The sequence below is a fragment of the Oncorhynchus mykiss genome, chromosome 15 (assembly GCF_057628025.1).
Source record: "Oncorhynchus mykiss isolate SJ-2025 chromosome 15, ASM5762802v1, whole genome shotgun sequence".
Taxonomy (NCBI): domain Eukaryota; kingdom Metazoa; phylum Chordata; class Actinopteri; order Salmoniformes; family Salmonidae; genus Oncorhynchus; species Oncorhynchus mykiss.
In genome coordinates, this window is record NC_143036.1 from 31,326,006 (window position 1) to 31,430,298 (window position 104,293).

At 42.8% G+C, this 104,293-nt stretch overlaps 3 protein-coding genes across 4 annotated transcripts; 2 read left to right on the top strand and 1 right to left on the bottom strand.

Moving 5' to 3' along the window:
• The first annotated feature begins 25,702 nt into the window (after positions 1–25,702).
• Positions 25,703–37,851, top strand: rnf32 (ring finger protein 32). The gene is made up of 7 exons (XM_021563034.3): positions 25,703–26,188; positions 26,726–26,978; positions 27,137–27,279; positions 29,913–30,070; positions 30,316–30,424; positions 34,093–34,260; positions 35,402–37,851. Exons 1-7 carry the CDS (start codon positions 26,180–26,182, stop codon positions 35,636–35,638), a joined length of 1,077 nt encoding a protein of 358 aa, XP_021418709.1. The 5' UTR covers positions 25,703–26,179; the 3' UTR covers positions 35,639–37,851.
• On the bottom strand, positions 37,848–93,485 carry lmbr1 (limb development membrane protein 1). Of its 2 annotated transcripts, none has more exons than XM_036944285.2 (17): positions 93,210–93,485; positions 81,867–81,939; positions 80,758–80,797; positions 79,240–79,379; positions 78,108–78,211; positions 65,602–65,728; positions 65,316–65,384; positions 64,971–65,035; positions 64,487–64,559; positions 60,001–60,090; positions 57,641–57,717; positions 56,987–57,064; positions 52,988–53,061; positions 52,497–52,587; positions 51,798–51,864; positions 43,889–44,050; positions 37,848–40,756 (listed from the first exon to the last, which is right to left on the bottom strand). In XM_036944285.2, exons 1-17 carry the CDS (start codon positions 93,270–93,272, stop codon positions 40,671–40,673), a joined length of 1,479 nt encoding a protein of 492 aa, XP_036800180.2. In that variant the 5' UTR covers positions 93,273–93,485; the 3' UTR covers positions 37,848–40,670. The 2 variants fall into 2 exon arrangements, with proteins under 2 accessions (XP_036800180.2, XP_036800179.2); XM_036944284.2 differs by lacking the exon at positions 37,848–40,756 and adding an exon at positions 41,223–42,555 and having other exon boundaries at positions 93,210–93,470.
• nom1 (nucleolar protein with MIF4G domain 1) lies at positions 93,467–101,290 on the top strand. The gene is made up of 11 exons (XM_021563039.3): positions 93,467–94,800; positions 95,021–95,133; positions 95,747–95,942; positions 96,563–96,886; positions 97,082–97,192; positions 97,560–97,730; positions 98,032–98,153; positions 98,262–98,394; positions 99,288–99,419; positions 99,661–99,770; positions 100,082–101,290. Exons 1-11 carry the CDS (start codon positions 93,856–93,858, stop codon positions 100,257–100,259), a joined length of 2,535 nt encoding a protein of 844 aa, XP_021418714.3. The 5' UTR covers positions 93,467–93,855; the 3' UTR covers positions 100,260–101,290.
• Positions 101,291–104,293: the final 3,003 nt, after the last annotated feature.

Genomic DNA, 104,293 nt, shown 5'->3' on the forward strand with positions numbered 1-104,293 from the left:
GTGTTCTCAAGTAAAAAAAATAAAATAATAATCATTATACCTTCTGCGTTTCTGCTTTCTGGTTTTGAGGTCAGAGTGAATTCCACAGTGACATTGCTCTTACCACAGTTCCAGAGGCGTGGAGGAAAGGTAACCTAAGATAGAATTAGTAAAAGACAATTGTCAGGCAGTAACTCATTGCACCTTGCTAAATGTCCATTATTCAATAGGGAAGATTCAACAGAGATTCAACAGAGAATACAGGTCTGTCTATACAAAATCACTCATTATATTAAAATAATTAGGGCGAAACATAACTATTTATAACTATTAATCACTGGATAAGTAAGGGCAGACTCGATGACAGCACAGATCTAATTCTCCAGGGTCATAAACATGTCATCAATGCAGGACATTATCACCTCATCAACAAGTCGTCTTGCATCCCTCCCCAAACTCAGAATATCACTGAATATACTGCACATGCACTCAATAAAATAACAGCAATTTGTAACTGTAAGCTACTATAACAAGTCTTTAACTGGAAATGATCATTGTTCACATTGTTTCACATATCATTTCTCATTTCATTTGTCACGGAAGGCGCGTAAAAACACACAAAGTAGTGCAGAACTAATCAAAATACACTTTCACCTCATAGTCATAAAGTTACTTTAGGAAACAGGTTGAAGATGTGAGCAAGAAAGTATAAAACTATAGCCTTGGGGAATCTAAAGCAATAATTTCCCAAATTGCTAGTCTTTTCTTTTCCTGTCTCACCATGGAAGTTCAAATCTCTCACCCAGACAGGTCTCTTATTACAACTTACTAAATGTAAGTTGAGTGCTAGAATGCTGTTTTCCAAGTAGAAGCGACTTAATCAAGCCACACTAGTGGTTCAGTGATTGTACATCACAATTGTGAGATGCTCAGTGACACTGTCATTCTAGGGGAGGGTATTCAATGAAATCTGAAGTGACGGGAATCTTTCACAAGTTATATTTAATTTTTCACAGGTTTTATTTAAATTAAAAAGTACTTTATAACAATAATAGAACAATATAACAAATGCCTACTTGAATTTGTGTGATAAGTCTTTTATAACTTATTGATGTTGAAAGCTTCAGTGAAATACATGCACCTACGTAATTAAAATGACCAGACGGACCGACCGAGAGACAAAAAAGATAATCTTCCTGGAATTCCCGAAAGATCTTTTCTTGTTTTTAAGGCGAGAGGCGTCGGACAGTGGGGTTGAGAGGTCAACGGGACCAGTTTGCTGAGGACCAGCTGTCGGCCTGTTCTGTTTACGCACCATCTCTGGAGTGAAAGGCAAGCGCCTCAAGAGCTGTTCAAGATTCTCAAGATTCTGTTCTCATAACACTACACCGCTTCATAATGGAGGAGGAGAGAGAGAGAGTCCTCACACTCTGAACCCAGCAGCCTACCAACCAGGTCCACACTCATTCAACATCTAACAGGGCCTCCCGACTAAGGCTAGGTAAAAGATAGAAGAAACTTCAATACAATCGATCATACGTCTCAGCCGGTCCCTTCATTATGCTGTGTATTGCTTTGATTCGAGAACGGTGTGTCTCTTATTGGTAAAATCATATTTTGAAGGCGAGCTGAAGACGAGGCATCACTACTCTACTACACGCGTTCTAATCTGGAGGCCTTCAATAATGCATTTCCTAAATTATATTTTAACCCAACAGTGTGTAGTTTCATTCACAAAGTCTATGATTACAGATTTTAATGATATGATTCCAGGCTACGAGAGAAACGAGAGCTGGTGTACTTATTTTTAAACTGAATATTAATAGGTAATATTTTAATTGAGAGAGTTTTTCCCAAAGATTTGAAATGCTGATACTGTGTTTAAAGTAAATTTTGCCTGCACCTGTGGGGGGGAAAAAATGACAGTGCTCACTATGTATTTAAGTCAAGCTGGATACAGTAAGAGAGCAATATGAGAATACCCCATGACCACATAAAACAGCACTTTAATATTGACTGACTTCAAAGGGACAAATGCCAGAGCACCAGGAGGAAGCACAGACAGCAAAAACAATCATTTAATACATCATCATAAATATTAGGTCAAATTGTCACTTCTGTCATCATCTTTAAAGCAGGAGTTTATTATGTTTAATCGGTGTAATGAGAGGTTATCGGATAATTAAGGCGTCAGTTAAGAGAGAGATCTTGAGGGAGCTAGATTTGATGAAATGACTCACTTTTCACCTGTACACTTAACGTATTTACGTGGTTACTTGGAGTAGCTAGCCTACCCGGTTCTGAATAATGTTGGGGTTTATCGAACCTGGTAACACTAAATACAAGGAACGTTTGTTTGTACAGTTTTATATGATTGTTGAGGTTCACATCACAGAATTGACAATAAGCCATTTTCCTTTTGCACAAGACACTCGGAGAGGAAGTAATCAGAAGATAACTCTGGGACTTATCTTAACTCCTTTCAAATCAGTCAAGATAAGGTTGCCCAAATGAATTGGTAACGGACAGAGCTGCATTCACACTCTACAGTCACAGTGGCATATCCCTCTTTTAAACAGGAAACAATGAGGCTGAATCTTCCGAGATAACCTCTCTGGCTGAACTGTGTAAACCAGGGAAATTCCTATTGTTGGCAGATGTACCAGTAGGCCTCATACGTCCTTAGGCACTTAACGTGCAAGTCTTGGCTGCACAAGACACTACACAGCCTGGGGAGCTCAGACAGAATATACTGTACAACCAAAAAAATCGAAATCAAATAAAAACTTGGATGCAAGTGAAAATAGAAACTGTCATTCCACCCGGCTGCAAAAGGGCATAGTGGTGTAAAACTGTTAAATACTGTCGACCTCTACTCCTATCGTGTTATTCAGGGTTACAGACTGTCAGACTAACGTGAACGTCATAAAAGCAAGGACCTGAAACATCTTCCTAAACATCTGGACTCGCTTTGTTTACAGGGCAGACGAACTAAGCAAGTCCACGCTTGTGCTTATGAACGGTTTAACAAAGCTTACATTGAAGCAGGCGAACCCTTAACACGACTGATTAACTGCTGACAGTTTTATGGCAAAATGACTATTGTTGCTCTTTGAGCACTCATCATTAGTTAAATCTATGAGAAGGTATGATCCTTTATACTTTTACCACGCGTATTGTGCCTGTTTCTTCCCTTTGAGTTGGTCTCACTCTATCACCATGCCACTGCATTGCAACATGCAGGCACTCATAATTGCCCCAAATATGACAAAAACATGAGTATGACACACAATAAGTAGCTTGCATCTCCGCAATGTGCAGTAGGGGACATATGCAGGTCCCAAACCAAATGGAAAGAATGGCACAATCGTAAGGAAGCCCGGAAGCATTGAAAATATTCTATTTACGCCAAAGTGATTTTTATCAATCACGTTTCCTAAAAGCTCACCTGTGTTGGCTGTGATCTTGCCCCATGGCAGCATAGGTCTACTCCCAACCTGGTCTCAGAACATTTTGTATTTATCTGCACGTAAAACCAAGACACAGATTTGTTACGGTTCATATGGTTTGCATAGATTTGTGGATGTCCACCAACCATTTGGTATGATATGTATAATGAATACAATTTGTACAATATGTCATGATTTTGCAAGACTTATGATATGTTATGAATTCCAATTTGTTGTTGTAAACATTAGCTAGGTGGCTAGGGGTTAGGGTTAAGGTTAGGGTTAGGGGAAGGGTTAGCTAAAAGTGTTAAGGTTAGGGTTAGGGGAAGGGTTAGCTAAAAGGGTTAAGGTTAGGGGAAGGGTTAGCTAAAAGGGTTAAGGTTTGGGTTAGGGGAAGGGTTAGCTAAAATGGTTAAATTTAGGGTTAGGGGAAGGGTTAGCTAAATGGGTTAAGGTTAGGGGAAGGGTTAGCTAAAATATTTAAGGTTAGGGTTAGGGGAAGGGTTAGCTAAAAGGGTTAGGGTTAGGGGAAGGGTTAGCTAAAAGGGTTAAGGTTAGGATTAGGGGAAGGGTTAGCTAAAAGGGTTAAGGTTAGGGTTAGGGGAAGGGTTAGCTAAAAGGGTTAAGGTTAGGGGAAGGGTTAGCTAAAAGGGTTAGGGTTAGGGGAAGGGTTAGCTAAAAGGGTTAAGGTTAGGGTTAGGGGAAGGGTTAGCTAAAAGGGTTAAGGTTAGGGTTAGGGGAAGGGTTAGCTAAAAGGGTTAAGGTTAGGGGAAGGGTTAGCTAAAAGGGTTAAGGTTAGGGTTAGGGGAAGGGTTAGCTAAAAGGGTTAAATTTAGGGTTAGGGGAAGGGTTAGCTAAATGGGTTAAGGTTAGGGGAAGGGTTAGCTAAAAAGTTTAAGGTTAGGGTTAGGGGAAGGGTTAGCTAAAAGGGTTAGGGTTAGGGGAAGGGTTAGCTAAAAGGGTTAAGGTTAGGGGAAGGGTTAGCTAAAAGGGTTAGGGTTAGGGGAAGGGTTAGCTAAAAGGGTTAAGGTTAGGGGAAGGGTTAGCTAAAAGGGTTAAGGTTAGGGTTAGGGGAATGGTTGACGAAAAGCGTTAAGGTTAGGGGAAGGGGAAGGGTTAGCTAAAAGGGTTAAGGTTAGGGGAAGGATTAGCTAAAAAGTTTAAGGTTAGGGTTAGGGGAAGGGTTAGCTAAAAGGGTTAGGGTTAGGGGAAGGGTTAGCTAAAAGGGTTAAGGTTAGGGTTAGGGAAAGGGTTAGCTAAAAGGGTTAAGGTTAGGGTTAGGGGAAGGGTTAGCTAAAAGGGTTAAGGTTAGGGTTAGGGGAAGGGTTGGCTAAAAGGGTTAAGGTTAGGTGAAGGGTTAGCTAAAAGGGTTAAGGTTAGGGTTAGGGGAAGGGTTGGCTAAAAGGGTTAAGGTTAGGATTAGGGGAAGGGTTAGCTAAAAGGGTTAAGGTTAGGGGAAGGGTTAGCTAAAAGTGTTAAGGTTAGGGTTAGGGGAAGGGTTAGCTAAAAGGGTTAAGGTTAGGGGAAGGGTTAGCTAAAAGGGTTAAGGTTTGGGTTAGGGGAAGGGTTAGCTAAAATGGTTAAATTTAGGGTTAGGGGAAGGGTTAGCTAAATGGGTTAAGGTTAGGGGAAGGGTTAGCTAAAATATTTAAGGTTAGGGTTAGGGGAAGGGTTAGCTAAAAGGGTTAGGGTTAGGGGAAGGGTTAGCTAAAAGGGTTAAGGTTAGGATTAGGGGAAGGGTTAGCTAAAAGGGTTAAGGTTAGGGTTAGGGGAAGGGTTAGCTAAAAGGGTTAAGGTTAGGGGAAGGGTTAGCTAAAAGGGTTAGGGTTAGGGGAAGGGTTAGCTAAAAGGGTTAAGGTTAGGGTTAGGGGAAGGGTTAGCTAAAAGGGTTAAGGTTAGGGTTAGGGGAAGGGTTAGCTAAAAGGGTTAAGGTTAGGGGAAGGGTTAGCTAAAAGGGTTAAGGTTAGGGTTAGGGGAAGGTTTAGCTAAAAGGGTTAAATTTAGGGTTAGGGGAAGGGTTAGCTAAATGGGTTAAGGTTAGGGGAAGGGTTAGCTAAAAAGTTTAAGGTTAGGGTTAGGGGAAGGGTTAGCTAAAAGGGTTAGGGTTAGGGGAAGGGTTAGCTAAAAGGGTTAAGGTTAGGGGAAGGGTTAGCTAAAAGGGTTAGGGTTAGGGGAAGGGTTAGCTAAAAGGGTTAAGGTTAGGGGAAGGGTTAGCTAAAAGGGTTAAGGTTAGGGTTAGGGGAATGGTTGACGAAAAGCGTTAAGGTTAGGGGAAGGGGAAGGGTTAGCTAAAAGGGTTAAGGTTAGGGGAAGGATTAGCTAAAAAGTTTAAGGTTAGGGTTAGGGGAAGGGTTAGCTAAAAGGGTTAGGGTTAGGGGAAGGGTTAGCTAAAAGGGTTAAGGTTAGGGTTAGGGGAAGGGTTAGCTAAAAGGGTTAAGGTTAGGGTTAGGGGAAGGGTTAGCTAAAAGGGTTAAGGTTAGGGTTAGGGGAAGGGTTGGCTAAAAGGGTTAAGGTTAGGTGAAGGGTTAGCTAAAAGGGTTAAGGTTAGGGTTAGGGGAAGGGTTGGCTAAAAGGGTTAAGGTTAGGATTAGGGGAAGGGTTAGCTAAAAGGGTTAAGGTTAGGGGAAGGGTTAGCTAAAATGGTTAAGGTTAGGATTAGGGGAAGGGTTAGCTAAAAGGGTTCAGGTTAGGGTTAGGGGAAGGGTTAGCTAAAAGGGTTAAGGTTAGGGTTAGGGGAAGGTTTGGCCTGGCACACGAATCGCCAATGGCAACTGCAACAACAGCCGACATAAAACAGAATTTTAGGTCGCATAACATTCAAATACTCACAGGCCACCTGTTCTACACACTAAAACAAGAAGCAGCTAATCAACCTTCAGATACACTTCTCTGGACATGCAGCTGCAGAGAGAGGCTTTGACCATTGGAGAGTCTGGACCCAAGCTTGCAAGGTAGCAATTCTATGAGATTGCAGTGATTACCTCCCTCACTCCCCCACCTCCCTACCACCCTCTCTTCCTCACTCACTCACCTACTCACTCACACAGTGCTCACCAGCGTTAAACCATAAAAACGTCATCCTTTCTAGTGATTCTATTTCTAGGGTTCAAACCTTGCACAAACTCTACAAGATTGACAGACAGTCCACCTATCTCCATAGAAACGGTATTTCCTGTATTAATCCTGATTGAATGGACATGTATCCTATCTTTCCATTAAAGCAAATCAAGCGTCTTTATTTTAAATTAGTCAAACTGGTGGATATAAAAACAATAGCAAATTGTTTGAGTGAAATGATTAGCCTGGATCACACTTGGTTGGCTAAAGCAGCTTAAAGCAAGGAACATTCATCACCAACAGGGTAATAACACGCTGACTGGAGAGGGGCTTAAACCACGCCAAAATACTGCAACAACCCAAACAATGGTCAAATGTCCACATTGTTTGTGTGCCACGGCATGGCACCACCAGAGTTGAGTTCTATCACGTTTAGACATTAGCATTAGGATGTTGAAATAGCTCACTAGAACATTTCTTTTCAATTAATGGCAATAATCTTCATGTGGAGAATGCAAATCTCTCATGGTGAACTCAATGTTTAGGTGTCCAGGTTTGCTTAGGTATTTTGTAGTACCATGGTGATGGCCGACTATTTCCTCGTTGTTTTTGAGGTTGATAATTTACTCCAGGTCAGGTGAGAGCGGTTTCAGTAATCAATAACAAAGTGATCAATAACAAAGCCCATTCTCAAACGTCAGGTACAAAGTTGGCCCCTCTATGGACATGTAAACAGACATGAGAAAAGATACCTTCAACGCGGACAAAGAAGTTCTTATCAAGTGACACATTGTCATTACTAACCTGGAGAGAACAATTAGGGAAGTGTGTGTGTGTGTGTGTGTGTGGATACATGTGTGTGTGCGTATACATGTGTGTGTACGTGTGCGGATGTGGTACATACGTGCCCACATGCAAGTGTGTATCCATGTGTGTATACAGCTATGCCAGCTGAACCTTCTAAATTCACTCCACACATAAGCCTTTCAAAGGGCAATCTAATATGACCTCCGCCTCGGGTCATCCACTTTTTCCTTGTGTTATTTCAGCAACACAGACCGAGCTAAAGCAGTTAGTAACTTCATCTCTGGACATATTCTTTCACAAAAGGTGTGTCTGTTTACAAAACCCCGCAAACGCGACTCTTACCCAGTCGGCGGGTACAAAGCCCCAGTCGAGTGAGTCGAGTGATCTCGGCACAGGGAGTGAAAGATGAAAGCCAGACGGAGGCTAGAGCTCCGCGCACGTGTCGGGTTGATGCTCTCATCGGCCTTCAATTAGACAGGTGGAAGAGTCTGCTGCAGAGAGGTCCGAGAGAGAGAGACTAGTGGTGGTGGGGAGTGAAGTGGGGGTTAAACCCAGGCCGGTGTTGGTCTAAACTAAATTTGTTGGGTTTGACACCCTTTGATATGTACACGCCACATGAGCAGCCCAGACTGTGTGCGGTGCAGGGCGATGAGCAGGGACTTGTCGGACACTTTATGGGATGCGGCGGTTGTTTATTAATCACTGGGTTCTGTGATGTGTCTCTCATCACTCCAACACGTATAATTAAGCTTTAAAGGGCATGGGAGGCTTGATGTGTCTGAGATTCATTTTTGTTTTATCTCCGTGTCTCTTTTGAAGTCAGTGGTGCAGCTTGTGCGTGTGTGTGTGTGGGGGGGGGGGGGATCAGGAATACTCAGCTGGGGTTGCCATGTTCTTTAAAATGTCTTGCGGCCACCTGCTTACATGACAACTTGTTTAGCCTCACATATCATATTCAGCCTAAATGAATGAATTGAGATTGAGATTGACAGCTCAAAAACCGTCAGTTCCTCAATGAACTGAACGATGAACAACTGTCCCCGTGGCGTCCTTGATTACCCATCAGCCAGCTGTGACACTTTTTGTTCCCAGTCCAAGCGTCTGACAAACTCAACAGCATCACCGGAACCGTGCGGCTTGACTGGCATAGCCCTTATTCACCCCATCGAAAGGCCACGTGAATTGAAAGACAGGCCACCGAAGAGGTTCGGATTCCCTGAGTTCCTCGCCACTTAATCTGGTCTGATATTGATTTACGGTGTCAAGTGGGAGATGTTGAGTGGGACATCAGAGGAGAATGTAAAGGCACTGCACGCCGTGGCCTTGAGATTCAATGTCACCTCTCCAGCCCGGGGACAGGTCCTCTGCCTCACCGCAACGTGAGACCAATCTAGCAGCCAATCACAGCCCCCTTGGACTGAAGTGACATCTCCCTTTATATATATATATATATATATATATATATCACTTTCTCTGCTGGCTCTCTATCTACAATAGATAGACAGAGAGCCAGCAGAGAAAGTGAATGGGGGATCAAACCCCTGCCTCCAGGGGCAAGTGGAGTTTAGGAGCAACACCACTACTGCAGGACCTGCTCCCAGCATGATTCACTTACATTTTTGGGGGAATATGCTTCAAACAGAAGTAATGATCTTTTTTAGGGGGACACCTGAAAGATGTCCAATCTGGTGATGTGCCTTGCTGCCGTAGCTAGCGTTTCAAGACGCAGAACCAATGGGAGAACCAAGGGTGTCTAGCTACGCAAACTAATGCTAATGCTAAAATGTGCTATGGCACATTGAATAAAATAGGTGTTACATGTGTGGAAGCAGGTGAGGAGGCAAACTTTCAATAGTAATGGTTGTATTCCATGTACTGTCGTAGAGCTGGAGCTGGGGAGGTGTGAAGAGATGGGGAGTTCACCTGTTTACTTTGGCAAGGAAGATAGAGCAGGCAGACAGCCAATGAGATGTCATCTCTCCAATTTGATCACACAGTAATGTCCCTTCGCGACTCTTACAGAAAAGGCTATCTGACACGGCACATAATAACACTATAGTGGGGCATCCGTAGTCACAGTCTGAACATTTCAGGAACAGTAGAGTTCGAGGATGTCAGTGTATCCATGTCAATAAGGCGACAGGCTAATCAAATTGAACATGTCATAAGCCTGGAATGGACTCCAGCCGTGTTCTCAAACGTAAACATATCCTCCATTAATGAACATGACGTTAGTTCGATAGTGGCATATTAAGAGTAACATCTTCTCTAATTCCCCTAGGCAGGCAGGGATGTTTTAGGGAGGAGGCTTTGTTGATGCTAGAGGCACATCCTAATGCCTGAACAGTAATCAGAACGACATTAAGAAGTCTATTGAGTTTTTATGAATACTTATTTAATACTGTAGCGGGACAGTTACATGGCTACTCACAAAAGTGAAACATAATCACAGACTGAAACGAGTCCTGCAGAGACGGAGGCTGTCCTAATATGGACACCATACAGGTGGAACATATTGCAGTATACATTTTAACTCAAAGACAGACGTGAACATAATCACATACCGTATGTGCAACTGACTGGAGACCGAACTCAGATCTTTGATGTGACTAATGACTGTGTTAGCTTGCTGAGCTAAAGCCTAGGCATTAGCTGAGGGAGCTAACCCAAGTTCTAAGGTGTCATGCAAAAGTTACTCATCCATGTGACCATAACTGACCAATGAACGTCAAGCTCCTTTGACCTCCTAAACATCACACAAATGTGACCAAAGAGGTTTCCACCAGGTTTGCTAGCACAAAGCAATATAAGCATTACATTGTCAACTCATGTCCTATTCGCAAGCTGACTCCAAAGTTATACATTGCATATTACATTTAACGGTGCATGTAAGGCCTCCATTTATCTCTGACACGGGACGATACGTCCCATGTCTGTATGTGTGTATTACTCATTCAAGCCAAGAGCTTTGTCTCTGCAACGTCAACAGCCGGCAACAGAGCAAATCAAACTGTCCTGCCTCCTCCTAGTCATCAAGCCGACGTTTCAAAGTCATTCGCCACGCAGCTGATGAACGCACCAATTATGAGGTGACAATCAAGGTGTCACAACATCAAGCCTTACTAAACCACCCTGCACCACAGAAGAAGCCCTTAGCCAGAGAGTGATTTGCACTGACCTCATATTCATAGAAACACAGTGCACTTGTTGCACGTTCATAACATGTCCCGAAACCAGAGAAAAATAAATAAACTACTGGGGTATGAAAATAAACCTTCACTTGGCTGTGTAGTATGGCCCCAGAGACTGGACTGTTCTTCACAAAGTGGTTTCTTTGGTTTCTTCGGTGTTCTACGCAGCCTGGAGGGGTTTATTCCACTTATACCACAGTTCCTTGCCACAGATAAAAGCAATAAAAAAATTGCCAGTTAGAAAATGGATCTGCGTTTTGTGTCTCACAGATGTCATGAACTTTGACTCGTGTAATGAGGTGAATTGTTTAAAAAAAAAAATGTTTTTGAACATTCTCGATCCCTAGATGAGTTATTAGATCTAGGCCTCATTTCACCACAAACCCGAGGTTGAGGTTCATAGATTAACATTAGTCACGTGATAGAGGGGTGGGGGGGAAAGGGTTTGATCAGATAGAGAACGGAAACACAAACACAACTCGCTGTACCTTTGGCACATTGAAAAACAAGTAAATGTGTGACGCTACTTTACCTTTCATCGCCGTCTGGAATTACAACAAGAGGCCAAAAGACGACTTGCATTTGCACAACCTCAACATACTTTGAAGTATCAAAGCAGTGATCAATGACTTGCCTTCTGAACGGCCATTTAGACTGTTGGATTCATTTGTATTTTTCTTGGCTTTTGACAAATAAACCAATATACGGTCATGTATAATGACAAATGTGGTAGTATTGAGTTCACTTGTGGAGGCACTGGCAACAAAGGTACACCTGCCGCAGAAAACACCTTTTAACTTTCAACATTATTTGCATTTTCAAGTAAGCACGGTAAACACAGTAGACCAGAAAAATCAAGGAATGTGCAGAGATCCGTCAGTTTACTTGGAAATGTACATTTAACCACAAACCTCAAGTACCGTTGTGGTTGTTTTTGAGTGGTTCTGAAATCCTGTGTTTTGCTGTTTAACTCTTTGTGACTGGCACAAGAACATCTCGGGCCATGTTGCCAGCTCTCATCCCCTGAACATGGATTCATACAAGCAGAGTGGAGGAAACAGTGGGGTCCTGTACTGCAGACGCTGAAAGTCCCCAATTATGTGGTAATTCTAGAGAGTGGTTGTAATATTTATTCTTATTGCCCAAAGAACTTGGAATTTATGAGACTCACCACAAAACACATTCCACCAAGCACAGCAACGGCAAACTTGAGGCTGCCTTACTCACTCACTCACTCATTCATTAATAAATCAGATGAAATAGCTACTGATTTATGGTGTATTTCGAAGGAAGTCTCCAGGCTTAGTTTTTCAATTCACTTTTTTAAATTAAATCAGTTAATTACCTTTTCTTTGGGGAGGCGTTGACAAAATTAATGACAATGCTAATAAATCCATACTACAACAAACAACCTGCAGTATTTTCACCTCACACCTCCACCCTTCAATATGACCTCCTTAGGTAGGGTGTGAAAACCATAGCATTAAATATAGAAGCATGGGATCTCTATGGTGAAAACATTGCTGTCAATGACATGATCTCTCTAAATTGTCGTTGACTTTTGCACAAGACAATTTTCATCCAATATATTGATCAGGGTGAGATTCCATGTAGATTCCAATTGTTATTCTGTTTATTCAACAGGCTCAATGTAATCAGGAACAGGGAAAATCCTGTTCACTGTGCTCACAATGTTTTTTAGGCATGGACCCATGTACTGAAAAAGTATCATTTGAATCGTTTCTATGTGCCATGTATGTAATCTGCATGCAGTTGAGGATAAATACCAACCTCTCTATGGAAGTTTCACTGCTTTTCAGACACAGCGAGGTTGGTCAGATATCCTCAGATAATTCCTTCCTAAGGCTCAATGTACGACCATTATGTGAGTCTATTTTTAGTCACAGTGATGGATTCTGCTCGATTATTGTCCATTGTGGAGAGAGAAGGCCTAACATGCGTGACAAGAATTATTGGTTACGGCTGTGACATCCACTGTGAAATCCACTTTGCGCATGTAGCTCAGCTCAGCAACGGGTACAGGTATGTATTTCTAATGCACTACTGTGCAATGGCTGGTGGCTGCGTTCCTGCTTTCTCCCTGCATTCTCATAATAGGTATCTGTAGTTGATCAATTCATTGGTAAATGCTCTACATACTCAACATAATTGCGTTGACGATGAATAAGTACCCATCACTAACTGTATGCAAACTCTCCTAATAGTCCAGGTGATATGTACAAATACAAAAGCTTGAAAGGTGGTTCACTTGGTACAGTTTGAGGCAGTGCCTTCAGAAAGTATTCACACCCTTTGACCTTTTTCTACATTTTGCTGTGCTACAAAAATGCGATTAAAATGGATCTTTGAGAAATAAAACCCTATATCTTGACTAGATGCGTATTCAACTCTCTAAGTCAATACATGTCATAATCACCTTCTGCAGTGATTACAGCTGCGTGTCTTTCTGGGTAAGACTCTAAGAGCTTTTGCACACTTGAATTGTACAATATTTGCACACTTCTTTTTAAGATTCTTCAAGCTCTGTCAAGTTGGTTGTCGGTCATTGGTTTGACAGCCATTTACAAGTCTTGCCATAGATTTTCGAGCCAATTTCAGTCAAAACTGTAACTGGGCCACTCAGGAACTCCAGCGTATATTTGGCCTTGTGTTTTAGGTTATTGTCCTGCTGAAAGGTGAATTTGTCTTCCAGTGTCTGTTGGAAAGCAGACTGAACCAGGTTTTCCTCTAGGTCAGCTATTCCCAAACTGGGGTACGCATACCCCCAGGGGTACACAATGCTGTCGGGCGTACGCCAAATAAAAATGTGATTCACATTTTCAAACAGTCAAATATTTTCCAAGGAGGTTAAACTTCACTGTAGTGTCCAAAACGTCTTTCAAGCTGTCAGGCATTCCCTAGGCAGCAAGAGCGTCTCGGTGGATGATGCAGTGTGATGTTTTTTTCCTCACCTGAGTAGCCTCGTTTCAAAAATGTAACCATCTAGTGTTCAGCGATATAACAACACAATGTCAAATACTAGTCAAATAATTAACATCCAATCACATGAACTGTTACTCTCTCTTGAGCAGACATTTAGAAACGAAACATGACAATTTGAAAAATAAGCCACAGGAGTTTTTTTGTTGCAAGAATTAAGATGACTTTTGAGTAGTAAGACAAGTATAAAAGCAACAGACACCATTAATCAGAAGGGGCTAGAAGCGTCTTATATGGTGAGCTACCGACAGGCAAGCCCCATACTATTGTGGAGGACTTCATTCTTCCTGCTGATGTGGATATGTCTGGGACAATGCTGGGGGAAAAGGCCCACAAAACTATACAGACAATTACTTCATCAAACAACAGTGTTTCACAACGCATCGGTGATATGGCAGGAAATGTTTTGAAACAATTACTGCTTCGCATACAAGCCAGTGAATTCTATGCGTTACAGCTGGATGAGTCAACAGACGTGGCGGGCCTGGCACAGCTATTGGTACAGTATATGTCCGATATGTTTATGGGGGGTCAATTAAGGAAGACATCCTCTTCTGCAAACCACTGGAAACCAGGACAACAGGAGAATATATTTTTAAAGTACTGGACAGCTTTGGGACATCAAATGGACTTTGGTGGTCAAGATGTGTTGGTATCTGTGCTGGTGGCACAAAAGCCATGACAGGGAGACGTAGTGGAGTGGTAACGCACGTGCAAGCAGTTGCTCCCGACACCACTTGGGTACACTGCAGCATCCACCGAGAGGCTCTTGCTGCCTAGGGAATGCCTGACAGCTTGAAAGATGTTTTGGACACTACAGTGAAAATGGTTAACTGTGTTAAAGCAAGGCGCCTGAACTCTTGTGTATTTTCTGCATTATGCAACGATATGGGCAGCAACCATGTACCGTTTTTACAACATACAGACGTGCGCTGGTTATCAAGGGGCCAACTATTGACACGTTTTTTTTTAAATTGAGAGACAGGCTTAAAGTTTTCTTTACTGATCATAACTTTCACTTGTCTGACCGCTTGCCTGATGACGAGTTTCTCACACGACTGGCCTATCTGGGTGATGTTTTTTCTCTCCTGAATGATCTGAATCTAGGATTACAGGGACTCTCCGCAACTATATTCAATGTGTGGGACAAAATTGAGGCTATGATTAAGAAGTTGGAGATCTTCTCTGTCTGCAACACACAGGTCTTTCCATCATTATATGAGCTTACGGACAATGTCAAATGTGGTATAGTGAAGCACCTGAGTGAGTTGGGCGCCCATCTGAAACGGATGACACAAACAACTGGATTCGTTGTCCCTTTAATGCTCTGCCTCCAGTCCACTTACCGATATCTGAACAAGAGAGCCTCATCGAAATTGCAACAAGCGGTTCTGTGAAAATGTAATTAAATCAGAAGCCACTGTCAGATTTCTGGATTGGGCTGCGCTCAGAGTATCCTGCCTTGGCAAATCGAGCTGTTAAGACAATGATGCCCTTTGCAACCACGTACCAATGTGAGAGTGGATTCTCGGGCCTCACTAGCATGTAAACTAAATACAGGCACAGACTGTGTGTGGAAAATGATTTAAGACTGAGACTCTCTCCAATACAACCCGACATTGCAGAGTTATGTGCATCCTTTCAAGCACACCCTTCTCATTAACCTGTGGTGAGTTATTCAAATTTTTTGATGAACAAATGAGATTATATATGTAAGATGGCTAAAAAAAGAGCAAAATTATTGATTATTATTATATAATTATTTGTGCCCTGGTCCTATAAGAGCTCTTTGTCACTTCCCACGAGCCGGGTTGTTACGACAACTCACACTCATTCTTATGTTTAATAAATGTATCGTATAGTGTGTGTGTGGCAGGCTTACAATGATGACAAAAAAACAACATTTGAGAGTGCGCTGACCCTGGTGCTAGAGGGGGTACGCAGCTGGATGTTGAATGTTTGAAGGGGTACAGCAACATCTGCTCTAGGTGATTGCCTGTGCTTAGCTCTATTCCATTTATTTTTAAATAACTCACCATTAACCTGTGGTGAGTTATTCCATTTTTTTGATGAACAAATAAGATTATATATGTAAGAGGGCTAAATAAAGAGCAAAATTATTGATTAATATGATATAATTATTTGTGCCCTGGTCCTATAAGATCTCTTTGTCACTTCCCACGAGCAGGGTTGTGACGACAACTCACACTCATTCTTATGTTTAATAAATGTTCCATTTATTTTTAAATGGAATAGAAAAAAACTCCCTTGCAATGACAAGCATACCCTTAACATAATGCAGCCACCACCATGCTTGAACATATGAAGAGTGCTACTCAATGATGTGTTGTTTTGGATTTGCCACAAACATAACACTTTGTATAAAGTTAATAAAGTTAAAGTGAATTTCTTTGCCATATGTTGTGCATTTTTACTTTAGAGCCTTATTGCAAACAGGATGCATGTTTTGGAATATTTGTATTCTGTACAGGCTTCCTTCTTTTCACTCTGTCATTTAGGTTAGTATTGTGGTGTAACTGCAATGATGTTGATCCATACTCAATTTTCTCATGGTGAAATCCCTGAAGGGTTTCCTTCCTCTCCAGCAACTGAGTTAGGAAGTATGCCTGTATCTTTGTAGTGACTGGGTGTATTGATACACCATACAAAGTGTAATTAATAACTTAACCATGCTCAAACAGATATTCAACAATAAGTCCCCTTCTTTGCTAGGTAGTCACTCAAAGTCCTTGCAACTTATTACGTGACTTTTTTAGCAACATTTTTCTCCTGAACTTATTTATCAATAGACATTGATACATTTCAGCTTTTCATTTTTAATTAATTTATAAAACATTATAAAAACATCCTTCCACTTTGAGGGTAATGTGTGTAGGCCAGTGATACAAAATCTCAATGTAATCCATTTTGAATTCAGGCTGTAACACATCAACATTTGGAAAAAGTCAAGGGGTATGAACACTTTTTGAAGGCACAGTATAATGCTATTTGCATAACCTGCAGTGGTGCTTGTATAATCAAGACAAGTAGAACAGAAACAGGCAACAGAGGTTGAGTTAGTTCCTATAACTCTTCTCCTGGCATTGGGGCACTGCAGTGGATGTCCTCTTGCCAGGGTTCAGCCACAGCAGTCAGCACAAACTGAAGCTAATTGAGAAGAAGATGTGGAAGCCAGTCCTACTGGAGGGCCTGAGAATGACTCTGAGAGCCACCAAGGCCCCTGCCAGAGATTAATCAAAATGGTCGATCGATAACTTCTCAAGTGCTAATAAGCGCTGTCACATTTGGTAATATGTGAGCCCGTTCGTTATTTCAACTGTGCAGAGATTTATGGGAAATTGATTGTTAGGTCCAAAGTATGAGGTAATGTAGCACTTAGTAAATGAAGTAAAACCAAAAGCACTCAGTGATTTGTATTTCATTTACAAAGGACACGTCTAATCATTAGGAGTTCCATCTCTTTGAAACTCATAGAAAATGCTGTAATGACGGCCATGTTTTTTTTTGTCAGCAATGAGCCTATGACGCAGGAGATTACAGCAAATAGTAGAACCTTTCTGTCTTCCATCTTTGATTGGTTCTTTCTCAGATAACCAGGGGAGGGAGTCCTATTCACCATAAGGTGATTAAAGTCATATTAGGAAACCTTTATGTGGGGGAGTCGTAAAATGATTTGATTTCTGTCCTCTCCACTGTCTCCTATCAAAGTGATTGGTCTACTAGGTCATCTGCAGTGGCTGACATAATTGTTAATGAACCATTATGGCTTGCCCTCTCTCCCCCAGAAATGTAATCTCTGGCCAATTATTCATTTGAAAACAATGCCATATATCACGTGTGATATTACCACAGACTGACACAGTGTCCTGAAACGGTTATATATTTACAATCCAGTCTAGACATTACGTTACATATTGATTTCAATATGAAAATGTAATCATAATATGACAAACATTGCAAGTCATTCCCAGTATATAAATAAACAAGTATTTGATAAACAAATATATTTCAGGCGTTGATTTTTCATTTCACTGCATATTAAATAGTTCAGTCAACCTACTCATCAGATATAGTGCTATATCAAATCAAATCAATTGTTTTTGGTCACATACACATGGTTAGCGGATGTTAATGCGAGGTTAGCCAAATGCTTTGTGCTTCTAGTTCCGACCGTGCAGCAATATATAACAAGTAATCTAACAATTTCACAACAACTACCTTATACACACAGGTGTAAAGGAATGAATAAGAATATGTACATATAAATATATGGATCGATGGCAGTGCAGCATAGGCAAGATGCAGTAGATGGTATAGAGTACAGTATATACATATGAGAGGAGTAATGTAGGGTATGTAAACATTATATAAAGTGGCATTGTTTAAAGTGACTAGTGATACATTTATTACATCCAATTATGAATTATTAAAGTGGATAGAGAAAGTGGATTGTGGAAAAGTGGATTGAGTCAGTATGTTGGCAGCAGCCACTCAATGTTAGTAATGGCTGTTTAACAGTCTGATGGCCTTGCGACAGAAGCTGTTTTTCAGTCTCTAGGTCCCAGCTTTGATGCACTGTTCAATGCCTTGTCCATCCAAGTAAACATAAGGCAGACCCAGTTCATAGAGAGAAAAATGGATGTTGGAAACAGGCTGTGTAACTTTGTGGATACTTACCAGTGATATTTTATTTTAAAAGATTTTTTAAAATTCACCTTTATTTAACCAGGTAGGCTAGTGGAGAACAAGTTCTCATTTACAACTGCGACCTGGCCAAGATAAAGCAAAGCAGTTCGACACATACAACAATACATAGTTACACATGGAATAAACAAACATACAGTCAATAATACAGTAGAAAAAGTATATATATATATATAGTGTGTGCAAATGAGGTAAGATAAGGCAATAAATAGGTGGCGAAGTATTTACAATATAGCAATTAAACACTGGAGTGATAGATGTGCAGAAGATGAATGTGCAAGTAGAGATATTGGGGTCCAAAGGATCAAGATAAATAAATAAATACAGTATGGGGATGAGGTAGTTGGATGGGATATTTACAGATGGGCTATGTACAGGTGTAGTGATCTGTGAGCTGCTCTGACAACTGGTGCTTAAAGTTAGTGAGGGAGATTTGAGTCTCCAGCTTCAGTGATTTTTGCAGTTCATTCCAGTCATTGGCAGCAGAGAACTGGAAGGAAAGGCGGCCAAAGTAGGGATTGGCTTTGGGGGTGACCAGTGAAATATACCTGCTGGTGTGCGTGCTACGGGTGGGTGCTGCTATGGTGACCAGTGAGCTGAGATAAGGCGGGGCTTTACTTAGCAAAGACTTGTAGATGACCTGGAGCCAGTGGGTTTGGCGATGAGTATGAAGCGAGGGCCAGCCAACGAGAGCGTACAGGTCGCAGTGGTGGGTAGTATATGGGGCTTTGGTGACAAAATGGATGGCACTGTGATAGACTGCATCCATTTTGTTGAGTAGAGTGTTGGAGGCTATTTTGTAAATGACATTGCCGAAATCGAGGATTGGTAGGATGGTCAGTTTTACGAGGGTATGTTTGGCAGCATGAGTGAAGGATGCTTTGTTGAGAAATAGGAATCCGATTCTAGATTTAATTTTGGATTGGGTCAAGTCCAACCCTTATGGAAAAACCACATGAATTTCACATGTGATCTACTGTGAAGTTAATGCGATAACATGTGACAACATGTAAAAGCAACATGTGATAACATAAAACTACACGTGAAATAAATTGAGCTCATGTGAAAAAATGGTATGTGAAATAACTAGGGATGCAACATTTCAGCATGTGGTACTATGAAACTACACGTGATAACATTTTAATGTTTGTAAAAATGTAAAAATGCAAATGAGATTTTCACATGTGAATGTTTATTACATGTGGAACTGCAATTTACATTTTCACGTGTTTGTTATCACATATGACCGTGCAATTTCTTTCACATGTGAAAGTATTTTTTACATGTAAAACTGTCAATTTAATTTGCACATGAAATGTTTTTCACATGTGAAAATTATATTCTACATGTGAGAATTAGGAAAAGGTTTAACATGTAAAAATCTATATGAAATTGTAAATTCAATTTTCACGTGAAAGTGTTTCACATGTGAAAATCCAATTCCACATGTGAGAGTTAGATTTTCACATGTGAATGTTTCTTACATGTGAAAGTGCAAATTACATTTTCACATGTGAAAAGGCACATTTCACATTTCAAAAATGTGTTATTCTCCTCACATGTGAAAATGTAAACTATGCATTTAATGCATGTGAACATATGGCTCCACATGTGAACAACTGACCTCATACTGACCTGTGTGTCTTTTGTTTTCAAGTGAAAATTTCAGCTCAACATGTGAAAACAGATATTTGACTTATTCTGACTATTCTCTCATCATTGATTTAATTAACTTCTTTCAGCAATTTGAGGGTTTTCTGTGTAGTTGTCTAATGTTGGTGAGGCATATTATTCTGTTTTAATGTTACTCCTGAATCACTATGATACATATAATAGTTTTTCTTGAGTGTATAGGAAGTCCAAAGTTTAGGAATAGAGGTGAAATCAGTTATTGACACAGAAATTGTGGTGTGGCAGGAAGATCAGAATGCTGTGAACCAAGAGGTTGTGAGTTCAAATCCCAGGTGAGAACATATTAAATAATAATTACTGTAAATTACTGTAAATAAACAAACATACTCAATGTAATCATGTACAGTGGGGCAAAAAAGTATTTAGTCAGCCACCAATTTTGCAAGTTCTCCCACTTAAAAAGATGAGAGAGGCCTGTAATTTTCATCATAGGTACACTTCAACTATGACAGACAAAATGAGAAAAAAAATCCAGAAAATCACATTGTAGGATTTTACATTTTTAGATCTGCATGAAGGAATGGGCCAAAATACCAGCAACAGTGTGTGAAAACCTTGTGAAGACTTACAGAAAACATTTGACCTCTGTCAATGCCAACAAAGGGTATATAACAAAGTATTGAGATAAACTTATGTTATTGACCAAATACCTATTTCCACCATAATTTGCAAATAAATTCATTAAAAATCCTACAATGTGATTTTCTGGATTTTTTTTCTTCTCATTTTGACTGTCATAGTTGAAGTGTACCTATGATGAAAATTACAGGCCTCTCTCATCTTTTTAAGTGGGAGAACTTGCACAATTGGTGGCTGACTAAATACTTTTTTGCCCCACTGTATGTCAAATATGTAAACTGAAAACACTGCGTGACGTTCTGGGGCCACCTAATGACTCTGGTTTTTTTTTGCCGGGCATAACCTATGAAATCTCATGTGAAAAATATTGACATGTGCAGATTTGAATCCACATGTGAAAGGTCACGTGAAAATCACCATTTGAAACTTCCTGTGAAATATCATCACATGTAAAGTGTTCCAAAACCACATGTGAAATAAAATGTTACATGTGCAAAATGTGGAAATTTCACATCTGAAATCATGTGGGGGTTTTTCTATAAGGGAGGGTCAAAAATTGAGAAAAGGAGAAGACTGTTTTCTTAAGAGAGACAATACAAGGATTGACAAGACTAAAATGAAAAGATGATTTAAAAATCATGGGTCACCTTACTTTAAACAACAACGATGTGAAAAAAATAGTATACAACTGAATCATTTACAGTGGTATCTGAGAGAATAACTGTATAAAATGTGTCATTCTTGTAGTTAATAGTCGTATTGAAAAAAAAATACATCAGGGGTTTAATAAACATGTGATATCATATTAACCATGAAAAAATCATTTTTTGTGTTCCTGGCGTCTGGACACTAATCACCTAACCTGCATGTGTTTTACAATATAGAAAAATTGTGGAGTTATTTTTCCTTTTCAAGTTGTTGTTCGCTCACAAAGTTTGCAAAGGGGTTCTGCAAAGGGCTCTCTTTCAAAGCTTTACCACTACAGACCACTTTTTTTATTTTACATTTCCTTAAGTCGTCAGCTCTTTGCACAACAAGGTGAGTTTTTCTTTTCAAAATACCACAGAGCATGTAAAGAGGTTCGGGGGGGGGGGAGTTAAATAAAAAGCTCTTTAAAATGGTATTTATAAAGAAAAAGACAAACAGTGTCCCTGTTGAAAATAAAAGCATACTGAAATCCATTCTGATGACAGTTGGAAGAATGCATGGCTTTATGAAGGACTTGAGCTCCATTTTTGCCGTATCTTTTAACCACGATTATTTACTTAAAAACACAAACGAGGGCCCTAGTCTGGCACTGTGGATGGCAGTCCTTTGATTGGGGCTCTAAGGCTTGAATTCTTAACTAATAAATTGTTCTACGCCTTTGTCTGAGGCATTAACGGCAGTGGTCTGCGTTTTTCTTTCTCTAATCTCAAGAATGTGCCAGCCTCTTGAGAAGCACAGGGCTTTCCCTCCTCTCTGAGAGTGGGCTCCTCATTTTGTTTTCTTAGACGGCTCCCCAGATTGACAGGCCTCGTCGTCGGGCCCTCTCCTCAGCCATCTGTTTGCACTGATTCTGTCCCAGCACATCAAAGTCAATCAAAGCCGCAAAGCATTTTAAAAAGACACACACCCAACCATACAGCGTGTGAGAAATAAGGCTAACTTTCATCGACCCCACAGAGAAAGATTGTTAGGAACTCCAGTGTTTGTCTGTATGGTTTTCCATGTTGGGTGACCTGAGATGGATCCCTTAGCTCATAGCACAGGTATGAGCAGCTTAGCTATGTTCTGCTCCAGCTCTGACAACAGCTCGGTGAGTAATTTCACCCCATCATAGACTGACCTTTTTTGGTCATGTGTTCTATGCCTTTAGTGCCATCTCTTGACATCGAAGGAATCACCTGTAGTGAATGCAGAAATCGCAGTTCAATATTTTTTTTGCGGGGGAAGAAAAGATTATTCTGATTTAGGTCAAAAGGAAAACATCAACATGACTATACACTGCATAGTGACGTGAGAGATGAATCCAAGTTGACCATTGTGACTGGCTGGGTATTGTGCCACAAGAGTGTATTAGCCCAGCGAGCGAAAGCCTAGGAATCATTACAGGGAGCTAATACAAGACTTTGAGTTTCAGACAAGGTTACTCATGCAAGAGTTGTTCACCAAACCACATCTGTTCCAACTGCATCTATAGTTTACAGTGTGAAACCGTGCATTTTACAGTCTCTGGTGTGAACCCATTAAATATCATAACAGAAATATTAGATGCTGTTGATACAATTCATCAATTAATATTGAATCGGGGAATAAACAGCATTTTAGGATGTGTGAATGTGATGATTGGAAAATAGGTGTGGTAGGCCTGCCTATTCAGGTTCAACCCCTGAAGGTAGCTAGACAGTCAGGGCTCAACAACAATAAAATCCAAACATTATTATTATTATTATTATCATCATGCTATTAGATCCCTGAATACAAACATATTTTATAAAAGCAGCCCTATAAAAAGCAGTCTCTTTTCATTAAACTTTTAGGCAGTAAAATCTGAGTAGCCTGGTTCAGACCAATGATGTGTATAAACCCTGGATTGCGGATGCTATGTATTGGTCATTGAGAGGTTTTGAAGCCGTCGGTCGGCCATATTGGCACTCTCCAGTAGGAGCAGTCCTCCACCGGAAAGAATGGAATTCCATAATATTTTAATTCAATGTTTCAAGGACAAAATTGTGTATTTAAGTATTTTTGGGTGTAGTGGCGACAGTAACAGTACTCTCTTTTTATATTTATATATATATATTTTTTAAATTCTTATTTATTTGTATGTTGAGCTAACATCATTTAAAAGTATGCATTAAGGTGTCTGTAATTGTGTGAAAAACAAATGTAGACATGAATAAATGCATTTTTATAGCTTCCAAAATCTGTGTGTTTTTTTGTTGTTGTTTTACAATGGAGGAGTACCAAGATGGCTGCGCCGTGGCTTCAATACAGCGCAACCGTCAGTCATCCAGGTTTTACATAGGCTAGATTATTGATTAAGACACATTTTTTTTAAAATGAAACGCTTACTTGGTAACAAATCACAATTTCAATAATGTAACCCCTTGACTTTTTCCACATTTTGTTACATTAGAGCCTTATTCTAAAATCGATTAAATAGTTGTTTTCGTCAACAATCTACATAATACACCATAATGACAAAGCAAAAACAGGTTTTTATACATTTTTGCAAATGTATAAAAATAAATAAACTGAAATGTCACATTTACAGAAGTATTCAGACCCTTCACTCAGTACTTTGTTGAAGCACCTTTGGCACTGACTACAGCCTTGAGTCTTCTTGGGTATGACGCTACAAGCTTGGCACACCTGTATTTGGGGAGTTTGTCCCATTCTTCTCTGCAGATCCTCTCAAGCTCTGTCAGTTTGGATGGTGAGTGTTGCTGCACAGCTATTTTCCGGTCTCTCCAGTCCTGAAGAGTTCGGGCTCTGGCTAGGCTACTCAAGGACATTCAGAGACTTGTCCCCGAAGCCACTCCTGCATTGGCTTGGCTGTTGTCCTGTTGGAAGGTGGAACCTTCACCCCAGTCGGAGGTCCTGAGCACTCTGGGGCAGGTTTTGAAGTCTCCCAGTCCCTGCCACTGAAAAACATCCCCACAGCATGATGCTGCCACCCCCATGCTTCACAATAGGGATGGTGCCAGGTTTCATCCAGATGTGACGCTAGCCATTCAGGCCAAAGAGTTCAATCTTGTTTTCATCAGACCAGAGAATCTTGTTTCTCATGGTCTGAGAGTCTTTAGGTGCCTTTTGGCAAACTCCAAGTGGACTGTCATGTGCCTTTTACTGAGGTGTGGCTTCTGTCAGGCCACTCTACCATAAAGGCATGATTGGTGGAGTGCTGCAGAGATGGTTGTCCTTCTGGAAGGTTTTCCCATCTCCACAAAGGAACATTGGAGGTCTGTCAGAGTGACCATCGGGTTCTTGGTCACATCCCTGACCAAGGCCCTTCTCCCCCGATTGCTCAGTTTGTTCGGACGGGCAGCTCTAGGAAGAGTCTTGGTGGTTCCAAACTTCTTCCATTTAAGAATGATGGAGGCCACTGTGCTCTTGGGGACTTTCAATTCTGCAGAAATGTTTTGTTACCCTTCCCCAGATCTGTGCCTCGACACAATCCTGTCTCAGAGCTCTACGGACAATTCCTTCGACCTTATGGCTGGGTTTTTGCTTTGAAATGCACTTGTCAACTGTGGGAACTTATATAGACAGGTGTGTGCCTTTCCAGATAATGTCCAATGAAATGAATTTACCACAGGTGGACTCCAATCAACTTGTAAAAACATCTTAAGGATGACCAATGGAAACAGGATGCACCTGAGCTAAATTTAGTCTCAGAGCAAAGGGTCTGAATACTTATGTAAATAAGGTACTTCTGTTTTTATTTTGAATAAATTAACTTAAATGTCTAAAAAAAGTTTTCGCTTAGTCATTATGGAGTATTTTGTGTTTTTTACCAATTCGACAGTGATGGATTTTTTATTTTGTTTATGCGACGTTCATGTGCTACTCGGAAGTAGGAAACTCTGGAATATACCATTTGTTAACTGGTTGTAGTTATACACGTGCTGCGTTTAACGAATCAGCAAGACGAACAATTCAGAATTTCCTAGTTCTGACTAGTATGTGAATGCGGCAGAACGTTCTTTTTCGCGACAAATGGAAACGGCGTTTTTCGAATAAATTATGAAGGTACGCGGGGCACTTGACCACGTAACCATAACGTTCCACTCTACAATTAATTATAGATGTCTACTGCTTGCTAAATATATTTTTTAGCTATAAAAATGATGTTACTTTGCAGAACTAGGATTGTCCTGACTTTCAAGATTCCCTGAATCTTGTCGCCTTGCTAATCTGGTTGGCTGGCAAGCTTCACCATCCATTTATTTCAGAACAGGAGTGCATGTTTTACCATGGCACGAAACATGGTGATAAATTGGCGCATGTAAATTATTAGGATATGGCAAATAGCCTATTAGTCAATGATTGCATTCTATCAATGCTGGCTTTCTCAGGCTACCTGAGACATTAAACAGATAGGTGGGAGGACATACAGGTTGATATTTAGGGTAGTATTTTTATTAGACACTAGTAGGTTTTTAGAGAAAATTAGATGTGTGTGTGTGACGTCATTTCGTCCAGCTGTTTTTGTGAGTGACATGACAAGAGGAACTAATGATGCACTACCCAATTTCGAAATTGCACCTTGTGCATTATTCTATTACAACTTTCAAGAGTACGTTTAAAGCCGGAATTAGTTCATTTAAAAAAATAATGGGGGAGAAGGGGGACCTTCGTGCCTCCCCCGACGATCATTCGCGCCCCACAGTTTGGGAACCACTGTTAAGGCTACAGATGAAATAAATGATGTTGAACTTCACAGAGTGGTGAAAGTGCACGGTACGTCATCACGCACTGATTTTTATCCACAAATCCGTTTAGTGGAAACACTCCGCTGGTGGGAAAATGCGCATAGTTTCTTTATGCCGATTCTAGAAAATTCGCATGAAAAACTGTCGCTAATTGGATGGAAACCTAGCTACTGATTCAATTGATTAAGGAACTTGTTGGGATGGAGAGGAGGTGATGGAGGACTGCCTCCTTGGTTACTAAGTAACGTAACCATACAAACACTACCTCCAACAGATCACAATGCGGAAGGTTTGAATTTTACTCGTTGGTATTTTTCCCCCGAATCATTTCGCTCATTTAATAGTTTTTGCAACAATTGTAGCAAGTGTCCTTTCCCGACACTCTTTCAGACGCATGCATATTTAGCAAGTCGTTTATGTTAATTTACTTGTAACGTTAGCAGTTGCTTAGCTAAATGTAACAATGTAATGTTAGCTCGCTAGATGGCTAACTAACAAGTTACGTGGGCATCTTTCAGAGTGAGTGACATTATCGTAACGTCTTCAGAAAAGTTGTGCGTTATGCTTGTGATCTGAGAAACAATGTTTGAAAATAAGAAAGTGCATTTGACATAAACAGATAATGCATGAATTTAGATTTTTGGGTCCAACCATAGAAATTGATATGGTTATGAGTCTTCGAAGGGGCCACACGTAGCCTATTTGTCTGCCATAAAGCCACAGAACAGATGCATGTCCCATTTGGCTAAATACCTTTTTCAACGTGTGTACATTTCCACAATCGAAGGTCAGATTTACTGAGTCAAACTTTCCTCTCATTTTACAGGGCTCGAACTCAAAAGCAACCAGTGGAAAGTTAGCAATCACCTCAGTTGCTCTTCAAGACCATATCGCACGAAACTTGCTGCTTCAGAATTTGTCACTGTGTGACCCTGTGAAGACAAGATGGTGCCGAAGAGCCGCCACTGAAACACACTGCAAACGAAACCATGGAACTGTGAAACAGAAAGGGCCCCAGCAACACAATGGAGAGGAGAAAGAGTATGTGCTTGACCCAGCAGCTCCACCACTGACATTAGGTAAGCTAGCAATCAATCAAATGTATTTTATAAAGCCTTGTTACATCAGCAGTTCAACAACACTTTGGGAAGGAGGAGGTCTCATTGTGAGACCTGAGCTATTATGCATGACTTTTTTCATTTGTTGTTTGATATTGGGTTGTTGTCTGCCTCTGCAGCCCAGAAATTGGGTTTGGTGCAGTCCCCGGCCAGAAAACTGACAGTAGATGAATGGAGTCAGGTCAAGTCGAGGTCTATTCATGAAGGGGACTCCAAGCAGCCCTGTGTGATCTGCAGGGAGGAGTTTCGCTTACAGACTCAGGTATTCCTCTGTTCACAATACCTGGTGTTTATTCTCAAGTCAGTCAGAGGACTATTTAAAAAAAAAAGAAAAAAAGTTTTCACCCCTCTAGGGCAGCCCACTCCCCTTCCCAAACACACTCTCTCCCCCTCCCTTAGGTCCCTGTGTGTTCTAATCTGTGTAGACAACTGTACAAATTTACCCATACTGCCTTGGAACTCAACTGTGACACGATGATGTAGCAATCAGTGTGTTCCTGTGAGGGTCGTTTAGTCTTTTACACCTTTCTGATCCCCTTTTAAGATGCCAATCTCCTGAAGAATGCGGGGTAGAATAGACAGCCTTACAAAGCACAGTTTCCATATAGATGCACGTGTAAATATTAATTTGACTCGAGGGAAAAATGTTAATTATAGCCTGCTAACAAGGGAAAGGGACAAATGTGAATCTTTGTGGATTTGTTGATCTGTTTGACAAAAACATGTTAAATGGGTTTGTTATTAGTGAAACTACAATGATTTGAAATTGTATTTTAAGAGGTTTAGCCATTTTTGCAGGCCTAAATCATTTCAACATCAATTATGGCTGATTATGATTTCAGCTAACTAACACTTTACTAACACCAACCACAGACCATCCTTCCGTGGCCTCCAACTGCTTTTAAATGCCAGGAAAAACTAACCGCATGCTCTTCAACCGATTGCTGCCCGCACCATCCCGCCCAACTAGCATCACTACTCTGGACGGTTCTGACTGAATATGTGGACAACTACAAATACCTAGGTGTCTGGTTAGGAGTAAACTCTCCTTCCAGACTCACATTAAGCCTCTCCAATCCAAAATTAAATCTAGAATTGGCTTCCTATTATTTTGCAACAAAGCCTCCTTCACTCATGCTGCCAAACATACCCTCGTAAAACGGACTATCCTACCAATCCTTGACTTCAGCTATGTCATTTACAAAATAGCCTCCAACACTCTACTCACAGTGCCATCCGCTTTGTCACCAAAGCCCCATATACTACCCACCACTGCGACCTGTATGCTTTCGTTGGCTGGTCCTCACTACATATTCGTCACCAAACCCACTGGCTCCAGGCCATGTATAAGTCTTTGCTAGGTAAAGCCATAGCAACACCCACCCGTAGCACGCACTCCAGCAGGTATATTTCACTGCTCATCCCCAAAGCCAACACTTCCTTTGGCCGCCTTTCCTTCCAATTCTCTGCTGTCAATGACTGGAAACGAATTGCAAAAATCACTGAAGCTGGAGTCTTATATCTCCCTCACTAACTTTAAGCACCAGCTGTCAGAGCAGCTCACAGATCACTGCACCTGTACATAGCCCATCTGTAAAAATCCCATCCTACTACCTCATCCCCATACTGTATTTATTTATTTCTTGCTCTTTTGCACCCCAGTATCTCTATTTTCTACTTGCACATCATCATCTGCACATCTGTCATTCTAGTGTGAATGCTAAATTGTAATTATCTCGCCTCTATGGCCTATTTATTGCCCTACCTCCCTACTCTACATTTGCACACATTGTACATAGATTTTTCTATTGTGTTATTGACTGTACGTTTGTTTGTGTAACTCTGTTGTTGTTTTGTCGCACTGCTTTGCTTTATCTTGGCCAGGTCACAGTTGTAAATGAGAACTTGCTGAACTGGTTAAATAAAGGTGAAATAAAAAATACTATAAAAACAGTACCATGTAAAAACATTCAGAAGTGGCTCAAAAACAGTCTCTCGGTTTCCCAGTCCTCCATATTCAGCCCCTCTCTGTGAAGCTTGTAGCCTGTGGGGTAAAGCAGACTTTTCTTGCAAGAGCTAAAATTCACTCCAGTCTAATGGCTTGTCGAGCCCCTAGATATAGATTGTGCACTGCAGGGGGGCCTTTCACTGGTGATGGAGTATGTTGGTTGGGCCAAAAACAATGGGAAATCAATATGGCTCCCCCTGCCCTGCAGAGCTTTGAGTACACTGGTTTGTGTGTGCCAATCACCATAGCTGAGGCTGCTGTCTCCTCTCTCCTTGTGAGTGCAGACGACAAAAGAGTCTGTGGGAGGTGGAGGAGAGGAGACTGCAGCCCCAGGTCCCAGCCCTCCCAGCATGGGCTCGCTGACTCCCACTGGCTCCTGAGCAAATAGTACACCACACACACACGTTATGTTCTTCTATCCTCATGGGGACCTCACATTTATTTCTATTCAAAATCCTATTTTCCCTAACCATAACCTCCACCCTAAACCCCTTACCCTAATTCTAATTGTAACCCTAAGCTTAAAATAGTCTTTGTCCTCATAGGGATGTGGGGACTTTTGAATAGAAGACCCACACACACACACACCTCTCACAGGACTCACCAAAAACACTTAAGAGATGTTGAAAACCAATACATACACACCAGCATACCCAGGAGGCTCTGCATGCCACAATCATTTCAAAACGACAAGTCATTCAGTGAAATGCCAAGGGAATTTCAGACGTATAAGAGGGACCGATTAAAAACAAAAATGAAAAATCTAGTTAAGGCTAAAGCTGATTTAATTCAAATATAACTATATTTATATAAGTGATTATAATGCATAAGTATACTGTATAATATTCAACAATCAACACTAATAATGATATTCATATTGTGTCTAGGTTTTGCTCTCCTGCTCCCATGTGTTTCACAGAGCCTGTCTGCAGGCCTTTGAGAGGTTTTCAGGCAGGAAGTGCTGTCCTATGTGCAGGAAGGAGCAGTATGAGACCAGAGTGATCCACGATGGAGCTCGCCTCTTCAAAGAGAGGTGTGCCATCAGGTAAACATCTCCAGAGATTGGACTGCATGTTTAGCTGGAATCAGATTAAACCTCGGCATGGACTAAAAAGCATACTCGATGGAGATTCCCCACTGAGAATGATTTTTAATCCAAGACTAATTTTAGGCCTAATCTAGATCCAGGAAAACCATACCTTATTGATCAAGTTACCATGTTCACCCTGTGTTAGGCCTGTATCCTTGCTGTTTTACCTACTTAAATGTTTTTCATATGGTCAATGATAGAATTCAAGCGTGTTGGCGTGGCTATGTTGTTCGGAAGTGGTACGGACATATGAGGAAAACAGTTCCCCCAAAAGACAAACAGCTACGACGAAAATTCTTTGAGACAAAGGTAATTTTAACAACTGTGTCATTTAGGAGTAGGGTTGAGGTCAATTCCTTTTTGATTCAGTCAATTCAGGAAGTAAACTGAAATTCTCAGAGATACATTTTTGGGGGGAATTTCAGTTGATTTCCTGAATGGAAAAGCAATTCAACCCAACCCAACCCTGATGAGGAGGGACTGATATGTGTATTATGTACACTGATTATGAAAGATGAAACCCTGAGAAGGTTCCACATCATGTACAGTTGACGTCTGAAGTTTACATACACCTTAGCCAAATACATTTAAACTCAGTTTTTCCCTGTCATAGGTCAGTTAGGATCACCACTTTATTTTAAGAATGTGAAATGTCAGAATAATTGTAGAGAGAATTATTTATTTCAGCTTTTATTTCTTTCATCACATTCCCAGTGGGTCAGAAGTTTACATACACTCAATTACTATTTGGTAGCGTTGCCTTTAAATTGTTTAACTTGGATCAAACGTTTCAGGTAGCCTTCCACAAGCTTCCCACAATAAGTTGGGTGAATTTAGTAACGGAGTCAGGTTTGTAGGCCTCCTTGCTCACACACACACCTTTCCAGTTCTGCCCACAAATTTTCTATAGGATTGAGGTCAGGGCTTTGTGATGGCCACTCCAATACCTTGACTCTGTTGTCCTTAAGCAATTTTGCCACAAGTTGGAAGTATGGTTGGGGTCATTGTCCATTTGGAACCAAGCTTTAACTTCCTGACTGATGTCTTTAGATGTTGCTTCAAAATATCCACATAATTGTCCTACCTCATGATGCCATCTATTTTGTGAAGTTCACCAGTCCCTCCTGCAGCAAAGCACCCCCACAACATGGAGCCACCGCCGTGCTTCACGGTTGGGATGGTGTTCTTCGACTTACAAGCCTCCCCCTTTTTTCTCCAGACATAACAATGGTCATTATGGCCAAACAGTTATATTTTTGTTTCATCAGACCAGAGGACATTTCTCCAAAAAGTACGATCTTTGTCCCCATGGTGTTTATACTTACATACTATTGTTTGTACAGATGAACGTGGTACCTTCAGGCGATTGGAAATTGCTCCCAAGGATGAACCAGACTTGTGGAGGTCTACAATTTTTTTTCTCTGAGGCATTGGCTGATTTCTTTAGATTGTCCCATGATGTCAAGCAAAGAGGCACTGAGTTTGAAGGTAGTCTTTGAAATACATCCACAGGTACACCTCCAATTGACTCAAATTATGTCAATTAGCCTATCAGAAACTTCTAAAGCCATGACATCATTTTCTGGAATTTTCCAAGCTGTATAAAGGCACAGTCAACTTAATGTATGTAAACTTCTGATCCACTGGAATTGTGATACAGTGAGTTAAGGGAAATAATCTGTCTAAACAATTGTTGGAAAAATGACTTGTCCTAAGACTTGCCAAAACTAGTTTAACAAGAAATTTGTGGAATGGTTGAAAAACAAGTTAATGACTTCAACATAAGTGTATGTAAACTTCTGACTTTAACTGTAGTTCTTCTACTTACTATATACTGAACAATGCCGTGTAGGGTCAAAACATGTGCCCTTATCTGGTGAGTCGGTCCACTGGTGACTGACTACCAGGTCACATTGCCGAGGCTTTCCCCACTCCTATAAGCTTTTGTCCCAAATGGCACCCGTTTCCCCATAGTGCACTGCTTTTGACCAGAGGTAATAGGGTGCCATTTGGGATGCAAGTCTCCATTCTTCCTGAAACTCACCCTGCCAGACATTCCTCACCTATTTAGCAGTGGTGGACTTTAGGTTGCTGTGATTGACGGATCGACAGCCGATCTGATCCCAGGTCAGTATGGAGTGGACACGGGCATCGGTGGAGGTGCAGGGTAGGGGAACCCAACTCTCTAAGCAGCTTCAGAGGGCCTTTGATGCCATGTGAATCATACACTGTTTGTAAACTAATTACGAAGAGTGTGTGTTTTGGTCAAACAGTCTGGACATTCCAGGGTCAACACAAAAGCAAGGGCCCACTGTGTGTTTGTCTGTGTGCTTGCACCCCCCCTCGGAAAGAGGGGGTTGAGGGAGGGTGCATATTTGTGGCAGGTTCCCTGGTTGTCATTTGCACTGGCTTTCTTCACTGTCCCACTTAAGAACTAAAATATTCCACAGGATTTGACTTTGATCTGAGGACAGAATACACATTATAAAGGGGTTAGTCCTTTCAGCTTTGGCTGGCTGTTGGTGGGTTCCAGCAACTGGATGGGGGCCTATCGACACTAAGGCCTCTGCCTTCTCTAGTCTGTGGCTCCCTGGAAAAGGATAGATTGCCACCTAGTGAGACTGAAATCTCCCCCTCCACGGTGCTGACTTACCTCAGACTGTAGTGGCGATTTGCAGAGACACAGCTGAATAGTAAACGCGCTTGAGAAGCACATATACTGATTTTACTGGTATATTTGTGTGAGCCTTGGGATGTCTAACAAATGCAGCCGGTTCCCTATAGTGCACTGCTTTTGCATTGGGCTCTGGTAAAAAGTAGTGCACTGTATGGGAATAGGGTTCCATTTGGGACTCATCCTTGGTTAGGGGTCCATTCCATCACTAGCCTTTCTGATAGCTAATTAAAGAGATGCCACTCATGTCGCTCTATCTAGAGCTCTTTGTAATCAATCAGAGTGCTTCAGTGGGTTCAGAGAGACCGATATTACGAGTGACACCTTGATTGCGCCCAACTTGTAATGTGCTCGGAGAGGTCAATGTCCTACCCACAATCCCCTTCTCTCATCCTCCATCTATAAACACTGCTTTAGCATGTCACGTAAACACGAGCAGCAATTTTATTGGTCTAATTAACTCTGTTGGAAAACATTAGCCCCATCCTGGTGACGGCCACGTCAAGGATGGGGATTGTCGGCTCCGAGGAATCTGAGACAGTGCAGGACTTCCATCACACAGAGACAAGTTGAGTCCCAATGGCATCCTATTCTCTATGTAGTGCACTACTTTGGGAATATGGTGTAATTTGGGAGTGTCAACATGTCTGTCATCCTCACGGTAAAGCCGCAGTTGCCCTCAGGCAGCAAAGCCTTTAAGATATTCTAGTTTTCAGTCTTATCAGGTGATTCCGATGACCAGCTTTCCATTTTTAGCTTTTTGAGGTCCGACCCTAAGTCAACACATTAAGGAGGATAACTGCTGACATCAAGATGGATTGCGGTGAGACAACGCCATTCCCTCTCCCATTCCTTTGTTCCCCTTGCTCTGTCCCTTTTCCTGTCCTCTGCAGTGAGACAAGGCAAAGTTCACCAGGGCCCGTGTTGTTTGCCTTCACTGTGGAAAAGTCAGCCCATAAAACCTCATCTGAATGGCTAACAGTTGTTTAATTAGTGATAAAAGCCCAGCAATAAAGTACTTGGGATGTCACTGTGACAGGAGCGAGCTCGGTGGGGCAGCCTGAGGGATGGCCTTTGTGTGTGCACGTTTCCCAGCACCAGCTATCTTTTCACTGGTTTCCATACATTTTCCTTGTAAGTCTGAGACGTGTCGGTATCGATCTGGCCTGTTAAACAACTTGACTTTGTCAGCAGGCTTCAAGCATTACAATATAGCACCAATTACATCTGATAAAGAAACATAACTCTATTTGGTGTCCTATTGAATGATTCCCCTTTGTGTAACTAAATTGTTTCCAATTAGTTGCAGGAGTTGAATGACAGCTTTGTCCAATACTGTCATATGGACGTAGAGGCTTTCCTGAACGATATCGACCAGTCGGTGTCATCAAGCAGAAGAGTGTTCCATCAGTTTGAGAGAGAGCACGTCTCGGAGCCGCAGGAAGACGACTGGCAGAAAATACAGGAAAAGGTTTGGAATAGGGTTGCAAAATTCCTGTAACATTCTCAGGCTTTCCGGAAATCTCCACGTAGGATTTCTGGACAACCTGAACATTTTGGGAATTGTGCAACCCTACTGTGGAATAAAACCTCACCATACAAATACCACGGTGCACTATCAAAAAGACTCTCATGAGGTCCTAATCCTGGTCTAATTCTCCCTGTAGCCATGCCATTCATTCAACATGCTAATGCTTGTCCAGGAGAGGCTGTGCTGCAGCTGCTACACAAAGTCAAACCTCCTAGAAATGATCATTCACTTTTTTCCAAATGAATGAAGGAAATAATCCTCTGTGTTTACAAGAAAACAGAGCCAGTCTAATAATGCACGCCAACCCTTTCATCGTCCCGTCTGAGCCATCTGTACTGTGGTTCAAATTGAAAAGAGATCTAGATTTGCTGTTCCATAGGCTCTGTTGTACAGTGTATATAGGGCCTTTCAATGCCAGCCAATGGAGTTTCCCACAATCCCACAGGTTGAAAAGGGTGTTTTAAATAATAAAAAATTAAAAAAAATCTTGTGTTAAAAGGTTGTGTGCAGGGCAACAGGTGTTGCTCAACCTCGACTCGTACAGAGAGAATCAAACAGTGAACTCACAGCGTGTTTAATCGCACACCGTGCACCTTCCTGGTGAAGGTAAACACCATAAATGTCGCAAAGCTCATTATCAAGCGTTTAAGCCTTGAGCGCGTTGACCGTTTTCTTTTCTGAATAAAGGAAGGAAGTTAATTATTGGCGGAGCTGCAGTAGATACCTGCCCCACAACGGTATCTGAGACACACGGCCAAACAATCAAGCTTGTGTGACACGCTAAACCAGATAATGTCCATTGAACTTAAGATAAAGGGGTGTGTATGGAAGCTATTGTGAGAGAAGATAGCCATTATAAATGTCTGGTAGCAGGGTTGGGGTAAATTCAGGAAGTAGATTTGATTTCTATTCAACATTTTTCTCCTAGAGGCATTGAGGAAAATTGGAATTTCAGTTTCCTTCAGGAATTGGTATTGACCCCAACCCGATGTGGTAGTGTGGCGGTATTTTATTGAAGACCGCTTTTATTTTTAGGAATACTGGTCCATCCCTACAGCCCTGTCTGTCTCCACTGTCACAGGTCATTCAGAGAGATACACAGGACTGTCCCATCTGTCTCACCGCTCTGTGCAGCGCCAGACTAGAGACGGAGGCAGGGAGGACACTCGCCCCACACCACAGCAACAGACGCACTGTGCTCCTGTCCTGCTCACACCTCTTCCACCAGCCCTGCCTAGAAGCCTTCGAAGCCTTCTGTGTGGAGGGCCGACCTACATGTCCTCTGTGCAGGTCTCCCTACCACAAAATACTGGTCTGACCTCAGAATAGTTGATATAGAACTTCACAATATGAAAGATAGCTGGATGTAAGTAAAACGTATACACTCCCCTACGTATGTATTTGGACAATGAAGCGAAAACTTTTAATTTGGCTCTATAAGCCAGTATTTTGAATAAGATCAAATATCTTATTTTTGTGTATTTATATACATGTTTCAATGTTTAAAAATTGAAGTACTGTGTCTAGTCCCCCCATTTGAAGGTGTCATAACTATTTGGACAAATTCACTTAGTGCATTAAAATGTCAAACTTTTAGTATTTGGTCGCATATTTCTAGAACGCAATGACATCAAGCTTGTGACTCTACCAACTTGTTTCAGATTATGTAATGTAATGAGTCACTTTTTGTAAATAAGAATAGAATGTTTCTAAACATTGTGGATGCTATCATAATGAGGAAGTTAGATGCATATAGTGGCTTCGCAAAGTATTCAGATCCCTTGGCTGTAACCTAACAAAATGTTGAAAGTCTTATTCTAAAATGGATTAAATACATCATCCTCAGCAATCTACACACAACACCCCATAATGACAAACCAAAAACAGTTTTTTTGAAATGTTTGCAAATTAACAGAAATACCGTATGTAAATAAGTATTCAGACCCTTTGCGACTCTAAATTGAGCTCAGGTGCATCTTGGTTTCCATTGATCATCCTTGAGGTGTTTCTACAACTTTATTGGAGTCCACCTGTGGTAAAATCAATTGACTGGACATGATTTGGAAAGACACACACCTGTCTATAAGGTCCCGCAAAAACCAAGGAATAGTCCGTAGGGCTCCGAGACAGGCTTGTGTCGATTGGGACAGCTCTGGGGAAGGGTAGCAAAACATTTCTGCAGCATTGAGACTAGTCAGGAACGAGGCAAAGTACAAAGAGATCCTTGATGAAAACCTGCTTCAGAGTGCTCAGGACCTCAGACTGGGGTGAAGGTTCACCTTCCAACAGGACAACGATCCTAAGCACACAGCCAAGACAACACAGTAGTTGCTTTGGGACAAGTCCCTGAATGTCATTGAGTGGCCCAGCCAGAGACCGAACATGAACCCGATCTATCCCTGGAGAGACCTGAAAATAGACGGGGAGCGTTGCTGCACATCCAACCTGACAGAGCTTGAGAGGATCTGCAGAGAAGACTCTGCTGTAATCGCTGCCAAAGGTGCTTCAACAAAGTACTGAGTAAAGGGTCTGAATACTTGTGATAGTTTACATTTGAACTAATTTATTAAAAATTAACTTTTTGCTTTGTCATTGTGTAGATTGATGGGGGGAAAAACGATATCAATTTTCGAATAAGGCTGTAATGTATCAAAATGTAGAAAACGTCAAGGGATCTGAATACTTTCAGAAGGCACTGTAGATATACTCTAGAAAATGCTAACCTGTTATTGTAATGGTTTAACGTTAGCATGTTTTGGGGGCATGATCTTTCGGCATCTACCTTTCTCACTCATGATTATCCGTAATCATGGTAACATGTAGAAGTATTCAGAATCACACTATTCTTATTTAGAATATGGGACCAAATACTAAACTTGACAATTTAACACACTAAGTGAGTTTGTCAATACTTATGACACCTTCAAAATGGAGGGACTAGATACATAGTGCATCAATTTCTAAACGGTAAAACAGGTATGAAAACACCCTCAATGTGACATTCTGTACTGTAGTATCATAAAATGGGTCCAACATGCTGGAGTATCGAGTCAAATAAATTATATTTAAACATTTGAGAAATCATATAAATTTGTCAATGTTTAGATTGAGCTCTTCCAGCAGGTCATGTTGTGGTTTGCAGGCTGTAAATTACAGAAGGAAGGTGAATTAAAACAGGAAGTTATTCCTGTTGTTTTAATGAACAGACTTTAAATGCATTCATCAGAGGATAAATGCACAAAACAATTATCACAATCAGGCATCCATACCAATAAAGTGCAATTCTTCCTCAAGTCTCAGTCCTCCAGAATACGGTGACTTGTCAGGAGTTCATAGACATACTGCCATGGTAAAAGCAAGCTAACTTGTGCCAAGTGTGCTCTTATATATCAAAAAGAAGCCTGTGATGTACACCACAAATGCTGTTGAAGTTACAGATGAAAAAGCAATGTCAACTTAAACATGAGTTGTAAATGAGAACTTGTTCTCAACTTGCCTACCTGGTTAAATAAAAGGTGAAATAAATAAAAAGTTCATTGTTTTATTTGCAAACAAACCAACAAACACAAATAGCCAAGAACATGGTAAAAAAAAAAAAACACATTCATGTTAATTTGCAAAAAACTACATGCAGAGACACAAACTATAGCTACATCCAAAAATGTGAGAGGGGGCACAAAGTACGTGACAATCGCTTGGGGGGTTGTGTAGGTTGGAGAATTTAGAATTTTTCAAACATCCAAAACAGTTTTTTACTGCATTCTAGAGCCATAATCATGCTTATTTCTATGTAAAAAAAAAAATATCTAAGCATACCTCTTTTTAAACGAAATCTGAATGCAAGTCTCATTCAGTACACTAGGTTATTGCTTGCTTTTCTAAAGTGTACCAGCTAAGATAGACAAGCTAGCTACTCGAACTTGACAGATAGCTTTAAAATGGCTTTTTTGGTGGCTAGATATGAGGTTGGGAACCTACCTGGGCTAGCTAAAGTCAACTTCATGACATTTCTAGGTCTAGCAGTATTACAGAGAAACAACTAAACAGGACAAATCTGAGGGGGCACATGCCCCTGTGGGCATAACGCTTCTGATTAGCTTCAACATTTCAAACCCTCGGCAAGTGAGGGAAAACTAAGGCAACCAAAACTGTTCCCTTGGGCTGGAACAGGCCCAGACCGTGTGCACCTCAAACTCATTGGAAAAGTATGATTGTAATCTTGTGCTTATGGTGTGCTCCCTCGACCAATAATATGCAGCGACAGCATAATTCCGTCTGGTTATGTTTGTCCCAAATGGCACTCTATTCCCTACATATTGCACTACTTTTGGGGATAGGGTGCCATTTGGGATAATTTGCTATTGACTATAATAACGTGACATTCAGTTCGACTGCCCCCAGCCTCTGGAACGCTCTCCCGGACCACCTGAAGGCACCACAGACTCTGGGCTCCTTTAAAACGGGCCTAAAGACCTTTATCTTTAGGAAGGCTTTCTGTTGACAGCTGTGCTTGTAGTGTCAGCTGGGATCTTTGTCTCAGTGACCCGGTCTAGTTGCGTTAAAATATGTATTTCAATTTTTTATATTATGCACTTTGAGATTATTCTTCATAATGAAAACTTTACAAAATGTACAATAAAAAGGAGGTTCAACAAAGCTTAGTGCCCCGTGAAATACATTTGAAAAATATGTTAAAATAGCATAGTAGTTATTTGGGGAGATCAAGCTTATGACCAACACAACATTTTCAGAACATCCACCCACAGGACCAAACTCTGAAAGCAAAAAAAAAAGACGTGTGGAACACTATAGTTTTCCCATCTCGAGAGTGATCGCAATCAACAGCAACTAAACAAGAGTCATTCAAATTGAGACAAAATAATGAACGCACAGTACAGAGTGGGTGACGCAAAATAAAATGAGCACATTGTGACACATTCACAACTGGCCTGAGACGACCAGAAAGATGGAAGGATGGGCTAGTTCTTCCCCATTCAGTCTGTGTCAATGGAGGAGACACTGACTGATCTCTGGTGTGGTCACTTAGGTGAACGGGTACTAAATGTATCAGCAAGCTCTGAAAAGAGGGAAGACGTGGTGATACACAGACGCCTGTGAGGACATGTAAAACGGCTAAAAGCGATATGCAAAATGAATAAGAGTAATCAGTACTATTTTTTTTTTAATGCAGGAGAGTTCAACAGCAAGTAAGTCTATCAAAGAATGCCCTCGTCTTTTCAAAATGTGTGGATATTTTAAAATAAAATAAAAATAAAATGTCCACTTATCAAACCAGAAGCCATCCATACCAAATACTATACACCAGGGCTCGCCAACCCTTTTCCTGGAGAGTTACTGTCCTGTAGGTTTGTCTCCAACTCTAATCCATCACACCTGATTCTAATAACTACCTGCTTGATAAGCACGAATCAGGTTGGTTACAACTGGGGTTGGAGCGAAAACCTACAGGAGGTTAGCTCTTCGTGACCAGGGTTGGCGAGCCCTGCTATACATACGAGATACTGAATAAGGTGACTATGGGAGACCACCAAGTCTTTACATATAATACAGATATTCTATTGTGAATGCCCCGTGGGCCACTGATACACGTCACATTTACTTCCTGATTCTCAAAAAAAGGAATTCTCTTCTCATTATACTTGTGAGAAGGTGCTGTTTTTTCTCTCTCTCCAAATAACACACTGAGGTGCATTTTATAATCAAAATGGGTTTTAAAATTGGTGAAATGCACTGCATGGGCTCAGTAACTGTGGTGGAAATAGAACAGGTTGGAAACAGACAGACATTGAAATAGGACATAAGTGTAAAAATGGCTACTAGTCAGCAAGCATCTCTTCAGCCTCTGCATCGAAAGGTTACATTGCACCTCCAAGCCAGTAGGGCATAGTGCAATTACGGGGGGGGAGATAACAGATAAAAAGTGATCAGGGAAGCACAGAACGCAAGAGGTTAGAGTGAGATGGGTAGAGGGTAGAATTCGAATGTATGAAAAGATTGAGGGGGGGAGAAGGACAGTAGTGCTGAGAGAAAGTCCCCTAGACATCGGCTGAGTGGCCCATGGTCAGAGTCACTGTTGAGGTCAACATCAACTGTTGTGATGATGCCAGTCTGTCAGGGGGCTCAAATGTGTCCCTGTTCAAGTCCTGCATCGATCGATCCAGGAGGAAGAGGATGGAATGTCACAAAGCTAAATTACTCTTCCCCTCAGCTCGCAGTGCCGTCAGACACTGTCGGTGTATACTAAGTCTCTTACACAGACTCAATCCCAGTACTGTCAAAATCTCCCTTTGGCTGCCATGAGGTGTGTGTGTGTGTGTCGGTTGTCTCTTTCACAGAGTCTTCTGATGCCCGTTGGCCGCGATCTTCCCAGACTCAGGGTCTGTGGGGCTGTTTGACAGTTGTAATTTATCCAGACCTGGCCAGGAGGAGATAAGGGGCAGAAATGTCATTACAAGACACACACAGACGATGAATATGTATATATATTTTTTGAAAAACACTGCCTCTGTCATTTGACATTTTCGACATCAGACATCCTGGGCCTGTCACAACAAGCTTTAGAGACTTTCCCCCTTTGCCTCGTCATCTTCACATCAGTCCAAAGGTAGAGTGAATTTTGATTATCTATCTACATGGCTGCAGCCACAGTAGTCATATTGCTACCTAGGTTGCAGGGAATGCAGACCCAGGCAGCCTTGGAACAGGTTATGAGTTATGACAAAAGCCGCCATCTCTGACATATGTCATTTGGATTGATTATTACTGAAATGACCAAAAACCAAAAGGTTAAACGTCTCGTCAGTGCAAATAACTATGGTAAAAATGACAGAGCATGCAATCATACAGCACTAATTTGGTTCAGACAATCTGAGCACAAAGTGTATAATAATAATACAACTTTATTCATTTGGCACAATTCATACAGAGGCAGCAACTCAATGTAAAATAATACAAAATAGAGAAAGAAATGACAAAACAGTAAATCTGCAAAAAATACAAATACAAAAGTACAAACAGGATAGGACACGAGAATATTAATAGGATATTAAAATAAGACAAAAAAGTCAACTAAATCTAAAATATCCAGACTAATTCAAAGCAAGCTAAAAAGGTGAGTCTTAAGCCCGGTACAGATACAACTACCAGGACAAGACATGACGGTGTTACTTGGCTTTACAACAACGTTCGCTTGATCTGAACGGTCTAGTTTTAGAACGTCTCATGATGGCCGCTGAAGTTTCCAAGATTAAACCCGTCAAACGACACTTGTCAGTTTTGTCAATCAAAGAAAAATGCTAAGATGCTCTGTGTTTAGCCAAGAAGACAGCAAGCTAGCTATTTGCTGTAGTTAATAGCTAGCTTAAATTGCTGATATTTTCCCTGACAGGTCAAAGTGTGCCCTGTTTCTGGCGCATGTATTCTATGATACTTGTCTGCTGAAACACTTTGATACAAAACGACCAAAAAAATTGGTTTCAAAAGTTTTATCAGGTCATTGTACAGAGACATCGTTACCGTAGAAACAGTCAACCGATCATCTAATTATTTTTTTTATCTTTATAAAGCTTAGAAAAAAATTAAACGACTGTCTGGTTTTGTCTCATCTCTGCTTATGACGGCTGTTGTATCTGTACCAGGCCTTCAACCTCTGGACTCTAAGCCCTGTCTAAGCCGGGTGAGGGTTCTTAGCGAACATATGGAATTGTTTAAAAAAAATGGTCATACCAAGGATTATTTAGCCCTTTGATTTTGACATTTAAGACCCCTGAAGGTATCAATAAATATATATTGGATGAAACATAGAATTTGGAGTTACTGCTATTGGCCAATAGAAATGCGCAGAGTAACAGAGTCACAACATGGAACAGACAGTCCAAAGAAAAGTCCCCCAAAAAATCTAAAGGAAGTTTGTTCTATCTCAACGATAGAAGAGCAGGATTTTTTTCATGTATTTATCCCCTTATTTTAGCCATTAAACTATCTCCATATATACTTCCATAAAAAAAAATGTAAACTGGTACTGGGGCCCTTCAGATGAGTCCAGGTCCGGCCGGCCGGCCAGCCAGACGGACCTAGACATTTTCATAATTTGTGAGACTCAGCTTTCCACAGAGGGGTTATATTGGTGTGTAGCCCAATCCGTTCGGACACTACAGACCCTGACAGGAGAGGTTGTACCGACTTCAGACGAGTCTTGTGAGGCTTTTTGGCACCCTAGAGCAAAACGGAGAACACCACTGTGTTCGTGAGAGTCATCTTTCAATAGAGTTTGTACGCCAAACTGGTCGGACGCTACATACGATTTTGTGAGAAAACCGATTTTCGGGATGTCTTATGGTCTGACAAACACCGCTCTAGCTCTGCCACCTTTCACTGCAGGAGGTATCGGCGGATGGAGTTGATTGAGACACAGCCCACGCAGAAAAACATGTCTCCAGCTTAGACAGATTTTTATAGAGATTCTTTTGTTATGTTAATTATATTTCCTCGGGGCGCGACCACTGTAGGCTAAGGGTTAAGTACGAGACACACCATGAGTCAAGGATGACCCCTAGGTTCCTAACCTCATTTTTACTAGTGCCAGGTGACCAAGTTCGCTGTCCCCTCTGGACTCTTAAGCCAAATCACCAGATCCTCAGTCTTGTCCTCCTTCAAATGTACCAAGTTGTTGGACATCAAATGTATTAAGGCTCCCAAAAACAACTAACCTATCAGTTGATAGCATTAAGGTCATCTGGTGCTGCACATATGTCTAGCTGCATGTCATCTGCATAGCTATGAAGGGGTAACATGTATAGTGAGAACAAAAGAGAACCAAGAATAGATCCTTGAGGGACTCCACAGGTGATATCTGCTCTCCCTGATACATACTTCCCCAGGCAGATCGGGATCAAACCAGTTTAGCACAGTATCAGAAAGACCAAACCATTTCTCCAGACTACCAGTTCTATCAATAGCTTATGGTCAAAAGTATCAAAAATGGCATTTAAATCTAAGACTCTGTACAGGTGGAGGATTTCAAATGCTCTTTCATTTATGGAAAACTAGCGCAATGTTGGGAGGCCAAGTTAGGGGACAATCTGGTTCCGTATTGCACAGGGACTGCACTGCAATGCCATAGCTTATGTTAACCATTTTTACAAGGAAACATAACGTAAACTCCTCACATTTAGACGATGAAGCCTGGCTGAGCAAGTCTGCCGCCGGGGCTGGATAAAGTAAGAAATGAACAACTGAAAACAATATCCTTGGATTTTTCTAGATGTCTGTAATAATCTTTGAGAAATGGGCTTGCCTTTCTTTTCATACAACTTTATTATAGATAGCAATATGTTCTTAAATAACACATAAATGAACCTGTAAGCAATCAATTGTTGAAAACAGTGTCCTCGGATTGTTCTCATTGCCCGTATTAATCTTTGACTAGGCTTAATTATTGTAAAAAGCAATGCATTCTTTAACACCACCGGTAACTCAATGAACCAGTCATTTTGTAATTTCTGCTTTGTTTGACATGAACATGAATATATGAATATAAAGATGTTACCTAATGCTTTCAAGAGTTCCTCTCGGATCGCTGAGGTGAACTTCCGGACTAGGCAGAGGGTAGTTACCACGGCAAACAGCAAGTTGTACGACAGGACGATATAGAAGTTTCCCAGCCAATTGAATCTCCCAAAGTCTCCGAGAAGGTCAAACCTGGTGATACCTGTGAAGAGTGTTAAGATATTAAATAAAAGACCACCAGATGCAATGTTCTTCCATTTGAGTGGATGGATTTCATGAACACAAAACAATCTACTATATCATGATGATTTTGAGATACTGGAACATAGGGGCTTGTCATGAAACGTAACATTATTTTGCATAACATTACTTATTTTCCACCATAATTTGCAAATAAATTCATTAAAAATCCTACAATGTGATTTTCTGGATTTTTTTTTCTCATTTTGTCTGTCATAGTTGAAGCCTATGATGAAAATTACAGGCCTCTCATCTTTTTAAGTGGGAGAACTTGCACAATTGGTGGCTGACTAAATACTTTTTTGCCCCACTGTACATGTTATTTTTTCCCAAACACCTTTGGCAAGACGATCACTGTGTTTATAAGCACAAACCCTTCCCTTTCCACAACTGCATGGGGTTTCAGTGAATTAACTATTTAAGAATGCCTGTTCTTTCGGCAGTTGAGGCACTTTGGAAAGTGTCTCTCTTCAATAAGCCAACTCTTTCAACAGGCAAGAAAGGCCAAATTGAAAGAAGGGCTTATACCCCAAAACCATTTGATGTACACTGCATATTAAGATACTCAGGCTATGACGGATCCAGGATAGACAAACCCTTTATGTAACGGATTTAGCAGCCAATGCCACTCTTCCTGAGAAAAGGTCATTTTCATTGTCTGACAGATTACATATTATTCCTTTCATAGGAAACGGTTTTGTTAGTTGGACCTTGGACAATTTGTTAGCGTGTAAAAACCGAGTGGGGAAAAAAAGAAAGAAATGAGCAACACCCCAGGCATCGTGGTTATCAATGAGACCACCGTCACCTGCACACATACACCTGAGTCAACTGCTCTGAAGTACACATATCTAATTCAAACAGTAAACAAGCAGAATCTTGTAGGTTTCCGCTGTAGCCAAGACAGATTGTGCAACTCATGGCGGGCGGGTCTGACCCCCTGCCGAGAGGGAATCCTCCATTCAGAATCATAAACAGAACAACGCCTGAACTTCATTAGAACTTCACAAAAATGACTTGTAGACTTCACAATGATATTATTGCTGGCAAAAATGCTCATCCCTGAGATAATAGGGCCAGGTGGCCACTTCCTCCTGTCCTCTATGTGGCTATGTACACCTCTGGGTTATTCTGATGAGGAATTCATGTGTGAGACCTGCTGCAGACAGTGCCAGTGCATGGTGAGGTTGATTCTCTCCTTCATCTATCTCTTCAGCACTGACAGAGACAAAAGAGTGTCTGTTTATTTATCCCCCCCGTATAGCACATTCTGTTGGTTGGAAGTATTTTATATAATCATTTCAATTGGAAAACTCATTTTGTGTATCAGTTTATAAACCATGTGCTATTTTTCAACTTGTATAGCACAGCTGTCATTTTTTGGTCCTTAAATAAAACTGGTATACTTTTTTTCTATAACCAATTTGTCTTTAATGCAAGGACGACAAACAAGTTCCTTACCTTCTCCCCCTCGTCTCTTCCATTTTTGCAGTAATGATGCAATTAGTTGGTTGTAATTTTGAATAGAGCATACATTTTCATGTATTCTTGTTAGCTGCATGTGTGAGACAACTCCACCAGTCCGATTTATGATATATATTTACAAAGATTAAACCGCTTTTAATTCCCCCCCCCTAAAAATAATGTTTTTTTTACATCAATTAGTATATTTCAGTTTAACCATAATATTTGTTCGGTCTTTTCTGGTGGATTAATCTGAAATAGCAACCAACTTTCTATGGCTTGTTTTAAAAAGTGACATTTTGGAGATTATTTCATTTTCAAACAACCAAAAGTGAGATGTTGTAATCTGAATAAAGGGGAAAAGTGCATTCTTGAACACTGGGTGAGCCATTCTTACTAATCTGATAGCCAACCAATTCTGATTTAAGTATAGTTTTGTATGACTGAAGCCTTTAGTGACAGATCTAATGCTTTAATATTTAATCGTTTCTGACCTCCAAATTCATATTCATTAAATAAATAGGCCTGTTTCATTTTGTCTGGCTTGCCATTCCAAATTAAATGCAATATTTTTTATTCATATAATTAAAAAAAAAAAACAAGCCGTTAGGTGTAGGCAGGGCCATAGACAAATAGGTAAACTGGGATATGACTAAAAAGTTCAAATCAGGATGATTTTTCCACAAATAGACAGGTATTTTCCTTTTTTCCTTTCCATGGTAACAAGATCTTATCTACTTTTGCTAACTTTCTATTAAAATGTATTATAAAGAGAATTTCTTTCTTTCGGAATATGAATACCTAGTATGTCCACTTCACCTTTGCTCTCGAGTGGCGCAGCGGTCTAAGGCACTGCATCTCAGTGCTTGAGGCGTCACTAAAGACACCCTGATTCAAATCCAGGCTGTATCACAACCGGCTGTGATTGGGAGTGCCATAGGTCTTCCAGGTTTGGCCGGTGTAGGCCGTCATTGTAAATAAGAATTTGTTCTCAACTGACTTGCCTAGTTAAATAAAGGTAAAAAAAAAAAAAAACACAAAAAAACACCATTCTATTGGTAAACGACACGTGAATGTAAAAGTTGTATCCAAAGAAGTTAGAAAAATGATCAAGATCCTCTATTTTTAATTGTACCTTTATTTAACTAGGCAAGACAGTTAAGAACAAATTCTTATTTACAATGACCGCCTAGAGGCCTTGTTCAGGGGTAGAATAACAGATTTTTACATTGTCCAGTCTGGGATTCAATCTAGCAACCTTTCATTTGCTGGCCCAACGCTCTAACCACTAGGCTACCTGCCGCCCCTCTATGAGGCTGTGGAGGGATCCAAATTGTGGATTTAAAAGAAAACATGAATCATCAGCATACAATGACACCTTTGTTTTTAAGTCCTGGATTTCTAGCCCCTTGATATTATTGCTGGAGCTGAATTTTATAGATAACATTTCGGTGGCCATAATAAATAGATATGCTGATAGTGGACAACCTTGTTTTACTCCGACAGTTTAATATTTTGAGAAATTGCCATTATTTACTATTTTACACCTAGGGTTACTGTACATGACTTTAACCCATTGTATACAAGATTCTCTAAAATGTTAATATTCCAGTCATTCATACAGTGCCTTGCGAAAGTATTCGCCCCCCTTGAACTTTGCGACCTTTTGCCACATTTCAGGCTTCAAACATAAAGATTTAAAACTGTATTTTTTTGTGAAGAATCAACAACAAGTGGGACACAATCATGAAGTGGAACGACATTTATTGGATATTTCAAACTTTTTTAACAAATCAAAAACTGAAAAATTGGGCGTTCAAATTATTCAAAATTATTCAGCCCCTTTACTTTCAATGCAGCAAACTCTCTCCAGAAGTTCAGTGAGGATCTCTGAATGATCCAATGTTGACCTAAATGACTAATGATGATAAATACAATCCACCTGTGTGTAATCAAGTCTCCGTATAAATGCACCTGCACTGTGATAGTCTCAGAGGTCCGTTAAAAGCGCAGAGAGCATCATGAAGAACAAGGAACACACCAGGCAGGTCCGAGATACTGTTGTGAAGAAGTTTAAAGCCGGATTTGGATACAAAAAGATTTCTCAAGCTTTAAACATCCCAAGGAGCACTGTGCAAGCGATAATATTGAAATGGAAGGAGTATCAGAGCACTGCAAATCTACCAAGATCTGTCCGTCCCTCTAAACTTTCAGCTCATACAAGGAGAAGACTGATCAGAGATGCAGCCAAGAGGCCCATGATCACTCTGGATGAACTGCAGAGATCTACAGCTGAGGTGGGAAACTCTGTCCATAGGACAACAATCAGTCGTATATTGCACAAATCTGGCCTTTATGGAAGAGTGGCAAGAAGAAAGCCATTTCTTAAAGATATCCATAAAAAGTGTCGTTTAAAGTTTGCCACAAGCCACCTGGGAGACACACCAAACATGTGGAAGAAGGTGCTCTGGTCAGATGAAACCAAAATTGAACTTTTTGGCAACAATGCAAAACGTTATGTTTGGCGTAAAAGCAACACAGCTCATCACACTGAACACACCATCCCCACTGTCAAACATGGTGGTGGCAGCATCATGGTTTGGGCCTGCTTTTCTTCAGCAGGGACAGGGAAGATGTTTAAAATTGATGGGAAGATGGATGGAGCCAAATACAGGACCATTCTGGAAGAAAACCTGATGGAGTCTGCAAAAGACCTGAGACTGGGATGGAGATTTGTCTTCCAACAAGACAATGATCTAAAACATAAAGAAAAATCTACAATGGAATGGTTCAAAAATAAACATATCCAGGTGTTAGAATGGCCAAGTCAAAGTCCAGACCTGAATCCAATCGAGAATCTGTGGAAAGAACTGAAAACTGCTGTTCACAAATGCTCTCCATCCAACCTCACTGAGCTCGAGCTGTTTTGCAAGGAGGAATGGGAAAAAATGTCAGTCTCTCGATGTGCAAAACTGATAGAGACATACCCCAAGCGACTTACAGCTGTAATCGCAGCAAAAGGTGGCGCTACAAAGTATTAACTTAAGGGGGCTGAATAATTTTGCACGCCCAATTTTTCAGTTTTTGATTTGTTAAAAAGTTTGAAATATCCAATAAATGTCGTTCCACTTCATGATTGTGTCCCACTTGTTGTTGATTCTTCACAAAAAAATACAATTTTATATCTTTATGTTTGAAGCCTGAAATGTGGCAAAAGGTCGCAAAGTTCAAGGGGGCCGAATACTTTCGCAAGGCACTGTATATAAATTCCAGTTGTACTTTATCAAAAGCCTTTTCAAAGTCAGCTATGAATACTAGGCCTGGTTTCCCATATTTTTCAGTGTTCTATCGTTTCCAGTACTTGTGAAATCATACGGAAAAACCACATGACTTCATGTGGAGAATCGCAAGTGTTTTAGTGCTCTTTAAAAAAAATATTAAAAAATAAAGTGACACTAACAGGAGGATAATTTACCCTGAGGTGGATTACAATTCTTCAGCGGTAAATATGCTAAACTCTTATCATTCATTCCTGTGCTTTCTTTCAATGTTCTGAGTGTGAACTAACTCACAGTGGATGCACCCAAGTTGTGTGTGCATACATTTTTTATTAAAACACGACAAGCATACCCAATATCGATACATCAACCAACCATTCAATTCATCACATTTAGCTATTCCAAAACTGTCATAGCTCACTGAGGTAATATTTGTGGATTTTTTATTTATTTTTATTCGGTAATGCCTGTGAAACCGCTGCACAACAATTAGATTAGGAGATTGATTGAGTGTCTGTAAAGATGTATTTACAGCCTCTGCAAGCAGTTGGCGAGCATCGAGGGCCTTTAACCAAATTGCCTGTAAAGAGACAGGAAGAGGGGGTGGAGAGAGACCGCAGTCAATACACCATGCCACTACGGTCAAGCTAAATGAATTTCTAATGCTAAAGGTTTAGATCTCGGGTTTGGTATTAGGAGAAAAGCTGATGGGAAGTAAAGGGGTTCTTGGCATTAGAGGAGACAACACTTACGTCCCAAATGGCACCCTGTTCCTTATATAGTGCACTACTTTTGACCACGACCCATAGGGCTATATGGCATATGTCTAGAGATGATGTAACCCCTCTTAGAAGAACCGGTCTTCCTCTGATCACTCGTTTCACATCAGCACCATTATGCAGAATGTAGCATTGTGTGTGTGTGTGTATGTGGGCCAAGTGGAATCCATCTCGTCTCACCATCCAGTCCAAGTAAGATGGATGACGCCGTGGTGATTACATTAACGGATTCATTTTTAATAATACATCCACTAAAATCGTTGGAGAAAGGTGGCTTATGTATTCAATCGACAGATTAAGAACGATAAAAGGACAACTAGAATAGCATCTATGTAATAAATGGTGATTTTCTGAGATGGTTGTACTCCGTTTGATAGTGTGCGCACCAAATGGCACCCTGTTCCTTATATAGTGCGCTACTTTTGCCCAGCCACAGTGTATTATCCCAGGAACAGCAGCCAGGCTGACAGGAGTGACTAGAGTCCTCTTTGCTGCAGTCTCTCACTGTGCTTTTGGGGACACTGCAGATAAAAGTTACACAAACATACATGGGAAGAAAAGTAACTTCTCAATGGGGGCGGGGTTTCTAGTGCATGCCTTCGTCCTTAATGGCACCCAATTCACCATGGTTCAAGTAGTGCACTATGTCGGTAGTAATAGGACTCGACGCTGACCTTTTCACAAGTTGAAAAGCACACAAAGAAATGTATGAGCACAATGAAAAATATTTGAGGTAACAAGACGTTGTCTTTGTAGTAATGGTGCAATCATGACGGTCATGAATCTGCGCTCATTGTCCTCTCCATGGCACTCAGGGGCTGCGGTACAGTGAAGTAATCATTGCAACAATTATCATCAGGGTGATCATTTTTTTTTTTCTTTCTCCATAGGCGCACTGGTGCTCCTAAATTACAATTCCTGGTCGCGCCGCAAATATTTAGGCGCATATGCAAGTAAAATATTCACACTCTTGAGCCTGGGAATAGGGTGCCATTTCGGAAGCAGGCTATATCACTCTGATGTTTTCAAACACACACACACTTACATAACTGGTCGTTTTTAGCCGTCCGTTTCCCTTCCCTGAAATAAAATGTGTTTATGGGACTTTTACCCTTGTCTGCACCCTGACTAACCCTGCCACGGGGGGGAAAATAACAGTACAGAGCACTCCCATTTCAGCAGCGTTACAGGTCCCATGGCTCCCTTTCAAGAGAAGCTTAAATAAAACATGGCGTCCGTCCGACAGGAATTCTGTACAAGCAGCGGTTATCACAAAGACATCAGACCCATTTTCTCCCCGTTTGTGTTCATGTCAGTCCTGGGTTCAAATACTTGAAAAATGTCTTTCAAATACGTTGAGAGTTTGCTTGGAGTGCCAGATTGGTAGTATTTACAATTTGGAGACTTTCCTATTGGTTTGTTAAGGATTTTCCCAAGCAGTTGAAACCCAAGTCATCGGACTTACTTTGCTTAAATCGACCATGCCCTCCGGTTCTCTCTCTCACAAACACGTTAATATCTTCACAAAAATGGCAGAACGGTAACAATGAAGAGTTTTGATTTCCCATAACAAACATATCCAAAACTCCATCTCCCCATGTCTTCCTCCGGAGGGCTTTGGATGAGGGTAGCCTTCAGACGTTTAATCCATCTCATCTATTCAGCGTCACAGAGCAGAACCTGTTGGTATTTTGCAACGCTCCCTACGACTCACTGTACGCCAACACGCACACAGACAACGCTATTTAAACAGCTGTGGCCTGCTCGCTGCGTGTCTATTGGTACCATTGTGAATGCGCTGCTAAACCTGTCATTTCTCCCTCTCTTGCTCTATTCTCTTCACAAATCGCCATGGCAAACTGTGAAGGAATTTAACTTGTTAACCATAACGGTTTGAGGGGCGGGGGGCTGGGACGGCAGGGGGTAGCTGAAGTTCTCTGACCGGCCCTCGTGGCCGTTTACTTAAGACCGGGAATGGGATGGTCACCTCACCTCCCTCCATCACTGCCCTCCAATACGTTCGTCGTGAAATCGATCCAAAGCAGTCCACTAAACACGTGCATCTGTGCTCACCTGTCGGTTCCATCAACTATGCTTTAGTGCCCTACGTAGGGAACGAGGTGCCATCTGGGACCCCCCAACCCAAAATAAAAATAAAAAGGTTGAATGAATGGCAGGAGAGACTCACCAAGTGTTCTGGACATGACTGGCAGGGCTGAACTCAGCACCAGGATGGACACACAGCAACCAATGATCTACATGAGGGAGACAGACAGGGTTAGAGTATAGAACTTTAACTCGTGAACTCGGGTTAACAAATAGATAGGCCGCGATGAAACGTTTGAGTGTGAGAACTGGGAGGGCGAGAATAGCTTCGCAAGTCAGTGTGTGAGTGTGTACACACACACACACACACACACCTCTTCAGAGTAAATGGATTCCACATATTGTGCAATTAGTACCTCTGAAGATGCTCATTACCAGGTTCTGCTCCTTTGTGGCTTTCGAGTCCTTTCACCGAGTCGTCCTGGCTAGTTACAAAGCCTCACCGTTCCCCCTGCTCATTACCAAGTGAATGGCTGCCACCGTGGGCCAAACAGAGTACACACACACACACACACACACAGCCCCCCCCCCCCCCCCCTCCCCGATTCTCTCTCACTGAAAATAAGAGCTTGCACGGCGTCCGTGTTTACGCAACACACAAACAAATATTGGGGCTAGAGGTCAACTGAACCATTCAGGTTGAGGGCTGGTGAGGAAGATGCCAGAGGAGAGGAGTGAGAGAGAAAGAATGAAAGCAAGGAAGAGAGAGAGAGCGAGGGCTGAAGAGGATGAAACAAAAGGAGGCCTAAATATATCACCTTCTTCATGTGTGTGTGTTTACCGTTGTCATGGTCGTGTCGTCTTTCCTGGGAGTGAGGCCTTCAAACACTCGCAAGCTGTAGAAGCCGACAACGGAGGACACCATCAAATAGCTGTTGCTGAATCAAGGACAAGACATCCTTACGCTTTCGAGACAAAACGCCGTAACATGGACATTTAGTGACATTTCAAGTGGTAAGTTGGCAAATTTTCACCAAGGGTAAAGGTGAAAAGAGGTGACGGCAGAATGTCCCGGGAAGTGTCCGGCTAAGCTACGTCTTAAGTCAACACCACCAGTCCTAGGAATGTCACTGGGGTCACCACGGAGCAGGGGCCCATATGTATCAAGTGTCTTAAGAGTAGGACTGCTGATCTAGGATCAGTTTTGCCTTTACGATCACAATGAACACAATTACATGGCCAGAGAGGACCTGATCCTGGATCAGTACTCCTTACCTGGAGACACGTTATACAGATCTGTCCCCGGTGCAGAGGGGGTCATTAAAAGGATACAACATGAGGACGATCTCCACCACGGCCTGGACGACTCCGAACGTGGACAGTGAGGTGTTCCCAAGTCCCCGATCCTGGAACGACAGAGAGGGAGAGTGTGTTAAGGGCAACTTAGATAGGATAGAGATGAGGAAAGGAGAGAGTGTGCTGAAATAGCAAATGGGCTGGATTCAAATCCCATGCTGCAGGTGGTAGTGACCACAAGGCTAGACCATAAATCAAATCACCATTAGAAAATTAGGATCTCTCATGTCGTTGCGTAGTCGGAAGAACACAAATAAATCACGAGTAAAATAATTGTACGTGACAAAGTTAGAGTGAAGTACTTCGTGAGGTTCTATAATCTGTGGGCATGTGATTACAGAAGGAGAAGTTCCGACTTGGTACAAATCAAAGTTCTCTCTTCAACACAGACAGACAGAATCAAAACCGGCTTAGTAATGGATGGAAAGCGATGAAAGAGAAAAATACTCCCCTTTTAAATCACTGTCGATCACACAGCATGTGAACAGGTGTTCAAACAAGCGAAAAAGGCATTGAAGTGCTGACGGTAAAAAAACGTGGAACATTTTTTTTTTAAATCAAAAAAACAACAAAACAAATACTTTGGCAAACATATCGGATCTTTTCTGCCCTGCCCGTTTGAAGTTTGTGCCGGGAAAGAGATACATCTATATATACACACACGCCACTAGCCTCGGCATCTGTGGGATATTTGCTTTTGTCAGACTTGGCACCTTAACTGTTTACGTTAACCACTTTTTTTTACTTCAATCCAAGGATCAATGAGCTGCTTTCTCTGTGCTGGAGCGACACAACAGAGGAAGACAACGCCTGTGTCCCAAATGGCACCCTATTCCCTTTACGGGGCACTTCACCACGGCCCAAGGGGCTCATTTTCAAAAGCAGTGCATATACCGAGTAGGGCGCCATGGACCAGGGCCCGTGGGGCTATTCTCAAAAGTAGTGCACGGTTTACAGAAGAGGGTGGCATTTGGGATGCTGGCCTGTCCGTTGGAGAGATCTATGCTGTGGCGCAAGGCAGCACAGGGACACGTCATTGTTCAGAGTGCTGCATTTCTATCAAGTTGAACACTTCACCGGCGTCACGACTAGGAGCTAGCCGCGACAGCATTCAAACCTTAAAAAATAAATAAAAACACTTGTTCATACACTCTGCACACTTGTTCTAACACAAGCGATCTCTGGTGCACGCAACACACACACACACCACACACACACACAAAGAGAAAAAAGGGAAGCCTGACAGGTCGTTTCACGCATTTTTATGCAAGTGGCATCTAAAGGAGCTTACTGTGGAGATGTGCTGCAGAGGCCCCCTCAGAGAATTAGCACACAGCATCTGGTGTCATCTATTAATAGTGGAGCGGGAGGGGTTGTGTGTGTGGGAGAGGGAGTGTGTTATGCTTGTGTGTGTCAACGCTATGGGAAAGGTAAACTCTTCAGTGTTATCGTTCTGCCATTTTGTAAAGATATTAACATGTCAAAGTGGCAGGTGTGTGTGTGTGTGTGTGTGTGTACGTGGCAGCTTTCTCATTACGCCTCTCTCCAACCTGGTCTCCTTTGCATTCTAGTGGTGGGTTGGGGCGGGCTGGGGCAGAGGGTAAGGTCGGTGTCGGTCGCAGCCTGCCGCGGCTGGCTCATTCAGACACGCCTTGGTGTGTTTGTTGCTTCTGGGATTAGCGGTGAGCAGCACCTGTGTGCAGGTGAGGTCGTGAGCCCGAGTGCAGAGCGTGTACACACACAGCGGTCGGGGCCCGCTGGGCCCTTCAGGTGTGTCCCGTCCTCCTCCTCCACACTTTGATGTACTTCACATAGTTTTAATGACGGATAATAACAGAAAGAAAAATATATATATTCTGTGGATTAAGATGTTTTTTTGTTGTTGTTGCAAAGCTGCAGATTGACAAGGAACTGACTGTCATCAGTAGGGTTTACAAAACTCTGGGAACTTTCAATACATTCCCTGGTTTTCTCAAAATCCCAGTTGGAGGATTTTGCGGAACAGGGAGGGAATAAGCAGGAAATCCCGAATCCTCCAACCAGGGATTTCTTGAAAACCAGGGAATTTATTGAAAGTTCCAGGAATTTTGCAACCCGAGTCATCAGTCAAACGTTCAGAGGTATGCGGTGGTGGGAAGGTGGGGCTCTGGAGGAAGGTTTCCCTAGGTACAGATCTAGGATCAGCTTCCGCAATTGTAACCTTTATAAAAAAATAAAACAATTTTTAAAATGGGACAATCCACAGTTGCTACATCCATTTTTGGAATTTAGAAATGAATGAAATACACTCAATGAGTCGAACCTAAGAAACCTAAGAATGCCTCGTGAGCTTAGTTCAACTGTCAGACCCCAATCAGAACCCAAAATATGAGCCTGTTTTACTCCAATGTTTGGAGACAAAAATAAGTTTAAAACTATGAATGTGTTTATCTTGGATTGGTCAGTCATTTCATCAATAGCTCTAATGAATTTTAGAGTGGTTACATTTCTTCAGGCCCATCCCTCAGCTTTTTACTAAAACCGTGTGATGCTGTGACGGCCCTAATTCCACAGGGGATGATCCGGCAATAACACACACAAAAAAAAAGAAGAATAATGATTGGTCCTCTTAACACCCGTTCGCCAAGCTGTAAAAGGCCCTGTCCTGACTGGATCGGCCTCCTCTCCTCTCCTCCCAGGCTGTCTGAGTCAGAGAGAGGTGGAGGATGCTGGAGGTCGGAGCAGCCTGTGGTACTCAGTATGCCGAGTGCCACGCAGTGTTGTGAGGGAGCGAGAGAGGGGAGGGAGGGGTACGGACAAACATCCGCAGTGCCGTTCCATTGTGCTGCTGTACTCTGCTCCTGGCCCTACGGCTCATTTGACTTTCCCACAGTCTGGAGGTCATGGGCCCTCTCTTTTTCACCCCCTTCCATCTTCCTTTCTCCCTGTCCCTTCTCCATCTCTTTATCCCACCTGGCCCAGTCCTCCCGCTCTCCCCCTTTTCCCCCTCCTCCTTCCCCTCTTCCCTCTGAGCGCATAGGCGGCGTATGAGGGCATTGGGACGCAACCCCCCCCCCACCCCCTGTCGCCGTAGCGATGTGAGATCAGAGGCGTGGCATCCATCCAGCTCATCAAACTCGTAAACCATTTAGCAGTGCTGTGGCTGTCAGGGGGAGGGAGGGAGGACTCAAGCTGCATGACAAGCGTAATTTGGGGGATTTTCAGCGATGCGTCATGCCAAAGAAAATATCTCCTCGATAAAATAATTGGAATGTCGAGGAGGGCAGCCATTCGCCCGCAAGATGAGCCGAGAAATGAGGCAGAAATAAGATACATTTTGTTGCCTTTGTCAGACGAAAGGAAAAAACACACACGCACGACACTAGCGCACACGCACACCTCGGTCGTACCAGATGAAACGAGATAAAGAGATTAAGAAAGTACATTGCATGCAAGAGGAGATGCAATCTGGAGGGCCATTAAGCACTCCAGTCAGACAGACCGACTCATGAAAGGAGTTCACCTGGCCTGCCTGGTGCACACAGTACCACAGAGCTACTGACTGAACACACACACACACACACACACACACACACACACACACACACCACAGAGAGGAGAGGGTAAATGCAGCTTATTTCACCTGCCGTGGACACACACACATCACACATTTCATCTGTATACCACTGTGAAATGACTTTCAATGAGGAGCAGCACAACAAAAAGGGGATCTGCTACGATTAACATCTGGCCCAGAGCTCTCTCTCCTTTCTTCCCAACATGCACCTGAGCATATCCGGAATTTGATTTATGTCCCCGGCGACTGCCGAGCAGCTTCGCAACGGTCTAGTTTAGTAGCGGCCTGGCTCTGAGTTTATCTGTGTTGTGTGTGTGTGTGTGTGTGTGTGTGTGTGTGTGTGTGTGTGTGAAAACGGGCTCCGGTGTGCATCCGTTTAAAAGGGGGGGGGACCAGGAAGTAACTCTAGCCAGGCCTACCGTTGATCCCTTTGGCATGGCCGTCTCATCCACCAGCAGATAAAGGATATTCAGCGCCACCAGCAGGACTGAGATGGTCTACGGAGGAAGGGAAGGAGCCGAGAAACAAGAGGGGTTTTAACATGATTAGGTCAAAGACAACACAGAACTAAATCAATAAGTGGTCGTTTTGTCCGTCCCCTGGAATGCGTGTGTTCTGTAAGCAGTTCCACACTTAGCTTGAAGAATCTCGGGCACTTGGGCTCAGCAAACGCACCGCCGCTGTACAACACTGAGCATGCTAAGAGAGGCAGATTACTCTGTATGTGTGTGTGTGGTTCAATTGAAAGCCCAGCTGTCGCAGCGGTGACTATTTAGCCGAGCCTTTCCTTAAACACGGCCGACAAAAGACACCACACCCTGGGGCTTGATGCTCAGCGCTACAGACGGGGGTCGGGTGGCTCCCTGTTCCCGATACAGTGCACTATTTGGGCCAAAGCAGCGAACCATATTGGGAATGTGGTGCCATTTGGGACGTAGACTGAGTTGACCCAGGAATACACCCCCAGCCGCCACCAAGGTTTTCTACTTTATATACACCATGGGTAAACAGAAGAGGGGGGGGGGGCTTTAGTGGGACTGACTGGCTGAGGTAGTATCAATCTGAAGACTCACCGTCCCTGTGAGCAGTATTAACATCACAATGGGGTACAGCAGGTTCTTCTCCCATGCAGAGGCTTTCTTCCTCCTCTCTAGAGGAAGAAAGAAGGAAAGGCAGGGGAGAGAAAGAGGATGAGGAGGGGTAGAGAGAGACAGAGAGGAAGAGACTGCGTGCGGAGAGAGAGGTCAGTGTTGAAAAACCCCCACATTTGCAGAATTTCTACCGTATATGCAAATACGAGCACCGCCTCAAATCAATCAAGAGCACCCCTCCGCGCCGGTCGGGTAGAAACCAGAAGCATCCGGTTTTCAGGGGGAGAGGAGAGGCGGAAGCAAAAACAGACACTTCTGGGGGTTCTTTTGCCAACCCACTCAGGAGTTTCTTATACGCCTGGTACATTAGGTTAAATCAAGAGTGATATTATTAGACTGTTTTCCTAAATTGGCTCATTAATATATCAAAGATATTAAAAGGTGAGTAGTGGCACCTCATGGCCTCAGGGTTTATTTAGAGTTAGTTGGTTTGGTTCAACATCTGGTGAACGCGTACCAACACCATCTCTTCTCTCAGGGCCCAGAGGGGCTGAAAGTAATATGGCCTTCACAACAAACCAGAAAAATCACAGTCTTCCTCGTTAATTAGTCAGACAAATCTTCATTATAGAAACAGATCAAACAAAAGCTGAGATTCTGATGAAAAACTAGATTTTTAAGTCTACCTGTTAAAAATCAAGAGGTCGTGCTGAGAGGTCGTGCTGCTGCTGCTGATATGCCTTCTTGTTTGGATATAAACAGATGGTTGCAGAGATGAGGTCTCAATCGTTTTAAATCACTCTACACATTGAGAACCTGCCTGACCATAGTAACACGTCAGCATTGATGGCTTCTGAAGATGGACTGATGGGCCATGGACAGTAAAGGACTTGTGATGTAATGACCCTTTTGAAATCACTTTATAACACTGTGGTCCAGGTCCTCTCTCCCTCCCTGACTCCACCTCCCTCTCTCCCTCCCTGACTCCACCTCCCTCCCTCCCTGCCTGACTCCACCTCCCTCCCTCCCTCCCTGACTCCACCTCTCCCTCCCTGACTCCACCTCTCCCTTCACTTTTCTCTCCCCCTCCCGACATCTCTCCCCCTCCCGACATCTCTCCCCCTCCCGACATCTCTCCCCCTCCCGACATCTCTCCCCCTCCCGACATCTCTCCCCCTCCCGACATCTCTCCCCCTCCCGACATCTCTCCCCCTCTACACCTCCGCCCCTCACCTCCGCCCCTCACCCCCAGGTTTTCCTGTGTCTACCCTTCTCAATGGCAAGGCTGTGCTCACTGAGCCTGTACTTCGTCAAGGTTTTTTTAAGCTTTTGACCAGTAAACATGGTCAAATAGTTAGCCACAGTGTACTGTCGATTTAGGGCCAGATAGCACTGCATTTTGCTTTGAGCCTGTTTCTCAATAAGCACTGTAGTTTTATTTTGACTGATTGGATGTTCTTGTCCTGAGGCTTCAGTGTGTTGGTAGAACAGGTTTGTGAACTCAGCCCCAGGACCAGCTGGATGAGGGGACTCAATTCTTTGCTCAGCTTTTGGCATTGCAGGGCTTGGTAATGATATGAGGGGGGGGGGTTCACTATATTGTAGATGTTTCCAAAAACTTAATTGCTCATTGAGTTTTTATTATTAGTAGATCTTGGCCTAATTCTGCACTGCATGCATTGTTTGTAGTTTTCCTCTGGACATGTAGGAGAATCTTAAGGAACGCTGCATCATTAAGGGTGTCCAGTAGAGCTTACTTTTTAAACCTAAGTCATTGTAGTGTGTGCAGTACTCTATATATTTTGTAACAATTGAGAACTTTGGTCTAATTCCCTGAGATCTGCATCTTCTCTGGAAAATCATATTTTTTTGTATTTTTGGAGTTTATTTTCTCTCTCTCGCCCTCTGTGCCAGCCTGGGCGGCCTGTGAAGTTTGCCAAGGCGCACTCTATACGCACCATTCTGCTAAATTAATGACATCACTAAAAGGCTGGGCACAAGATAAAAGTTTGCATCTTGTCTAATATCGTAAGTGCCTTTGTGGCCTCCTCTCCCCCTCCTAACCCCCCAAAAGCCTCGGTGTGCACCCACTGTACCTCATTTATAATATCCTAAAAAGCACAGGAAAGAATAATTATTGAGCAGAAATGCTTTGGAACTTGTCCAAATTAAGAAATAAGACCGAGGAGGGAGAAGGGGTCGTCGGCTCTTAGCAATATCCGAAAAGCCTACTTTTTTACACGTGTTTCAATGGGAAATTGAACAGGAAGTCCCGAAAGACAGCATCTGTCCATACATACTATCATTCGAGTGAAGCGTAAAAACGCGGCAGCGGAACTCACCCAGTTTATTCCTCTGATCTCGGACGATGTCCAGTTCTTTGTTGAGTCGGTGAGCGTTTCCGTGGGAACGAGAGTGAGATGATGTTGACCCTGCGGAACACGGAAACAACCACGTCAAAATGAGGGTTTTGTCAAAGCTTTTGACTGGTCGTCATCCCTCGTTATTCTTTTACACGTCACTCACCCAGGTGCCAACTTAAGTCATTGTGATTAAACTGCCAAGTATCGGGCCAAGTTTGTTCATTTGATAGAAATAGGAAGGCTAAACAGACTGTTCGACTAGCTACACGTGATCACTGTCAAAGACTTGCTCATAGTCGGAGAGCAAGTGGTGTCCCTTTAACGGTTAGATGAATCATTTGTCACTGCTCACGTAAGTACAGTTATTTCTCCAGAAAAGGTTGAAGTGGGTTTGCACTAAATGCCACAATTAAGAGCGTGTCAATGTCACATATGTATTTTCCTACCTCAACCTTTATGGCATTTCACTTATTTTATCTGAATGGGTAATCCTGCTTAGTACATAACAACGTGATCTCTCAAACAAAGTTTAAAAAAATATATATATATAATCTTGTGTGTCAGTGCTGTCTAGCGAGCGAACGGGTGCATGCTCCAACTAGTCTCGGGGCGAGGGATAAGACAGCGAGGGATTCTCCCTGAAAACCGCAAAGGCAGCTCATTTAAGGCTAATTTATTTGGTTTTACTTCCAGCCATGACATACAGTTTGGAGGCCTCAAAGCCAAGTGGAAAGAGTAACCATTTGCATCCCCTAGGGTGATTGGCAGATCAAGACCAATTAGTTCAATGTTACACTGTTACTAGCGTGCAATAAAATATGATCCTTCATCTTTGTTACAGGGGTGAAGAACCAATCACTTCTATCAAATCTTTTTTCCACCCCCAACTATTATGACACACCCTGTCTGGATGGGCTTTGGGATCCAAAGAGAGAAAAAAACGACAGAGTAAATGGAGGACAAAAAAAAAAAATCCTGTCTGTGCCCTGTCTAATACCTGTCCCAGGAACACAATTTGGAAACATTGAATCCTCAACCCAAATGCAGTCACGGTGCAACAGGAAATTACACTAGTAGTTCAACAGGACGTGATTTGAGTCGGACACAACATTGAGCCCTGAGGGGCGCCGTGGCTGTTCAGCCACAACATATTTTATCTAAAATCGCTCATCTATCTGGGAGAACGGATCCAAACAAACTCTGCACCCTCACCTTACCACAGTAATCCTTTTATTACACTGACTCCAAATACATTTCAGGCTCCAACTAGACATGACTATTATTAGGAACATCAATTCATCTGAACACCAACCAAGAACAACATCATTACATGATAAAAAATCTAACGCAGGAGATAAAGGAAAAGTGCATAACAGCATTTTAAGAAGAGACATCGCTCAAGCAAAAGTAAGCAGAGTAGACAGCACCCCCCCCCCCCCCCCCAAAAAAAATAAAAGAGTTCCAGAGTTAGTGCACGTATAGACGCTGCTACATGTTTCGAAAAATAATTTCACTTTCCAACCTTCACCATAGCTTAGCCATTACGTCACCTAGCATTATGCTAAGCAGAGGTGCCGGACGGAGGCGCTGGCAAGGTTGTCGTGCCGCATAGCATCTGGACCAGAGTACACGGCTGCTGCCTTGCAACACACCGCGTGAACCAGAGCGGCTAGCGAGCCTCAGACACATACTTCACATTGTAGTCATTTAGCAGACACTCTTTTCCAGAGCGACTTACAGGAGCAATTAGGGTTAAGTGCCTTGCTCAAGGGCACAGACAGATTTTTCCCACCTCGTCGGCTCGGGGATTTGAACCAGCGACCTTTCAGTTAACCGCCGACAACCCTTCTTCACCGCTAGGCTGCCTGCCTCCTATTGTTACGCCGCCCTCTCGCCTAATTGGGAACTGCGTCAGAAGATGTGGCATGAGGTACAAAATGAAACCCATCCTTATTACCCTCAACGGAACGCCGTAAAACTACATAGACCTAAGCATTGACAGCAAAGTACGGGAAGTAAAGCTATGAAAAAGGGAGAATTTGATATCTTAATCCATTGTCAAGATATTATTGTGCCATATCATTTGTAGCCTAACGTGCATAATCAATTTCCTCAAAATGACCAAACACACTTCATTAATCCCAATGCCCCAAATTGCAATAACTTAACGAAAGATGCGTCCAAATTTGATCTCCTTTCTCCTGAAGTGTAAACTCGTTCACTACTTCCCACAAATTAAAAATCATTGCCTAGAGGGAGTTTCCGCCTTATTTCTTATACTCATTTCGAATCAATAAAGGGAAGTGAACAAGTGCATACTTTGGAAGCAGAGATAAATTGGGACGTAGCTAGACTCTCTCAATAAAAATAGGCTATAGCATAGCAAACAGGGACACCTGGTGGAGGGGTTGTACCAAATCAGATTGCACCATTTTGTCAGGCCAGTGTAAACTATGCATACGTAAACGATCCTGACATGAATGACAGGCAGTTCAACCTTGTACATACATACGCAAGACATTTTTTAAAAGGACAAGCTTGCTTTCCCATGACTGGCCAGGTAGCCAGATCTGATATTTTAATGAGCGTGCCACTGCGTGTCTACCGGCGGTTCGTACGGTCCTATCAAACCTCTCGCAGAGTAAACACACACACACACAGCCGGAATAACCCACCGCTCTTTTCCATCTAGAGCAAACAAACAAATCCTAAATGTAATTTGGGATGTAATTGCACAAAGAGATGCAAACTCAACCCCCCCCCCCGAAGAGTAAATATACATCAACACAACCCATTGACTCCACTCAATAATCCCAAACAGCAAACATAAACAAAGTTTAACGAGAGAGGTCTAAATCTACGGGATGTCGGGCAAGAGATGCGGAGGACACAGGCCAAGCGAGGAGAGGACATTGGGCGCTTGTGGAGTGTGTCCTGTGAACTATCCCTGAACCTCTTCCTTCTTCTCCCCTTCTCGGGAAAGATCAGAGGGAATCTTACCCTCCACTCGTACCCTCCGAGTTTCACCCGAGTGTGTGTGTGGCGAACCCCCCCCCCCCCCCCCCCCCAAAAAAAAAAATTCTGGGATTCCCGATAAGGCGACACGGATCTCGCTACTCAACGCCTGAGCGAGAGCTCTTTTCCCATCCTGCTCGGCCCGACGATAAAGGAACAGATTCTACTTATTTAATCAGGTGTTCAAAGCACCAGCGTTTGGCGTAAGCCCTAGGACTCCAAGCAGCTAAAGAGAAGGCCTATTGAGAGGAGGAGCGGCGGAGCGTTTGAAAACAGCGTTATCAGCCCAAGCCATCTCCCGTACCTCCCTGGTTTGTAAAGACACTCATTTTCTTTATTTACTTGCATCTGTACACTTGGTTGCGTGCTTCACTTGATGTTAAAGTAAGTTTGGCGGTACTCTCAAATACTTCCTGCTTTGAGGGATTCCTCAACACTAAAGGAAGGAATCTGGGAACAGTGGCGGTAGATAAAAAGGCAATGCAGGCAGGTTTACAAATTGTGTATTTTACTGAGCAACTTCCCTAAACTAGAGCCTTTCCAGGTTGAATCAGAGTCCACCGTACTTAGACTACAACTAACTAGGCTATAGTTTATCAACATCTAATACACCACCATCAGAATCACAAATGGCACCCTATTCCCTACACAGCGCTGTGCCATATTCCCTACACAGTGTGCCATTTGAGACACAACCATTGTCCAGGATGATTTACATTCCCTCCTAATGAGGGGCCGGTAATTACCCGTCTGGGGGCTTGAGATCAAATGAGGAAATCACCTGGCCAGTAGTGACAGTGTGGTGTGTGCTCAGACTTCTTAAATTGACTCTAAAACTCTCCACCAACGCAATTTATGGTCTCCGACCATGGCAGCTGCAGTATGTCCTTGAGAGAAAATGCGAGAGACAAGGAGCGCGAGAGAGAGAGAACGAGAATGAGAGAGAGGGCGAGAACGAGAGAGGGCGAGAACGAGAGAAGGCGAGAACGAGAGAGGGGGCGAGAACGAGAGAACGAGAGAGGGCGAGAACGAGAGAGGGCGAGAACGAGAGAACGAGAGAGGGCGAGAACGAGAGAACGAGAGAGGGCGAGAGAAAGCGAGAGGATGCGAGAGAAAGCGAGAGGATGCGAGAGGAGGCGAGAACGAGAGAAAGCGAGAGAACGAGAGAAAGTGAGAACGAGAGAGAGAAAGCGACAGAGTGGGGAGGCTGATTTGTCAATGCTAATCGATTTCAGTGCGGCAGTGCTCCATCACACCTAATGGGGTAGTCATCTCCCTGTAATGAGCCATCACATTTCCTGGCCTACATCCCAAAATGCCACTCCACTCCCTACATAGTGCACTACTTTTGACAAGGGCCCCATACGGCTCCGGTCAATTTAGTTGACCATTTCGCTCACCAAATAGGGCGCAGGGTGTTATTTGGGACACGGACGTACGAACAACCTACCGTTCAATCTCCTTTGAAGGGCTTCTTCTTGCAAAGTGACGCAGTAAATCTGCTCATCCAGGTCCTCCAGGATCTGAGGAAGGGAGGATATGGCCCAGAGTGGGGCCGGGGAGAAACAGATGGGTGAGTCGGTTGGTTACATATTTGTAGTCATCGTGTCCTCAAGTCGAGTGTGTTAACAACTCAAAAAAGTACCCGTTTTCCAGAGTCTGACAGAGGAAAGCTAGACATCCAATATGTCTGTCAAACTTATAAACGGTCACTCATGTTGTATTACAGTACACATTAATACATGAAGCAGTGTGGGGGGGGGGGGGGGCTAGGGGGGAAATGGATCTGCTACCACCCAATTTGTTGAAGTCAATTAGGTAGCCAGTCGTGAGGGTTAAGCCAGTCGTGAGCCAGTCGTGAGGGTTATCTGACACTTATAAAACACACTGATTAAGGCATTTTTAAGAGATAGTGAATGGAAATTACTACTCACGGTTGGTTTGACTAGTAACTGGCCCATGACTGTGAACATCCTGGACAGGCCCACAGGAGTACACACTGGGTACGAAGCAAGTTACAAGTGGTGAGACACAATCAAAACACTTCCAGAACTTAGGGATGATTACAGAAATTGTATTTTAGTCCAAGCGATGTGTGATCCCCAACCAACCACCACCCAATTTTCCCTAAAAGCATGAAACTTGGTACACTTTGGGGAGCTCTTCAAAACGTGTTACATGAACTTGCCGCACATCGATCGTCAACTGAGATAATATTCCATTTAAAATGTGCACATATCCCATTGAATGTGCTCTTACGACCCAACACCAACACTCACTCAGGAGGAGCAGTCCCCCCATCAGAGAGATACAGGAGTAGAGGTACGGTAAATAGAACTCCCAGAGATCTGAAGGAAAGGAGAGGAAACATTATCCAGACCTGAACAAACACATTCAACCACAGCTAGACAAATACAGACCGGCCGCGTTCCCAAATGGCACCCTTTTCCCTGGGTAGTGCACTACTTTCGACCAGGGCCCATAGAGGTCTTGGTCCAAAGTAGTGCACTGAGGAGGGAATAGGTTGCCATCTGAGACAACACGCCAGAATCCCCATAGCCTTACCATAGAGCGACTCCATACTGGCTGCGTCATTGTCGATGAGCGCGGATGCCACCCAGACTATTCCTAGGATGAGCAGTCCGAGGAGGAAGAGCATCACAAAGGTCTCTAGAACCCGTGACTTAATGCCCTGCGAAGAAACACAGACAGGGGGGGAGACGTGAGGAACAGAAAGAGCCACGTCACCGTTTTTATTCATAACAAGCTGGGATTTTTTCCCCCAGTTCTCCCGAGGCCATTCACCTTGCAAGGAAGGGACGGCAAAACAAATTGTGCCCTATTCCCTACGTAGTGCACGACTTTGGACCACAGCCCTATGGTAAGTGTTGTCCGAGCCGGAACGGCCCATAGGGCAGTAGCCCATCTACTGTTTCTGGACATGACGCTAGTCTATTGCAGGGATTTACCCTGAACCCTTCTCCTGAACACTGAGCACCAAGCAGAGGCATCAGGTCCAATTTTTGATTATTTTGTAGGACTCGACTCAACCCCACCTCTATATAGTACTACAGGGTTTTGACCGGATTTATTAGGATCCCCATTAGCGACGGCTTGTCTTACTGGAGGCCGACACATGACGGAAAAGACATTAGAGACAAAATGACAATTGACGTACATTTAAAAACACGAACGTGCAGTGTGCATGTAGATTGATCCGTTACACATCCATGTCAGCACATACACCCGGTGGTCACATAGGGGGAGAGGCTATGGTCAATAATATCAAAGGCTGGACTGAAATCGAACACGACAGCTCCCACAATCGTCTCATTATCAATTTCTTTCAATCACCAGTCATTTGTGTCAGTGCAGTGCATGTCGAGTGCCCTTTCTCTATAAGCAGGCCGAAAGTCCGTTGTTCATTTGTTTATAGAGAAATTGCATTGTATTTGGTCAAACACCATTTGTCATTTGTTTGTAATTATTGATCAATAACAATCAGGTTTTTTTTTTAACACCTCTCCCACGCTAACTTGACAAAATTCAAACTTACACAAGGCTTTTCTTTCATTTTTTATGCACGAATACGATAACTCGCTGTTCGCTGTTGGCATATCCTGCCTAGGTTTGCCCACTTTGCCAATGAAGTAATCATTAAATAGTCGTTGGAAAGTCAGCCAGTCGGAGGTGCAGTCAGACTTATTAGCTGCTCCTTTTGCCCCCCCATCTCTTTCATCTCATCAAACCATGGAGGCTCAACAGTTCTAACAGTCCGTTTCTAAACAGGTGCATGTTTATCAATAACTGGAAGGAGCAATTTCATAAATTCATAAAGTGCAGCGTCTGGATGCTCCTTATTAATCACAATCAGACCCACAAATATTTTTAACATCATCCACATAAGAGTCACAGCAAAATCTTTAGTATGATCCCTTATACACTATTTTAGGCACAGTTTTTTTTTTAAATTGTGGCTTTCCTGGACATAGCCACTATATTGTGATCACTGCATCCAATACAGCTTCAGAACAAAGTTCTACAGTATTATTAAAAATGTGATCGATAAATGTGGATGATCTAGTTCCTGTAATGTTTGTTAACACCCTGGTAGGTTGATGAATAACCTGAACCAGATTACAGGCACTGGTTACAGTGAGAAGCTTCCTCTTGAGTGGACAGATTGATGAAAACCAGTCAATATTCAGATCCCCAAGAAAGTAGACGTCTCTGTTTACATCCCATACACTGTGAAGCATTTATACCTTCTCTATAAAATCACCCGCAATAATCTTGCGCTCTCGTATTAAAAACGGCATCGTTTTACATTCATGCTGCGTCCCAAACGGCAGCCTATTCCCTATGTAGTACGCTACGTTTAACCAGACCTCATAGGGGCCTGGTCAAAAGTAGTGCACCGTGTAGGGAATAGGGTGCTGTTTTGCAACGCAGCCTCAGTTCCAGATTGCAGCCCCACACTTACTTAACTGATCCCGGTGAAGTCCACGTTAAAGCACCTTTTCTAACAGTATATTGGGCCTATAAAAAGGGTCTAACCAGACTCCCAGCCGGGGCTCGGAGCAGACTGGAGGTTAAAGCATAAAAACGAGCTGAAGTGAAGCCTCACTACTGTCTGCAGATTAAGAGCAGGCCTCCCGTTACATCTGGGGGTGATTAGGGGGGCTCTTAACGCGCCCATTGCCCGGCGGCCCAACGCAGACAGGAGTTGGGGTAATTTGGGTTTTCCGGGTCACAGACCGCTGAGTGGTTAATAAAGTCCTCTCTACCTGTTCAAACAGAGACCACCCCCCCCCCACCCGCCGGTGGAGGTGGACAGGCTCTGTCTGTGTCCCAAATGGCCCCCTATTTCCTGTATTTCGCACTACTTTTGACCAAGGCCCATATGGCTCTGGTCAAAACGAGTGTACTATAAAGGGGTAGGGTGCCATTTGAGACACACCCTCTGCCTACAACACTGTAGAGGAGATACCGTCTGGCACTTACAGGAATGGGCTGCAAAGAATGACTTACACATGGCTTGCGGATAGCCTCAAATTGGGCATCTAATCAATTTGTTACTAGGTAGCTGATGATGTGCTAACTGATGTGTGGCGTATTTATGATCAGGTACTATACATAGTGCAGTGATCCTCTGTTTGAAGGCGTCCTTTCATGTCACTTAACAGTTGTTGATCCCCTGTCTGAACTCTAAGGTTACCTATGACCATCGCCACTAGTACCACTGTCTTCCCAACCATTCTGATAATCAAATTACGTTCGGCAAACGGGTCTCATCTACACAGCTGTAAAATCTACATCCGCGTCCCAAATGGCACCCTGTTCCCTATATAGTGCACTACTTTCGAGCCCTGGTCAAATGCAGTGCACCATATAGGGAATAGGGTGCCGTTTGGGACACACCCTAGACTTCTCATTCTCTCTACCTCACAGCATCATGAAGGCTCGATGGAAGGGACAAGTGTAGAATTTTCTAGCACAGCCGTGGGTGTCGAGTCTAGAGCGCCCCAGTGTGGCCACGTCTGATACAGCCGCAACTCTGCAGGTACAGCAGGCCGCCCCGAGTCTCTAAAATGTGTCCCAAATTACACCCTATTCTCCATTTAACCACCCGGGCCCTGGTTAAAAAAAATATTTTAAAAAAAGTACTACACTACATAGTGAATAGGGTGCCATTTTAGACGCAAAATATTTCCCCCGGTAGCCGTTATTAAAACCTATCTAGACTAGCGTCTCATGTTCAAGATATGGAAAGGTCTAAAATGGTATAATGACAGGCCCTTCATCTGACCTGCTCACTGAAACCCCTAGTGAAACCCCTACCCTCTCATGTGCTCAGTTCTTCCTACTGGACATTGGCTACATAACTACTGTGATGCTGACTGCAGTCTAGCAGCTCACATCAGACCTGAACTGGCCAGTGAGAAGATCTCAACGTCGGAGAAGAGGAGATGAGAGAGAAAGAAGGGGAGGGAGAGATATAGATAGACGGGGGAGGAGGAGGAGAGAGAGAAGAACGTCTGCGAGTATCTCGTCCCCAGAGGTGAGAAAGGAATGCTTTCAGAGACTTCTGTCACGTCCCACACGCGCTCTCTTAAGGAGGCCTTGGGACGGATAGGACCGTGCACGGGCCTGCTGCAGGAGGCGGCTCCACTCAGGTGCCTCAGTCCACCTTAACCAGCAGCCCATGCCATGCTGAAGGTGTATCTCCTCTAGTCCGGGCCTCTCAATCATTTATAAGCCTAAAATCATTACCCATTCAGATCATTTAGGGCAAAGGCAATGCCTGTCACTTCCCCAAATGTTATTCCTGGTTTCAGGTGTATTGGAGGGCCAAGTGGAGTGTCAGAAAAAAGTGTTTGGAAGTGTTTGGAAACAGAGGGTCTAAATTGTAAGCCCTTGAATTAATCACTTAACATATGGCATATTGCATTACTTATACTCTGCATTGTCCTGGTTTCTCTTTCATAAATAAGCGTCAATTTTATTCTTAAATAGATATATTTTTTCATGCCGATTGTAAGCAATGCAGACAGTTGCCACAATCATCGAAACGTGGGAAACGTAGATAACGCTCGTTTAAAAACAGGCAAATCAAATCCCCGCTGATCACGTCGCAGCGACTGTCTCCCGGGAAAAAGAAAGGGAGAAACATGGAAAAAGATCTGCGCCATCCAGAGCCCAGCGCCATCCAGAGCCACCCAGAGCCCAGCACCATCCAGAGCCACCCAGAGCCCAGCGCCATCCAGAGCCATCCAGAGCCACCCAGAGCCCAGCGCCATCCAGAGCCCAGCGCCATCCAGAGCCCAGCGCCATCCAGAGCCCAGCGCCATCCAGAGCCCAGCGCCATCCAGAGCCATCCAGAGCCCAGCGCCATCCAGAGCCACCCAGAGCCCAGCACCATCCAGAGCCACCCAGAGCCCAGCGCCATCCAGAGCCCAGCGCCATCCAGTGCCGAGAGTTTCTATTCTTGCCATTCTAAAATGTGTACACCACCTCTATATATAGCAGCTCTGAAATATTCAGCATCCCCCCCTCGATCCTCACACCGCCGAGCATGGGGATAGCTGCCTGCTCTGCCTAGTGCAGCTCCACTGGAATACCAGGGAATCAGAGACTTCAAAGAAATGCGTGTGAGACACTGCACTGTGTGTGTGTGTATGCTCACCCAGACCCATCCCAAACCACCAGCAACCCAGGGGATACTGAATCAGAGGTCTTCACGGGTCCACCGCAACTCAAAAAACCTGAGACCCGGCCCGAACCCCCGAAACAGGTTAGAGTGCAAACGGGGCCTTGGATCTATGCAACTACAGCTGATATACCGGAGTGGACCAGACCACAGCTCTGCATAAAGCCTATTGCTTTTAGGTTAATAAGGGGAAGTTGTTGACTTATATTAAGCCTAGCCAACTACACATTAACCTGAATAACTTAGCTGACAACAAATAAATCAAGTTGTTATTGGGTCCGTTCGGGTTTGTGAAGGAAATCGAGGGGTCCAGTCCTGGTTGGATCCAACTTTTTGGACCCGTGAAGAGCTCTACAGAGAATCACTGGATGCCTTAATACCAAAACTGAACATCCTTTTACTCCGTAGGATCAGAAATGACATATCTGGGTACTGCAATGTACAGCACAATGGCTACATGCATCCCTGTAACATGTCCTTGGAGAAGCATAGCTAGGCAGTGCCTGTGTCCCAAATGGCGGCCTAATTCCCTATTGAGTGCACTACTTTGGGGGTCAGGTCAAAAGCAATCCACTATATAGGGAACAGGGTGCCATTCGGGATGCAGACAGACGGTGTTTCATCAAATAGAGAGCCAGTTCTCTGGGAGCTGAATGTCATTGTGCCATGGTGTGCTATTCCCTCCACTTCCCCAGGGCAGAGAAAGGCAGAGAGAAGAGAGAGCGAAATACAGACACAGAGACAGCGAGAGAGAGAGAAAGAGAAAAGAAAGAGAGAGAGGAAAGAGAGAAGGGATAGGAGATGGTACAGAGAGAGGGATAAAACGGAAAAGAAAGGGCGGGGCCACGCTGCAGAGAGACAGAGAGAGGGGGACAGGAGAATAAGGAAACAGGAGAGGGAGTACAGTAAATCTCACAGGGATAGAATAAAGAAGAGGATGCATAGGAAACATGGAGAGCCACAGAGAGAGATACTGATAAGAGAGGAGCTTCCAGCCCACCCATTAATTTGCAGCGGGTCAGCACAGCGGCAGAGATCATCCCACTGCCCATCACTCCTCTTCCTGACAGGACCGTGTGGGATGGAGGGAGGGAGCCGAAACCCATCCCACCACTCCACTTCTCTACCTCTGCCGTGCCAGATGCCAAGGGCCCTTATTAGTGTACCCTTCAGCCCCGGCCTTCAGCTCTGGCCGTGTCAGAGACAGAAAACAGAGAGGGAGCCGCTGGACTGGAGAGACTCCCCCTGTAAAGCCGTCGCAAGCTAAAACTTCTAAAGACACGGCAGTAGGCGCATGGGGAAAGCGTTTGCTTCCCGTTGTAGCTCCATCGTTCGTTTTCCCCCTACAGTGACTCCATCTTGTTGTCATTACCAAGAGGTGTCAGGCTGATAAGTCTCTAAAGAATAAATTACTGTCACCTGGGTTTTGTCAAGACAAGAGGACGGTTATATCGACGAGCACAGAGTGGCTCAATAGAGAAGGCCTGCCAACAAGCAACCTCAATAACATAACTGAAAATCATCCTTAAAATCGTGAATACAACTTTTTTTCCCCTTGACAAAACCCGGGATCAAACCAATGAGTAAGACTTTTTCTTGTGATCCAAGTAAACAAATAACAGTTGATGTGAATCTCAGGCTTGTATGTCAAGCACTATAATTTTAGACAGAAATATGTGTAATACCCCAAAACACTACCACCAGCTAGCTAGAAAATAAACAGACAATTTCATCCAACAATTCAAACGCAGTCCCTCTCTAGGAGCTGATCATTTGGTTTGAAAGACAGAGAGGAGGAGAAGAAGAAAATCCTGAACAGTGCACTTTTCAAATGCTCTGCTCAAGCCAATGTGTTGCCATGGCGACGGACATTGTAAAGGAGGGGCTTTTCGCAAGACATTCTGACCTTAAAGGAAGGTACGTAAACATCACTTGCCAGAGCGAAGGCCTGGGAAAAATGTCTACATGTGCAGGGAGATTTGAAATAAATATCCAGGCTCCATTGTGGAGCACCAACAAAGAAGAGTATCTTAGTAACTAGCACAAGGCGGTTTTTGCCTCCGCAATAAAACACACTTTTTTTTTTTTATCACCGGCTTTAGCCTAGGCCTGTAGATTGATGAGGAGCTTCTTTAAGCAACAGATGAAAACTGCTGGCCCATAGCTGGGACAATTTCTCAGTCAGACTAAGTCTCTGTCCCAAATGGAACCCTATGCCCTATATAGTTGGGCAGGGGACTATACCAGCATCGTCACAGCCCTACTATATAGTGCACTAATTTTGAACATAACCTAAGTCGGCGTGGTCCATCATACAAATATTGACCGACCATCATAACAACGCTATCTACTGGTGGTGCATACTAGGGCTTGTAACCGGTTCAGGGAACAGAACCGAACAATTACGTTTTTCGAGGAACAGAATCCGAACCGGGAACGAAAGTGATCTACACTGTTCCAGAACAGAACCGTTATTTTAAAAGCATGGGAAGCAGTTAATAACGTTATTTTACAATACGCCTATGCAAAGCCCTCACTCTGTCACTCAGAAACGTATTCCAGTGTCTGCCTGCCAGCTGAAAACATTTGCCAGTGTTTGTGAGCGTGTGTGTTGCCCCTCCAAAGCGTGCAACCGACTGATATTACAAGCGTTATTCCAACATTTTTAGGGAGAGATTTTACGGATGCTAGTTCTCACGTTTCACATTGGGTTAATTAAGTACAAAAAGGTAAGATGTTTTTAATTCTGGTGCCGCTCTGCGCACACTCAAGCTTGTTAGCTACAGTGCCTTGCGAAAGTATTTGGCCCCCTTGAACTTTGCGACCTTTTGCCACATTTCAGGCTTCAAACATCAAGATATAAAACTGTATTTTTTGTGAAGAATCAACAACAAGTGAGACACAATCATGAAGTGGAACGACATTTATTGGATATTTCAAACTGAACTGCTCAACTGAAATTGAACTTTTTTGGCAACAATGCAAAACGTTATGTTTGGCGTAAAAGCAACACAGCTGAACACATCATCCCCACTGTCAAACATGGTGGTGGCAGCATCATGGTTTGGGCCTGCAGGGAAGATGGTTAAAATTGACGGGAAGATGGATGGAGCCAAATACAGGACCATTCTGGAAGAAAACCTGATGGAGTCTGCAAAAGACCTGAGACTGGGATGGAGATTTGTCTTCCAACAAGACAATGATCCAAAACATAAAGCAAAATCTTCAATGGAATGGTTCAAAAATAAACATATCCAGGTGTTAGAATGGCCAAGTCAAAGTCCAGACCTGAATACAATCGAGAATCTGTGGAAAGAACTGAAAACTGCTGTTCACAAATGCTCTCCATCCAACCTCACTGAGCTCGAGCTGTTTTGCAAGGAGGAATGGGGAAAAAAATTCAGTCTCTCGATGTGCAAAACTGATAGAGACATAACCCAAGCGACTTACAGCTGTAATCGCAGCAAAAGGTGGCGCTACAAAGTATTAACTTAAGGGGGCTGAATAATTTTGCACGCCCAATTTTTCAGTTTTTGATTTGTTAAAAAAGTTTGAAATATCCAATAAATGTCGTTCCACTTCATGATTGTGTCCCACTTGTTGTTGATTCTTCACAAAAAAAATACAGTTTTATATCTTTATGTTTGAAGCCTGAAATGTGGCAAAAGGTCGCAAAGTTCAAGGGGGCCGAATACTTTCACAAGGCACTGTAGCTAGCTCTGGTCCAACGTTAAGCCGACTCTCGGAAGTTCAAAGACATTCAAAGCCGGTCATTGCTAAAAGGGATCGTCGATTTGAATGAATTTACTTTTTGTAGCAGGTTTAGAAGAACTTAGGCAACAGGTTAGGAGAATTAACTTGGCAGATAAGGATAATTTTATTAAGGTTAGGAAAAGGGTTAGAGTTAACAAAAAAATAAACTTGACAAAGGCTGGATTTCTTCTATACATGATAAGCCGCTCCTCCGTAGGAAAAATTCTGTGGTCCTAATTCAGATAACGCAGCGCTACTAGCTAAACCTCCTCCAAGGAACAAAGTAACAATAAACCTGTACTTTGTTGGGATATGAATCGGTTCAGGACTTTATTTTGCGGAATAGTGTAACGAAACAATTTTTAAAAATGTAAATGGCTCTGTTTAGGGCTGTTGCGGTGACCGTATTACCGCCACACCTGAGGTCACTAGTCATGAAGGCAGTCAAATTCCATGTGACCGTTTAGTCACGGTAATTAGGCTTCTCCAAGCTTTGATGGTGCTGATGGTCATTAGTAGCCAAGCAAACTTGGTACTCAGCACTATTGTCCTTCTAAGCACTCTGACACCAATGCAAACCAATCAAACCCTTAATGAGAGCCCATGAGCTCATGTTGCACAACATTTCTATAGGCTATGCAATCGCGTGAGAAAACAGAGTGATGGCCTCTACTAAAAACAGGAGGATCCCATCAGCTTTCTATAGGCTAGGCCTACTATATTTATTTCTCAACTTTCCTCATTTTAAGCACATTGTTTATCTTTACAACAGGAGTATAGCCAACCTGGCTGGCATGAAAATGAACCACGGGAAAAGCGTCCTCCATTCGCTATTTAAGCCCATAGATGACATGTCTTGAAGCAGGAGAAACGGGAAAAAATACAGGTGCATGAAAATGGTCCATTCTAAATCAAAACAAATTTCACACATATTATTTAGTATATGTAAAGACAAGATTCAATCAAGAATAGTCCGACGGGTGACAATATTAGCCTATCACTTGTAAATTATATATTTAGTAGTGATGCAAACCTTATCAAAAACATATGCTGGGCCCATAGGCCTATATGTTTTGATAAGATAACTAAAGTGGCCACATCTTTCAAAAATTAAGCACATTAAGCCACTTTACAAGGGGTTTAGAGCCTAACTGGCATACATAAACAGTGTGAGAGTTTCAAGTTTGGGGAAGAAAATGTTCACCATAAAAATGCACCTTCATAATAAAAGCATTACATGCATAATCGCATTTGCGGTCACTTTTGATAAATTGTGTTTTCCCGCTAATGTTACATTTGCGCTTATAGCCTACTGCTGTGTGTACATTGCTGCGCTTATAATGTGAAGAAATGGCCTAAAGGTTTATCATCAACATTATAAGCGAAATGTTCTGTTCTGACAAAAAGTAAATGTGGACAGTTCTTCCAATATCTTCAATATGCACCTCGAAATTGGATAAGGACGCATCCAGTCGCGTCCCCGATGTGTCTGTCTTCACTTGCAGCCTGTGAGAAAGACCTGCTCACGTGATGGGAGAACCGTGTGAGTGAGAGGCGCTTAGGAGCACGCTCAACACAGAATAGCCTGCATGTGCGCACTCCCTCAAATCGTTTGGAGAAAATATTTATATTTTATTCAGCTGTGTTCAATTGTATTCTTCATACTATAAAATAATGCCACGGAATTCTAAGCAAATCTTGTCTGCTAAATTAACTAGTGTAGCCCACAGCCATATGGCATAGGTCCTGATCTGACTAACATTAGGACAACTCAAGAGTATGCTATTCTGTTCTTCTGAAATAGACTACATTTTCTTCATATCATGCTTCTTTAGACCAGTCTAAAATAAAAAACAGATTTATTGTGAAGGTGTAGGCTATATTAACATGGATTTATTTGACTTTTTAAAATGTTAAATGTAGATGTTCCAACGGTCTGCATCAGTGGCTTGTAGGTGTAGGAGCAAGGAGATGCTAAATGGGTTTATGTTAATTAACGGTCGTGAGACAGACAGTTATTTGCTTGACAATCACCGGCGGACGAAATTTCGTGACCGCCACAGCCCTAGTTCTGTTCAGAATGAAACGATTGGGGAAAAGACAAATCGGTTCCAACCCCTGGTGCATACACAACAGTCCCTTTTCCCTCCATGCCAGAGGGATCATTGACCAAAAGATAATGTTGTTAATATCTTCAACAACAACAAAAAAATGACTTAATATGCAGGAATCATAGCCAAAATGTGAAGGGGGGTAAAAACGGTTTGATTTAAAGTCTAAATGATCTGGCCCTTCATCACAAAATAGAGCTGGTCTAATATCTCTTTATAAGCGTGAGGTGATACCGGGTTGGCACACGGGCTGCAGCATAAAATGGGTTTCTTGAGCCAAAACGCTCAACTATAAGATGACGTTTAAAAATCTGCCACTTCTCTGCAATGAATTTAAAAAGCATTTTGCAAACATTAGTAATTAATAATTGCGGGTAAGATTTGAGAGTCAGTCCGAGAGAGTTTGAGAGGTAATATGGTTAGTATTGGGTATTTCATGTTGGTGAATAAAGTTAGTTCATACCCACATTTTGACGGTAAGTCAATCCGATTCATCCACAATTTAGACAATTTGAAAGACTGGTAAATCACCCGGACAGCAGAACCTTTGAAGAGTGAGCTAATATATATATTTTTTAAAGCAGAGATTTCAATCTCGATTCAACTCTGAGAACTTTAGTGCCCTCGTCAAAACTAAAACAAAGCCACTTGAAAAGCCTGACTTAAACCGTTACCAGTTCAATTCATCGTTCACTTCATTTCCGCAGTCAAAGGAACTTTTTCAGTGGCGTCACATTATGGCCACATAAACCCCTGAGATGTAATACTCAGTCTCTAATACTCTTTATCGGGAGAGGGCTAATATCACATTATAAAAACGGAAATACGCCTTTCATGTCATCCTGTGGTCGGTTTGTTGAGTGACACAGCGGGGTGCTTTATTTGGCCAAATGAGAGCAGTTGGGTCCCAGCCCTTTTCTCTGTTCACACACACACAATATACCTGGATGTGTAGCCAACATTAAGCAGTGCTTCCTCTCAGAAAACGTATGGACGATCAGTAGCAAGAAACAGTCATAGAAGTTCAAAATGAAAGAGTACAAAACCATAAAGTGGCAGAGGCTGGTGTGTTCCACTTCCTAGCCATCGTGGACTTTATTACAAGAAATCCAACCGAAACAAATTAGCAGCCGGGCCCCAAACAAACGGGGCCGTAAACTACAGTAAGAGACAAATTTTTATTTAAGTTTGCCAGGAGGGACATAAACCAGAGGGGTTTCAAACTGTGACATAGAATAGAGGTGCATTTAAAAGTAAATCTCTCCCCCCCCTCTCTATTTGGGCTCTATTGTGCTGTCATGTTGTTCCGTCTTTATGGACTCGCAGAACACGGGCCTCTGACTTTTTTTTTTCTTCTTCGGGATAATTAATTCAAACGAGGAAGTTCGCGGAGCCTTACAACTCGATTATTAGGCTGTCCTTTTGAAGTTTTATTTTAGGGCGGAGGAGGGAGGCCGAATCAGGCCCTAAATCACGGGGGCCGATGTCGTGGTGTTGAACTGTTTGCAGCGTCTGGCTTATTGGAACGGCTTGTCAGGATGTGGCGGCCGCCGAAGACCAGATTGTCGCCGTTTCATGGTTAATGAGGTTTTTGCGGCCGCAGTTTTACGGTCAACTGATGAGAGTCAGAGAAAGAGTAATGACCAGGCACCTGCTGCTGCCACTAGACATCCTCTCAAATCAGACAGAGACAGACAGAATGTAAACAGGAATAGATAGAGATTCTTAAACAATGAAAGGCAGGCAAACAGAATGATCTACTCTGAAACCTGCTCTGCTTAAGCCAGTCAACTCAACAGCCATTGGTCATAATCAAAAGGATGAATGACCGATGAAAACTGTGCTGTTTTGATAAGGCACAGCGGAAAAATTCAAACAGTTGTGTGACAACGGAGAAACCAATCACAAAAGATCACGAGTTCATCAATACTACAAGAGCATGTTAAAACCAAAATACACAGGTTTTAGCAGGTTGTTAGCAACTGTGCATTTTGTACCTTTTTTGATCCAGCAAATCCCTCGGACTCCAGAAAGAAATAGGCAAAGGGCATCAGGACGAAGAGGCAGAGATTGGAGAAGAGCGACACCAGATTCCACAGGCCTGTATGGGCAACATTTTATCTACTTAACAATCAATCAATCAGTCTTTCAAGAATGTCACCAAGCCAAATACAACATGACTGAAATCACAACTTACAATAAAACACCTCCTCCTCAGACCTCAGCTGCATACTAAATGCCACCCTATTCTCCACAGTGCAATACTTTTGACCAGGACCAATAAGGCTCTGGTCAAAAGTTGTGCACTATGGAGTGCAATATACAGGGAATAGGGCGCCATTTGGGACACATCTCTTGAGTCATGAGAAAGAGTTGCTTTGGATAGATAGAAAGCACTGCTGCGTCCACTGGACACAATCCATTCCTGCAGTCATCTGCTAAACCGTGGACTCTGATGACCCCTTGTGGCTGGAAAGCAAGATTTATTTACTACCCTGATCTTGTAGATAGATGTATGGGTGTGCAGACCTTTGTTCTAGGAAAGAACTAATCACACCTGTTTCAGCTAATGATATGTTAATGACTTGAGTCAGGTGTGTAGAATGTGGCACCCCGCAGGCCACCGGGACTGTGGTTGGTGACTATTTCCATTGGGGTCATGTTTTAGGCAAACTTTGCAGTCATGCACAAATATAAATCAAGTCTTGACAAATGTAATTTTCTCTGATAGACCACCAGGGTCTGTCCAAAATGGCACCCTATTCCATTTGAAGTGCACTTCTTTTGATGAGGGCCCATATGGCTCTGGTCAAAAGTAGTGCACTTAACAGGGAATAGGGTGTCATTTAGGACACAAACCCACCAGTTTCTGTGGGAAGCAGATCTTTGTGACACGATGTATAAAAGGAGCGATTCTGTTATGTTACATGTGGTTAAGTGAGCGAAAAGCACTCAAAACAAGGAAGTCAATCCACATTGAACCTCTGTCCTAAATGGCACCCTATTCCCTACACAGTGCAATATTTTTGAACAGAACCCTATGGGTCCAGGTCAAAAGTAGTGTACTACATTGGGTGCCATTTGGGACGCAGCCAAATAATAGAACGCTATGTGAATGCCAGTACTGACCATGGATGAGGGAGCCATTGAGCCACTGAATGTAGTAGTTTCTGGGGAAGGAGAGCAGGATCTCATTGCTGATGATTGAGAAAGGCAGGAGGAGAACAGCCCCACCCGACATGGCCAGGGTGAAGGTGCACATGTACAGTCTGTGGGGAGGAGCCACACACAAACACACACAGAGTGAATGAGAGGAATTAGTAAGAAAGTCTAGTTTGCTGTGGTATCAGTTTTGTTAAAAATAGAATCCTTACTTGCTTTAGCAATTTTCATATATGCCCATTGATTCTTGAAGAATATAACTAATGAATTGTTAGTTTTACGCCAATGTTTGTAAACAAACACTGTACAGCCTCAAAACATGGTTAAAACTATAAAACTTGTTTGTAATTAAGAATTCTAGGTTTAAGGAATTGTTAAATGACATGTATCGTAGTATTTATTCATATAAAATTGTCAGTGTCACAGCTCTGCACATCAGCATTCAAATACATACAATGGCGACATTCATGCAGCGGGCTATGAATCATTTGACAAAATTGTATTACTCAAGTATAACTGTAGGCCGGCCAACTGTCATTTAAGGATTAGTGTTAGATTACACGTCGCATTAATAGCGACTCTGCCGGTGTATACAGTGTGACAGGGATTAACAATAAGCGAATTAAGTTGTTGAGTGTCCCAGGGAGCCTCCCAAATGGCCCCCTATTCCCTATATAGTGCACTACTTTTGACCAGAGCCCTATAAACCCTGGTCAAAAGTAGTGCACAGCACTACATAGGGAATAGGGTTCAATTTGGGACGCACAACAGTCGACAACTTAACTTAAATACTAGTGGTGTGGATGGCCACTTCAGTATCTATGAGCTAAATCTCAATATGACCCTCTCCCCCCCGACAACCTGGCATCCCAGCTGAGCAGGGGCCTGGGCTGCAGCCTACACGTGGAGGTTGCCAGATTCTGCTGCCCAGAGGACGACACCACACCATCTGCTCTGGTTCTCCGCGGGAGGCGGGCAAGGTCGCCGCTTTGATATATGGCTTGAGAACCTAATTCATTTAAAATGTTGAACCATTTACTTGGCTCAGCCGTTTCCCCTTGCAATATCACCGTCAGCTGGACCAAAGAGGACAAATGACAAAGGGGGCCGCAAACATATGGCCACGTAAAGGCCATTGTTATTGCTTTATTAACAGAGTTGTGTCAGGCCCTGCGTGCAGTGGTGATGCAACGTGAGTGACAAGTCACATCAGCCATTCAAACCGAGACAGGCTACGCTGTTGTTTCTCCAAAACCAGACTGCCTGACCCTCAGCCGTTCCACATATCTGATTTATTCCAACATTAGCACACCTGATTCATCAAAACAGGACTTGCTGATTGGTTGGCTCGTTGAATCAGGCGCTACTTGGGGGGGGGGGGGGGGTCAAATATGTGGAATGGCTGAGGGTCACGGTTCAGGAAACACCGAGATACTAAAAGTAAAGCTATTGCTCAACCGCTTTATTGAAAGTAGTTCCACTCACGATATTCTGTTGACGACAGCATCTTCATCCTCCTGGTCATCTGAGGGAAGGGAAACCACTTAGTCACAGCAGGTACAGCAAGTGAACCTTACAGAGACAGCCAATGGGCCTCTTGGGACTACAAACCTCATGTTGCCTGGTTCAAATCCCAGATGGTACGACAATTAATGCATCAATGAAACTTAGGGAGTCCCTTTTTCCTACAGTCCTAGTCTACGGACCAGTACCAAACGGCAATATATTCTCTATATAGTACACTACTTTTGACCAGTGTCCACAAGGCCTATGTAGGGAATAGGGTGCCATTTGGGATAGTTTAGCTACTGTACTGGGTGCAGAGAAAAGAACAACCTAGCTTTTGTGGGCACAACAATCCCCAGAGGATCTTTGACGTGGTCTACTTTTAAAGGAGCTTCGAGAAACCAGGGCGACCTGGGCATCCCACATTTGTCCAAGAACAACGGGTGTAGAACAGACTTCACGATGCCTCGTTAGAGTGATTCGTCTTTGATTCTACATATTGTCCAACTTGCAGTTAGGCTGGCTATAGGACCCTTTTTACACATGATTATGGACCATCTGTCTATAATATCAACACACTTCAATGTGGGTGTGGGGTCATTATTTGCATCGTATGGAACATAATATGGAAAGCCATATACGTTCATCTTGACAGAATTGCTTCCCTCTGAATGAATATCAAAAGGGTGATTGCATTTGCTGTCCACTACTGGAAATGCATCGGATGTACATGCATTTTCACCAGGTACAAGTCTCATAGTATAATATGCTGGGTTGGGGATATGTCTTTCTGTCAGTCAGACACAGGTCAGCTCCTCGTCACTCATTTACCATGAGGTGTGTCTAATGTACGTTACATAGTCATATACAGTCTTTACACATGTGAGGGTCTATGTGCAAACACAGCATGAACAAAAGACAGAGCTTTGCAATATTTGCTGTGGAAACAAATGGGACTGTGTGTGCAAGTATTAGGTGTGCGAGTACTACATAGATTTTTTTTATTGATAGATGTGAAGTTGGTACCACCGCATATTTTGCTATTTTAAGTACAATATTCACCATAAAAACAGAACATGACCACTAACCTGTTTTCCTCTTGTACCTGGTGATGATGCAATACGACACAATGTAGAGTACCGCAAACAGTAGGAAACAAATCTGAAAAGACAAACAAAAAACAATTATGAACACTTAGAAAACTGCCCTAGTGTACATACATGATCAAGGTTTACAATATCCGGCATGGCGCTGACGTGAACGCGTAGCACAACTTGACACACTTTAGTAGCCTCCCCTACAAACATGGGCGCCATCCCAAATGGCTCCCTATTCCCTACTGAGCGCACTACTTTTGACCAGGGCCGATGGGGCTCCATTTCAGGAACCTGATATGGTACTACTACATTTACTATACTAATACAATAAACAGGCGACACGTGGTCTATGAAAGCTAGTGTGTTAGGATATGCATCATTGGCATCATGTACCGTATACATGGAGTTAGTTCCTTAGGACAGCTATGATTGACGGAAGTTGGGATAGTTGCCTGGATGAATACCAGTCATGCATGTAGCCTTGATCAGGTTACAGACAGACCCCCCCCCCCCAGGAAAGGCCTCTCTCAAGTCTAGGTAATTCACTCATACAGGGAACGAATAGCCTGGGTGGGACGGTGCCGACACTGTTGCTGCCCATTATTCAACAGCACCTTGTCTTGTTTAATGAATACATGCCCAGTCTACGTCTCAGAGTAGGACAGCCGATGTCGGATCAGGTCCCTTGTGTCCGTGTGATCTTATTCATGATGATCCAAAAGTTGAAACTGATCCTAGGTCAGCGCTGAGAGACTTTATGAATCAGGTTACAGGCCACACCACACCCAAAGCAAATTGTGTAAACAGAATAGTTGCATTTGATGTCGAAGGCAGATCTTACTTCACATATATTGTTCATGTAAAAAAGGCCCTAAGACTGGGTTAAACCATAAGTCATAATAGTTTGACACGAGATAGGCCAACATTTCCAATTTGAACGAACGCCACAAACTAGGCTAATTCATTAATTAGTCGACATGCAGCATGATCTGGAATTAGGCGTTCTAACAACGACTGAATGAAATTTTCAGAGTGCCATTCCCAAACCCTGGTCCTCAGAGACCCAGCATTGACAGAAATATCCCACATTCCCCTTCGGACAGTGGGACAGACAGCAACTAGGCCTAACGTTAGAATCATCCTCCTCTGCAGCAACGGCAGCACTATCAGCACCATCTCCACATTACACAACACGACAAGAGTCAGCAAGAGTGCAGGCAGACAAGACACATTCAACCTGGCTAAAGTACGCATAGATAAAGAATGGCTAAAAAAAATCTATAGTAATAATAATAATAATAATAATAATAATAATAATAATAATAATAATAATAATACACACACACATACATACATACATACATACATGCATGCATACATACATGCATACATACATGCATACATACAGTGAGGGAATAAAGTATTTGATCCCCTGCTGATTTGTACGTTTGCCCACTGACAAAGAAATGACTAGTCTATAATTTTAATGGTAGGTTTATTTGAACAGTGAGAGACAGAAAAACAAAACAAAAATCCAGAAAAACGCATGTCAAAAATGTTATAAATTGATTTGCATTTTAATATATATATATATATATATATATATGAAATATATATATATATTTTTGTATACCTTTATTTAACTAGGCAAGTCAGTTAAGAACACATTCTTATTTTCAATGACGGCCTAGGAACGGTGGGTTAACTGCCTTGTTCAGGGGCAGAACGATAGATTTTCACCTTGTCAGCTCAGGGGATTCAATCTTGCAACCTTACAGTTAACTAGTCCAGCGCAATAGCGACCTGCCTCTCTCTCATGGCACTCCACAAGGAGACTGCCTGTTACGCGAATGCAGTAAGCAAAGGTAAGTTGCTAGCTAGCATTAAACTTATCTTATAAAAAACAATCAATCATAATCACTAGTTACCTACACATGGTTGATGATATTACTAGATATTATCTAGCGTGTCCTGCGTTGCATATAATCTGGCTGAGCATACAAGTATCTGACTGAGTGGTGGTAGGTAGAAGCAGGCGGGTAAACTTCCATTCAAACAGCACTTTCGTGCGTTTTGCCAGCAGCTCTTTGTTGTGTCAAGCATTGCGCTGTTTATGACTTCAAGCCTATCAACTCCTGAGATGAGGCTGGTGTAACCGAAGTGAAATGGCTAGCTAGTTAGCGCGTGCTAACTAGAGGGATGGAAGCTATACTGTTACACTGGCAATACTAAAGTGCCTAAAAGAACATCCAATAGTCAAAGGTTAATGAAATACAAATGGTATAGAGGGAAATAGTCCTATAATTCCTACAACCTAAAACTTCTTACCTGGGAATATTGAAGACTCATGTTAAAAGGAACCACCAGCTTTCATATTTTCTCATGTTCTGAGCAAGGAACTGAAACGTTAGCTTTCTTACATAGCACATATTGCACTTTTACTTTCTTCTCCAACACTATTTTTGCATTATTTAAACCAAATTGAACATGTTTCATTATTTATTTGAGGCTAAATTGATTTTATTGATGTATTATATTAGGTTAAAATAAGTGTTCATTCAGTATTGTTGTAATTGTCATTATTACAAATAATAAAATAATTTAAAAAAGCTTTTTTTTTCTCTTTTTTCTTCTTCTTTTTTTATAAATCGGCCGATTAATCGGTATCTGCTTTTTTGGTCATCCAATAATCGGTATCGGCGTTGAAAAATCATAATCGGTCGACCTCTACTTGAGATGTTGCTTCAATACATCCACAAACTTTTCCTCCCTCATGATGCCATCTATTTTGTGAAGTGCACCAGTCCCTCCTGCAGCAAAGCACTCCGACAACATGATGCTGCCATCCCTGTGCTTCACGGTTGGGTTGGTGTTCTTCGGCTTGCAAGCCTCACCCTTTTCCTCCAAACATAACGATGGTCATTATGGCCAAACAGTTCTATTTCTTGTTTCATCAGACCAGAGGACATTTCTCCAAAAAGTACAATCTTTGTCCCTATGTGCAGTTGCAAACCGTAGTCTGGCTTTTTTATGGCAGTTTTGGAGCACTGGCTTCTTCCTTGCTGAGCGGCCTTTCAGGTTATGTTGATATGACTCGTTTTACTGTGGATTTAGATACGTTTGCACCTGTTTCCTCCAGCATCTTCACAAGGTCCTTTGCTGTTGTTCTGGGACTGATTTGCACTTTTCTCAACAAAGTACGTTCATCTCAAGGAGACAGAACGCGTCTTCTTCCTGAGCGGTAGGACGGCTGCGTGGTCCCATGGTGTTCATACTTGCGTACTATTGTTTGTACAGATGAACGTGGTACCCTCAGGCATTTGGAAATTGTTCACAAGGATGAATCAGACTTTGAGGTCTACAATTTTTTTCTGGGGTCTTGGATTTCTTTTGATTTTCCCATGATGTCAAGCAAAGAGGCATTAAGTTTGAAGGTAGGCCTTGAAATATATCCACAGGTACTCCTCCAAATGACTCAAATGATGTCAATTAGCCTATCAGAAGCTTCTAAAGCCATGACATCATTTTCTGGAATTTTTCAAGCTGTTTAAAGGCACAGTCAACTTAGTGTGTGTAAACTTCTGACCCACTGGAATTGTGATACAGTGAATTATAAGTGAAATAATCTGTCTTTAAACAGCTGTTGGAAAAATTACTTGTGTCATGCACAAAGCAGATGTCCTAAACGACTTGCCAGAACTATAGTTGGTTAACAAGAAATTTGTGGAGTGGTTGAAAAAACATTTTTAATGACTCCAACCTAACTGTATGTAAACTTCCGACTTCAACTGTAAATTTTCACACAAAAAACTGACGGTTTACAGATTAACGGTTAACAATCCTAGTCCCTGACCATTCACAGCCCTATAATTTATAAATAACGCAAGTAACTTCAACGGGTAAGTTCTCTGAACGGGAAAAAAAAAAATCTGATTCACAGCATTACATAGGATGAAGATGGTATAGTCCAAGCCGCAGCTCCATAGATGGCAGCATGTGTACAAAACAAAGCGCGAACCACCGCTTTTAATCATGGCAAGGTGACCGGAAACATGGCCGAATACAAACAGTGTAGCTACTCCCTTCGCAAGACAATCAAGCAAGCGTCACTATAGAGACGAAGTAGAGTCGCAATTCAAAGGCTCAAAACACGAGACGTATGTGGCAGGGTCTACAGTCAATCTCGGATTACAAAAAGAAACCCAGCCCCGTCGCAGACACCGACGTCTTGCTCCCAGACAAATTAAACAACTTTTTGCTCGCTTTGAGGACAATACAGTGCCACTGACATGGTCCGTGCTACCCGTGGGCTCTCCTTCACCGTGGCCAACATGAGTAAAACATTTAAACGTGTTAACCCTCGCAGGGCTGCTGGCCCAGATGGCATCCCTAGCCGCATCCCCAGAGCATGCGCAGACCAGCTGGCTGGTGTGTTTACGTACATATACAATCAATCCCTATCCCAGTCTGCTGTGCACACATGCTTCAAGAGGGCCACCATTGTTCCTGTTCCAGGAAAGCGAAGGTATCTGAGCTAAACGACTCGTAGCACTCGCCTCGTAGCACTAATTTCTGTCACAATGAAGTGCTTTGAGAGACTAGTCAAGGATCATATAATCTCCACCCTACCTGATAACCTAGACCCACTCCAATTTGCCTACCACCCCAATAGGCCCACAGACGACGCAATCGCATCTGAACAAGTGGAATACCTATGTAAGAATGCTGTTCCCTAGCACCACTCCCTAGCATTCTTCTCGCCAATGTCCAGTCTCTTGACAACAAGGTTGATGAAATCCGAGCAAGGGTAGCATTCCAGAGGGACATCAGAGACTGTAACGTTCTTTGCTTCACGGAAAAATGGCTCACTGGAGAGACGCTATCGGAGTCGGTGCAGCCAACTGGTTTCTCCACGCATCGCGCAGACAGAAACAAACATCTTTCTGGTAAGAAGAGGGGCGGGGGCGTATGCTTCATGGTTAACGTGACGTGGTGTGATCATAACAACATACAGGTACTCAAGTCCTTCTGTTCACCTGATTTAGAATTCCTCACAATCAAATGTCGACCGCATTATCTACCAAGGGAATTATCTTCGATTATAATCACAGCCGTATATATTCCCCCCCAAGCAGACACATCGATGGCTCTGAACGAACTTTATTTGACTCTTTGCAAACTGGAATCCCTTTATCCGGAGGCTGCATTCATTGTAGCTGGGGATTTTAACAAGGCTAATCTGAAAACAAGACTCCCTAAATTTTATCAGCATATCGATTGCGCAACCAGGGCTGGAAAAACCTTGGATCACTGCTATTCTAACTTCCGCGACGCATATAAGGCCCTGCCCCACCCTCCTTTCGGAAAAGCTGACCACGACTCCATTTTGTTGATCCCTGCCTACAGACAGAAACTAAAACAAGAAGCTCCCGCGCTGAGGTCTGTTCAACGCTGGTCCGACCAATCTGATTCCACACTCCAAGACTGCTTCCATCACGTGGACTGGGATATGTTTCGTATTGCGTCAGACAACAACATTGACGAATACGCTGATTCGGTGAGCGAGTTCATTAGAACGTGCGTTGAAGATGTCGTTCCCATAGCAACGATTAAAACATTCCCAAACCAGAAACCGTGGATTGATGGCAGCATTCGCGTGAAACTGAAAGCCCGAACCACTGCTTTTAATCAGGGCAAGGTGACCGGAAACATGACCGATTACAAACAGTGTAACTATTCCCTCCGCAAGGCAATCAAACAAGCTAAGCGTCAGTATAGAGACAAAGTAGAATCTCAATTCAACGGCTCAGACACAAGAGGTATGTGGCAGGGTCTACAGTAAATCACGGATTACAAAAAGAAAACCAGCCCTGTCACGGACCAGGATGTCTTGCTCCCAGGCAGACTAAATAACTTTTTTGCCCGCTTTGAGGACAATACAGTGCCACTGACACGGCCCGCAACTAAAACATGCGGACTCTCCTTCACTGCAGCCGACGTGAGGAAAACATTTAAACGTGTCAACCCTCGCAAGGCTGCAGGCCCAGACGGCATCCCCAGCCGCGCCCTCAGAGCATGCGCAGACCAGCTGGCTGGTGTGTTTACGGACATATTCAATCAATCCCTATCCCAGTCTGTTGTTCCCACATGCTTCAAGAGGGCCACCATTGTTCCTGTTCCCAAGAAAGCTAAGGTAACTGAACTAAGCGACTACCGCCCCGTAGCACTCACTTCCGTCATCATGAAGTGCTTTGAGAGACTAGTCAAGGACCATATCACCTCCACCCTAGACCCACTCCAATTTGCTTACCGCCCAAATAGGTCCACAGACGATGCAATCTCAACCACACTGCACACTGCCCTAACCCATCTGGACAAGAGGAATACCTATGTGAGAATGCTGTTCATCGACAACAGCTCTGCATTTAACACCATAGTGCCAAGCTCGACATCAAGCTCGAGACCCTGGGTCTCGGCCCCGCCCTTTGCAACTGGGTACTGGACTTCCTGACGGGCCGCCCCCAGGTGGTGAGTGTAGGCAACAACATTTCCACCCCGCTGATCCTCAACACTGGGGCCCCACAAGGGTGCGTTTTGAGCCCTCTCCTGTACTCCCTGTTCACCCATGACTGCGTGGCCACGCACGCCTCCAACTCAATCATCAAGTTTGCGGACGACACAACAGTGGTAGGCTTGATTACCAACAACGACGAGACGGCCTACAGGGAGGAGGTGAGTGCCCTCGGAGTGTGGTGTCAGTTAACCTCTTTCAGCTAGGGGGCACTATTTTTATTTTTGGAAAAATAACGTTCCCAAATGAAACGGCCTATTTCTCAGGCCCATATGTTAGAATATGCATATAATTGCTAGATTATGATAGAAAACACTAAAGTTTCCAAAACTGTCAAAATATTGTCTGTGAGTATAACAGAACTGATATTGCAGGTGAAAACCTGAGGAAAATCAAACCAGGATGTGGCTTCTACTTTAAAAGCTCCATATTCCATAGCCTGCCTTCGCTCCATTTAAAGGGATATCAACCAGATTCCTTTTCCTATCGCTTCCTCAAGGTGTCAACAGTCTTTAGACATAGTTCCAGGCTTTTATTTTGAAAAATTAGCGAGAAAGATAACATTGCGTCAGGTGTTCGCATGAGTTTTGCTTGCGCAACAGAGCTTGGGCAGCCATTGTGTCTCCCTCTCCTACTGAAAAAGAGACAGTGCCGGTTGATATATTATTGATTAAATATTTTAAAAACAACCTGAGGATTGATTATAAAAAGCATTTGACATGTTTCTGTGGACATTACGAATACTATTTGGAATTTCCGTCTGCGTTGTCGTGACCGCTTGAGCATGTGGATTTCTGAACATAACGCACCAAATAAACAGAGGTATTTTGGATATAAAAATAATTTTTATGGAACAAAATGAACATTTATTGTGTAACTGGGAGTCTCGTGAGTGAAAACATCCGTACGCGATTCATTTGATTGCTTTTCTGATTTGTGACCAAGCTACTTTGATGCTAGGTGTTCATAATGCTTTGTCTAGTGATCAATAAACTTCCACAAACAATTGGATTGCTTTTGCTGTAAAGCATATTTAAAAAATCTGACACAACAGGTGGATTAACAAAAGGCTAAGCTGTATTTTGCTATATTGCACTAGTGATTTCATGAATATAAATATTTTTAGTAATATTATTTGAATGTAGCGCTCTGCAATTCAGCGGTTGTTGATGACAATTATCCCGCTAAAGGGATGGGTAGCGTCAAGAATTTAAATAACCTCACACTCAACGTCAACAAAACAAAGGAGATGATCGTGGATTTCAGGAAACAGCAGAGGGAGCACCCCTCTATCCACATCGATGGGACAGTAGTGGAGAAGGTGGAAAGTTTTAAGTTCCTCGGCGTACACATCACGAACAAACTGAAATGGTCCACCCACACAGACAGCGTGGTGAAGAAGGCGCAATAGCACCTCTTCAACCTCAGGAGGCTAAAGAAATTTGGCTTTCACCGAAAACACTCAAACTTTTACAGATACACAATCGAGAGCATCCTGTGGGGCTGTATCACCGCCTGGTACGGCAACTGCTCCACCAACAAACGTAAGGCTCTCCAGAGGGTAGTGAGGTCTGCACAACACATCACCGGGGACTAACTACCTGCCCTCCAGGACACTTACATCACCCGATGTCACAGGAAGGCCAAAAAGATCAAGGACAACAACCACCCGAGCCACTGCCTGTTCACCCGACTACCATCCAGAAGGCGAGGTCAGTACAGGTGCATCAAAACTGGGACCGAGAGACTCAAAAACAGCTTCTGTCTCAAGGCCATCAGACTGTTAAACAGCCATCACTAACATTGAGTGGCTGCTGCCAACATACTGACTCAAATCTCTAGCCACTTTAATAATTGGATGTAATAAATGTATCACTAGTCACTTTAAAACAATGCCACTTTATATTATGATTACATACCCTACATTACTCATCTCATGTGTGTATATAGTGTACTCTATACCATCTACTGCATCTTGCCTATGCTGCACGGCCATCACGCATCCATATATGAATTTGTACATATTCTTATTCATCCCTTTACACTTGTGTGTATAAGGTTGTTGTTGTGAAACTGTTACATTACTTGTTAGATATTACTGCACTGTCGGAACTAGAAGCTCAAGCATTTAGCAAAAGTCCCGTTAACATCTGCTAACCATGTATATGTGACCAATAAAATTTTATTTGATAGTACTTGTCAGACAGAGAACTTACAGTTTACTGTATACTGGTTGTTAGGGTGGGATTGGCGTGGGGTATATGGGTTCTGTGAGTGGCTTTGACAATTGTATTGGATTCTTCACATTTTACTCAACAGTAAAAATAAGTTTGGTTCAAATCAGATGTTGGGAACTATATTTATTGAATATTATGTTTATTCTAAAAATGTAAAGGGACTATTTGGGTACAATCAATTAGCTTCATTTCTACAGAGATCAAATACAATTTTAACAAGATAATTTGGCAGGAATACTAATCTGTTTCTAACTGCAGAATTGATTTCAGAACCATCTGAGACGGTGGGTGTCATGGCTTGCTGAAATGACATGGAATGACTCTGAAGGTAAGGGGGCATTGAAGTGCCATCCTGCAGTTCATGTCATTATTACTTCACATATCAATAACACGCTCTGGCCTGTCTGGTGCAAGAAACCCTATACACCCTGGTTTAGCTGCAAATACACTTTAAAGTCATATACACGTGAAAGTCAAACGTGTGATGCCAGTGACATAAGTAGGCTAAACAAGTTATAATTAGGACAGCGGTTACAAAACTCGGTCCTGGGGACCCCAATGGTTCACATAACCAGCTGATTCACATAACCAACTCTTGATGATTAGTTGATTACTTGCATCAGCAATGTAGTGCTAGGGCAACAACAAATATTTAGCATCTCCTGGGGTCCGCAGGGCCGAGTTTGGTTAACCAAGTATTAACACATCCATAGGACAGCATAGTCAAGCAGTTTCAGTTTTACATAGTTAGAATATGAGAGCTTGAGTTGAACAACAACGTTACGCCCAAGAGAGCCTCATGTAAGAGGCAGCTCTATCAGAACCAGTTTAGTGTGTTTAACTGTTACTGTCCTAGCTCTTAGCTAGCAAGATAATAATCCTAATGGATTAATCTTATCGGCAGACTCAACAGCCTTGGTTTCTCAAATGACTGCCTCGCCTGGTTCACCAACTAGTTCTCAGACAGAGTTCAGTGTGTCAAATCGGAAGGCCTGTTGTCCGGACCTCTGGCAGTCTATGGGGGTGCCACAGGGTTCAATTCTCAGGCCGACTCTTTCTCTGTATACATCAATGATGTCGCTCTTGATACCATTCTGTATACTTCTGGCCCTTCTTTGGACACTGTGTTAACTAACCTCCAGATGAGCTTCAATGCCATACAACTCTCCTTCCGTGGCCTCCAACTGCAAGTCAAATTTAAATGCAATACTCTTCAACCGATCACTACCAGCACCTGCCCTGACTTAGAATATGTGGACATCTACAAATACCTAGGTGTCTGGTTAGACTGTAAATTCTCCTTCCAGACCCACATTAACCAATCCAAAATGTAATATAGAATCGGCTTCCTATTTCACAGCAAAGCATCCTTCACTCATGCTGCCAAACACACCCTCGTAAAACTGACTATCCTACTGATCCTTGACTTCGGCGATGTCATTTACAAAATAGCCTCCAACACTCTACTCAGCAAATTGGATGCAGTCTATCACAGTGCCATCCATTTTGTCACCAAAGCCCCATATACTACCCACCACTGTGACCTGCATGCTCTCGTTGGCTGACCCTCGCTTCATATTCGTCGCCAGACTTAGATGGCTCCAGGCCAGTCTTTGCTAGGTAAAGCCCCGCCTTATCTCAGCTCACTGGTCACCATAGCAGCACCCACCCGTAGCACACGCTCCAACAGGTATATTTAACTGGTCTCCCCCAAAGCCAACTCCTCCTTTGGCCGCCTTTCCTTCCAGTTCTCTGCTGCCAATGACTGGAACTTATTGCAAAAATCACTGAAGCTGGAGACTAATATCTCCCTCACTAACTTTAAGCACCAGCTGTCAGAGCAGCTCACTGCACTTGTACATAGCCCATCTGTAAATAGCCCATCCAACTACCTCATCCCCATACTGTTATTTATTTATTTGCTCCTATGCACCCCAGTATCTCAACTTGCACATTCATCTTCTGCACATCTATCACGCCAGTGTTTAATTGCTAAATTGTAATTATGTTGCCACTGTGACCTATTTTATTTCCTTACCTCCCTTATCCTACCACATTTGCACACAGTCTATAGGCTTTTTATCTATTGTGATATTGACTGTATGTTTTGTCTATTCCATTTGTAACTCTGTGTTGTTGTTTGTGTCGCACTGCTTTGCTTTATCTTGGCCAGGTCGCAATTATAAATGAGAACTTGTTCTCAACTAACGTACCTGGTTAAATAAAGGTGAAATAAAAAAATATCAAAAAAAAAAAATGATATTTAACGTGGCTAACCATCGATGTGGACGATGTGGAGCTCAAATAAAAGCGAGCTAACCAGCTAGCTAGTTAACTACTATTATACATTTTGAACGCATAGTCAACCGTTTACATTGTGGGTAACCTTAGACTATTGGCACTGGTAGCTAGTTACGTGCAACTTGCTATCTAACAAGCCAAAGTTAGCTTAGCTAGTTTTGACCTGTCAGCTGTAAGCAGCATCGCCACATATCAAACGTTAGCAAGCTAGCGAGACGAACTTACAATGTATTCTCGAACTTGGCTGTGGAAATTCTGTTCTCTGATAGTAACATCGTCTTCTTCCATTCTTCATATTGCAAATGCAAGTAAATTGCCTCACTACACACTAGTCGTACAACTAACGTCCATAAAAACCTGTCTATGGTCAAACGAAAAACAGCTCAGGTAACAGCCAAAGCTCACTGTTGCCGTTCCAACGAAGTCCGCTCATTTTCCACCGCCCAAAAAAACGCCCCAAAATAAATTACGTCATCATTCCTCGACGAAAAATAATGACCCGGAAGCTGTTTTACCCCCCGGTGTGTGTGTTTCCTGGGTCGATTGTCAACATCAATGGCTGCCGTCATGAATATACACGTGTCTATAATTTGACGTTTTAAGATAGTTTTGTTTATATATTTCATGTGTTCCAAGATAACGACTGGTAGGTTTTATATTTTTATTTATTTGAACCTTTTTGGTACCTCTTTGCTTCATAAACAAGCTTTTCTTGCTTCATAATCATAAACGAGCTTGTTTGCTTCTCGCCACGCTTTAAACTCGGTGAGACACAGAAAATAATATAATTATAAAAGTCAGTGTCTTTCGCCAAGTAATAATAATAGCATAGCTAGGTAGTTAACGATAGTTAGTAATATCTGTTGCAGAGATGAAAGGCAAGGGGAAAGCAAAGAGGAAAGGAAAGAAAGACACTGGTAAATTGCAAAAGTATATGATGACAGTTAACGACTTTGTAAAAAGTAAGGTAGGCTGTGATGAAACTGAAGAAACGGAAGATGGCAGTGGCTTGAGATTTGTTAAGAAGAAAAATAGAAAAGAAATTCGTAAGGAGCAAAGAAAGATGAAAAAGGCTAAAATTAAGAATCACTATGAAGGCTACAAGGCTCTCAAAGCATCCACTGGTGACAGTGTGGAAGTTGCAACCCTATCTGATAAACAACAAACAAAGAAGGTTAATGGAAAAGTAAAGGAAGACGAGCCAGTATCTCAACAACTCAAGTCAACTCCTGTTGTGACTGCCACAGGAGAGAAGGCTGAGAAAAAAGGACCTAAGAAACCTTATAAGAAAGAAAAGAAAAGAAACAAACTTGAGGAATCAAGAAAAAAAGCCCTTTTGGAAGCAAATATTGCTGAGGACAGAGAAATTAAGAGGTTGGAGAGATCTCTTGGGTATAACAAAAGGAAAAACAAACAAAAACTTCCCCAGTCATTCGCTGATGATGGACTGGATTACATTTTGGGGGTGCTGGATGCTGGATCGGCAGCTTCGGGGATAATGCATGACAGTGATGATGACATGGACATTGCCAAAGAGAAATTAAGGAAATTGGAAGACAGTGAATCTGAAATGTCCGGCGATGAGGAGGAAGAACAAGGAGATGACTCGGAAGAGGAGGGCAGTGAACTAGGCAGAGATGGAGACCTGGATACCATCGAGGAAGATGAGATAGATGAGGAGGAAGAAGATGGGATGGATGAGGGTGGCGAAAGTGAGATGGATGAGAGTGGTGGAATAGCTTCGGAAGAAGAGAATGTAAAGGATGAGGGAGTTGAGAGTGGAGACTCAACGCTTGCAGGGCCGAAAGCTGACACTGTAAGTTGCCCAATTCGAATCTAATTTGTGAATTTTAGCTAAATTTAAGGACCTGTTTCCCAAGACATCGATTAAGCCTTGTCCTGGACAAAAAATAATCAAGCTCAGTGGAGAATCTCTGCTGAAAACACTTTTTAGTCCAGCATTAGATTTAATCTGTGTCTGGGAAACCGGACCTAAATGTATAGACTGAGAATGAAACACTACTCTGTATGTATAGGCTGTCCCGTCAGCAGGAAAATACGTGCCCCCTCACCTACGGGACACCGGGGATGATAAGCGCAGAGCTGAGTTGGAGAGACTGAAGAGACAAGTCAAAGGACTTGTGAACAGGTAATGAATGGTGTGATGATCTTGACTACTATATGCTCTTTCATCTTAATCAATGTACCGTGGCACTGTTTTATCTGATGTCACACTGGATTTGTCTCAATTCATATTTTGGTGCAAGGGGTGCTCAAGGTCCATATGTATCAAGCGTCTCAGAGTAGGAGTGCTGATCTAGGATCTGGGCCTGTATCCACAAAGCATCTCAGAGTAGGAATGCTGATCTAAGATCAGATTGAGCTTTTAGATCATAATGAATACTATTATATGGACAGATCCTATATCAGCACACTTACTCTGGGATGCTTTGTGGATACGGGTCCAGGTCCCCCCTGTCCGTGTAATCGACCGAAAAGGCTAAACTCATCCTAAATCAGCACTCCTATTCTGAGATGCCTGTGTAGCTCAGTTGGTAGAGCATGGAGCTTGCAATGCCAGGGTTCGGTTCCCACAGGGGACCAGTGTGAAAATGTATACAGCTGCTACTGTAAGTCGCTCTGAGTAAGAGCGTCCGCTAAATGACTAAAATGTCAAATGTAAACATACAACCCCGAGTCTTGTGTTTTGGTGTCCATCTTGGTTCAAACATTGTTGTCCTGTGCTGCATTCTCCTCCGTAGGCTCAGTGAGGCCAACATGGCGTCCATCAGTGGCCAGCTGGAAGAGCTGTACATGAGCTCCAGCCGGAAGGACATGAACGACACCCTGACGGAGATCCTCCTGGCAGCCTGTGTCACCCCAGCCCTGATGCCTGACAGACTGCTCATGGAACACGTCCTGCTTGTCAGCATACTGCATCACACAGTGGGGCTTGAGGTAGGTTCGAACCGCATCAGCACAATTACCTGTCATTCAACACACACACAGCTGTGTCCCAAATGGCACCCTATTCCCTATATAGTGCAGGCCTCTGGTCAAAAGTAGCACTCTATATGGAATATGTTGCTCTTTGGGACATAGGCATAATTTATAAGTGAGGGGGTTAGTCACAATCAGCTATAAATGACAGTTGAATCCTAATGGATTGGTAGCAGGTATAAATGTCTAGACCTCTGTTCTCTCTTGGTGACCTTTAGTTCACCCCTGTATGCTCTTCTGATAAGAGCACAGAAAGAAGAAAATAGTATTTTGTAACAGTTGGTGTGAGAAAAGGAGTAACCATTTAACCTGTGAAAGATCGTTAGCTTGTGGTTTGTTTGATTTACGTCCTCAGTGTGACTTGTCTCCAGTTCCTTTATAACCTAATTCCTCCCCTTTTGATGAATGGTGAAGTAGCAATTCACACCTTCCTATTAGCATTATCTCTTTCAGTCTTGTTTACTCCCCACCCATCAGTAAATAGCCACATACACACATTCACATGCCCCCAGCATTCTGGGTTCCATTGACTTCTTTGCTCTATTTTCTGACCTTTGACATGATGTACCATTTTGCAGGTGGGGGCTAATTTCTTGGAGACGGTGGTGCGGCAGTTCGCCGAGTTGTACAAGAGCCCCGGCGAAGGCAAGGAGTGTGACAACCTGGTGGCCATGGTGGCACATCTCTACAACTTCCAGGTGGTGCACGCCCTCCTCATCTTTGACATCCTGAAGATGCTGTTGGGGGCCTTCGCCGAGAAGGACATTGAGCTGGTCCTGTTCGTGCTGAAGAACGTAGGATTCGCCCTGAGGAAGGATGATGCCCTTGCGCTGAAAGAACTCATCTCTGAGGCCCAGAGCAAGGCCAGTGGTGTGGGCACCAAGTTCCAGGACGAAAATAGGGTACGATTTGTCACAGCAACACCACTCTCAACATCACCCGCTGTCTATACACACCTCATTGTTGGTAACATTATTCAACCAGGGTCATTTTACATTTTGATTTTGGTCATTTGACAGAGACTCCTGTCCAGAGCAACTTGCAAGTCAAATGTATTAGCAAGCCAACTCTCTTCTGAATATCTTCTCAATCTTTAGGTGCGCTTCATGCTGGAGACCATGTTGGCTCTGAAGAACAACGATATGAGGAAGATCCCTGGCTACGACCCAGAGCCTGTTGAGAGACTCAGAAAGCTGCAGAGAACTCTGGTGGGTTACGGATCTGATTGACTTACGCCTTTACAACTGTCATACCATATCCTCAAAACCATTCTTTGCTCAGCCATGAAATATTCTTCCATTGTTGACGTTTCCCCTGGTATCTTTTAGCTAAAACCGCCAGGGGGCGCTATAATCTCATTTAGCAGTTTATGTGATAGGTTTGAGCACCCAGATTAGGGGAGCATGAAGAAGTAAGGTGGGTTTGCCACTAGACACTGATCTTGGGTCAGTTTTGCATTTCCCCCACTAACATTGAAGGTTGGGATTGGGTAAGGAGAAATTGATCCTAGAGCTCTATTTAGGGGAAACTTCACCCCAGAGCGTTATGTGAATGAGTTGTAACTGTTGAGTTCAGATCCACCAGAGTTCGGGGGGCAGTGATGTGAAGCTCAGGGTCTCCCTGGAGAACCTCCTGGCTGCAGAGCAGGTGGGCCGCTGGTGGATCGTGGGCTCATCGTGGTCCGGACTCCCCATGATGGGTGACCAGGGCAACAAGACCTCAAAACAGACTACTGCAGAAGGAAAGGTACAAAAAAAACTAAAAGATCTGGGACCGTATGCATCAAGTGTCTCAGAGTAGGCGTGCTGGTTTAGGATCATTTTAGTCTTTTAGATCAAAATGAGTAAGATTATATTGACAGGGGCAGACCTGATCCTACATCAGCACGACCACTCTGAGCTGTTTTATACACATGGCCCCTGTTGCTCCACTAAATCATTACTGCAGCTCTTTCATATTAACATTTGAGTGGCCATTCTGAACTGGACAGCATTTTCAATGTATTTTACTGATCATAATGGCAATTTCCCTTCATCCGTCTCCTCAGTTCAGCGCCAAGGTCTTAGACCTGGCCCGGAAACAGCGAATGAACACGGACATCAGACGAAATATATTCTGCGTGATCATGACCAGCGAGGATTACCTCGATGCCTTTGAGAAGCTGATACGGTGTGTTTTTGTTTCCCTACCCTTTTTGCAACATTGAAATGCTTGCATACCAAGCTAGCCACTGCCACATGTTTTAATATGTGGCACTACGTTATTTTCTGTGCGCAGACTGGGGCTGAAGGACCAGCAGGAGAGGGAGATCGTACATGTGCTGATGGACTGCTGCCTCCAGGAGAAGAGCTTCAATGCCTTCTATGCTGTACTGGGAGAGAAGTTCTGTGAGCACGACAGGCGGTTCCAGGTAAGAGAACAGTGCCCGCAATTAGAAAGCCTCTGAGTGCTGATCTACAATCAGTTTAGCCTTTTAGATCAAACTGAGTAAGATAACATGGACAGTCTCCTACTCTGAGCTTAATGATTGCTCAGGCATTCTGATGGTTCTTAATTGCTCCATAGCGTTGTGATTGGGACATTCACTCTATAGCCACCCAACTATGACCCTCAGTTCACCTCAACGGTGTGGGGAAAACAAGGGAGTGTCTCTACTCCCTCTCGCACCTTTCTGATGTTTCGTTTCATGCTGTGAAAGTAGACAATGGTCATAACCCCTCACTTCCCCTTAAGCTTCCCTTCAGGTTACTACCCCATCTATGATAGTGATAACCATTGTCCCATTAAAGAGCTTTCATCTGAAGCGGTGCAAATGTTTGGTGTTCACAAGCGGATTAGATCAGGATTATGCGTTTGCTTGCTGTATTTAATGGGTTGGAATCACAGGAGGTTGGTGGCACCTTTAACTGGGGAGAACGTGGTAAGGACCGGAGCGGAGTTCATGGAATGGTATCAAATATGTCAAATGCATGGTTTCCAGGTGTTTGATGCCATTCCAGTCACTATGTTCCGGCCATTATTATGAGTAGTTCTCCCTTCAGAAACCTCCTGTGGTTGGAATGGGTCATGGATTGTAATACTGGGCCCGTATTCATATAGCGTCTCAGAGTAAGTATGCTGAACTGGGATCTGTTATTTTTTTCTCTCTTGGATCTTAATGAACATGATTGCACATGCACTGGTACTCTGAGACGGCCCCAGGCTTTTGAATTGATTAGGGGAACTAGGATAGACTGCTGGATTTCTTCCATATCCTCCAAACCCCAAGTAGTCCCACAGATCCTCTGTTGTATGTTTCCCCAGATGACATTTCAGTTCAGTCTGTGGGACAAATTCAAGGACCTGTCCAGCCTATCCACCAGCACCTTCAGCAACCTGGTCCAGCTGGTCACACGCTTCCTCCGGAGAAAGTGCCTCTCCCTCTCCATACTCAAGGTCTGACACACCATGTTATAGAGATGAAATCCGGTCATAGGGAAGTGATTTGATGAATGTTAAAGGGGAAGTTCAGTATTTTACAACCTAATGTTAGGTTTTCTGACTCTGAAAGTAGTCTATGGGCCAGGAGAAACAAATCCGTGGTTCGGGTTTCTTTGAACTGCCACTACAAACGTCAGCTCGCTAACTTACCTTCGGATTAACTTTTGGTGCCACTTTCGCTCTTGTCTCTTTGTAGGTGATAGAGTTTGGTGAGTTGGACAAGCCTAAAGTCAAGTTCCTGCGTCAGGTATTGACTAAGCTGTTAAAAGACACAGAGATGGAGGATCTTACAAACATATTTGGAAGGTGAGTGACGTAATGCATCACGTTCCAGTCCAAACTGAGTTTAGACTGAGTTTCTCAGTTTCCGTTAATGCCATTTTGCATACGGGCCAGGGTATATCAATGATAAACACGTGTTTTCATCACGTATACATTTTCTGAGTCATTCTATAATTTGTTGAGAAGAAATTCTATCAGGGCCAGATTGCTCTTCTCTCCCAGTCATGAAAACATCTCCTCCTTGTACTTCGGCTATCCTGTAAAACCGCACCGCTGACGATTGACTATGTGAAACGTCTGGTATCAATGTCTTTCATTGTGTTCGGTCTCCTCAGGATTTCGGGAATTCCCAAGCTAGGAATGCTGCGGGAGGGCTTGAAGCTGTTCATCAGTCACTTCCTACTAAAGAATGCCCAGTCGCAGGGACCAGCTGAGCAAGCAGACCTTCTGTCAGAGCGAGCCGAGGTTGCCACCAAGGCCATGGAGGCCAAAGAGACTAAACTCAAACTGTAAAACACAAACACACACTGAGACCCTGGGAGAACACCAGGAGAACAAAAGAGCCCTGTTGGGGGAACATGCTCGTTTTTTTTTACAGACAACAAACCCAAGAGATGTTTGTCTCTGCGTGCAGTATGAAGGTGGTTAAGAGGTAGTTTTGTGAGCCAATGTGGCATGCTAGCGTACCTGTAGACTTCCAGTCATTACGCTAATGCTCGTTAGCATTGGTTCGAGAAACTACCTCTAACATCCTTCATACTGCGCACGGCGACACAAAAATGGTAACCCACGAGTTCATCTGACTCTGGCTAAGTAGCACTATTCCTTTAAAGATTTCACCATTTTGTGTTTGTGTGAGTTTGAGGATTGCCCCAAATACGGACAGACCTCGTTTGAATGATCTCCGTTTCGTAAACAACAGAGATGACTTCTGATGACATCGTAAATATCCAAATGAAGTAGGGGCTTCATCAAGTGGCACTGCTAATGAACATGACGGTGGAAAATATTTCCAGAGTGCAGTTACTCTAATGTATTGAAGTCACTGTCACTCACGGTGGATATTTCCTTTGTCTGTATATTTTAAGATTAGGATCACTTTATTGGTCAGTTGCACTCGAAGGCCCAATCGAAAGTTGACTTCTGCTCTTAACCCAATCCCTACACATACAGATTGTTTTTTTTTGGGGGGGGGCTGTTGTTGTGCCTTGCTCAAGGGCACAAAGGCAGGTAACGGCATTGAGGATTTGATACCAGCAACCCTCCAGTTGTGAGCAGTTCCCAACCGATTTTTCCCGTCTGACCCAGGATTCTAACTGGCAACCCAACAGTTGCTGGCTCGCCTCTCTAACCGCTAGGTTAACTGCTGCCCCCTTTGTACAAATTTCATGGTTTTCAGTTTTTAAGCTACATCAATGGTATGTAGTGTACTAAAATGTATTTTACAGATGAATACAGGATTAACCCAGTAAAATGTTTCCAAACTGTTTATAAACATTTGATGTCGGTGCATGAGGCAATAATAAACCTTTTTTTCACGTTGATTAATCTGGTTAACTGGGTCTCAATGCATTTGTGTTTTTTTCATGGCAGTGCATTAATTAACTTTATTTGCATAATGTCAATAGCAGTCAAACTGGGGTCATATTCATTAATGTACACAGTAGCAAAATGTCGTAAAATATTTTATATGGGAAATGAAAACGAGGGTTTCTTATTTGACAACTTCAGGCAGTTCTTCCCAGTTATGGTGTGTATTCTTCAATTTAGTGTCTAGTGAAGAGCTCTCCAACAGGTGGATAGCGAGCTACCAAGCATTTCTGAAAGTAAATGCATTTTTTTCCCCACGTGTCCCATCTCAAACTTTCAGAAACATAAAGTTCCCGTCTACTATCCAATCAAAGCCTGACATTATCCCACTCCTAGTTAGCAACTATTGGGTTAAAAAGCCCAACGTAATATAAACTCAGCAAAAAAAGAAACGTCCTCTCACTGTCAACTGCGTTTATTTTCATCAAACTTATGTGTAAATATTTGTATGAACATAACACAACATTCCAACAACTGAGACATAAACTGAACAAGTTCCACAGACATATGACTAACAGAAATGGAATAATGTGTCCCTGAACAAAGGGAGGGTCAAAATCAAAAGTAACAGTCAGTATCTGGTATGGCCACTAGCTGCATTAAGTACTGCAGTGCATCTCCTTATGGACTGCACCAGGTTTGCCAGTTCTTGCTGTGAGAGGTTACCCCACTCTTCCACCAAGGCACCTGCAAGTTCCTGGACATTTCTGGGGGAATGGCCCTAACCCTCACCCTCCGATCCAACAGGTCCCAGACGTGCTTAATGGGATTGAGATCCGGGCTCTTCGCTGGCCATGGCAGAACACTGACATTCCTGTCTTGCAGGAAATCACGCACAAAACGAGCAGTGTGGCTGGTGGAATTGTCATGCTGGAGGGTCATGTCAGGATGAGCCTGCAGGAATGGTACCACACGAGGGAGGAGGATGGTCTTCTCTGTAATGCACAGCGTTGAGATTGCCTGCAATGACAACAAGCTCAGTCTGATGATGCTGTGACACACCGCCCCAGACCATGACGGACCCTCCACCTCCAAATCGATCCCGCTCCAGAGTACAGGCCTCTGTAACACTCATTCCCTCGACTATAAAGTTGAATCCGACCATCACCCATAGTGAGACAAAACTGCGACTCGTCAGTGAAGAGTACTTTTTGCCAGCCCTATCTGGTCCAGCGACGGTGGGTTTGTGCCCATAGGCGACGTTGTTGCCGGTGATGTCTGGTGAGGACCTGCCTTACAACAGGCCTACAAGCCCTCAGTCGAGCCTCTCTCAGCCTATTGCGGACAGTCTGAGCACTGATGGAGGGATTGTGCGTTCCTGGTGTAACTTGGGCAGTTGTTGCCATCCTGTACCTGTCCCGCAGGTGTGATGTTCGGATGTACTGATCCTGTGCAGGTGTTGTTACACATGGTCTGCCACTGAGAGGACAATCAGCTGTCCTTCCTGTAGCGCTGTCTTAGACTTCTCACAGTACGGACATTGCAATTTATTGCCCTGGCCACATCTGCAGTCCTCATGCCTCCTTGCAGCATGCCTAAGGCACGTTCACGCAGATGAGCAGGGACCCTGGGCATCTTTCTTTTGGTGTTTTTCAGAGTCAGTAGAAATGCCTCTTTAGTGTCCTAAGTTTTCATTAATTGCCTACCGTCTGTAAGCTGTTAGTGTCTTAACGACCGTTCCATAGGTGCATGTTCATTAATTGTTTATGGTTCATTGAACAAGCATGGGAAAGATCTGTGAAGTTATTTGGATGTTTACAAATTATTTTTGAAAGACAGGGTCCTGATAAAGGGACGTTTCTTTTTTTGCTGAGTTTATACGCCAATTAATTTCCAGCAAAATTACCCATCTGTCTGTTTCACACATTTGTCTATTACTCCGTATGTAACCAGCTAGCGTTACTAATGATAACCTTCTTGTGGATAGAAGTTAGCAGTGTGGTTAGGTTTAGAAACAGATTTTAATTAGAGACATTGCAGAAATAGGTGGAGTTTATGACTTTGTGGCTGTAGTAACTAGTGACGACTCAGAAACATCGCTTGACAGACAAATTCCTCTTTTGCTTTATTAACTAGTGATGACCCAGTAACATGCTTGACCGACAAATTCCTCTCTTGCTTTATTAACGACCCAGTAACATTGCTAAACCGATACATTCTTCTCTTTTGCTTTATTAATGCTCAATTAAAGGGGAATTACTTTTTTTTTAATCACTTTTATTTTATTTTTTTCAGACCTCAAAATTGGTCTTCTGATTTGATTTCATCATTGACATAGACTCAGAACATACATTTTTGTGGGGCTCTAAGAGTTGTTTATTAACCATTATTTTACCAAGTATAGTACCAGTCAAAAGTTTGGACACACCTACTCATTTCAGGGTTTTTCATTATTTTTGCTATTTTCTACATTGTAGAATAATAGTGAAGACACCAACATTATGAAATAACACATGGAATCATGTAGTAAACAAAAAAGTATATTTGGGATTCTTCAAAGTAGCCACCCTTTGCCTTGATGACAGCTTTGCACACTCTTGGCATTCTCTCAGGCAGCTTCATGAGGTAGTCGCCTGGAATGCATTTCAATTAGCAGGTGTGCCTTGTTAAAAGTTAATTTGTGAAATTGATTTCCTTCCTAATGCATTTGAGCCAATCAGTTGTGTTGTGACAAGGTAGGGGAGGTATACAGATGATATCCCTATTTGGTAAAAGACCAAGTTCATATTATGGCAAGAACAGCTCAACTAAGCAAAGAGAAACGACAGTCCATCATTACATTAAGACATTAAAGTTTGAACATTTTTTTTCAAGTGCAGTCACAAAAACGATCAAGCGCTATGATGAAGCTGGTGCTCATGAGAGCCGCCACAGGAAAGGAAGACCCAGAGCCACCTCTGCTGCAGAGGATAATTTCATTAGAGTTACCAGCCTCAGATTACAGCCCAAATAAATAC

Coding starts and splice junctions, on each gene's coding strand:
- rnf32 (XM_021563034.3), top strand. Junction 30,071..30,315: donor AAAGAGAGGTGTGCCATCAG/GTAAACATCTCC, acceptor GGTCAATGATAG/AATTCAAGCGTGTTGGCGTG. Junction 30,425..34,092: donor GAAAATTCTTTGAGACAAAG/GTAATTTTAACA, acceptor GTTTCCAATTAG/TTGCAGGAGTTGAATGACAG.
- lmbr1 (XM_036944284.2), bottom strand. CDS start 93,272: ATGGAAGAAGACGATGTTACTATCAGAGAACAGAATTTCCACAGCCAA. Junction 65,385..65,601: donor CAGTATGGAGTCGCTCTATG/GTAAGGCTATGG, acceptor CCTTTCCTTCAG/ATCTCTGGGAGTTCTATTTA. Junction 57,718..60,000: donor AGATCAGAGGAATAAACTGG/GTGAGTTCCGCT, acceptor TTCTTCCTCTAG/AGAGGAGGAAGAAAGCCTCT.
- nom1 (XM_021563039.3), top strand. CDS start 93,856: ATGAAAGGCAAGGGGAAAGCAAAGAGGAAAGGAAAGAAAGACACTGGT. Junction 94,801..95,020: donor CAGGGCCGAAAGCTGACACT/GTAAGTTGCCCA, acceptor CTGTATGTATAG/GCTGTCCCGTCAGCAGGAAA. Junction 95,134..95,746: donor GTCAAAGGACTTGTGAACAG/GTAATGAATGGT, acceptor TCTCCTCCGTAG/GCTCAGTGAGGCCAACATGG.